The sequence below is a fragment of the Capra hircus genome, chromosome 21 (assembly GCF_001704415.2).
Source record: "Capra hircus breed San Clemente chromosome 21, ASM170441v1, whole genome shotgun sequence".
Taxonomy (NCBI): Eukaryota; Metazoa; Chordata; class Mammalia; order Artiodactyla; family Bovidae; genus Capra; species Capra hircus.
In genome coordinates, this window is record NC_030828.1 from 30,122,437 (window position 1) to 30,260,503 (window position 138,067).

The 138,067-nt window shown below is 46.2% G+C and overlaps 2 protein-coding genes across 8 annotated transcripts; one reads left to right on the forward strand and one right to left on the reverse strand.

Moving 5' to 3' along the window:
* IDH3A (isocitrate dehydrogenase 3 (NAD(+)) alpha) lies at positions 19,216–35,788 on the forward strand. Its single transcript, XM_018066140.1, has 11 exons — positions 19,216–19,314; positions 23,802–23,864; positions 26,200–26,283; positions 27,996–28,110; positions 29,080–29,267; positions 29,729–29,862; positions 30,714–30,816; positions 30,917–30,981; positions 31,924–32,008; positions 32,463–32,615; positions 35,088–35,788. The coding sequence occupies exons 1-11, from the start codon at positions 19,288–19,290 to the stop codon at positions 35,169–35,171; spliced, it is 1,101 nt and encodes a 366-aa protein (XP_017921629.1). The 5' UTR covers positions 19,216–19,287; the 3' UTR covers positions 35,172–35,788.
* Positions 28,242–97,161, reverse strand: ACSBG1 (acyl-CoA synthetase bubblegum family member 1). Of its 7 annotated transcripts, none has more exons than XM_005695090.3 (17): positions 75,276–75,470; positions 74,368–74,544; positions 70,983–71,081; positions 69,900–70,000; positions 56,533–56,753; positions 55,978–56,066; positions 55,561–55,681; positions 44,974–45,054; positions 44,735–44,884; positions 44,228–44,404; positions 43,142–43,323; positions 41,994–42,224; positions 40,795–41,012; positions 39,617–39,756; positions 38,818–39,064; positions 37,520–37,601; positions 28,242–28,410 (listed from the first exon to the last, which is right to left on the reverse strand). In XM_005695090.3, exons 2-17 carry the CDS (start codon positions 74,415–74,417, stop codon positions 28,302–28,304), a joined length of 2,298 nt encoding a protein of 765 aa, XP_005695147.3. In that variant the 5' UTR covers positions 74,418–74,544; positions 75,276–75,470; the 3' UTR covers positions 28,242–28,301. The 7 variants fall into 7 exon arrangements, with proteins under 7 accessions (XP_005695147.3, XP_013828466.2, XP_013828470.2 ...); XM_013973012.2 differs by having other exon boundaries at positions 75,224–75,470; XM_013973019.2 differs by lacking the exon at positions 28,242–28,410 and adding an exon at positions 30,063–30,084 and having other exon boundaries at positions 75,224–75,468.

Genomic DNA, 138,067 nt, shown 5'->3' on the forward strand with positions numbered 1-138,067 from the left:
GTGCCTTGGGTCCCACACTGCTGGAAGTCAGGTTGCTTTCACTGTTGCTGTGAGGAAGGTGTAATCACATAGAAAGATGGTTCAGGAAGACCTCTTGGAAAGCCCCAGCGAGCTGGAAAGAGGCCCTGGGATGATGGTTTATACAAAAAGAACAAAGGAATCTGGGAACCCCAACCCTTTTCAAACCCCATTACTCTAACATGAACTGTCTCCCAGAATTCTCTGTGGAGCTACCCAGCTGATGGTGCAGCCCCGAATGATCCAATTTTCATTTCTGTGTTTGGAGGACTCTTTGGAAGTCTGTGTAGAAAGACTGGTTTAGTTCACTTCCCTGCATTTTTCTGATTAATCCAGCAGGATGGGGGAATTCAACAGGTATTTTGCCAATATACTAGCTTCTGCTTGTTCAAGCATATTAAAAGATGTTATAGGGTGCCACATTAATCACAGAATCTTCAGAACCCTTTGTGGGATGAGACTGGGGACCAGGTTTGCCTGGGGATCTTGCCTTTATTGCCCTGACACCTTCACTGAGAGGGGGCACTGTCCCTTACAAGCGGTCATGAGCTCTTCTGTCCCCGGTGGGGACTGTGGGAATGGGCTTTCTGGAGCCTATGCCGTTAACGTTGCAGCCCACAGGCTGGGTTTCCTAGGGGGAGGGCTGTGCTGGGAGTCATGATCTGCTTCCAGGGAAGCTTTATCACTGTTTAAATAGCTTCTCAGTACTTAACCTACAGATGGCAGATGGACCAAAGCCAGGTCCCAGAGTAAGCAAATAGGGGTGTGAAGTGAAGTCGCTCAGTCGTGTCCAACTCTTTGCGACCCTATGGACTGTAGCCTATCAGGCTCCTCCATCCATGGGATTTTCCAGGCAAGAGTGCTGGAGTGGGTTGCCATTTCCTTCTCCAGGGGATCTTCCCAACCCAGGAATTGAACTTGGGTCTCCCGCATTGCAGACAGACGCTTTACCATCTGAGCCACCAGAGAAGCCAAATAGGGATAGGTCAGGTCAGTTTGGTTCGATCAGCACCTGCATTTCCAGGCCTTACTTCTGGAGAAGTAAGATACTATCCCCAAAATGGGCCTTAAGGGGGCAACTCTTTTGATCAGAGTTCATTAAAAAGTAATACACTTATGAGTAAAACACATCATACGTGAGATGTTTCCCCTTATCCTCCCAAGAACAGAGTCCAAACTGCTTTCTGAGATAGGTGTGGGGAGGATCTAGACCCTGCCTCTTCCTCCAGCCTCTCACCACCTGACCCTTTGGGCTCTAATCCTTGCATTTCCGCACACACCTCATAGATTGTCATTCATCTAAAGGCCTTCTGCCTGGCCCCCCTTTTCCTTCCCGTCTTTCTGCCTGCAAAATTGGCCTCCCTTAAGTCTTATCTGCTTGTAGCAATCTGTCTGCTTTAAACCCACAGTTGCTGAGATACCCTAGGTTTGGCACTCCCATGCACCTTGCAATCTGTATCAGAGCACGTGTTATACTGGGTTGGGATCAACTGTTTGCATGTTGACCCTCTAGACCAGTGTTCCTCATGAAAGGGATACCGTTCCCTAAGGAATGCTTTAAACTGCGTGGGATATTTCAGTGGATGCAGTGACAGGGGTCACTGGCTGGGGATGCTGGCTGTCCAGCAATACTGGGACATTCCTGCCCAGCAGAGAATGTTCCCACAGGACTTTGAGAAGTCCAACCAGATGTTCCTGTGGGTAACACGTCTATTGTAGTTAACTGAGCTTGGAAATGAACTCTTTCACAAATAAACTCAGTATTTTCTTTGGCTTGGTTTTAACATATGCTGACTTTTCCAGGAATGCAACCACTGTATAAATCAAGGGAAGACCAAGATTTGCTTTGTTCAGACTTATCTTTGCTCTTTCAGACTTTGCTTTGCTCTTACTTATGATAGTAAGGACTTATCACCACTTGGGAAAATCACATCCATGATGGCAACATTACTTACGATTGAGAAAGAAGAAATTCACCCAGATGCCTGCTGACAAATCTAATTGCTTGAGGATTTTGCTTGACCGTGGGATGTCTGGATCTGTCTGTGTTTGTTGTGGGACTCTCTAGTTGTGGCGCAGGGCCTAGTGCCCCACAGCATGTGGGATCTTAGTTTCCCAACCAGGGATGAAACCATGTCCGCTCCATTATAAGGTGGGTTCTTAATCACTGGATCACCAGGGAGGTCCCTGTCTTCCCTCTCTTAAGTCCAGACTCCTTTGTTCTCTGTAGGTGTAAGCACGTGACTGTTTCCTTACGTTTTCTGGTATATTTATTGTTGTCATTGTTTAGTTGCTAAGTCATGTCCAACTCTTTTGTGACCCCGTAGACTGTAGCCCACCAAGCTCCTCTGTCTGTGGGATTTCCCAGGCAAGAGTACTGGGGTGAGTCGCCATTTACTCCAGGGGATCTCCCAGCCCAGAGATCAAGCTCGCGTCTCTTTCATCTCTTCCATCTTTACCACTGTGCCACTTCCTGAGCATTTACAGACTGAAGCCCATTTTATTCTCTTGCTCCTTTTATTCCCCTTTTATATTCATTCTCTTATATTGATTTTTCAATATATGTATAAGTGGGTTATATTGTCTATGAATTTAAAGAGGAGAATGTTAAAAATATTAATTAAAAGGGGTGGTCCTATCTGGCACTGTTGAGAAGCACACTAGAGCCCTAGAGGGCAGGGACTTCGCCTCCCCTGTGTCACTGCTTCCTCCCCTGTGCCTGGCAGGGACCTGGAATATAGTAACTGCATAGAGAATCTCTTCTGAATGATGAAGGGGTTGAGGGTAACACCTTGGCTGAGATGGGGCACACAGGGGGCAGGGCAGTTTAGGGGAGTGAGTGATGAGTTCAGTTTTCAATGTAGAAGTTTGGAGAGCTCTGGAATTTGAGGGGCAGTGGCTCTTCAGGCCTAGACTGCTGCCACTGAAGAGCAGGAAGTATAGTCAGAGTGTGAGTTCATCCGTTTGGTGAGTAAACATTGCGAGTGGCTCCGTGGGGGTGGATAGATCCGCAGGCACTGAGAGGCTCATAGTGCAGGTGTGTGTGGCCCCTCTGTGGCGATCTGTGTACCTGCCCAGACCCCCAGAGGGTGGGGGCTCCCTCGAGATGGGGGGTGGGACTCCATCTCTAGTCTCCATCAGTTCGAGCAATCAGCAATGGTGCTCCTTTCTATTTCCTAGACGGGGTGCCGCTCAGTTCACTCATCACTGCTGCTGCTAAGTCGCTTCAGTCGTGGCCGACTCTGTGCGACCCCATAGACGGCAGCCCACCAGGCTCCCCCATCCCTGGGATTCTTCAGGCAAGAACACTGGAGTGGGTTGCCCTTTCCTTCTCCAGTGCATGAAAGTGAAAAGGGAAGGCGAAGTCGTTCAGTCGTGTCCAACTCTATGCGACCCCATGCACTGCAGCTTACCAGGCTCCTGGCAAGAGTACTGGAGTGGAGTGCCATCGCCTTCTCCGTTAGAGTCAATTACATCTTCAAATTTCCTCTGGTGAATTTTATATTTGGGCACTATGGTTAGTGCTTGGAATTTTCAGCCCTGCTCCCCATTCTCTTGGGAAGGGAGAAAGGCTGGAAATGGAGTAAATGATCCATCATGCCTACATGATGACACCTCCAAACAAAGCCCGGAGGTGTGGGGATCGCAGAGTTCCCAGGTTGGTGAACACATCCATGTACCAGGAGGGTGATATGCCCCACATCTCCTGTGCCTGGGGCCCTCCCAGACCTCACCCTAAATGTCTCTTCATCTGGCTCTTCAACTGTATCCCTTATCAGATCCTTTAATAAACTGGTTACTAAAGTGGTTAATTTAATAAACTGGTAGTAAGTGTTTCCTGGAGTTCTGTGAAGCCGCACCAGCAGATTAACTGAAACCGAGGAGGAGATCTTGGGAACTTCAGATTTAAAGCCCGTTGGTTGGAAGCACAGGTGAAACCTGGACTGGCAACCGTCATCTGAAGCGGGCTGGGAGCAGTCCTGTGGGGCTGGCGCCGCCTCCAGGTAGGTGGCATTAGAACTGAGTTAGATTGCAGAACACCCAGCTGGGGTCTCAGAGAGGTGCTTGGTGGGGAAACCTCCCCTACATTTTGTGACTGGAAGTGTTAGAAGTGTTGTGGGTATGGTAGTAGTGTAAGAGTTAGGAGAGGCACAGGAGGGAAAGGACTGAGGTATTTCCAATAGACATGGATAAATCTTAAACACATTATACTCAATTTCTAAGTGAAAGAAGCCGATCACAAAAAGCACAGAAACTGAATGATTCCATTTATATGAAATGCACAGTGTAGGTGAAGACATAGAGACATAAAGCTGCTAAGGACTGGAATGGTAGGGGGATGAGGCGTAACTGAGGGAGCAAGTCACGTGGAAGAGCATTCCAGGCACTGGGAACAACAAGTGCAAAGGCCCTAAGGTGGGAGGAAGGGTGGTCTGATGAAAAAACAGCAAGGAAGAAGGTGTCTCTAGAAGAGAGTGATGACAGGGACAATGTCATCAGGGAGATGAGAAAAGAGATCAGGTAGTGAAACCCAGCAGGACCCTGTGGGGTTCCCGGGCACAGAAGCCTTTCTATGTCTCCTGCTCCTTGATGGTAGGGACTGGCCTATAGCCTCCATGACCTTCCCTGAGTTCCAAAGGGCAGGTTTGAACATTTACTAATCAGGGAAGGAAGGGGATGCAGAGACAAGGGAGGAGCAACCTAGAAACAATGGTGCAGATTGGGGCAGGGTACTGGTACTGCCTCAAATGATTTGGTGGTGGTGGTGTTCAGTTGCTAAGTCATGTCCAACTCTCTGCAACTCCATGGACTGCAACATCCCAGGGTTCCTGGTCCTTCACTATCTCCCAGAGTTTGCTCAAACTCATGTCCATTGAGTCAATGATGCCATCCAACCATTTCATCCTCTGCCATACTCTTCTTCTCCTGTCCTCGATCTTCCCCACTATCACTATCTTTTCTAATGAGTCAGCTCTTCCCATCAGGTGGCCAAAGTATTGGAGCTTCAGCTTCAGCATCAGTCCTTGCAATGAATATTCAGGGTTGATTTTCTTTAGGATTAAATAGTTTGATCTCTTTGCTGCCCAAGGGACTCTCAAGAGTCTTCTCCAACACAGTTCAACAGCATCAATTCTTCAGTGCACAGCCTTCTTTATGGTCCAACTCTCACATCTGTACATGATTACTGGAAGAATCATAGCTTTGTGAGCACAGTGATGTCTCTGCTTTTTAATATGCGGTCTAGGTTTTTCATAGCTTTTTTTTTCCCAAGGAGCAAGCATCTTTTAATTCCATGGCTACAGTCACCATCTGCAGTGATTTTGAAGCCCAAGAAAATAAAGTCCGTCACTATTTCCATTTTTTTCCCATTTATTTGCCATGAAGTGATGGGACTAGATGCCATAATCTTAGTTTTTTGAATGTTGAGTTTTAACCCAGCTTTTTCACTCAAACAGGAAATGGCAAGAGTGAATATCAACATTTTAGGAATCAGTGAACTAAAATGGACAGGAAAGGGTGGATTTAATTTATATGACCATTATATCTATTACTGTGGGCAAGAATTCCTTACAAGAAATGGAGCAGCCCTCATAGTCAACAAGATAGTCCAAAATGCAGTATGTGGGTGCAACCTCAAACACAACAGAATGATCTCTGTCCCTTTCCAAGGCAAACCATTCAACATCACAGTAATCCAAGTCTATGCCCCAACCACTGAGGCCAAAGAAGATGAGGTTGAAGAGTTCTATGAAGACCTACAAGACCTTCTAGAATGAACACCAAAAAAAGATGTCTTTTCCATCACAAGGGACTGGAATGCCAAAGTAGGAAGTCAAGAGACACCTGGAGTAACAGGCATATTTGGCCTTGGAGTACAAAATGAAGCAGGGCAAAGGCTAACAGAGTTTTGCAAAGAGAATGCATTGGCCATAGCAAAGACCCTCTTCCAACAACATAAGAGATGACTCTACACATGGACATCACCAGATGGTCAATACCAAAATCAGATTGGTTATATTCTTTGCAGCCAACGATGGAGAAGCTCTATATAGTCAGCAAAAACAAGACTAGGAACTGACTGTGGCTCAGATCATTAGCTCCTTATTGCAAAATTCAGAGTTAAATTGAAGAAGGTAGGGAAAACCACTAGGCCATTCAGGTATGACCTAAATCAAATCTCTTATGATTATACAGTGGAAGTGAGAAATAGATTCAAGGGATTAGACCTGAGAGAGTGCCTGAAGAACTACACACAGAGGTTTGTAACATTGTATAGGAGGCAGTAACCAAAACCATCCCCAAGAAAAAGAAACACAACAAGGCAAAATGTTTGTCTGAGGAGGCCTTACTGAGAAAAGAAGTGAAAGGCAAAGGAGAAAAGGAAAGGTATATCCATCTGAATGCAGAGTTCCAAAGAATAACAAGAGATAAGATAGCCTTCTTAAGTGAACAATGCAAAGAAATAGAGGAAAACAATAGAATGGGAAAGACTAGAGATCTCTTCAAGAAAATTAGAGATACCAAAGGACCATTTCATGCAAAAATGGGCACAATAAAGGACAGAAATGGTATGGACCTAACAGAATCTTCAAGTGATACACATAACAATATCTTTAAGCTCTTTGTGGAATATTCTTAAAGAGATGGGAATATCAGACCACCTTACCTGCCTCCTGAGAAAACAGTATCCAGGTCAAGAAGCAACAGAACTGGACATGGAACAATGGACTGCTTCAAAATTGGGAAAGACGTACAGCAAGGCTGTATATTGTCACTCTGCTTATTTAACTTCTATGCAGTGTACATCATGCAAAATGCTGGGCTGAATGAAGCTCAAATTGGAATCCAGATTGCTGGGAGAAATATCAACAACCTCAGATATACAGATGATACCACCCTAATGGCAGAAAGTGAAGAGGAATTAAAGAGCGTCTTGATGACGCTTAAATAGAAGAGTGAAAAAGCTGGCTTAAAACTCAGCATTCAGAAAACTAAGATCATGGCATCTGGTCCTATCACTTCATAGAAAATAGATGGGGAAAAAAATAGAAACAGTAGCAGATTTTATTTTCTTGGGCTCCAAAATCACTGCAGATGGTGACTTCAGCCATGGAATTAAAAGATGCTTGCTCCTTGGAAGAAAAGCTATGACAAGCCTAGACACAGTATTAAAAAGCAGACACATTACTTTGCTGACAAAGGTCTATATAGTCAAAGCTATGGTTTTTCCAGTAGTCATATATGATGTGATAGCTGGACCATAAGGAAGGCTGAGGGCTAAAGAACTGATGCTTTCAAAACTGTGGTGCTGAAGAATACTCTTGAGAGTCCCTTGGGCAGCAAAGAGATCAAACCAGTTCTTCCTAAAGGAAATCAACCCTGAATATTCATTGCAAGGACTGATACTGAAGCTGAAGCTCCAGTACTTTGGCCACCTGATGGGAAGAGATGACTCATTGGAAAAGACCCTGATGTTGGGAAAGACTGAGGGCAGGAGAAGAAGGAGTGACAGAGGATGAAATGGTTGGATGGCATCATTGACTCAATGGACATGAGTTTGAGCAAACTCTGAGAGACAGTGAAGGACCAGGAACCCTGGCATGTTGCAGTCCATGGGATTGCAAAGAGTCAGACACAACTTAGCAACTGAACAACAACACAGAACTAAAAATGCAAGAAATGGAAGATGTCAGCATTCTTCACACCCCAGAAGACCACCTGAGGCCAAATTAAATTAACCAGAGAAGCTCATCAAGAGATTAAATGAGGGACTTCTCTGGTGGTCCAGTGCTTAAGATCCCATCCTTCCACTGCAGGAGGGCTCAAGTTTGATCCCTGGTTGAAGAAGGAAGTTCCCACATGCTGCAGAGCCAGTCTAAAAACATAAATTACTTGAGAGCAGATTAAAGAAGTGTAATCCATGCATACTCCCTAATCTTATCAGCAAATCACCCTTGAATCACTGCTATAAAACTCCTCACCGAGTCTTTCTGGTTTGGGACACACAGTTTTCAAGGGCAGGATCCTGCTGTGTCTGCTTTTGCCTGGCAAAGCAATAAAGCTATTCTTTTCTACTTCACTCCAAACTCTTATATACGAGATTCGATTCAGCATTGGTGCAAAGAGGCCAAGTTTTTGGCATCTGCAGTAAGACTAGATTGTGTAGGGCCTTATGGACCACTTAATGTCACTGGTCTGTTTTTGAGCAGTGGAGGATGTATTTGTCTTATGTTTTAAAAGAATCCATAAGGCAGGAGATGAACTATAAGTAGGCAAGAGTGGAAGCAAGGAGACCAGTTTGGAGGCTACTGTATTGACTTGGGCAAGAGGTGACTTTGATATGGACCAGGAATTCCCTGGTGGCTCAGATGGTAAAGCGTCTGCCCACAACACGGGAGACCTGGGTTCGATCTCTAGGTTGGGAAGATTCCCTGGAGAAAGAAATGGCAACCCACTCCAGTACGCTTGCCTAGAAAATTCCATGGATGGAGGAGCCTGGTGGGCTACAGTCCATGGGGTCGCAAAGAGTCAGACACGACTGAGCGACTTCACTTTCTTAGGGTGGGAGCAGTGGAGGTGGGAAAAAGTGTCTGATTCTGGATCCATCTTGAAAATAGAGCTCCCCATCAAGTCTTGTGGTCTGAGCAACTGGGAGACTGCTGCTGGATTTTATTAAGAGAGGGAAGACTGTGGGAGGAAGTAGCTTCCCTGCTATTCTTTGCTCCCTCATAAAAAGACATTATACAGAGCAGAACAAACATTTTAAATTTGATAATTTTTTCCTGAACGCTAAACCATAAACACTGAGATACTAAAGAGTCCTCATAACGACCACTTTTGAGGGCTGTGTGCTGTTCCATTCAATTCATTTACCCTAAATTACATAATCATTTCCTTGTAATTCTCTAGACTGTTTCAGTTTTACTTTTAAAATGATAGATAATCTTATAATGAGTATCTCTGTGCTTTGTCTTTGTGGATTTTTCTTAGATTTCTCAAGGGATTAATTCTCAGGATTAGATTTACTAGGTGAAAGAGTAAGAACACTTGATAGCTCTTAAAGACACATTGCTAAACTGTTTTTACAAGGATTGTGGCAAACCAAACTTAAGAGTGTGACAGTTTCACCATAAATTAAATAGTAAAGGATATTAGCATTTTATTTACACTTTCTAATAAAAGGAGTAAAAGCTTCAAATTTAAAAAATTTTCTGCATGTACTTGATTATGGTTAGGTTGGACTTTTAAAAAGTTTATTTATGGGACTTTCCTGGTGGTCCAGGGGTTAAGAATCCTCCTGCCAATGTGGGTCAAACCTTGAGTTCGATCCTTGATCAGGGAAGATTCCACGTGCCAGAGAGCAACTAAGCCCGTGAACCACAACTACAGGGCACAGCTAGAGCCGGTGCTCTGCAACAAGAGAAGCCGCTGCATGAGAAACCCCCACTCACAGCAACTAGGGAAAGCCTGCACGCGGAAATGCAGACCCAACACAGCCGAAAATAAACAAACAAAAATTTTAAATTAAAAATGTTAGAGATCTGCTGACCACTGCCAAGGACAGACCCTCTAGTCATCTGTGGCAATCCAAGGAGGCCTGTCCACGTGGCAGGCAGTATCAAGTTCCTGCTGAGTCAGAGATCTCTGTTGTCTTCTTGTGCACTGGCTTTTGGAACTCAAGTAAAGGCCCTTTCATTTCGGGTGAAATTCCTCTTGGTAGAGTGGACCTAGGCTGGTCTTTGGAGAGAGATTAAGCCTTGAGCCTTTGGAGTGGGAGCACTAACTCCAAGACCCTAGACTACCAAAGAACTAACCCCAGGGAGTATCAAATAGTGAGAACTCACACAAAGGAACCACCTGAATACAAGACCTGGCATCACTCAACCACCAGTAGCACCCTGTGCAGGACCCCTCATGTAAACAACAAACAAAACAAAAATACAAACCCGGTCATCAGCAGACAGGATTACCACCTCACTCAGCCTTTCCCATTTCAGGAAAAGCAAACAAACAAACAAAAACTCAGCACAAAGCTCACCTTATATGAAACTTACACAAACAACTGGACCAATCTTAGGAGGGCAGAAACCAAAAGGAAGAAAGAATTCAGCCTTGAAGCCTGGGAAAAGGAGATCTCAGACACAATAAGTTAAAAAAAAAATAATGAAAAGGCAGAGAAATACTACACAAATGAAGGAACAAACTAGAAACACAGAAGTCCAAATAAATGAAGAGGAAATAGCCAAACTACCTGAAAAAGAATCAGAATAATGACAGTAAAGATGATCAAAAACCTTGAAAACAAAATGGAGAAAATTCAAGAATCAATTAACAAAGACCTAGAAGAATTAAAGAATAAACATACAGAGACAAACAACACAATTACTGAAATTAAAACTACTCTAGAAGCAATCAATAGCAGAATATCTAAAGCAGAAGAACAAATCAGTCAGCTGGAAGATTAAATGGTGGAAATAACTTCTGAAGAGCAGAATAAAGTAAAAAGACTGAAAGGAAATGAGGATAGTCTCAGAGACCTCTCAGACAATATCAAATGCACCAACATTCAAATTACAGGGGTCCCAGAAGAAGAAGAGAAAAAGAAAGGGTATGAGAAAATTTTTGAAGAGATTGTAGTTGAAAATTTCCCCGACGTGAAAAAGGAAATGGTCAATCAAGTGCAAGAGGCACAAAGAGTCCCACACAGGATAAACCCAAGGAGAAACACATTAAGACACACACCAATCAAACTAACAAAGATTAACGCAAAGAAAGAATACTAAAAGGGGACGGGGAACACATGTACACCCATGGCTGATTCATGTCAAAGTATGGAAAAAAACACCACAATATTGTAAAGTAATTAACCTCCAATTAAAATTAAAATAAAAAAGCAGCAGGGGCGAAGCAACAAGTAACATATGAGGGAAAATTCGCTTAATAGCTGATCTTTAGGCAGAAACTCTGCAGGCCAGAAAGGAATGGCAGGATATATTTAACGTATTGAAAGGGAAAAATCTACAACCAAGATTACAGTACCTGACAAGGACCTCATTCAAAACTGATGGAGAAATAAAAAGCTTTTCAGACAAGCAAAAGTTAAGAGAATCCAGTACCACAAAACCATCTTTAGGAACATATATATCAATAATTATTTTAAATGTAATCACTGCAGATGGTGACTGCAGCCATGAAATTAAAAGATGCTTGCTCTTTGGAAGGAAAGTTATAACCAACCTAGATAGCATATTAAAAAGCAGAGACATTACTTTGCCAACAAAGGTCTGTCTAGTCAAGGCTATGGTTTTTCCAGTAGTCATGTATGGATATGAGAGTTGGACTATAAAGAAGGCTGAGTGCCAAAAAATTGATGCTTTTGAACTGTGGTGTTGGAGAAGACTCTTGAGAGTCCCTTGGACTGCAAGGAGATCCAAGCAGTCCATCCTAAAGGAGATCAGTCCTGGGTGTTCATTGGAGGGACTGATGTTGAAGCTGAAACTCCAATACTTTGGCCACCTGATGTGGAGAGCTAACTCATTTGAAAAGACCCTGATGCTGGGAAAGATTGAGGGCAGGAGGAGAAGGGGATGACAGAGGATGAGATGGTTGGATGGCATCACCGACACAATGGACATGGGTTTGGGTGGACTCTGGGAGTTAGTGACAGACAGGGAGGCCTGGCGTGCTGCAGTCCATGGGGTTGCAAAGAGTCAGACACAACTGAGCAACTGAACTGAGCTGAACTTTAAATGTAAATGGATTAAGTGCTCCAACTAAAAGACACAGACTGGCTGAATGGATACAAAAACAAGACCCGTATATATGCTGTCTACAAGAAACCCACTTCAGACCTAAAGACACATATAGACTGAAAATGAGAGGAAGGAAAATTATATTCCATGCAAATGGGAAGCAAAAGAAAGCAGGGGTAGCAATCCTCATATCAGAGAAAATAGACCCTAAAATAATGAAGATTACAAGAGATACGGAAGGACATTACATGATGATCAAGGGATCAATCCAAGAGGAAGACATAACAATTGTAAGTATCTATACACCTAAATATAGGAGCACCTCAATACATAAGACAAACACTAACAGACATAAAAGGAGAAATTGACAGTAACAGTAGGAGACTTTAACACCCCACTCACACCAATGGACAGATCATCAAAACAGAAAATTAATAAGGAAATACAAGTCTTAAATGATACATTAGATGAGATGGATTTCATTGATATCTTCAGGACAATCCATCCAAATTCAGAAGAATACACCTTCTTCTCAAGTGCACATGGAACATTCTCCAGGATAGACCACATCTTGGGTCACAAATCAAACCTCAGTAAATTTAAGAAAACTGAAATCATATTAAGCGTCTTCTCTGACCACAATGCTATGAGACTAGGTATTAATTACAAGAAAAAAACTGTAAGAAACACAAACACATGGAAACTAACAACATTTCTAAATAACCTACAAGTTACTGAAGAAATTAAAAGGGAAATCAAAAAATTTCTAGAAACAAGTGACAATGAAAACACGACAACTCAAAACCTATGGGATGCAGCTAAAACAGTTCTAAGAGGGAAGTTTATAGCAATACAATCCTACCTCAAGAAGCAAGAAAAACATCAAATAGACAACCTCACTTTACACCTAAAACAACTGGAAAAAGAACAACAACAACCTCCCCCCCAAAAAAAAATTAGTAGAAGGAAAGAAATTATAACGATCCGAGCAGAAATAAATGAAAAAGAAACAAAAGAAACAATAGTAAAGATTAATAAAACTAAAAGCTGGTTCTTTGAGAAGATAAACAAAATTGACAAGCCTTTAGCCAGACTCAAGAAAAAAAGAGAGAAGAATCAGATCAGCAAAAGTAGAGATTAAAAAGGAGAGGTTACAGCAGACAATGCAGAAATAAATGAACAATCCAATTACAAGCACTGAAATTGAAGCTGTAATCAAAACTCTCCCAAAACACAAAAGCCCAGGACCAGATGGCTTTGCAGGAGAATTCTATCAAACGTTTAGAGAAGAGCTAATGCCTATCCTTCTAAAACCCTTTCAAAAAATTGCTGAGGAAGGAACACTTCCAAACTCATTCTATGAGGCCACCATCACCCTAATACCAAAACCAGACAAAAGTGAAAGTGAAAGTCACTCAGTCGTGTCCAACTCTTTGCAACCCCATGGACTGTATAGTCCATGGAATTCTCCAAAGACAACACAAGAAAGCTACAGGCCATATCACTGATGTACATAGATACAAAAATCCTCAACAAAATTTTAGCAAACAGAATTCAGCAGCACATCAAAAAGCTCATACACCATGATCAAATTGGGTTTATTCTATGAATGCAAGGATTCTTAAATATATGCAAATCAATCAATGTGATTTAATTGTCACATTGTCATATATAATTGTCAATATATTAACAAACTGAAAGATAAAAACCATATGATCATCTCAATAGATGCAGAAAAAGCCTTTGACAAAATTCAGCCCCCATTTATGATTAAAACTCCTCAAAAATATGGGCATAGAAGGAACCTACCTCAATATAGTAAAGGCCATATATGATAAGCCAACAGCAAACATTATTCTCAATTGTGAAAAACTGAAAGTATTCCCCCTAAGATCAGGAAGAAGACAAAAGTGTCTGTTTTTGCCACTGTTATTCAACATAGTTCTGGAAGTCCTAGCTATAGCAATCAGAGAAGAAAAAGAAAAGGAATCCAGATCAGAAAAGAGTAAAGCTCTCACCATTTGCAGATGACATGATACTGTACATAGAAAACCCTAAAGATAGTATCAGAAAATTACTAGAGCTAAACAGTGAATTTAGTGAAGTTGCATGATACAAAATCAATACTCAGAAATCACTTTCATTTCTGCATACTAACAAAGAAAAATCAGAAAGAGAAATTAAGGAATCAATCTCATTCACCACTGCAACAAAAAGAATTAAATATCTAGGAATAAACTTACCTAAGGAGACAAAAGAATGGTATACAGAAAATTATAAGACATTAATGAAAGAAATCAAAGATGATGTAAACAGATGGAGAGATATTCCATGTTCCTGGGTAGGAAGAATCAAATGTGAAAATGACTATATTACCAAATGCAATCTACAGATTCAATGTGACCTCTGTCAAATTACCAATGGCATTTTTTCACAGAACTAGAACAAAAAATTTCACAATTCATATGGAAACACAAAAGACCTTGAATAGCCAAGGCAGTCTTGAGAAGAAGAATGGAGCTGGAGGAATTAACCTTCCTGACTTCAGATTATATTACAAAGCTATAGTCATCAAGACAGTATAGACCTGGCACAAAAACAGAAATATAGCCCAATGGAACAAGATAGAAAGCCCAGAAATAAACCCATCCACCAATGGGTACCTTATTTTTGACAAAGGAGGCAAGAATATACAATGCGGCAAAGTCAGTCTCTTCAATAAATGGTGCTGAGAAAACTGGACAGCTACATGTAAAAGAATGAAATTAGAACACTTCTTAAACCATACACAAAGATAAACTCAAAATGGACTAAAGAACTAAATGTAAGACCAGAAACTATAAAACTCTTAGAGGAAAACATAGGCAGAACACTCGATGACATAAATCAAAGCAAGATCCTCTATGATCCACCTCCTAGAGTAATGGAAATAAAAACGAAAGTAAACAAGCGGGGCCTGATTAAACTTAAAAGCTTTTGCACAGCAAAGAAAACTATAAGCAACATGAAAAGACAACCCTCAGAATGGGAGAAAATAATAGCAAATGAAAACTGACAAAGGATTAATTTCCAAAATATACAAGCAGCTCATACAACTCAATGTCAGAGAAACAAACAACCCAATCAAAAAGTGGGGAAAAGACTTAAACAGACATTTCTCCAAAGAAGACATACAGATGGCTAACAAACACATGAAAAGATGCTCAGCATCGCTCATTATTAGAGAAATGCAAATCAAAACTACAATGAGATATCACCTCACATCGGTCAGAATGGCCCTCATCCAAAAGTCTATAAATAATAAATGCTGGAAAGGGTGTGGAGAAAAGAGAACATTCTTGCACTGTTGGTGGGAATGTAAAATGATACAGCCACTATGGAAGACAGTATAGAGATTCCTTAAAAAACTAGGAATAAAACCACCATATGACCCAGCAAAACCACTCCTATGCATACACCCTGAGGAAACAAAAATTGAAACAGACACATGTATACTATTGTTCATTGAAGCACTATTTACAACAGCTAGAACATGGAAGCAACCTAGATGTCCATAGACAGATGAATGGATAAAGAAGTTGTGGTACATATACACAATGGAATATTACTCAGCCATAAAAAGGAACACATTTGAGTCAGTTATGATGAAGTGGATGAACCTAGAATCTATTATACAGCGTGAAGTGAGTCAGAAAGAGAAAGATAAATATCATATTATAAAGCAAATATACGGAATCTAGAAAAATGGTACTGAAGAATTTATTTTCAGGGCAGCAGTGGAGAAACAGACATAGAGAATACACTTACGGACATGGGGAGAGGGAAGGAGAGGGTGAGATGTATGGAAAGAGCAACATGGAAACTTACATTACCGAATGTAAAATAGATAGCCAACAGGAACTTGCTGTATGGCTCAGGAAGCTCAAACAGGAGCTCTGTATCAATCTAGAGAGATGGGATGGGGTGGGAGATGGTAGGGAGGTTCAAAAGGGAAGGGATATATGTATACTCATGGCTGATTCATGTTGAGGTTTGACAGAAAACAACAAAACTCTGTAAAGCAATTATCCTTCAATAAAAAAATTCTAAAAAAAGAAGAAAAGAAAGTTTTTTTTAAGTTTATTTGTGAGATTTCCCTGGTGTCCAGTGGTTAAGAATCCACCCTCCAATGCAGGAGATTCAGGTTCAATCTCTCATTGGGGAACTAAGATTCCACATGCAAGGGGGGAGCTAAGGCCCTGCCGCAGTTACTCAACCCATGAACCTCAACTAGAGAACCCATGCACCACAACGGGAGAACTCCTGTGCTGCAACTACTGAGCCCGTGTGCTCTGAAGCCCTCACCACAACTAGAGAGAAGCCTGAGCGCCACAGTGAAGATCCTGTGTGCCGAAACTAAGGCCTGATGCAGTCAAAGATGAATAAATTAAATAAATAAATATTTGTAAAATAAAATGTTTGCATTTCTTTGACTGTGAACTGGTTATTCAGAACCTTTTCCCATTTATTTACTAAAGCCCTAATAGTTAGGAAAATAAACTAGGGATATTCTGTTGAAATAGATTTGTGTCCCTTTGGTAAAAATTTTTTGAAAAGCTTTTGGTATGTGAATAATTATATTCCAGTTTTACTAATTTAAAAACTGCCATCTTGGCTACAACGTTTTTACTTAGAGTGAAGCACGCCTGGATCAGGTAGTGTTGTCGTCACAGATAAGGGCGCACCTTCCAGATCCTCCTGAAGGAGGAAATGGCAACCCACTCTGATAATCTTGCCTGGAAAATCCCGCAGACAGAGGAGCCTGGTAGGCTACAGTCCATGGGGTTGCAAACACTTCACAGATCCTTCTCCCGAGAGGCAGTTTTCCCACTGTCTGGTCCAAACACGGCTCGCTGATGGGATCTCTGGACACTACAGAGCACAGGAGGCAGGACAAGGGGGCTTTTCCAGAGGAGAGTGACCTGCATGTTGGAGGAACTCTGGACCATGTATGAAGAATAGTGGCTGGCAGTTCTGGACTCAGGGAGCAGGTCCTGGCTGCGGGGGAGGTAGCTTTCTCTCTCCCTGCTGTCCTTCCAGCTGCTCCAGAGTCAGGAAGCAACTTGATATGGGAGTTAGACTAGGAAACCTCTGAGGTGTTGTCAATCCCCAGAGCCCGAGCTTCCAAGGACTTGTCACTTTTCTGCCTCAAAGTCTTGGCTGGCCCTGGTCTCTCCTCAGGGCCCCATCTCAGGCTGCTGACCTTTTCGATCTCTTCAAAGTGAAAGTGTTAGTTGCTCAGTCCTGTCTGACTCTTTGAGATCCCATCTGAGCTACCAGGGAAACCCTCAGTCTCTTCAAGGGTGATTCAAATGCCATCTCCGCAGTGGAATCTTCCCTAATCCACACCCCCTCTCGCCCTGCACCGCATTCCCTCCCCAAACTGTTAGAGCACCTGGCTGAATCTCTTCTGTGTTTCTCCCTCACTAGACTCCAAGGGCAAGGCTGGGGCTGATTCATTCCCTTGTCTTCACAGTGCACCTGAGAGGGACCCCACTTAGGAAGGATTTGTTGAGTTGAATGACCCTCCTTCCCAGGGGAAGTTTAACCGTGAGGAGAACCGCCTTGGTAATTAGGAAGCACCCTAGTACAATGTCAGCATCATCACTTACTAGCTATACCTCAGTTTTCCTTCGGAACTGTGGTGAGGATTAAATAGACCTTGGAGAAAATCATTTCACATTTTGTTTTTTAATCAATGAGCAGCAAGTAGTTTCAGTCTATATTCCAGAAACAAAGACATAACAGACTGTCTCTGAGCTTGAGGAGGCTCTTCAGTGGTACACAGCAGGGGAGAAAGCGATACAGCTCCTGGAAGAGGTAGGAACCAAGTTCTACTGGCTCCAGGTATGGAGAAGGAACACATGCGTGAGTCTGAGGGGCTTCCCAAAGGAATCAACATCTGAACTGAGTCTTGACGAGTGGCTGGAATTTCAACAGGTGGAAATGGCACAAAAGAACATTCAAGCAGAGGGAACGGCATGAGCATAGGGCGGGTAAAATATGGGAAGCATCTGTGGGCTGGCCAGGAGCCCTACTTGGCGGGCACTCCAGGACTTTGGGGCTGGAAGGAGTGACAGGAAATACAGCTGAATAAAAGACAGTGTTGAGAGATGAATGGGAGAGCCAAGAGGTGTTAGGGCCGCCATGGGCTGTGGTCGGAGCTGTGAAAGGAGAGGACTGTGTGGAGAAAAGATTGGAAAGGGCAGGTTGTTGGGAGAGGAGGCTGCTGCCATTGTCTGGACATGAGACGGTCAGTCCTGAAGGAGGGCAGTGATGGCAGTGGAGGGGAGTGAAGGGGCACTGCCGAGAACACCTTAGGGTGGAACTGCCAGGGCCTGATGAGAGCAAAGGCCAAGAGGAGAGTGATGAGGTCCCTGTATCCTGATGAAGCCACAGACTTAGCAGTACTTTATTACCTCATCAAAGTCAAAGGCATCACTTGTGCATTGAATTCACCACTTTTCTAGGTAGATGGGTAGCTCTTCTCTGGAAAGAACCTTTTTCAGGGTGTGGTGTGGGGAGACTTGGTCTAAATCACCCTGACACGCAACTATGGGACTTGTGATCAGCAGAGCTTCAGGACTCTGGTTGCTGAGAAGATGAGGAGGGAGGGGAATATGACGTTATTTCCTCTGCCCTCTTTCTTAGATTTGAATCAGGTCCCCTGATTTTACCTTCTCATTGCTCCTTGCGCCTTCCCTTTCTGATACTTATCACAGTTTTCATTTACCTATTTCTGTCATACTTTATTGGCGTCTGTCTTTTCTACTGGACTGTAAAACTAACACTGAGAACAGTGCCTGGTAATTGGGCGGTACTCAGAAATGTTTAGAGCTTTGAAGACAGACAGTAGATCGGTAGTTGCTGGGGCGTGGGATGGGAGCTGGGCTGACAGCTAATAGGCACAAGGAGCATTTTCACAGGTTGGAAAACTGGATTGTGGTGATGGTTGTGCAAGTGCTTACATTTATTGAAAATTACTGCGAAATTACAGCGAGTTAATTTTATTGTATATGTTATACGTATACGTTATACCTCAATAAAGCTGTTAAAATAATAAAACATTTGTGAAACGAGTAAATGATCTCCCTCCCTCCCTGAGGTTGTAAACTCGGTAAGAGAAGCTATATCCTCCAAATCCATGAGTGACTGGCATCCAGGAGACGCGGAACAAACAGCCCACCTAAACCCTGAAATCTATGAATGAAGCGGGAGAGGAAGGACTCTGACCAGAGATCCCTGCCGGCAGCTTCCGGGTCGCTGCTCTGCCCGCCGCTGCGAGACAAGCCCGGCGATTGGCCAGCGGAGCGGGGTGTCCAGGGCCGGGAACAGGAGGGTGCTCGGAAAATCCCCTCCGCGAACTTGCGGGGCCGGCTTCCAGGGGGCGGGGCCAAAAGGGGGCGGGCTCCGGACGCTGGCTGGGCGGCTGCGCACTACTGCCGCCGCTGTCGCCGGGGTGAGAGGAGTGGACGCGATGGCAGGGCCCGCGTGGATCTCCAAGGTGAGCGCCGGGCAGGCCCGCATGTGGCTGGCGGGCGTGCTGGGTGCTGGGCGGGGGCTGGCGCGCGGGCCCCGATGGGAAGGCGTCGGCGCGCGACTGGCTGGGAACAGTCAGGGAGCCGGTCCTGGCTGCCCGTGCGCCTGGCTCGGTGGCCCGCAGGCGGTGTGTAGGAAGCCCCGCTCCCGGAAGGTCGCGCCTGGGGCGGGGACAGCATCAAGGTCAAGGCGGGGAGCGCCGGTCCTGTTCCCGATGAGACCCCAGTGCCACCGCCGGCATCTGTCCCGGCCGGAGCCCAGGCCTCGCGCGGAGCCCGGGAAGGTCACCGGAGCCGCCGGCCCGGCTCCGCCATCCCGGCTATTTCCGAAGCTGCGGCCCTGCAGCCTGCAGATCGCGCACAGAGTCCGCCTCAGCAAGACCTGGGCCTTCCCCCGGTCTCTACTCCGGCCCCGGCCGGGTAACCTCCCTAGCCACCAGCACGTGCGTTGGGCTTGAGAGGTTTTCTCAGGTGAGGGAATCCCGGGGTCATTTTCCTGCCAGATTTTTTTCTCCCTTGGAGCGCTTCCCAGTCTGCTGTTGTAGCTATTTCCCCTTCAAAGCACACGGGACACGTTGCACCTTGGAACCTGAGCACCCAGAGACTGGGAGAGGGAACCAGCAACGCCTTTCCTTTACCTTGTGTTGGTGAGAGTCCTGTGATCTCACCTTGACAGCTGGGATGCCTGCCAGAGCTGGAAAGGGTTGCAGACCGTCTGCAGTTCCTTGGTTCCTCAGTGGAACTAACTTTGCCTGAAAAGGTAATTGCTCAAGGTCACACAGGAAATCGCTGTCAGAACTGGAAGAGGAACTCAGGTGTCTCAGGATTACCAGTTCCAAGTCCCATTTTGCCTGCTCTGTCTGTGGTCAAGGTCAGACAACAAATCATGCTGCTGCTGCTAAGTCACTTAAGTCGTGTCCGACTCTGTGTGACCCCATAGACGGCAGCCCACCAGGCTCCCCCGCCCCTGGGATTCTCCAGGCAAGAACACTGGAGTGGGTTGTCATTTCCTTCTCCAATGCATGAAAGTGAAAAGTGAAAGGGAAGTCGCTCAGTCGTGTCAGACTCTTCCAGACCCCATGGACCACAGCCTACAAGGCTCCTCTGTCCATGGGATTTTCCAGGCAAGAGTACTGGAGTGGGGTGCCATCGCCTTCTCCATAGGCAGAGGGAAAAATGGGCCCTCAGGTCTCCTGTTGCTCTTAGAGAATGATCCCCTAAAAACCTACCATAAGCAGTTTAATTTTTCTCTAGAAAATTTGATACTGTATTTCTCCCTTGCTTTGAGTATAAAGTGAGGTTTGCATACGTTTAATTTAGTGAAAAGTGCTCTACACCAGAATTTAGGAGACTTAGGTTTAAATCTTGGCAATGCCACCGACTGATCATGTGACCCTGAGTAAATTACTTAACATTTGTGAGTCTTAATAAGCCAACTGTAAAATATCTATCCTTGCTTCACAGAGATGTTGAGGATTGAATAAAATAATGTGAGAGCACCTAATACAGAAGCAACACAAAAGTCTGAAGCTCTCCTACCGATCAACATACTTATCTTAAAGCCTTCAAGCAGACAGTTGGGCATCAGTAGCTGCATTTTATTTAGTAACTGGGTTCTGCTTTGTTACCCTCTTCAGACCTGGACTTGTGTGTAATGGTAACTTATTTCACATTCACTCCTGAAGGTAAAGCAACTTATGTGTCATCGTCTAAACAGAAGTCAATCCTTTAATCACTGAGCTTACACCTAACACCTAATTATCTTTGATCGATACATAAAAGTTCAGAATGAGAGACTAAAACAGCTAGTAAAGTGCTAGGAAATTTGTTTTTCCTTTAGTGTAGTCTCTAAGAAAAAAACTATGCGTAGGTATTCACAAAGTGTTGGGTTATGGAATCAGACGATGAGGTTCTCTGACATGGACTCCCAGTGTGACCTTTGGCAGTCATTTGACCTCTGGCAGTCATTTGACCTTTGTGGACCAGTTTCTCCCTTTAGGGACTGGAGTAGGTGGTGCCTTGGAGGCTCCCTTTAGGGACTGGAGTAGGCAGTGCCTCGGAAGTTGACGTCCCGGGATGCTGAGCTGGTTGTGAGTTTCAGTCAAAATAAGTTCTCTATTAAGAGTTCCATTTCAGGTTCTATTTGAAAAAGATCTGTATAAGCTTATATATATATATATATAATTTTTTTTTCCCTAAAGAAGCTTTATTTAGAGAAAATTAAAGGGTTTCTAAAGACCTTTCTGGCTCTAAAATACTATAATTATAATGAGGCAGTTTCCCATCAGCAGGCTTTTATTGAGTACCTGTAATACTTTCAAGAGTGTATTTATATGTTTTTAAGTTGGAGGATGAAAGTAAAAAAGGAAATGAGGTGCTATGGGTGAAGTCACAGGTTCAGTCCATATTCTTTGAGCCTGGTCTTGGTCTCCTTACCTGAAAAGGGCTACTAATATAATCTCCCCAGGTTTTATAAAAAATGAAATGATGTAATATATGTATATAATACATATAACTATATATGTATATTATACAAGTACAATATAAAGTAGAAGACAGTCTGTGCTTTTAAAAATCTTGTTTTACTTTAAGTTCTGGGTGATTTAGGTGCAGTACTGCCTTACTTTAAGGTCACAAAGGAGAGATGACAAATATGGAAAAGACTGGTTGCTAAGAGAAAACTATTTCAAGTATTGAAGCTGTTTGCTGGAGTGGGTGGGAACTCATCAGACAGGGCGATACTGGCCTCAGTTTTTCCAAAAGTATTCTGAGCACCTACTATGTGTGCTCAGAACCAGGCACTTTCTAGGCACTGGAGATAGAAAAGCAGTGAACAAAACATGAAAATCTTTGCCTTGTGGATTTACATTGTAAGTCAGTTAGTTTGGTTGGGTCTTTTGCCACAAAGACATGGGCCTGTTTTGAGTGAATGTTTTTTGTCTCTTTTTGAAGGGTGGGGAGAAGGACTCACGCAAATTTTATAACATAGCCTTAAAGTAGTCTCCCTTCCTTCCAATAGCCCATTTGCTGGTAGATGAACCATGCTCTAGGATTGAGTTTTTGGCCAGTGGTTTTGGCATAGCATATTCTTTTGGGTCATGCCCTATCTTTTATTTTATTTTCAGTCCAGAGAGATAACTAGTTGCTGGGTTAGAGGATACAACCTGTTCTCAGCTCCTTGGCTGTTGGTGTCTCTTTACTACATGCTGATATTATAGCCAAAGGTTCAGGACTTTTAAGAACTGTCCCCCAAAAGGATGACTAAGGATATAACAAATGTATCTTTGCTCAAGTATCTAGCATGAAAAAAAGTTAACCTTTAAAACTTTTAATGAATTTTAGTTTTAATACCTTTGGTCTATGTAGCCAGTTTCTTTAATTTATTCTGTGTGTTGTAATGTGACTTTGTACCAGTTTTCAAGAACTGAATTATCAAAGTTCAAAATAACCCTTTAGAATTTATATTTCTGGTGTGTCATAGTGTTAAGTGGAAAAAAGATGTACCAACAGCATCTTTGGGTAGTGGGGTCAGTGGTGGTTTAGTCACTAAGTTGTGTCCGACTCTTGCAACACCATGGACTGTGGCCCACCAGGCTTCTCTGTCCATGGGATTCTCCAGGCAAGAATACTAGAGTGAGTTGCCATTTCCTTCTCCAAATGGGGTTAGTAGATCACGTTTATTTATTTATTTTTATATCTTTCCCTGTCCTAGCAATTAACAATAATAATGAAATTACCTATATTATCAGAAGTAGATAATTTAAAATCTTCATTCTGTATGACGCATGTCAAGATGGTATTCAATAAACTTTCTTAGATTTTTATTACAAAGTATAATTTCTTGATATTCATGGGAAAAGAATCGGCAGAGTGTGTAACTGGAGGAGCCCTGGAATAGGAGTTAGGAGACCCCGATTCTGGTCTCTTTGTGGTCTCTGTGGCTTTAGACAAATCCCTACTCTTTGGACCCACTGTTTCCACTGTATAATGAGTGAGTTGGGCTCTGGGATTCATAAGGACCCTGCTGGCTCTTAAAATTAGTGGTAGTTTTCCTAGGGTGTGTGTGACCCCCAAATTGATCCTGTGGTCAAGAGTGTGGACATAAAACTGTCCAGATCATCTGAGGAAAATTCAGTGTTTGAGTTTTAAAAAAGTAGAGTTTCATTCTATTTTCAACATCTTTTGACGACTTATATTGATAAAATCGACTTTAAAAGTACATATTATAGTACTTAAATTCTCAAAGCAAAGGTAAACTGAAAATTTTGGTTTTCAAATCCAAGAGAGCTTGCTATGTTGAGCTAATACGTGAGAAAAATATTCCTCGGAAATTCCTGAATATATCTGTGTGAAGCTGCAGCATTGCCAGCTGTCAGAGATGGTGCCATGTCTGCCTTTTAACACTATGTGGTTAATTCTGTGCATGACATTTCTTTGTTGATATTAAATTTAGGTCTCTCGGCTGCTGGGGGCATTCCACAACCAAAAACAGGTGACCAGAGGTTTTGCTGGTGGTGTGAGTATAATTATGTCTTTTATTTTTTCCCTTTTAGAAGTTTCTCAAGAAAAGTGCTCTAACACATTTATTATATGGCATTTAATCTCCATTTATTTAAAATTGGGGAAAAGTGGCCATACTTATATATTTAAGTTACTGATGAACATGTGTAAATCTATTAGGTCACTTGTACATTTTAAAAAAGATTGTATTCTAGCTGGCTATATAAGCCTGTCACATTGATATCTTGAAGGAGGCTTGTTTAAAAATAGATAGAAATTACCCTTGAGCCTGTTACTTTATTTTGCAATCTCATTTGGATAAGACAGTTTTTTTTTTCCAAACTAGTACAAGTTGAGAGAAAATTGTTGAGAAGCTTCAAAACCTGCTTTGCATTTTTATTTTGTAAGCTTCCCTGAAAACAGTAGATTGATCACCAGTTAAGAATGCCTCAAATATCTATAAGCCCTATAGGCTTATATGTATTGATACGTTCCTTACATAGTCTTCATAGACTCTCCTGTTAACAGATCATCTGTTTCTCATTAAATCTGCTGCTTTTAGAATTCCCCGCATTAGAGTTCTGTGCTTTAAAAACTGATACCACATTTTTAGAGCATTCTAAGGCTGTGGGTCAGTGACTTCCTGTATGTTTTTATTTTACCTCCTTTTTACAGAATCTGATTTGGATTCATAATTCCTATACTCCCATATAACATCTTACCCCATCAGGTACTTATAAGAGCATAGTACTTTTTTTTTTTCCATTGACTTTCTGAACTCTGGAAGTAAAGTAGATTTTTCTGGTGGCCTGATGACATTTTGTATTACATGTTGGGAGAACAGGAAGAAGAAGCCAAAGGGGTTCTTTTGGCTCTGCTTTTGCTACAAAAGATGCAGAAAGAGGCTTGTTAGCATTTCAAATGCATTCTGAAAGCTAATGAGATGATCATTGCTCTCTGCTATTACTTAATTTTCAGGTTTTTCATTAAAATATATGTTATCCTGGTGGGAATGTGGTTATATTTGAGAGAAATAAGAAGAGAAACTAATTTTTTAAAAAGAATCCTTCCATTGTATAGCTAAATTCAGAAATAATTAGTCCACCTGCTTAGGGAACGTCATGTGTGCTTGCTGAGTCCTGTCCAACTCTTTGTGACCCCATGGACTGTGGCCCACCAGGCTGCTCTGTCCATGGGATTTTTCCAGGCGAGAATACTGGAGTGGGTTGCCATTTCCTTCTACAGGGGATGGTCCCAACCTAGGGATCAAACCCCAGTTTCCTGTACTGGCAGGCAGATTCTTTACCACTGAATCACCTGGGAAGCCCCTTAGGCAGCATCACTGAAAGCTAAGACCAGGGAAACGAATCAGTTATTTTTTTTTTTAATCAAAGTTTTTATTTTTTTCATTCTTAGAGAAAATTGTTTCCATCCTAGATTATTTTGTCTAGCCTAGCCAAACCAGCATAGGCAACTAGAACTGAGAAAGGCCAGGGACCATTGTCTGGGTCAAACTTCTAGGTAGGGGAAAGTCCACAAATAATGACATATTTAGTTTCCACATGAAGTCCTCACTTAAATCCTCTCATCATTTCCCTTTACATACTTTTTTCCCCTGTGTTTGAAAACCTTTGCACTACATTGTTGATGTTACATTATAGAGACACTTTGTCGTTCGATGTGTGATTCAGACATTGCAGGCATGATCACATACCATATTCTTAATGGTTCCAAATAAACTTCACTGGGCTTATTTGGATTACTGCTGTCATTAGGGGCCAGTTTTATAAAGGAACTCAGGAAAACAGACCCTCTCTTGACCTGAAGTCTGATTTTCTCTGTGTTAAAATAGACTGCAGTGCTACTCTGGAGGTGTCTGAGAGTGTTTTGTAAGACTGAATGAGTTATATGAGAAATGGAAATTTCTAGGCTCCTGTTGGAGAGGAATATGCCTGCCTTCATAGGAAACCCTCTAAATTTTAGTGAGAGAACACTGTTGAAATGTTTTGCTCTCCTTGGTTTTACGGACTTTGTTCAAGTGGTCTCTTTGTAGTTTGTCTGAAAAGAAATTTCAGGTGGGAAGTTTACTTGGTAGTTTATTTTTGTTTTCTCTGGAGAGCATTGCTTAAGTTCTTTTTGAAACCTCTGGACTCAGCTAGGAAGTAGAGTTGTGGCATCTCTTGATTCTTGCCTCTGCTTTGATGAGCCGTTGGGAGGTAGGTCTGTTTTTTTTAAAGGGATTTCTTATGAGTTAAGAACCCCTAAACTGGATTTCTTTCTGAACGATGTTCTTTTTTTAAACCTTCAAAAATCAGTTCTGACTGTCTCCTCTGATGATTTCTTATATTCAGGTTAAGACAGTAACTTTAATTCCAGGAGATGGAATTGGCCCAGAAATTTCTGCTGCAGTTATGAAGATTTTTGATGCTGCCAAAGTAAGTGGGTTTACATACTTTTGATAATAAATCGTACAAAACTTTTCTTAGCCCTTTGGAGTCTATGAACTCTTAGGATGAATTGTTCACGTTTGTATGAAGTTGGTGAGGTCTCTCACTAAAACTTCACAGATTCTGACTTGAAGAGTGTTGTTTCTGCCATCATTGTGAATGGTTTAAGCTACTGCGTTGGCATCAGTTATGCATAAAGGAATCCAAGTAGTACTGTAATTTTTATGGAGTTTTGAACTCTGCCTTGGTTTAAGGTCTTTAAGTCCTGCCAAGTCACCTGTCTCCCTCATGCTACCTTCTTCTACCTTCCTGCCAAAAAAAAAAAAAAAGAAAGAAAACAGAATAGATATTTCAAAACACTATTGATATATAGGAGATTTTGAAAGATTTTTTTTTGGGTGTGGTAATACCAAATATGAGGTATTATTGTCAAATAGTCTATCCTTCAATGCAGGTAGATATTTAAAAGTGGGAATTTAGGAAAGTTGGATTTTGTTTGACCTGATGCTTTATTATTGCTATTTATAGCTGCTAGGTGAAATAATGTATAAAATTAAATAAGTGGTTAATTTTGATACCAACAGATAAAAGTCAAGGAATTCAATTTATTTATGCTAAATATACATGTTTTTCTATATGCATTTCTAATTAAAACTCCTACAGAGGAAATGATGCTTATGTAAAAGTGTTCCCTGAGGGAGGTGAATGATGCTCACTCTCAGCTGTGAGCTCCTTATGAGCCAGGACCAAGTCTTGCTCTGATTCCTGTTCCTAGTGCATTCCCCGTTGGTTGTCAGATGTGTGTGTACACAATGCAAAGTGTGGTTGAAAAGAAAGGATAGCACTGGTTTATACCTTAAAATTCTTGCCTTTATAGGTTATATAATATTTCTTTTTTTTTTCTTAACAGCTTTATTGAGATTTAATTCATATACTGTTCAGTTCATCATGTAAAGTATCCAGTTCATTTCATTCATGGAGTTGTGTAATTATTACCACAATCTAATGTTAGAACATTTTCATCACTCAAAAAGAAACCCCATACTCATCAGCAGCCATTCCCCATGACCCTTATCTCTCCCACCCTGCCCCGTCCCATCACCAGCCCTAGGCAACCACTGATCTACTTTCTCTCTCTGTAAGTAAGTAAGTAAAGTCACTCAGTCGTGTCCGACTCTTTGTGACCCCGTGGACTGCAGCCCACCAGGCTCCTCAAACCATGGGATTCTCCAGGCAAGAATACTGGAGTGGGTTGCCATCTCCCTCTGTAGATTTGCCCATTCTGGACACTTGATATAAATAGAGTGTTAAAATTACATGACTTTTATGATTGGCTCTTTGCACTCAGCATAATGTTTTCCAAGTTCATCCATGCATCAGTACTATGTGATACTTCGATGAATCCTGTTTCTCTGCTCCACACGATATTCTATTATAGCCACGCTAAGAGTCGTTGTGAAAACAAGCAGTGGGCAGGTGGCAGCTAGGAGTGATGACTGGACAAGGGTAACGTGGAGAATCCCTCTGGGCATGCTGGAGAATGACCTTTCTTCTTGCATGCCAGGAACTTTCTGGACCTTGACTGTATGTGTTTTCACCAGTTGCATCCAAAGTTGAAGAAGTTTGTTTATAGCTGCAGTGTGATTGTGAGTCACATATAGTTCTTTCCAGTTCACTGTGCTCTGTGGTGTGGCATCTAGGCTCCTATTCAGTGGGAAGAGCGAAACGTCACCGCCATTCAAGGGCCGGGAGGCAAGTGGATGATCCCTCCAGAAGCCAAAGAGTCCATGGATAAGAACAAGATGGGCTTGAAAGGTAGTGCTGATGTGGTGTGATCGTTATTATTGATTTCTGTGACAGATGTTATATTTATCTTTACCTGGGTTTATCTTTTGCATGATTTTTACGTTTTTATTAATTTTAGCTTATACACGCTCCAGGCCATGATTCAAAGTACTGGCGTGTGACAGCTTGGAATTAAGCACTAGGGAGGTGGTGTCATAGGATTAGCTAATGTCAGGGACCTGATACAGCGCTTGGTCCTCAGTCAGTCGGTGTTCAGTGCAGTTGATATTGCAGAAAGCTTCACTGAGGAAACTTCTTCCATATCTGAATCTGAAGCAGAAGGTCAAGTTAGAGCAGAACACATTTTTACAGGGTGTGTAGCGTGTGCTCAGTGCTGCCTGAGAGTGACCAGCTATGCGTGGGCTCATTTATGAAGAGGGCATCAGACTTAGAAACAGAGCCCCTGTCTGTCCTTTCAAACGATACTGGCAAAAGTGTCCCTCATTTCATGAAGCATGCATGTTAGACATGTCACACAGCTACTTCATGTCCAAAGGAAGGATCCTAAATATAGCTCTGATGGAATAGTGGAAAAAATGAAAATTAGATTTTCAAATACAGTTGGCCCTCCATATCCATGCATCGTACATTCATGGATAACATGAACCAACCATGTATTGAAAATATTAAGAATTCCAAAAAGTTCCAAAAAGCAAAACTTGAATATTTCCACTGGCAACTATTAACATAGTTGTTTACATTGTGTCAGGCACTATAAGTAGTCTAGAGATGATTTAAAGGGGGATGTATGTAGGTTATATGCAAATACTGTGTCATTTTATAAGGGACTTGAGCATCCATGGATTTTGGTATCTGCTAGGTCCTTTCCCCAACTCAATGCTGAGGGACAAGTGTCAACATTAAGAGCTTGTGTTTATAAAGAAAAAGAAAAGACCAGAATGTATTGTATTGTCATCTGCATATTCTTCTTTATTATAGGCCCTTTAAAAACACCAATAGCTGCTGGCCACCCATCTATGAATTTATTGCTGCGTAAAACATTTGACCTTTATGCAAATGTCCGACCATGTGTCTCAATCGAAGGCTATAAAACCCCTTACCATGATGTAAATATTGTCACCATTCGAGAGAACACAGAAGGAGAATACAGTGGAATCGAGCATGTGGTATGTTCATTTGGATCCTTTTTCATTTTTAGTTAGGTTGCTTTCTATGTACTTGGGACTGTTGTTCAAATTCCCAGGTGAAAATATTTCCCAAAGACAGTTCCCTTTCACTCAGTGAAGAGTTGTGGGTATTTGTCTTGTCGCCTCAAACGGATGCCTCGGGGAGGGAGCGTGGTGCTTGAGGGCACAGGCTTGGGAACTTGTCCTCTGTTTGAAGTTTGAGTCCTCAGCTCCATGGGTGACCATCTTTGTACCTCGGTTTTCCTCATCTGTGCAGTGGGGTTTATAATATGTGGCTCACCGGGCTGGGGTGAACATGACTCACCCTGCTGACATGCCATATGCATGATGCTCGCCTTGGCAGCTGGCGCCATGCAGGCCCGGCACAGATGGTGTTGTCCGCACACACCGGCGGTCTGGAGCCACACCCTTTCAACAAGACAGGACTTCCTCTCTTTCAGATCGTGGATGGCGTTGTGCAGAGTATCAAGCTCATCACTGAGGCGGCGAGCAAGCGCATCGCGGAGTTTGCCTTTGAATATGCACGGAACAACCACCGGAGCAACGTCACAGCCGTGCACAAAGCCAACATCATGTGAGTCCCAGTGGGCGGTGCTCCCTCCAGCTGTGTGGGTGCCAAGCAGTGGCAGGGCTTGCTTTTCCTCTCTGCAGCTTGCTCACTGCTTCCTGATAGTTCTGGAAGATGGCCTTGCAGCCAGTCAGAGGGTCGGGCATTGCTCTTGTATCACAGTCTCCTATTTAATGTGTTTCCTCGGGTGGGTGATGAACAAGTTTGGAAGGAGCAGGAATTCAGGTCCTGGCAGTTTAAGGCAGGGGAAGAGAAGGAAGCCAGAGAGACCAGGTCCCCAGATGAGGTGGCCTGTTAGCTAAGTCTATAAAAGCGCAGTTGTTCCTGTGTTAGGAGGGGAATAGCAGGAATGTTTCTGAAATGGCCACCTGTTCAGGAGCTTAAAATAGTGCTCATAGTGCTAATCTGATCCAGTGTATCATTCTAGCAGTTTGAATTCTCCTCGTCCCTAGTGCAATAAAGGCTAACTCGATGTGTTAAGAAGCAGGTTTCCTAACCTAAGAAAAGTGTTGAGCATGTAAAATAGTAAAACTATTTAAATAATTGAGTAAGTTAACCTTTTTAAGCCAATTTTAACATTTCCTTATTAATAGATATTTCTTAATTCTTGCTAGATAATATAGTCTTCTTCATTATGATCAAACTCCTTTACATTTTTTACCCTTCTGTGCTTCCAGAAGTATCCCAAAACATTTAACTTTGCATTTTACTGATTGCCCCCCAAAATTTTTTTACTGTAATTGAAATCAGACATCTTGGCTTCTGGAACTTGAATTTCTTGAACTTTACTTCTCTGATTTGATCTTTTTCTCTCTGCAAGTCTTTGCTTTCAACAATTTTTATTTGATTAAATACAGGCGAATGTCAGATGGGCTTTTTCTGCAAAAATGCAGGGAAGTTGCAGAAAACTGTAAAGATATTAAATTTAATGAGATGTACCTTGATACAGTATGTTTGAATGTAAGTATATATTCACACTTACCTGCTATGTTTTGTGGTGTATAGTGTGTTCATGTGGTGCAGTTTTTGATTGCTGAATGCGCAAATGCATTTTTTGTAGATGGTCCAAGACCCGTCCCAGTTTGATGTTCTTGTTATGCCAAATTTGTATGGAGACATCCTTAGGTAAGTCTGGCTGCACCCTTTTAGCCTACAGTTTATTTATAAATGTTCTAAAATAAATTGTGGCTTAAGAATTTTAATCAAGGGTTATAAAAATAGGATTTGTTAGAAGATATGAGTTGAATTCTGATAGTTCAGGTGGTGATAATGGTTACATGTTGGGTAGGTTATTCCTTTGTTCATTTGCCAAATTAGCTCTGGACTGTAGTTCCCTGACCATTAGTTCCCTCTTCCCACTTTACAGATATTTTGTTGGTTGGTTGGTTGATTTCAGTGTTGTATCATGTATAGCTAGGAAGGTAGGTGTTCATTTTTACACGGTTTTTTGGGGGGTAACTTTTGGCATAATTTCAGACTTACAGGAAAGTTGCAAGAACAGTACAAAGAAATCCTGTGTACTCAGCACCACATTCACCAAATGTTAACATCTTTATCAGACTTACTTCATTACTCCCTCCTGCCTCCTCCTCATTTCTCTGTCTTTGCACACATACGCATGCTGGTGGCCAAATGGTGCTTTTGTAAATCCATCATTCCTTTTACATCTATTAGTTGGCATTCTACTGGAAGGATAAGCTTTTCTTTCTGTCTTATTTGTTTACTGACTTACTTATGTCCTTTTGGACTCTCGGCTTCTGTTTTACTCAGGGGTTCTGTCCCTCACTATCATCATCGATACTGGTGCTCAGATTGTGCAGACTTGGCCAGTGTCAGTCCCTTTGAGCTGTGTCTGTGCCCTCTTGACCCTGACCCTTATTTGTTCTCTGGCACAGTAAGGTGCTTCAGGCTCATCCTATATGTTCCTGACTAGTCCTGAAATCAGCTGTTTCTTCAAGGAGCCCAAGGTTCTCTTAGTGGAGAATGGTATGTAAAGATAGAAGTCTGACCACTAGGTAAGCTGTTTTGTTTTTCAAAATGTCCTTTGAAATGCTTTTCTGCCCCCAGTGACCTGTGTGCGGGATTGATTGGAGGTCTTGGTGTGACACCAAGTGGCAACATTGGAGCCAATGGAGTTGCAATCTTCGAGTCGGTAAGGACCCTGGTGACACCTGAAGCTGAATTCAAATCAGAGTGACGTGAGAACCCAAAAGGGATTATCTGCATAAACATCTGTTAACTTTTGAGTTTTTCCAGTTGTCAAAAGAAAGTGAAGATTTGTTTAGCTTTTTGTATAAGCTCAGTTGATTGATTCATTTCCCTCTGGTTTCCTTTATATCCTTATTGTGTATTGTGCTTCCTTCCTCAGTTAAAATATTTTACCAGAAGTTCACTGGATAGGATTGTTTGTTCATCTTTTTACACTTAAAAAAAATTACTTTAGCTCTTCATTTTTCTGAGGCTTTATTTCTAAAACCTGTGTCTGGATTGCTGTTCTGTAGCTGTTTTCCATCGGAGGGGAAAGCTGATTAAGAGCACAGCTTCCCCAGAGGAGAACTGTTTGCTTCTGTCCCGCTTCTGACTGTGCCCCACCCCCAACCCCGCAGGTTCACGGAACTGCCCCGGACATTGCGGGCAAGGACATGGCCAACCCCACGGCCCTCCTGCTCAGCGCTGTGATGATGCTGCGCCACATGGGGCTTTTTGACCACGCTGCGAAGATTGAGACGGCATGTTTTGCTACAATTAAGGATGGAAAGGTATCGGTGATCTTGCCACACTTGGGCTGGGTGAAATTCATTTCCTCCTTGGGTTTTGTATGTGAAGGACAGATGATGGTTCTTTTCAAGAGGGCCAAAGGATTGGACATCAAGTAGGCATTCCTAATGCAGGCTCCCTGGGTGAACTCAGGGGGTGTGCACATGTTGCATCTTCTGAAGGGAGGACCCGTGTGTTTCCTCAGGGGAGGGTTGGGAAGCACCAAGGCAGGGGTGCCAGTGTTCAGTGGGAAGGACAGTGATGTGGGGGTCAGAGCAGGGCAGACCTGGTTATCCTGTTGCTACCCATGGGATCTTGGCTAAGTCCAGTAGTTTTTCTCAGTAGCTTTTTCCTCTTTCCAGCAAACATCTGTTGCATACATTATAAAGTATGGAGGATATAATAAAATAAGGAATAAAGTAAGGTCTAAGACCTCAAGGAGCTGGAAATCTAGCAGTAGGCACAGGTGTAGACTTGTCTGTAATACAGTGGTGCTCTGTGTCACTTTAAATGCATCTGTGATATAAAAGTAATATAGAAGTTTTATAGATGTATTAATGGCTGATGCTTGAATACTTGCATGATCTTATACTCTCTCTCTCTCTCTCTCTATATATATATATATATATATAAAATCTCAGCACATTTCTGCTACTCTGTGGCGTAGATACTGTAATTAAGCCCATTTTAGAGATGAGGGCATCCTAAGTGGCTCTAGTGGTAAAGAACCCACCTGCCAGTACAGGAGACACAGGTTCGATCCCTGGGTTGGGAAGAGCCCCTGGAGGAGGGCATGGCAACCCACTCCAGTTTTCTTGCCTGGAAAATCCCATGGACAGAGAAGCCTGGCGGGCTATAGTCCATGGGGTCTCAGAGAGTCAGACAGGACTGAAGTGACTGAGCACATAGATGAGGAAGTTTGTCCGAGGTCTCACAGCTCCTAACTGGCAGAGCTGGGGTTCACACCTAGTCTGGCTCTTACCCAACAAGCTTCACTGTTTCTATAAGCGGTTGTGGCCTGTGGGAGGGTTGTGATCGATTATTCTGAAAGTGGGAGAATGGAGGAGATCATGGCTTTACAAGGCTGGGCCCAAAAGGTTGATCCTTAGCCTGAGATCTCTTCATTTTTTTTTTTAAGTTATCATTTTAAAAAAGGATAAAGTACACCTAATACAAAATTGACCACTTTAATAATTTTTGAGATGCACAGCCTATTGGGTATTGAATACCCAGCATTTTCACATTGTTATGTGACCTTCGCCACCATCCATCTCCAGACTTTTTCATTTTCCTGAACTGAAACTGTCCCCATTAAACAGTGATTTCCCTATTTTCTGCTGTTGCCTCACCCTCTGGCAAGCACCATTCTACTTTCTGTCTCTGTAAATCTGACTGCTCTAGGCACCTCACATAAGCTGAATCACACCCATGTTCTGTTCTGACTGCCTTACTTCACTTAGCGCAAGGTTTATCTTCAAGGTTTGCTGCTTATTTTTTTAAAAATTCTGTACTTTGAAATTTCTGTGGCCAAGATATAAGAAACCCAAGCTTGTTTTTAACAGCCTGATATAGTCATATTGAAGGGCATGTGATTATATATATTTTTTGTTCTGATACTGTATTAGAGAAGCTACTCATAGAACCCAGCAGAGAGATGCCTAAATTACATAGTAGGCTCTTTAAATTGCATAGGATGTGATGAGATGAGAGAATTAAATATATTGAGCTCTATTTGGGAGTAAAGAGCATAAGCTGGTAGAAAACAGGGGAAATGGGAGGATTTCTCTCCTAAAGAGGGGAGTTGAAGAGTTAGTAATTTAAATACTTCCCTAGTGTTGGTTTCTCAGCCTCCCAAAATAGGTCAAAAAACACCAAAATAGGTGTTTTTTAAAAAACAAACTTTAATTCCCCAAGAGATTTATGCAACCTCTTGTTTAGATTTGCGGTCAATGAAATGTCCATGATCAAATGCTTCCTTAGACTCTACTGTGCAGATCAAGGGAAGATTTTTGGAGGGCATCCCTCCTTCCCTTTGGGGTGAGAGCATCTTGTTTTGTTGTTTAACTTTGTCTGTGCTGGGTCTTTGCTGAGGCATGCTAGTGGGGTTCTCCGGCTGTGGTCCGCGGGCTTAGTTGCTCTGCAGCTCCTGGAATCTTAGTTCCCTGAGTAGAGATTGAGCCCATGTGCCCTGCACTGGGAGGCAGATTCTTCACCACTGGACCACCAGGGAGGTCCCAGACTTGTTCTTGTTCTCGCCGTGTTTCTGCGTACACTATCCAGTTAGCTTTTCCAAGTCCGCCTGGGGTAGGTGGATGGTGGTAGAGCCTGTCTTACTTTGAAATGAGGAACTCAATGAAAGAGTAGCCAGGTAACTCACTCAGCCAGTGTCTCACTGAGGACTTTAAATAAAAACGTTTTTTGCTTCGGTTTAACATGTGGGTACATTTTCTGTCTTTGCTTTTTCCTTTTCTCAGAGCTTAACCAAAGATTTGGGAGGCAATTCAAAATGCTCGGACTTCACAGAAGAAATCTGTCGCCGAGTAAAAGATTTAGATTAAGGCTTCTATAGACGGTATCTGCACCAGTCACTCCTAGTGGACGCCGCATCAGCCTGTGTTAGAGTACTTCCCGTTATGTGTGCATTTATGCATTTGTTGCTCGTTTCTTGACAGAGTACATTTTTAGACCTGGCCTTTTTCTTAAAATCTGTGCAGAGGATGCAGGTAATGTCCCTAGACCTGCTTTCAAAGGACTTCTTCCAAGTGCTTGTTTTATTTATTAAACGTCTATCTGGTATATTTTTTTTTGTAAACTCTCAAGTGAACTGTTATCATTTGCTGTTGTTAACCATATTATGCTTCAGTTAAAATAGTTTTTCTTTCACTGTAAATATCATGAGACAGAAATACTAAGAGAAAACATCTAACTTTTTAAAGAAAAAGACTGATATTCTTGGTTTACGAAAAAATATAATGGAGATAAAGTAGAATGTTGGCATACTAGCATGAGAGGATATTCTTATAAAACTAAATGGGCACAAGAGAAATTTCCTGGGAAAGTTTACATCAAAAACAGTGAATATGGTATATTTCTTAGTGATATGGAAAGCAAAGACTAATTTGTACTTTACATGAATTACTGAGTATGAATAAAGACTTCAGATTGGAGAAATATATAATGAGAGATGTAATTTTTGTTCATAGCGTACAGGTAATATATCGGGTACAAAGACACAAGTGGATTGTGTGTTCAGTTATTTTTGTTATCTTCAGGTTTACTGTTCTTGGTAAGAGCTTTTAATGACGTGAAGGGGTGGTCTTTCCTTTTCACTGGACGTATATCAAGCATGGTGCATAACACAGCCCTCGATCTCCTGTCCTTTGGTCCCTTGGGGGACCCTGACTCGGACCTGGGAGCAGTCCCTCTTCCGCAGCCTGCCTGTCGCTGTCCGGAAGTGGACCACACTCCTGCTGATAGGGCTAACAGGCCTCACCATATAAATTTTGACTGCAGTTGAGGAACCTGGAGTACTGGCTATTAATTTTACATTTCACTGGCTTCTCCTTCCCCAAAGCACCAAATCACCACCCTCTGCCTCAGCACCACCAGGGAAAGAGGAGCTGCAAACTCAGCCTGAATTGATTCACAAAATTGTGCCACCCTTGGGGCTTGGCTCAGCTTTTGACCTTCAGGCACCTCCCCATCCTTCCTCCAGTCCTCACCTTTAGCATGATTTGTCTTTAATCTTCAGAAACTGAGTCACTATTTTCATGAACCCTTTGGTCTAACACCAAAGGCAACTCATGTCCTCCTTGGCCCTTGTGTAACATCTCTAACCTGCGGCTTTGCGTTGTCACAAGGGAGTTTTTAACCACAACCAATACTCCTGTTTGGGTCCTTTTTTGAAGCTCGTAACCAGACAAATAATCTTATGTGTATTTTACTTTGTTTAAACTGCTGCTGCTTCTGTTTTATTGAATTGTGCTAATTATCGGTGACCCTTCGGTTTACACAAATAAAGAATTCCCAAACGAATTGAGCTGTATGCTTTCGCCTACCCATTTAGATGCCTTGTTTCATCTTGGCTCAGCTTGCCACTAAGGATGGCTGCTCAAAGTATTCAGAGTGGGCAGAGGGGCGACAGACTAGCACCAGTTAACTGCTTTCATGAGAACATTCCCCTTGACCCCCTCCCTCACCTTTGCTTATTCCAGGGCACTAAAGGTCACTTGTATACCCATCGCACACTGTCCTATGTGCTGAACACCCACCACTCTGGACTCATCTGTTGCTCAGTTGACAAACTCAGCTGCTTGTTGACAGTTCTGTTAAGTTTAATTTCAAGTTACACATTAAATACAATCAAAAAGGCAGCAGCAGTTTTATTAAGCATCAGAGTCAGTGGGCGTGTGCATTGATGGAATGCCTGGTAATGGGATGATGGGAGTGGCAGCATCCAGTGAGAGTCCACAGTAGGCCAGGCTGAGAGGGGAGTTAGAACAGAGCGCTTTCCCGGCCGCGTGCTTCACCCAAGCCGTCTTCCCTCTCCTCCCTCCCCTCAGCGCTCAGTCCACCTCCAGCTGGCTGGTGAAGTGAGCTATCAGCCTGTTGAATCTACCTGAAACTAAGGTCCCAAACTGTCAGCCCTTTAGTTCTGAGAAGGAGAGCTAATCTCATTGTCACCTGAACAAAAAGCATTACTTAAAACTGTCCACACATGAAGCTTCTCGGGGTTGTCAGCTGTTGTTGGTGTAAGACCTGGCAGATACCAGGACTGTGCCTAACCTGGAGAACCTAAGAGACTTGCCAAAAATCCATGTGCCCAGACCAAAGAGGACGTGGAGGTCAGGAAGACACTCAGCCTGCCATCTTAAGGAGAAACCAGGGAGAGATGACCCCTGCTTACTTTTTCTGCTCTTGGTAAAAGGATTCAATGACATCTTTGTACTTCTCCAGGACTGCGAGCCGTTTCAGTTTCATTGTGGGACCTAAGAGAAATTGGAAGAGATGAGTGAGGCCTGGGCTCTGAGATGTCTGTGAAGGTTATGCGGTAAAGCTCTAGACTCACTAAGTTCCATAACTCTGGAACTAAGCCAGACCAACAAGTAGCCGGCCTCCAAAATGGCCCATCATGGTGATCCCTGTACCTGGCAGTCATACCCCTTGTGTGGCTCCTTCCCACACTGTGCCAGGGTTGGTCTAATACAGAGGAAGTTGGGTAGTTTACATGACGTAACTAATAGGCAGATCATCCCTGCATTTCAGTGATCGCTAATACGATGTTGGACATTATGCTTTGATGGCTTGTGATGGGGTCAGAGGAAAGACCTGGCCAGGGAGGGCCTCTGCCATGGTCTTTGCAAGAGGTCTTCCTTGTATCACTTTTCTTGGCCTTCGTTCTCTCCTCTCAGGAAAGGCTGAAAGGGCTCTGCTTTGAGTAGCTTAGATTCCATTTTGTGCTAACTCACACTTCGCTGTGTAACTGGAGACTTCAAGATCAAAGCCATTTATAGAAACTGCTTAGAGAGGACATCTCTCTGGTTGACCTTACATTCAATTTGTTAGCGCCAGATAGCCAGATAAACTCAGGGTCTTTGATAGCAGCTCAGAATTACTGTAGATAGTTGCCTCTGGGTTCAGCCTTGACGGGTTGGAGGGAGTCTCACTGAAAAAGCCATTTCCACCTCGCCCTGTGTCATGAACACCCCAAGATGCTACAGCCAAGAGTGACTTCATCCATCCAGCTGAGGCCACACAAGTGGTCTTTTCTGATTCTGTGGACCATTGGTCCAGAAGGGTTTCATCCCTTTACCTGTTGCATGAGCTGCCTTTACAAAAGATTATGGTGTTCTCACTCCCTGGAGCCAGGTGAAACTCTAGCCCAAACTCTAACAGGGCCTTGGTGTCTGGTTGGTGGTCCCATTGTGCTTTCAGAGGAAAACGATTCCTTAGTCAAAGCAAAGTTAAATGTCGTATGTTCAAATGAATGAGTTCCAGCACATGTACATTGAACAGGATCTACCCAAACACAAGCCCAGGCACTGAGCAGTCAAGGTCCTCCCACAGGAAGGAGGTAGGTGTCACCGAAGTGCCATCAGAGACCTTTGGTTTGCCAAGGCTGCTTCCTAGTGGGCACCTCCCAGGCTCTGCCATGGCCTCTGCCCACCTGCACAGCCCCTGCAATTGTGTAAAGAAAACACCTACCCAACTCTCCGCCTGAAATGGAGAAGTCCCTCTCAAGAATGGCCCACTTCTGGATGTGGTAGGGTCGCGCAGCTGCATTCATGTTGACTCTCTGGATCCCTTCTCCGATGGCCTGATACACGGCCTCATCCTTCTTCCCCACAACCTCAGATACCGTGGTGGCTTTGCTGCCCACCCTCTGGCAGAACTCCATAGCTTGTTCCGTCAGATTATCCGTGGGCTCAAAGGTGTCAGGGTCCAGAGTGCACTGAAAAGCCAGAGACAGATCAGAACCAAGCCTCACTCCACAGGCCGCGTGCCCGGGCCTTGGAGGAGGTCTCACTGCTGATCGTCACGGATGTGGATCACTGTGAGCTGTTTCAGAGAGATGGTTCCAGAATGAATAGCACATTCTACTCAGACTGCTTGAGCCCCTTAGGGCAGGTGGAAGGAAGGGAGGACTGAGATTTAGATGACCTCAGCCAATGAGATCATCTTTTAAAACAGGGGCCACAACTCTGGGCCCGTCTACTACCCCAGAATCAGATACAAGACATCAAACTGGGAGGTATCTACAGCACTTTGTACATTGGACTGTACTAAAAAACACAGGATCACCAAGACAGCACATCACTAACTCTAAAACAGGGCAGAAGGTATTCCTGTATGCCACGGCTGCCCCGTAGTACAGGAAGAACTGACTACTTATTCCAGAATACGGTTGTGACATCCGCACTGTCTTGGCCAAATGTTGCTTCTGCCTGAGGCCAGACCCGTAGACCAGCCACCTGCTGCTCCTTCCTCCACCCCCCAGACACACCTTCAAGGTGAGCAGCATGGACAGGAACTTCCTCTGGTCTCCAATCAGCATGGCGTTGCTGATGATCGGCAGCTCCGTCTTCACGGCCTCCTCAATGGGCACAGGGGGCACGTTTTCCCCGCCAGCCGTGATGATTAACTCTGAGGAGGCAAGGCCAGGCCCCCCGCATAGGCTTTAGTCCAGGGGCTCAGGACAAGTACACCCAGACTCTGCCTGGAGAGCTGACCCTCTATGGCCAGAAGGACCCAGGTTCGATCAGACACCTGCCTGCATGATTTCCAGAAAGGTATTCACCCATTCACCGAGCTTCAGTTTCCCCTGGGAAATTGAGGTGTGGGGTTCCCACAGGGATGCTGCGGGCATTGGGCAACATAGATAAAGCACCTCTTCCCCGGATGTGTCCCCAGCTTTCTTCCCTGGGGGAGCCAAGTTGCTCATGGGAAATTTGAAGTTTCATGCTTTATTTTAAATTTTACTTCTAATTTGTTTTCTGCTCGGCATCATATCCATGTTTGCATATAGAAATACAAAATATTACCCCTCACATCTCAGTAGTTAGGACTCAGTGCTTTCACTGTTGGGGCCCAGGTTCAATCTCTGGTTGGGGAACTAAGATCCTGCAAGTCGAGCAGCATGCCCCACCCTTCCCTCCCCCCAAAAATTACGTCCTCCAATTTTCTGGAAAGGCTTGCCTTGGTTACAGAGGGAATTTGAATTCCAGCTTTGTCATTTATTAGCTGTGTGACCTTGGGCAAATTACTTAACCTCTCTGGTTGTCCTCATTAGTTAGGTTGGAGTAATAGCAGAATCTTCCCCACAGGAGACAATAGTAAGTAAAACAATGTCATTTGTTCATTATTTTTCATTGGCCATTCATTCATTCACCTAAAAACCTTTAACTGGCCCTACCTCTCAGCTCTGTGGCAGCTTGGCACCCACCACCTTGCTGCAGCTGGGGGTGGAGAGGCCAGGAGGTGTGGTCAGAGGAAGCAGGTTCCTCCAAGCCCTGGATCAACCCCACAGGGAGTCCTAGGGTCCCCAACTTCTCAAGTGTTCATCGATGGCAAGGCATGTGGCACTAACTAAGAGTTCAATACTTATAGTGGGTATAAATAGTGATGGCAGTATAATTGCTTCCATATCCCACCACAGCCTTGAACCCAGCTGGTGGCACTCACCTTTGAGACGCCCCGTGATATAGAGGAAGCCGTCGGCATCCAGGCGGCCCGTGTCTCCCGTGTGCAGCCAACCCTCAGTGTCAATGGCCTCACACGTCTTGTCCTCCATGTTCAGGTAGCCCATGAAGATGGTGCGGCCCCACAGGCAGATCTCCCCGATGCCCTCTGCATCCTCATTCACCAGCTTCACCCGGCAGCCTGGCACCACCTTGCCGGAACTGGGTGTAGAGAGGCCAGGAGACATGGTCAGAGGGAGCAGTTTCCTCCAAGGCCTGGATCAGCCCCTACAGGGAGCCCTGGGGCCCCCAACCTCTCAGTGTTCATCGACAGCTAGAATGTCCCCTCTCGGGATTTTTGGGGTCCTCATAGCTAAGAGTGGAGAAGGCAATGGCACCCCACTCCAGTACTCTTGCCTGGAAAATCCCATGGATGGAGGAGCCTGGTAGGCTGCAGTCCATGGGGTCACTAAGAGTCGGACACGACTGAGCGACTTCACTTTCACTTTTCACTTTCCTGCATTGGAGAAGGAAATGGCAACCCACTCCAGTCTTCTTGCCTGGAGAATCCCAGGGACGGCGGAGCCTGGTGGGCTGCCGTCTATGGGGTCACACAGAGTCGGACACGACTGAAGCGACTTAGCAGCAGGAGCATAGCTAAGAGGTAGGGCCAGTTAAAGGTTTTCAGGTGAATGAATGAATGAATGGGCAGAATCTAAATGGGATAACTTCAAGTGCTATGATGGGCAGGCAGGGAGGGGAGATATTTAAGTACAACAGAGAATCTTTCAACTCACTCCACAGAGCTGACTGCCTCCCCAGTTCATCAGAGGACTAGCCCAGTCCTCCCCACCAGCTCCCATCGCAGTTGGAGCCTGGGCCATCAACAATGCTGGGACACCCTCTAACACACCCCGTGCTATTGGAGGGAGGGAACAAAGGGATGTTCCTCCCTCAGAACCCTGCTCAGGGAGCCTCTGAGCTGCAAGGCTGTTTATATCCACAGACCCATGTAACACTGTCACAGGGACCACCCCCACAAGACTCAGGCCTGGCAAAGGGACTTGGCCCAAGATAGAGCTGTTGGCACTCAGGGATCCATGGTCCAGCGATCTGGGCCCAGGGTCCTAATCAGCAGATAGGCACCGACAGGCATCAGCAAAGATGTTCAGGCCAGCATCTGTGCCCAAACCTGGGACACACCTGTAGAGTCGGTAGTTGTAGGGGCTGGACATAAAGTGGGGGCCTGAGGTCTCGCTGAGGCCGTAGCCTGCATATAAGCGGATGTTGAGGCCCAGGAAGAAGTGCTGTGTCTCCGCAGTCATGGGGGCTGCCCCGTAGAAGTTCTTCTGACACTTGGCAAAGCCTAGTGCCTGGCGGACCTTGGCTAGCACCAGGTAATCTGCCAGTCGGGTTGTGAAGGGCTTCAGATCACTGGTGGGAGAGAGAGAATGGCTCACAGAAGACAACACATGCACACACATGCATTAAAAGGGAGGGGGGTGGTCAGTGGGTCCCCTGAATGGCAATTTCAGTTATACTCTGATCGATTAGTGCTGATGCTGAATCCATCACTAAATATTTTCAATATTGGCCCTTCCTATGAGCATGCATGCACACATGGGTGTATACATGTAGTTTTGTGCAGATACCTCTTGAGCAAGAAGTCAGAAGAACAGATTCAGCTGTGTATGACAACACAGATGCACAAAAGTGCACACTCACTAATATGCACATGTAGACACTTGAAAGATGTATGCATGGACACTTGAACACACGTGTCTGATTCCATTTGAAACCCTTGAATGAGTCATTTATACATATTTACTTTTCACATCCAGGCAAATGAAACGGTACAGACGTGTACACATCGGATGTGACATGATACAGTTTCACAGACACACTAGTGGTGGAAACCATTTCCAAATTGAAACAGGCCAGATTTATGCTGTTGACCCTCCTACAGCACTGGGTAAGAATTTAAAAGCAATCAAAAGGCTGTGGGTGGAAGATTGGGATGTTGAGAAGGCTGGAAAAGCCCCCATCACTGTGGCCTCTACTTGAGCCACCTTCTGAAGTCAGGAGTCTCCTCAGAAGACTGCCAGAAGCTGCTCTCAGGGAGGTGCATGCTACTCCAGAGGGAGCAAGTCAGTCTTTGCAGTCAGAACGCAAAGATGGGGTTACTGTCTCCTGTGGGATCTGGGAGGAGAACAGGGCTCAAGCCCAGCCACTGATGGGGCCTCTGCGAAGGGGTCAGGATAAGCTTGGCCTCTCAGATCCTAGGTTGTATCCTGGGGTCATGAGCCAGCCCTGTTGCCTCCCCAGGCCTCTTGTCCCCTGGCCCCCTGTACCTGCTCGGGCAGGTGAGGTTCTGCTCCAAGGTCACCGACATGGCCCAGAGCAGCATCTTGCGCCAGATGAAGCCAGACTGAGCCACCACCTCCTGGATCCGCTCCATGATCTTCTCCCACACCCGAGGCACTCCCATGTGGGACGTGGGCTCCACCTCCCGCAGCGTGTTCACCAGACTCCCCTGTTTGCCACCAGTGAGAGACAGGCTTGTGGTGGAGAGCCAGCTGGGAGCCAGGAGGCCTGTCCCCAGAGTCAGCATGTACCCGTGCAGGCCCCCTGCACACAGGCACTCACACAGGTGCACACCATGCGGCTCACGTACCGTACTGTCGGCTAGGACTCAACAGCCACCCCTTACCCGCTCCTCTTTGTTAATAGAACCCTGATGTTGCTCAGGTGCCAGGGTGGCCAGTGCTGGTGGCAGTGATTTTTCTATCAGTCTAATTCAGACATGGTCACCCTATTACTCTAAGCGGTGCCTGGGCTTCCCAGGTGGCGCTAGTGGTAAAGAACCCATCTGCTAAATCTGTTCAGTGCCTGAGTTGGGAAGATCCCCTGGAGGAGGGCATGGCAACCCACTCCAGTGTTCTTGCCTGGAGAATCCCAAGGACGGAGGAGCCTGGTGGTTTACAGTCCATAGGGTCGCAAAGAGTCAGACATGACTAAAGCAACTTAGCACGCACACACACAAGCAGTGACTAGCTGAGGAATGGACGTGGGACATGATTTGGGCCAATGTAGGGGGAGGAAGAAGTGCTAGAGGGCTTCTGGGGATGTGCTCCTCACGGTAAAAAGAAGGAGCCCAAGCACAGGTGTAGTGTATGGGACCGTGATGTAGGGCAGGGCTGTGGCCATCTGTGACCATCCTTACACTGAGGGTGGCCTGTCCTTGCTGGTGTTGCAGACCCACGGAACCACTCTGACTCAACTTCGCTTTATGTAATATCATTGAGTTCCCTTCTTGTTTGGTCATCTGAGTTAGGCTGTGAACACACAGGGGACCGGCAGGCTCACAAATGCTCGCACAGGGCCCACAGACACAAGCACACACATGGGCACACGTACAGGCAGAGAGGCAGACCGACCTTCAGAGCATCAGGCTCGGCAAAGCAGACCTGGGCCCCCCACTGGATGCCTGTCCACAGGTCATAGATCTGGGCGGCGATGTGGCTGAGTGGCAGGTAGCTGACCACCACCTCCTGCTGGATTTCCGAAGGTTGGATGTCACCAGCCTGGCTGCTGTACCGTGCCGTCCATGTGATCTGGAGGATGGGCAGATGGGCCCCAGGCAGTATCTTCAAGTCAGCTCTGGAAGTGCCCACACCTGGAGCCACCCTAAGGGCTTGGGGTACTTCTTTGGAGTGTTCTTTGAACACCTTCCTGGGCATCTCTGCAGGAACCCCTCTGGGCCAGGCCTTGCCCTTGCATCCCCCTCCACTTTGCTGGGCTCAGTCTGGACCACAGACTTAAGAGCCGTCGTACTTAGATCCCTGAACAGAGGGGCTGAAGGAGCCCCCTCGAGGGCTGCTGGGGCAAGGCCATTGCCCAGGTCCACCCTCAGCCCACCCCACACATCTGGGCATCCGTCCTACATTGTCCTGACTCAGCATCACGCCCTTGGGGTTCCCAGTAGTGCCCGACGTGTAGACCAGTGCACAGCACTGGTTAGGCTTCTGGGCGTTGATGATGATGTCCAGGGCCTCCTCAGGCACCTCATTCCCGAGCTCCATGAGCTCCTCCATCTGCACCAGGTGGGAGAGTGGGGGCCGTCCTGGTAAGCTGGGTGGACTCACACAGGTCCCCACCGCCCCCCAGGCCCCTCTACGCATACTGTGTACACGCTGGGCATCCGCGTTGGAGGAGCTTCTCTATATATCACTACTGCCTTCAGATGTGGTAGGTGTTTCCAGATCTGTGTGGACAGAGAAAATAAGTGGGGTTTCATTAAAAATAAAAGGCACTTCTTAAGAAGAGCCCCATCCCCAGGTGTCTGCCAGCCTGGCAGGAGCCTTGTGGCAAAGGTTGTTGGTCCCCAGCTCTGACCTTTTACTCAGCAGGACACCTGCCACCTTTAACACCCAATTTCCCATCATGAGAACTTTGGAGCACCAAAGGTGGAATAAACAGGGGGCAGGGAATGACTTCTATTAAAGGAAAGCCAGACAAGCTGGGGCCTGGCTGAACGGAGCAGAGGACTGTGTAGCTATGGAAGAGAGAAGCACGGAGGAAGGGGTAGAGGAAATCAGAACTCAGTTATCTCACTAAGTTGAGGTGTCAGAGGTCAGAGTTCAGGAAAGCTGGGGTGCCTAGAATTTGTGAGATAGAATACCAGACAGGAGAGAACTGGCAGAGAAAGAGTTTGACAAATCTTCTTTAGGTGTCTTCTTGAGTCTTTGGCAGGATATTGACTGCAGCCATGAAATTAAAAGATGCTTACTCCTTAGAAGGAAAGTTATGACCAACCTAGATAGCATATTCAAAAGCAGAGACATTACTTTGCCAACAAAGGTCCGCCTAGTCAAGGCTATGGTTTTTCCAGTAGTCATGTATGGATGTGAGACTTGGACTGTAAAGAAAGCTGAGCACCGAAGAATCGATGCTTTTGAACTGTGGTGTTGGAGAAGACTCTTGAGAGTCCCTTGAACTGCAAGGAGATCCAACCAGTCCATTCTGAAGGAGATCAGTCCTGGGTTTTCATCGGAAGGACTGGGGCTGAAGCTGAAACTCCAATACTTTGGCCACCTCTTCCGAAGAGTTGACTCATTGGAAAAGACTCTGATGCTGGGAGGGATTGAGGGCAGGAGGAGAAGGGGACAACAGAGGATGAGATGGCTGGATGGCATCACTGACTCGATAGACGTGAGTCTGAGTGAACTCCGGGAGTTGGTGATGGACAGGGAGGCCTGGCGTGCTGCGATTCATGGGGTCGCAAAGAGTCGGACATGACTGAGTAACTGAACTGAGCTGAATCCGCACAGGCACAGGTGAAACTTCATGAAACTGGAAGAACAGATGCTGGAGGAAGATCAATAGCTGGGGCTGGAAGACAAACAAGAGCTTGTATGGGGCCAGAGATACCTGTGTTTCCATCAGCCAGAGTGAAGGGCCCTTAGGAGGTATGAAATACAGACTTCAGAAGTGACAAGTGTTAGTTATGGGGCTAAATTAGCCTTAGAGGAAAGGCTATGTAAACCTGCCCTGAAAGGCTTCATTAAACACAAGTTTCAAAACGAAGTTGAGAAAGAGGAAAAAACTGGAATAAATTAACATGGGGGAGAAAACCAAGAAACCTAACATACCTGTAATTGGAGTCCCAGGAAACATTTTTTAATTGAAAAAAGCCTGAGAAATTTCTAAATTTGATTAAAACTATAAATCCATCAACTCAAGACTCCCAGTGAATCCCAAGCAAGATAAGCACAAAGAAAAACCATCCCAAGACACAATCTAATTGCTGAAAACAAGTGATAAAGGAAAAAATCTTAAAAGGGCAGAGAAACAAGGTATACCATGTGGAAAGGAACAAAGATAAGAAAATATAGACTATTTATCAGAAGTTGTGCAAAGTAGAAAACATTGGAATGGAGTCTTTAAAAAGCTAAAAGGGGAAAAAAAGAAACCCCATCAACCCTGAATTCTAAACCAAATGAAAATACCTTTTGAAAAATGAAGGCAAAAATGAGAAGCTGACAGAAGGCATTGCCCTTGGACTTGTATTCCAAGAAATGTTAAAGAAAGTTCTTTGGGAGGAAGGAAGATGAACCAGATGAAAACTCGGGGAGGACATGAAGGGATGAAGGGAGCCAGAAATGGCACATATGTGGGTAAAACAAAAAGACATCTTCCCTTTCTTTAAAAAAATTTTTGAATGATACATGACTATTTAAATACTACATTGCAGTGACTTCTCTGCTGGGTCCAGTGGCTAAGACTCTGTTCTCCCAGTGCAGAGGGCCCAGGTTTAATCCCTGGTCAGGAAACTAGATCCCACATGTCAAAACTAAGAGTTGAGCTCCCATGCCACAGTGGAGATCGAAGATCCCAAGAGCTGTAACTAAGATCTGACATCAGTTCAGTTCAGTCGCTCAGTTGTGTCCGACTCTTTGCGACCCCATGAATCACAGCACGCCAGGCCTCCCTGTCCATCACCAACTCCCAGAGTTCACTCAAACTCATGTCCATCGAGTCGGTGATGCCACCGAGCCATCTCATCCTCTGTTGTCCCCTTCTCCTCCTGCCCCCAATCCCACCCAGCATCAGGGTCTTTTCCAATGAGTCAACTCTTTGCATCAGGTGGCCAAAGTATTGGAGATTCAGCTTCAGCATCAGTCTTCCCAATGAACACTCAGGACTGATCGCCTTTAGAATGGACTGATTGGATCTCCTTGCAGTCCAAGGGACTCTCAAGAGTCTTCTCCAACACCACAGTTCAAAAGCATCAAAAGCATCAATTCTTCAGCGCTCAGCTTTCTTCAGAGTCCGACTCTCACATCCATACATGAACACTGGAAAAACCATAGCCTTGACTAGGCAGACCTTTGTTGGCAAAGTAATGTCTCTGCTTTTGAATATGCTATCTAGGTTGGTCATAACTTTTCCTCCAAGGAGTAAGCATCTTTTAATTTCATGGCTGCAATCACCATCTGCAGTGATTTTGGAGCAAAAAAAAAAAAAAAAAAATAGTCTCTCACTGTGTCCACTGTTTCCCCATCTATTTCCCATGAAGTGATGGGACCGGATGGCATGATCTTAGTTTTCTGAATGTTGAGTTTTAAGCCAACTTTTTCACTCTCCACTTTCACTTTCATCAAGAGGCTTTTTAGTTCTTCTTCATTTTCTGCCATAAGGGTGGTGTCATCTGCATATCTGAGGTTATTGATATTTCTCCTGGCAATCTTGGTTCCAGCTTGTACTTCTTCCAGCCCAGCGTTTCTCATGATGTACTCTGCATAGAAGTTAAATAAGCAGGGTGACAATATACAGTCTTGACATACTTCTTTTCCTATTTGGAACCAGTCTGTTGTTCCATGTCCAGTTCTAACTGTTGCTTCCTGACCTGCAGATAGGTTTCTCAAGAGGCAGGTCAGGTGGTCTGGTATGCCCATCTCTTGAAGAATTTTCCACAGTTTATTGTGATCCACAGTCAAAGGCTTTGGCATAGTCAATAAAGCAGAAATAGATGTTTTTCTGGAATTCTCTTGCTTTTTCCATGATCCAGCGGATGCTGGCAAATTGATCTCTGGTTCCTCTGCCTTTTCTAAAACCACCTTGAACATCTGGAAGTTCATGGTTCATGTATTGCTGTAGCCTGGCTTGGAGAATTTTGAGCATTGCTTTACTAGCATGTGAGATGAGTGCAATTGTGTGGTAGTTTGAGCATTTTTGGCATTGCCTTTCTTCGGGATTGGAATGAAAACTGACCTTTTCCAGTCCTGTGGCCACTGCTGAGTTTTCCAAATTTGCTGCCATATTGAGTGTAGTACTTACACAGCATCATCTTTCAGGATTTGAAATAGCTCAACTGGAATTTCATCACCTCCACTAGCTTTGTTTGTAGTGATGCTTTCTAAGGCCCACTTGACTTCACATTCCAGGATGTCTGGCTCTAGGTGAGTGATCACACCATTGTGATTATCTGGGTCATGAAGATCTTTTTTTGTACAGTTCTTTTGTGTATTCTTGCCACCTCGTCTTAATATCTTCTGCTTCTGTTAGGTCCATACAATTTCTGTCCTTTACCGAGCACATCTTTGCATGAAATGTTCCCATGGTATCTCTAACTTTCTTGAAGAGATCTCTAGTCTTTCCCATTCTGTTGTTTTCCTCTATTTCTTTGCATTGATCTCTAAGGAAGGCTTTCTTATCTCTCCTTGCATTCTTTGGAACTCTGCATTCAGATGCTTATATCATTTCTTTTCTCCTTTGCTTTTTGCTTCTCTTCTTTGCACAGCTATTTGTAAGGCCTCCTCAGACAAGCATTTTGCTTTTTTGCATTTCTTTTTCTTGGGGATGGTCTTGATCCCTGTGTCCTGTACAATGTCACGAACCTCTGTCCATAGTTCATCAGGCACTCTGTCTATCAGATCTAGTCCCTTAAATCTATTTCTCACTTCCACTGTATAATCATAAGGGATTTGATTTAGGTCGTACCTGAATGGCCTAGTGGTTTTCCCTACTTTCTTCAATTTAAGTCTGAATTTGGCAATAAGTAGTTCATGATCTGAGCCACAGTCAGCTCCCAGTCTTGTTTTTGTTGACTGTATAGAGCTTCTCCATCTTTGGCTGCAAAGAATATAATCAATCTGATTTCAGTGTTGACCATCTGGTGATGTCCATGTGTAGAGTCTTCTCTTGTGTTGTTGGAAGACGATGTTTGCTATGACCAGTGCGTTCTCTTGGCAAAAGTCTATTAGTCTCTGCCCTGCTTCATTCCGTACTCCAAGGGCAATTTGCCTGTTACTCCCGGTGTTTCTTGACTTCCTACTTTTCCATTCCAGTCCCCTATAATGAAAAGAACATCTTTTTGGATGTTAGTTCTAAAAGGTCTTGTAGGTCTTCATAGAACCGTTCAACTTCAGCTTTTTCAGGGTTACTGGTTGGGGCATAGGCTTGGATTACTGTGATATTGAACGGTTTGCCTTGGAAACCAACAGAGATCATTCTGTTGTTTTTGAGATTGCATCCAAATACTGCATTTCGGACTCTTTTGTTGACCATGATGGCTACACCATTTCTTCTAAGGGATTCCTGCCCGTAGTAGTAAATATAATAGTCATCTGAGTTAAATTCACCCATTCCAGTCCATTTTAGTTCGCTGATTCCTAGAATGTTGATGTTCGCTCTTGCCATCTCCTGATTGACCACTTCCAATTTGCCTTGATTCATGGACCTGACATTCCAGGTTCCTATGCAATATTGCTCTTTACAGTATTGGACCTTGCTTCTATCATCAGTCGCATCCACAACTGGGTATTGTTTTTGCTTTGGCTCCATCCCTTCATTCTTTCTGGAGTTATTTCTCCACTGATCTCCAGTAGCATATTGGGCACTTACCGACCTGGGGAGTTCCTCTTTCACTATCCTATCATTTTGCCTTTTCATACTGTTCATGGGGTTCTCAAGGCAAGAATACGGAAGTGCTTTGCCATTCCCTTCTCCAGCGGACCACATTCTGTCAGGCCTCTCCACCATGACCCGTCCGTCTTGCGTGGCCCCACACGGCATGGCTGTGGTCCATGTGATCTGACAAGATCTGACATAGCCAAATAAATAAATAAGTAAGTAAATAAAATACTACATTGCAGGAGTTATAACTTATACAGAAGTTAAGCATGAATGACGATAGCACAAAGTATGGAAAAGGAATGCAAGCACACTGTTGTAAGATTCATATGTTACATGCAAAGTAGTACCATATTACATTCTAATTGTATTTGAAAGTAGACTGCAGTGAGTTAAAGATGCATATTGTAAGCCCTACAGCAAACACTAGAGGGAGAGCTAAGAAGCCAGTAGATATAACGGAATGAAAAGGAAAGTGTCAGCCACTCAGTCATGTCCCATTCTTTATGATCCCATAGACTATAGCCCACCAGGCTCCTCTGTCCATGGAATTTTTCTGAAAAGAATGCTGGAGTGGGTTGCCATTCCCTTCTCCAGGGGATCTTCCCCACCCAGGGATTGAACCCACATCTGTTGCATTGCAGGCAAATTCTTTATCATCTGAGCCACCAGCCATTCAGTCGTGTCAGACTCTTTGCAGCCCCATGGACTGCAGCACGCCAGGCCTCCCTGTCCATCACCAACTCCCAGAGTTTACTCAAACTCATGTCCATCGAGTTGGTGATGCCATCCAACCATCTCATCCTCTGTCATCCCCTTCTCCTCCTGCCCTCAATCTTTCCCAGCATCAGGGTCTCTTCAAATGAGTCAGCTCTTCATATCGGGTGGCCAAAGTATTGGAGTTTCAGCTTCAGCACCAGTCCTTCCAATGAATATTCAGGACTGATCTCCTTTAGGATGGACTGGTTCGCTCTCCTTGCAGTCCAAGGGACTCTCAAGAGTCTTCTCCAACACCACAGTTCAAAAGCATCAGTTCTTCAGTGCTCAGTTTTCTTTATAATCCAACTCTCACATCCATACATGACCAGATGGACCTTTGTTGGCAAAGTAATCTCTCGGCTTTTTAGTATGCTGTCTAGGTTGGTCATAACTTTTCTTTCAAGGAGCAAGTGTCTTTTAACTTCATGGCTGCAATCACCATCTGCAGTGATTTTGGAGTCCCCAGAAATAAAGTCTCTCACTGTGTTCACTGTTTCCCCATTTTTTGCCATGAAGTGATGGGACCAGATGCCATGATGTTAGTTTTCTGAATGCTGAATTTTAAGCCAACTTTTTCACTCTCCTCTTTCACTTTCATCAAGAGGCTTTTTAGTTCCTCTTTACTTTCTGCCATAAGGGTGGTGTCATCTGCATATCTGAGGTGATTGATACTTCTCCCATCAATCTTGATTCCAGCTTGTGCTTCATCCAGCCCAGCATTTTTCATGATATACTCTGCATAGAAGTTAAATAAGCAGGGTGACAATATACAGCCTTGACGTACTCCTTTCCCAGTTTGGAACCAGTCTGTTGTTCCATGTCTAGTTCTAACTGCTGCTTCCCGACCTGCATACAGGTTTCTCAAGAGGCAGGTCAGTGGTCTGGTATTCCCATCTCTCTCAGAATTTTCCACAGTTTATTGTGATCCACACAGTCAAAGGCTTTGACATAGTCAATAAAGCAGAAATAGATGTTTTTCTGGAACTCTCTTGCTTTTTCCATGATCCAACAGATGTTAATAATTTGATCTCTGGTTCCTTTGCCTTTTCTAAATCCAGCTTGAACATCTGGAAGTTCATGGTTCACGTACTGTTGAAGCCTGGCTTGAAGAATTTTGAGCCACCAGGGAAACCCATAGAATGGAATACTTAAAAATAAAACAAAAACAAAAAACTCCAATCAAAAGAAATCGTGAGAGAGGAGAAAAGGATCAAAGGATGGATGGGATCAAAGAAAAAATAGGAAAGAACCAAGTGGTAGTTTTATAGACAATTTTGTCTGACTAGATAAAAAGTATGGCTCAACTATATGCTGTCTAAAGAGACTTGCTTTAAATATAAGGACATATGTGGGTTAAAAGAGAAACAATGACAAAATATATACCATGCAAACATTGATCAGAAGAAATCTGCAGTGGCTATATTAATATAAGACAAAGTAGCTTTGGAAGAATGGTTCTCAGAGGTAAAGAGGGACATTTCTTAATGATAGAGGGGTTAAGTCATCCAGATGACATAACAACATAACTATGTGCATACACGATAGAGTTTCATAATACACAAAGCAAAACCAGATTTAAAAGGATAAATAATCCGCAATAATAATTGAGATTTCAACCCTCAGTATTTGTCAGCAATAGAACAAACAGATAGAAAATTAACAGGGATATAGATGAGTTAAACAACATATCAATCAAGTTGACATTATTAACATTTCTAGAAGATTTATTCTGCCCAACAAACTGAAGAATGCCCATTCATTCAACTCTGCATGGAACAGTCACCAACATAGGCCAGTTTTTTATCTACCACATCTACTTTGTACAAACAGGGTGTTTCAGGCAGCAAAGAGCCCCAGGTGATGAGAGAAAGTTCTTTCTTTGGAAAAGAATCCTAGCTGATCAGTTAGAAAACCAGTGTTTTCCCATGGCTCATGTATTCAATAATAATTAATTCAGGCAAAGTTCATCAGTAGAGAGTGATGGGGAACGTCGCAGTGGATGATCAGGTGGCCCCCCCAATCCAGGGAATGAAGCTCAGCGTCAGTATAAGTAGTACTACCCAACATCACGTGCCTCTTGAAGCTGTGCAATGGGAAGTACACAGCACCACCTATAGGGTGTTTTTGCCAATTAGCATCTAATCTGAAGGGCATCAACGCTTGTGATCTAACAGGAAGTGTGGAGGTTACAGGGACAAGCTACACAACAGCTCAGGACGGCTGACCTAGTTTCTGCAGCATGTCTATGACAGAGGCTCTCCACTTGAGCCTGTGTCAGAATCCCCAGGAGGCGTGGGCCCCACACCCTGTTGTTTAGAATCCATAGGTCTGGGTGGGTTCTGAAACTAAGTTTCCAGGTGATGTAACTGGTCCTGGACCGCACTGGTCTATGGTACAGGACAAAAGGTGGGGGCTCTGTTTTGAATTAAAAGACTCTTAAGAGACACCACCAAATGCAACACATGGGCCTGGTTTAGATCTTGATTCAAACGAATTGCCTGGAAAAACACATTGTTGGTATTAGATGATAGGAAAGAATTCTTTGACTAGTGTAAATAAAGGTGATAAAGTTGCTGTGATGAAGAAACTGTTTTATGTTTTATAAATATTGAGCTATTTAGGGGGTAAAATGCTGTGATATCAGAGATTTGCCTTCAAATACTTGCTACTGATGGGTGTGATGAAAAACCATTGATGATTATTAAATCTGGATGATCACTCTATGAAGGTCCACTATACTCTTCTCTCTATTTATGTTTGTCTGGAAAGTCCCAGAACACAAATTTTAAGCGATTGCCTAGGGCGGACATTTCTGATTCAGTAAGCCTGGGCCTCAGTTTCTTCAGTGGTAAATGGGGCAGGGGAAGGGCATTTGGATCAGATCAACCATCTATGCAGAGGGGGTTGTCTCCCTGAGGGAGGGGGCAAAATCTATTGGGGGGGGGCTTTTTTAATTCAAAAAATTCTTTTTTTGGCCATGCAGCATGTGAGGTCTTAGTTCCTCAACCAAAGATCGAACCTGCGCCCCCTGCACTGGAAGCGTGGAGTCTTAACCACTGGGCCACCAGGGAAACACCTATGGGGCATTTTTATGGCTCTACCACCCTCCCCAATCTGAGTGCCCACGTGGAGGGGCGTGTGACTCCCTCGGGCGAGGCTGAGGAGGCGAATTAACCGTCGCTACTTAGCAGCTGAGGCTCCTGCCAGCTTGGTTCTCAAGGAATCTTAAACACTAGGGTCTCCGGGAAAGCTGGCCTTGGGGGAAACTTGGGTCAGGGGCCTCTTCTACGAAGAATCTAAACCTGAGTGAATCAGGGACCCACTGAGTCCTAGGGGCCTGGGGCACCCCTGCTGTTCACTATTCTCTAAATATTTGTCACCTTTCTATTAAGTGAGGGCTTCCCTTGTGGCTCAGCTGGTAAAGAATCCGCCTGCAACGCAGGAGATCCCGGTTCGATTCCTGGGTTGGGAAGATCCCCCGGAGAAGGGAAAGGCTACCCACTCTAGTATTCTGGCCTGGAGAATTCCCGTGGACAGAGGAGCCCAGCAGGCTACAATCCATAGTGTTGCAGAGAGTTGGACACAACTGAAGTGACTTGGGACATTCTGTTAAGTGAAGGGCCTGAGTGCCTGGGGAGGGCAAGGAAGGGGGTGCTAAGCACGGCCCAGATTCACCACAGCCTCTCAGAGCAGTTCACTCCAGACCCCCTCCTCTGCACCCAGACCTCCTCTCCCCAACTCAAGCATTGATCCGAGTCAGATAGAACAGAGGCTCCCACAATGAGGGAACCCTGGAAACACGGGGTTCAAAGGAGTGGAGACAGAAAAGGCCTTCTCCACTTGAGCTGAGGGAGGCCATCTAATCTGACCAGTCCAGGGCTCCAGGTCCCACTGTCCCAGGAGGTTGGAGACCACTTCTCCTGGCCTCAGGTGCAGGGGGGCACTGAGGTCCAGGTGACAGCTCCGGAACCAGGGCCAAGTCAACCCGGAGGAAGCCTCTCTGAGATGCCAGGAGCCACGGAGGGCCTTGCAGGCTGTTGGGTACAGCTGGGGCACAAAGGTGTCCTCAGGCCACTAAATGCCAGCATGGTGCTTATGCGACAGGGTCAGTCAGGAAGGGGCCTTAAATGGACCAGGAGGCATCAGTGCTCCAGAAAGGTGCCAGCTGCCCCAAGAGGCACTTTTGAGCTCCTACTGCGCCCTAGGGTCTCTAGGAGACGCTGCAGCACTTGCTCTGGCTTGGCACAAGCCCCACCCTGTGGCAGCCTGTACCCCCATTCCCCACCAAGACTCGGACGTGAGTGCTCATGTGTCAGTGCCCTGAACCACCCTCAGGGCACGCAACCCTTCCCTGAAGGGAGAACCATGGAGGGCCATCGGCTGCCTGAGGGGGATGAGGGGTATGTTCCTTGAGCTTCCTGGGCCTCAGTTTTCAGACCCGACAAATGAGTCAGCGGCCATCGCCCTGCTGTGCTGATGTGCGCACGTGCCGGGGAGGGTTGCTGGGGAGGACGGTGGGTGACTCCGGCAGGGAAGGTGGAGGTCTGTGAGGATGCCTAGCCTGACCCCCGTGGCTGCTTCCCCCTTTCCCCCAAACCTTCAGGATCTTTTCCAGCTGCTTCTGTGTGTCGACCACGATGATGTTGGCGCGGCAGTCATAGGCGATATACTGGCAGGCCTCAGGGGAGCTGGTCGTGTAGATGCCGGTGAGGATGCCACTGTCAGAGACCCAGGAGGATGTGTGTCTGGGCGGGTACAACAGCCCACCCCCTCAGCCCCGACCCCTGCCCAACACACCCACAGCCCCTGGCCCCAGAGAGCTCCCATGGCCAGACAGGCAGCTCAACACAGCTGCCCTGGGCAGAAGGGGACAACAGCGGGTCTGGAGAGGGCCCCAGGGAAGAGATGGGATGTTGGGGAGGGGTTGGGGGCCCCTAAAAAGAGATATCGACCCTCTCTTCACTCTCTGCCCCCCTCCAACCCACTGGAGACTGCCCCTCCCTCAGCCACTCACCCTGCGAAGACTGTGCCCACTGCTGAGAAGAACCACTCCGGGGAGTTGAAGGCGAGGATGGCCACGCTGTGGGCCCGCTCCAGGCCGAGCTCCAGGCCAAAGGTAGACAGGCCGGGTCAACCAGCAGGAAAGGGGCCTCTCATTCTCACCAAACCCCTCTTCCAGACAGCAGGGGACTCTGCCGGCCCACCTCAGGGACCACCTCCCAGGGTCAGAGTGTGCCCTGGGGGACCAGCCACTCAACAGCCCTTGCTAACCCTCCCAGGCCTTCCCAGGGAGCCCACCCCTCAGCCCAGTGCACCAGGCTTCCCAGCCCCCCTTGAGCGGGACGACAAATGAGAAGCTCGTGCCACATCCTGCCATATAGTAAGGGTCCAGTGAAGGTAAACCCTTAGCCCCAGGCCAGAATGGACCATTGGCTCAATGAACGGGACGGTTTTACAGTGATCCTGTCTAAGGGCTTGCCCAGTGGGGTATCGGAAGGAAGTCTGTGAAGGCCAGAACTGAGGGCAGGGCTGGGGAGTGGAGAGGTCAGGCCTTGGGCGGCTTCCTCACCTTCAGGAAGCCCTTGGCGGCTTTGCGGGCCAGCAGATAGTACTGGGTGTAGGAGATGTGTTCCCACTTGCCCTGCCGCTTGAAGCCCATAGCACTGAGGTCCCCATACTTTTCCAGGGTCGCGGAGAACATCTGATGAACAGTGCGGGGAGTCTGCGAGCAGATGGGGTCTATGCGTAGGCGGACGCGCCCGTCGGCCCGAGTTGTCCATAGCGCCTCCTCTGCAGGGAGACCACAGCTTGCATCGCGCCAGCCAGGGCTTGTCCCCAGGGGACCCCTGCTCCTTCCCTGGGCAGAGTGCCCAGGCCTCTGGTTCCCACAATGCCTTGAGCACTGAGCCACGAGGGCTGGAACACTCACGAGGAGGCTGCCTAGAGGGGGACGCCTGACGGCCTTGAAGGATGGGCAAGGCTCTAGGGAGGCAGCAGTGAAGAGGGAGGGCAGAAGGAGGCCTTGGGGACCCTAGACATTTTTCTGCTAAGGTCCATCATGCCAGCTGGAATTTGCCCCCTGAGGCTGGGCAGTCAGCAGTGGATGCGGGGGTTGCCCCAGAAGAGCAGGACTCTCAGATCCTCTGGGGTTTCTACCCTTCCTCTGTCTCCTGAGAAGCGGCTGGGGACAGACCCAAATGGCAGAATACCAAAACAGCAACACTTCCAGGGGGCTAGAGGAGACTGGAAACCAGCAGGCTCTGATCACTAGCCTGGAAAATTTCCCAGTCCCATGAAATCATCTAACCATCTCTTTGCTCATCCCTGCCAGGACCAGGCCCCATGCGAAACCCTCAAGTGGGGATCTAATCTCATCTGCACAACATGGGTCTGGTAGCCCCCTTTTACAGATGGGGCAGCTGCAGCTCAGCAAGGCTCAGTTATTTCCCCCATGTCACACAGTGGGAAAGGCATGCCTGACACTCTCCCAGGCACCATCTACCCGTTAAGTTTACTGAGTGTAATAGATGAAACAGAGCTTTACCATCTAGTCCGTGAGATGTGGGGTGAGCTATTTGACCTCTGAGTCTGTTTTCTCAGGGGAAAGCTGAGGATTTAGTTCTCAGGGATGTTATGAGGGTCAAAAGAATGAAAGAGCTTCGGCATGTAGCTGGTGCCTAATAAATGCACACCTTGTTCTTCCTCCCTTTTCCCAGATCATTTGCAAAGGGAATGGGTGGTCTAGACACTCGTCCATGGGGCTGCCTTCTGGGGCCAGAGCAGTCATTCTACGAAGGTGAGTCATGGGTGAGGGAGTGAGGACCACAGGGGCTACTGCGCCACCTGCTGGCCAACCCGCTGTGAGATGGAGAGGTCCCACTTCCTTGGACATCCATCTTGAGGCAAGACCAACAGTGAGCTGTATGACAGACGCTTCTGAGGCAGCCAGCAGATGGACCCTGTCTCTTCCTTCAATACTCTAGGGTTTCATGTGAACCCTGAAGTTGGCAGAAAGAGGTGGAGGCCCTGGGGCTGGGACATTAGAGCCCCTCCTTCCTCCTGTGGAGGCCAAGGATCAGGGAAAAGGGGGCGGGCGTGCTTAGTTGCTCTAGCTCCTTTGTGCATGGAATTCTCCAGGAAAGAATACTGAAGTGGGTTGCCATTTCCTCCTCCAGGCAACCTTCCTGACCCAGGGATTGAACCCGCGTCTCCTGTGTCTCCTGCACTGCAGATGGATTCTTTACCCACTGCGCCATCAGAGAAGCTGTTAAAAGGGGACATATCCAGGCCCAAATAGGAAAACAGAATGTATGGCTGCTTGGAACTGCAGGCTGTGGCAGAGAGAAGGTCACCCAGTGCCAGGCACTGTGTACTGTTGAAAGCCAAGACCAGGCTGGCTGGCATCCATGGCTGCCTTCTCTGACAGAGGCCCATCACCAGCAGCTGCTGGATCCCCGCGCCCCCTAGTGGCGGTTTGAGTCAGCGCCTGCTGAGGAGGCCCCTCCAATTGCTCCTTAGACTTCTCCAAGTCCCTTCTTCCAGGTTCTTCTTCCTGGAACCCCAGCCTGGCAGACCGCAGAGATCAACCTCTTTACAGTCTCCAACCCCTGCACTCTGTGCAAGTCCGCTCACATGAGCAGACCAGGGTAAAGACAGCCTCTAGAGTCAGGTCAACCTGGGTTCAAATTCCGATCTGCCGCTCCCTGTTGCGTGACTTTGGTAAGTCTTTCTCCTCCCAGCTCCATTTGGATACTCTTCAAGTGCCAAGGGCTGGCAAGAGAGACCAGAGCCTCATACAGGTGGGAGGAATATAAAATGGGGCAGCCATGTTGGTAGACAGTTAGGCAGCTTCTTAAAAAGTTAAACGTAAATCTACTATACAACCCAGCAATTCCATTCTTAGGTATCTACCCATGAGAAATGAAAGCACATACCCCACAAAGACTCGTACAGGAACATTCACAGCAGCATGAGTTGCAGCAGTCAAGAGGTAGAAACAACAAATGCCCATCAACTGGTGAGTGAACTATGGCCTCTCCATACAGGAGAACACTATTTGGCTCTACAAAGGAACAAAGTGCTGATACAGGCAACACCATGAATGAAACTCAAAACATACCTGGCAAAAGAAGCCAAAAGGACCACATATTGTCTGATTTCATTTATATGATATGTCCAGAAAAGGTGGAAATGATAGAAAGCAGATGAGTGGTAGAAAGCAGATGAGTGGGACTTGGGAATGAGGAGTGACCACAAATTTGCATCAAGGTCTTTTTGGGGTGATGGAAATGTTCTAAAATTTTAATTTCAATGAAGCTGGTACATTTGCAAATTTGCTAAAAATCATTGAAAAGGTGACTTTTTTCCCAATGAAAAAGTGAAAAATCATTGCATTTACAAAGGGCAAATTCAATGGCATATAATGTACACCTGAATAAAACTGCTTTTAAAAATGGAAGGATGGGAGGAAATGAAATTCCCTGGTGGTCTAGTGGTTAGGACTCTGCACTTTCATTGCCAAGGGCCCTGGTTTGATCCCTGGTCAAGAATCCCACAAGACATGAGATGCAGCCAGAAAGAAAGAAAAAAAAAAAAAAGGAGGAAGAATGCTAACACCACCCCTCAAATTTGCACGAGAATTCTGTAAGGTAGGCCAACCGGAGTGCCCAGTGTCTGGCAGTCACTTTCCAGTAGCTGGCAGCTGTCTTCCCGTCCCTAGTACAGGTTCTTCCTGGTGCTTAGGACAGAAAAGGTGTGTTTTCCTTTTTTTTTTTTAATTTTATTTATTTATTTATTTTTTAAATTTTAAAATCTTTAATTCTTACATGCGTTCCCAAACATGAGCCCCCCTCCCACCTCCCTCCAAAAGGTGTGTTTTCCTGTGGGTGTTCTAGTTGCTCAGGTTCCACTACATTTACCTGCTCCCCCAGGCTTGCCAAGATAATGAGAGATAAGTCTTACAACCGCTTGTGAAAGCTTCCCTCAGCCAAGAGTTTTCACTTATCACTTTTTAAGTATAACCTTTTTAAAAAAAATTACAAAACTATATGTTTGTTTGTTATTATAAGTACATAATGTAAAAATGGATAGGTCTTCCTTAAGTCTAGGTAATCACTGTTGTCATTTGGTGTGTGTCCACGTATACAGGGGCTTCCTAGCTGACGCTAGTGGTAAAGAACCCACCTCCCAATGCAGGAGACCTAAAAGACGTGGGTTCGATCCCGGGGTCGGGAACATCCCCCTGGAGAAGAGAATGGCAACCCACTCCAGTATTCTTGCCTGGAGAATCCCATGGACAGAGGAGCCTGGCAGCTGCAGTCCATGGGGTCGCACAGAGTTGGACACGACTGAAGTGACTTAGCACGCACGCACGCACTGTGTATACAAATATATGCACAAGGAATTCGTTTTAATTTTGTGGCTGTTGTCTTTTTAACCAAAGGGGGGAAAAAAGAATCATGCTACTTTTGTATTAATCAAGAGTGCTGCTGCTGCTGCTGCTAAGTCGCTTCAGTCGTGTCTGACTCTGTGGCGACCCCATGGGGGCAGGTAGGTAATGTATCAACATCAATAATAAATAATGTATAATACTAAACAATAAATAAATGAATTGCCCCAGGATTTGCAAGTGAAACTCAGAAGCAGTCTTGCTTTTCACAAAGAAATAGGCTCCCTCTCATTTTCTTTGAGACACGTGGCTCCTGTATTCCGCCTTTTGTTTCTCTGTTTTTGACAAAGACAGAGAATAGTGCAATATTTCGCTAAGGGACGCTGTAATACAAGGGCAGGGACCATTGTCCCGACCCCAGACTCAGGGCCAGGGAGGTAACAGGGAGTAGCAGAGACTGGCAGGGGGATACAAGCCTCTAAAGGGGGCAGCTGCTCCTTGGCTCTAGGATCTGGTGCCCAGGAGGAATGGAAACCAAGAGCTACCTGAAATCTGGGTGTTTAAGTACGATCACTTGATTTTTTTAATGTTGCTCACACTTTAAAAAAATGTTATATGGACCCAATCAAACATTATCATTATCCAAATCACCCATCTTTAGCTTTTGTGACATTAATATCTATCTCTCAGGACTTCCCTGGTGGTCTAGTGGTTAAGAATCTGCTTTGCAATGCAGGGGATATGGGATCAATCATTGGTCAGGGAACTAAGATCCCATGTACTGCAGAGCAACTAATCTGGCGAGCCATAGCTAGGGAGTCCGTCTATCACAATGAAATATCCCAAGGGCTGCAACTAAGACCCAGTGCAGCCAAATAAATTAATATTAAATTTTAAAAATCTAGTAAAACAAAAGATTTTAACTTAAAAAAATCTCTCTTTCTCTCCCTCATTGTGTGTGTGTGGCTACATATTATGCCATTGGCCATATCAATTTCATAACATAATGTACATATCATAACAGCCTCCCCACTGAAAGATACTCAAATGATTTCCAGCTTTCAGCCCTGTTCTAGGCTTTCCTAAGGATGGATTTCTAGAAGTGGGTTTACTGCATCTGAAGAAAAAAGCACTTGAATTTTGATGGCTATTTTGGATAGAGTTCCTTTATCTGGTTTCTTTTCTCCCACAGACTACATGTTTCTGTCTTTTTGCTGCACTGGGTTTTTGTTTTTTTTTTTTTTTTAGCTCAGATGGTAAAGAATCTGCCTGCAATGCAGGAGACCTTGGTTGGATCCCTGGGTTGGAAAGATCCCCTGGAGGAGGAATTGGCAACCCACTCCAGTATTCTTGCCTGGAGAATCCCATGGACAGAGGAGCCTGGCGGGCTGCAGTCCACGGGGTCCAAAGAGTCAGACACTGAAGCAACTAACACACACACACCTCTCTTTTTACCCATGGTGCCTATGATTCAGGAATAAGCTGTCTCTCCTCCTTCTTAGAAGAATAAAAGAAGGAACAGACAGGGAAGGAAAGGCAGCTGGTCTGTGAGGTCAGTCTCCTCTTAGCCTGGTTGCTTTGTGACAGGGATGAGAGCCCTGGCCCCTGGTGGAACCACGCCCTTCAGGAAGTGTGACCGGGCAGCGTGGCTCCGGCCTGGCCTTCTCTCTACGTTCACCACACAGACTCAGCTGTCGGAACCCCCAGGCCACCAGAAGGGGAGACTTCGGTGGGAAGGGGTCTACCCTGCCCCGGCCTCCCAGATCATTGTCCTTCCCATGAAGGAGTTAAAATGATCACAGCTCCTGTTTACTGAGCACCCTCCTGTGCCAGGTGGGCTGCGTGCCATCTGGTTGTGTGACCTCACACTGTGGCCTTCCATATTGTGCCATCGCTCACTCTATGATGCTCAGAAAGGCTAAGCCACAGCTGGCAGAGCTGGGATCCCCACCCACGGTCTGACTCCCAAACCCACGCTGGGGTTGCAGTAGGGTTCCAGGCTGACCCCAGCACCCACACCTCCCCTGGGAAAGGACCGTCCTGTCGCCTTCCCAAGTCCTGTGCTCAAGCTCAGGCTCAGTGACCTTCAGCAGTCATGATCTCTGGCCACTTCCTCTTCCCTACGTTCCAGAGTTTCCCAGAACCACCCTTCTTAACCCATATCTGACCTGCTCAAAGCCTCCCATATCTCCCCTTGACCACAGGGTGACGCCCTTACTGTGGTCTCTAAGGAAGGCCCTCCCCAGAAGGGCTTGCCAGCCTTTGCTACCTTGACATGGCCAGCCTGAGCTGCTCCCAGAGCTCTGCATTCCTGCCACCCTGTGCCTTTGCCCAGGCTGTGACTCTGCCTTGAACACCCTTCTTCCATCACATCGCCCTCTCCCGCCCTTCAGGCCCCAAGGGCAACCCCCTCACTGAGGACTTCAGTGCCCAAGCCTCACTGCGGGCCGAGTGCTGGTTGGATCTGCCTCTCCCATCAGACTAGTGGCTCTCCAAGGCAGGTCTGACTCCTCCCTGGGTCCTGACCACAGAAGCCTGTCTCTGAACAGAGGTCAGGGGGCCTTCAGGGAAGCAGGAATCAGCCTCTGTCCCATCCCGATCCCAGAGGACTGGACCGAATGACTGTGTATCCAGGGCACCCAGGCCTGCCCCTCCCTCCCCGCCTCCCTTCTCCCCAGGTGGCCTGAGGGTGGTGCAGGACACATTGCTGCCCAGGTATAGAGAGAGGTGGGCCCCCAGAGCAGGTGCCTGCTCCAGCAGCCCATGCCAGGCTGAACCTCTGTCCTGAGTGCCCCTAGGTAGGGCTGGCAAGACCCAGCCTTGCTCAGTGTCCTCCTGAGTCCACCATAGCTCTGTGGCCTTGAGCTTAGGAGCGGATGGGAAGGAAGGTTGATGAGTCCCCCTGCCTGAGGTGTCTCATCCGTCCTCCCTTCTCACATTCTGTCTTCTCATACCCATGCATCCCCATCTCTGGGCCTTTGCTCACACCATTTCCTCTCCCAATCTCATCTCTGTCAGAGGAGAAATCTCTGGACAGCATGTTGGAAGATCCAGTCTTTGCTGTCAGTGAGGTGGGCAGAGCAGTCAGAAGGGTCCCTTGCCTATGAAGCACTGACTCTTAGACATCAGCCCCACTCCCCTGGCCACAGCGATGAGACCAGAACCCCACACACCTGCATGGGGGCCATGAGGTCACTGTGCAGGGCCCTGTAGGAATGCTCCTTGTGGGTCCCTCCTGCAGAGATCATGGGGTGGAAGGAGTCGGAGCACGGTTTAGGGAGCAAAGAGAAGCGGGTGGCTTCAGCCAGGCAGAGAGGCTAGGTTTGAGCAGTGGTGGTTGCCGCTGGAGCAGGGAACCATGGAGTCTATTTCTTGCCACGCCCACCCCCACATAGCCACTTTCTAAGCTTCCTTTCTTCCTTGCCTGTCCTCACGGTAACCTTCATCCACTAAAGCCTACCTTCCTATGTACCTGGGTTTCTCCTGAAATCAAAGAACATGACGTAGCAAAGATTTGTAATAAATAGACAGACAAGAGTTGGCCCTTGTACTGTGGCAAGAGCACTGTGTCATGCGAAAATGTCAATCGATATAATAGGGGACTGGCTAAATTCGATAGAGCATAGCCATATCATGGATTCATAAGCAGTCATCAAAACAAAGTATTTAAAACTTATTTAATAATGCAAGGAGATATTCACAATATAACTTCAAGTTAAAAAGAGGAGCAAAGAAAAGTGCATATAAAAATACGTATATAAAAATGAAAAGATTTGCATCAAAGTAATATTGTTAAAAAGCTTAGCACATTTTGGCTGCTCAAGAAATAGCTCTCTGGCCTTTCTGACTAGACTCTGAACTTCTGATGCAAGTGTTGGACTTGCAATAAATGTTTGCCAAAAGAATAAATAAAACTACACAGACATTGCCCAGCAGGGATATCGACTGAGACCTCAGGGTTGGGAGGAAGGGGAGGGCATCCTTGAGAAGTAGAGGCAGGGCATTCCTACGCACAGTACACAGAAGGAGAAGGAACGGAGTCTCAGAGTGGGCAAGAATGGCAACGTCACAGCACGTTAGGGGCAGAACTGGGACAAGGCATCAGCTCAGAAGCTGGGGGGCTGGTTAGTGAATGAGGTTTAGGCTTTGGGGGTCCGCGGTCTGTTCCCTTGGGGAAGAGAAGAGCGGTGCCTGGGTCCCCCGACACTGCCACAAAGTGACCTGCTCAGGAGTGAGCAGGAGGGAGCGGCCATGAAGGGGCTCAGGGCTGCTGTGGTACCTCTCAGCCTGCCTCCCAGGAGTGAGTTCTTGGAGGATAGCAGAGATGTAAGAAATCAGAATGGGCTGCCAGGCCCTTATAGTTGTCCCCATCTCCTTGCCTTGAAACTCAACGGGGGCATAGGTCTGCCCTGTGCCCAGCCAAGCTCACTGCTGTCATCATAGCCAAAACATGGCCAGGATCCAATCAAGGTCCCTGTCACCCAGTTAGGCACCCAAGAGCCACAACAGACCTAATTCTAGAAGGCAACCAACAGCAGACCAACGGCCTCAAGCACACATCCAGAGAGTGTCCGCTGAGTCTTGGGGTGTGCTTTCCTAAGGCCCAGATTGCACTTTGTACTGCCTTCCTCGTTCCCCCGCCTCCCCCTCCCTCCCTCCCTCCCTCCCTCTCATGTTGCTCCAGCTCCTCTTGGCCTGACTGGTCCTACATCTTATCAATCGCCCTTTATGCTGCGGGTGACTGAGCAGGCAGGGAGCTGTGTTTTCTGGGGCTCTGGAACAAAGGCTTCTAAACAGCAGAGAAAGTCACTCTTAATTCACGGGGAAAGGTCGAAACAGGAGAGCAAGAGTGGAGAGGAGAAACCCAGAGTGTTTTCTGAAACCTGTGGGAAAGGCCTTAGAACGAAGCGGATTAAGCAGAAGGAGGGAAACTCTGATCCTGGATCAATCCATGTTGTTCCCCAGCCAGGACAGACCTCTCTTCAGGGTACCGGATCCCACAGCCTCTGCTGCAAAGGCCCATCTGGTGACCAGCACCAGGAGGATGCCCCTTCACACAGGGACCCTCTGCTAAGAGTCTGGAACCCATTTAGCCCTGCCAGACACTCCGGGGATATATAAGGCAAAGAGGCCATGGTGGCTTCAGGACCTGGCAAGAGATTAAAGTCAAGGCCTGCCTGGGCCACAGCAGTGCATCCAGCCCCAGGCACACCTATAATTGGCAGAACTGGACATTTTCATTAAGGTAAGTTTTCCATAAGTATCCCCAGAGGCTCTGCTTTTTTAGACTGGTAAGGTTAAGATTACCACGTGTTCCCATTTCCTCTGACCTTTGGGAAGTCCTTCTTACCTTCCCCTACACTCGCTTCAGGCTGAAATGATAGCCAATCTTCTACCTCACACTGTCTCCAGGAGCCCTGCCTGCCCCAACCACAGGGTCTGAGCTCCCTGAGCTCTTTCCAGCAGAAACACCGTGTCTGCTCTTGAAACGTGTGGGAGGGTAGGAGCGTGGGACACAGGGAGGCCTGGAAACCAAGCCGGGCTGAGTTCCCAGCCTCCTGACCTCCAGCTCAAAGCTCCCCTGTGGATGTAAGAGTCGCCTAGGGAGAGTGGGTGTGGGGAATAGGCCTGACCAGCACTTCTACCAGCCCCATCCTTAGCAGCTGCTCCCCCTGGACACCCTCCCCTCCCTGTGGTCTTGACATTGCATTGCTCCAGCTGGGGTTCCTGCTCAACTTAGAAAGGGCTAGGAAAAAATGTATGTCTAGGTTCAGCACAAGGCTGCCTTTGTATGGAGGTCAGATCCCCGCAGCTCTGCAGCCTGACACAGTGGGGCTGTTCCGGGGAGAACAGCCATCTGGGCTGCTCAGAGCCCAGCCTGCGGAGCACAGCTCAAGGACCTCCCAGCCCCTTGGGAATTTGAGGAGACTCAGGTGAACACTGAATCCTGCAGGCAAGGTTCCAAGAGCTCCCCAGAGAGGCTGCAGCTCCGCAGTTAGGAGACAGGGGCTGGCCAGGGTGTGCAGGAGGGGAGGAGACCTCACCTAAACAGTCCCAAAGAGGGCTGTGCCAGTTCTGACTTTAAGACCAGATGTGACTCTGAGAAAAATCACGGAACCTCTCTGAGCTCAGTTTCCTACCAAGTGCGGCCGAAAGAAGTGCCTACCCTACTGCTGCCAGGAAGAGAAGATGAGAGAACGCAAGCCAGTCCCTAAACACGGAGCCTGTGCCAAGTGGCCTCAGTCATGCCCAACTCTGTGACCCTGTGCACTGTAGTCTGTCAGGCTCCTCTGTCCATGGGACTCTCCAGGCAGGAATGCTGGAGTGGGTTGCCATTCCAGTCTCCAGGGGGTCTTCCCAACCCAGGGCTTGAACCTGCTTCTCTTAGTCTCTTGCACTGGCAGGTGAGTTCTTTACCACTAGCGCCACCCAGGAAGCCAGGCACTGAGCCTAGCAAAAGCTGCTTTTATTAACAGAGGGCAGCTGTGTGGGTATTTAACCCATCTCATAATCCCCTGAAAGCTTCTTCCTAACAGGCTTTGGTGCAGATAGTTGCTTTTTCTCAGTTTTATGGAAATGGCAGTTTGAGGCCCCTCCCCATGTGTGGCTGCTCCAGTATCCTCTTCCACACAGAGGCTGGCCTCTTGGAGTCTCTGGGGAATTGTGAAACTAACACCCAGGGCCAGACTGGCACCCAGCAGGCACTCAAGCCGTGGTGAATCTGGATCTTAGTGCAGCTGCATCCCAGAGCCTCCCCCTCCACACTTCAAAACCCTGGAGGCTGCATGAGATGGAGTTGAGCAGAGCATGACCCATGGGCCAGGTCTGTGGGAGTCAATGAGGCCAGCTTGGCACTGTTCTTGGACCCTGTGCCTGGGGTCCCTTGGGCAACTGTGCTGAGAAGCTGCCTCAGTCCCTCCCAGATTGTCCCTGTCTCCTAATCCCCAGCTCTAGATGCTAAACTCCCAAGGGCAGACCACTCAGCTCAGGCCTAGGCCTAAGGGGAGTTTAAAAGTCTGAGACCAGCTAGAAATTGTCCTCATCCAGGAAGTCCACCCTGATCACCCAATTCCTAAATAGCACGCCTTCCTTCTTCAGCCTCAGTGTGTCCTTCACCCAGAGCCTGTCTGCCCTCAGACTAGGAGTTCTTGGAGGGCAGGAAAGAAACCTGTCCATCTCAGTGTCCCCAGCAGCCTAGCCCTGAACAAAGGATGGGGAGTCCAGATGTACCCCCAGCCTGGCTGTCCCCACAGCTTCTGGAAGTCCTGGCAAATCTGAATGGACTTGCTGCCTCCCCTACTCCTACTCCTTCCCCATCCCTCCGTTAAAGCTGGTAACTTGCCCCCACCTCACTCTGGCCTGGCCCCTGGCTGCCAGCCCTCGCTGATGGGACCCTCTCTGGGATTCCCTACCCACCTGTTTGAAATCTGCTTAGTCTCTTTGCCCTACTGCTGCAGGGCTGCCAGGTACTAATTCAGGTTAAGCGATTACAGCCAGCGGGGTTGGAGATTACTCATTCCTCCTTGGAAACACTCTGGGCACCGAGTGCTCTGAGGACACCGAGCTTGCACCACTTTAGCTCCCTTCCTGCCCTTCAAGTTGCAAAACACCAAAGCCATCACCCACAGCCAAGACTTCTGAGCTCCAGGGCTTTTCTGTGCACATTCCCCAGGTGCTAATGGCTGCTGTGTGAGCACTGTGGAGACAGAATTATCTAGTCAGGAAAGCAAACCTGAGCAAGCCAATGGGACCTGCCAGAGGTGAGACACAGCAAGTCAGCTAGCCGCCCTGGATCCCAGGACAAGATGCTGGAGTTGCCTGGGCCCAGCTGGCCCCTCTCCTGGGCTCTCTTGGTGCCTTTCTAATGCTTCCCTTCAAAAATCGGTCAATCTGGGGCCTCCCTGAAGGTCTAGGGACTAAGACTCCGCGCTCTCACTGCAGGGGGCCCGGGTTCAATCCCTGGTTGGGGAATTAGATTCCACATGCCACCACTAAGACCCAGAGCAGTCAAATAAAAGAAAAAAGAAGAAGAAGAAATCAGTCAATCCTTTCCTTGGTCCCAGTGTTTCTTCCTCTCTGAGGAAGAGCAGAGAGGCAGAGTCTAGGAAAGTACACATTACAGGCCAGATCCCTGCCAAGGCCACTCCAAGACACCCAGCTTGGAAGAGGGTGGCTGCGAGCCCCACCAGGGTGAGGGGAGTGGCATTTGGCCTCCAGGTCACCAGGCAGCGGGGGAGTGGGGTATCCAGAGCCCTGGGCTGGCGTCACCACCTCTTCGGTCTCAGCTTCCTCACCAACAAGGAGCATGGTGATCTGGGCCCAGTTTCTGCCTCCAGTCCATGCCGTGTTTGTGGCAGAGCAGAGAGGTCCTGATTCTGTCCCTGCCCTCACACCAGGCCTGTCCTCTCCCCAGGAAACCCAGGTCAGAAGAAAAGCTGAGGGAAGAGACCTTGGAATAAAGGCCCCAGTCCTCTTCCCCTTCCTCCTGTCCCTGACTCTGGCCTCTTTTACTGCCCCATTCGGGGACCCTTAGAACTGGCCTCCCCAGCCGCCTCTTCAAATGCCACCACCTGCTACCCCTAAACCCACAATCCCTGTCTGAAGACACCAGGCGTACCCACGTTGGAGATCATCCTACAAAATACTCAACCACCTAAAAGTCAACTTGCTATCTCCCTGACTAGCTCCCACCCAAACCCCCGAGGGAGCCAGGGGGGGCTCAGGGACCTATCCCTAACCCTGGCTTCTCTGGAGGAAGCTGGGAAAGCTCTGAGAAAACCAGCACCTCTGAGGGATCTCATCTCCCCGAGCAGCTGACACAGACCGGAGACACGATGGCAACAATGGACTGTCCCAAGGACATCTCAGAACCGGGGAGGCAGTGACCCGCTCCCCTGGGCACCAGTCACTTCCATTTTTTTAAACTTCCATTGTTGCTACAATATCGTTGCACAGCCAATAAAAGTGAACAAAAGCCGTGTTGTTACTATCATTTTGATGACTCGCCAGAGTAAATGCCTCCCTCAAGGTGCAATTATCTGGAAGTGAACGTCATTAGAAGAGCATGTGGCCTCCCAAAGCTTCAAAAACAACTCTGCCAAGTGCCAGCCGGCCAGCCTGCCCCTTGGCCCAGCAAGAAACTGCCTCAACCCACTTGGAAACTCCAAGGGCTTGTTTATCGGGGCCTCCTCTTCTCCTTTACCCACCCCAAGCCGAGATCCCAGGTACCCAACACGTGCACCGAATGAGGCCCCAGGTGTCTTTCCATCGCTGACCTCTCTTCTTCCCAAGCTTGCTAAAGAGAAAAACCTTCCTCCCACCGCCTTCCATCAAGCTTGGCCCTAATGGCCGTGGAAGGAGAAGGGACGTAGTGGGGTCCCTGGGGACGTGGAGATCAGTGTTTCTACCTGCCCTGTCCCCCCAGGTTTTGTCCTGTGGGTCACCTGGGTTGCTTCGTAGTGCTCTGTTACCCGCCCCCAGCACTCCCAGTACATCTGCATCCCTGCCCCCCCACCCAGTCCTTCTTAGCAGCCTCCCAGCCAGCTCACCTGGAGGATTCAGCTGGGCATCTTTCACCTTCTCTGGGGTCGAGAGTTTGAGAGCATGGCTTAGGGGCTCTTTGGAGAGTGTCTGCCCATCAGTCAGGGAGCTGGAGGGGTAAGGGGAAAACAATTGTTAAAAGATGACAGGCTGGCCTGGGCTCTGGATGCTGGCCCAGAATGCGTCAAGCACCCCTGGGGGTGACACTGGCATCGCTGCATCCTAGGGGGCTCGGAGGACAAGACCTTACTATTTGCAGGAGTTAACCTCACCCCCATGCCACGCTCTCCCTTCAGTTTCTAAGGGCTCAGTAGAAAGAAAAATCAAGCCCTGCTCTACTCTAATTTGCTGTGTGACTCTGGGAAAGCACATGACTCTCTCTGGGCTCAGTGTCCCCATCTGGACAGGGAAAGGCTTGGAGTCGGGCATGCAAGGTTTGAGGGTTGGGAGGTGCCTCCAAGTCCCTCACTCCCACACCCACCAGCCCTCAGGCACTGAGTGCAGCCGTTCTTAGAAACTCATGCAGAGCTGAGGACATTCCTAGAGCTCTCCTGGCTCCTAAGCTGGCCCCCAAATGAGGCCCTCTTCCCAGTGGTGTCTGTGAGGGTGCCCTGGGCCCATTCCCTGAGGAGAGGAGAAGCACGGGACCAGGGAAACCTGGGGCTCTTGCCATCTGTCTTCACTCCTGGTCTAGATCCCTTGCCTTCAAGGCTTGGTGGCCCCACACAGTGAATCCTCTTGTGGTCAACACAGCCCACGGGGTTATTGGGCCTCTGCTATATACTCAGCCTCACTGCTCCTCCGCATGATTCCTCCTCGGAGGAATCTGACCAGACCTCAACCTTCTGGGTGGATGAGCAGATGGAGTTCAGTACACCTCAGGGACAAACAAGGCTATGGTATTACTCACCTCTGGGGACGAGTGTCACAGTGATAGGCTATATAAACAGAGCCTGGAGTTGAGCAGTGTGTAACCTGTGCAGCTGGTCTTGGCAGCCCTGAGGCAGGACCCTGGCTTCAGAGTCTCACCTGTCTGAGAGGGTGGAGCTGGTCCCATCCCTGCCCAGTTCCCAGGCACCTGGCTCAGTTACCTGCTTTTCACATTCGGTCTTACTTCTTGCTGGTACCGCAGGTTCAAACTGAGTTTGCGAACACACTCAGGCCCACCTGACGGTAGTCTGTTTAAAAACCTGAGATAGGTTTGAAAGCAAAAGACATCATGAGGTTTTGAAAGGGGGAGGGTGAGGAGGAGGGAGATAAGGAGTGGGGTGCCAGGCTGGTCCCCTTCTCGGGAACTTTGTGAGCAAGGCTGGGCCACAGGGCTGGAGCAGCCCTTCTGTTGCTATGGTAACCTGCTCCAGGAGGCTACCAGAAGGACTGAAAAGCGTGCTCCTGGGATGAGGCCTGTTGTGCCAGCAGAGGAAAACAGAGGCTTCTGAAAACCATAAGACATGTCCTGTGACTTTGGATCACTGGGCACTGCCACTACTCTCTTGGGTCGTTGAGTAAAAGCTGCCTCCACTTTGGGACGAAGAAGACTGTGATGTCACCAAATGACCCCTGAGCTCTGGGCTCAGGCAATTACAGGGCAAGCTGGGGGACACACACCCAGCTAGGCTGAGGGTCCCACACTGAGGGTTCCACTGGGGGTGGGGGATGGTATCCCGTGAACTCGGTATAACATCCATGCTCTATCTTGGTCCCTACCCTCAAAAGATAGGGCTGCCTGCTTAAAGTGATCAACTTTTGAAACACCTGCTGGGTCTCATCGTTGGCTATAATCTCCCACCATCTTAACTGCTGCCTCTCAAACAAGCTTGTTTTTAAATCCCCACCATCAAAAGGTACAGGCAGCGTTTCTGCCACCTAATCAAATTTGCGTCAACTGGTTCTGGTTTATAAAATAGCTAAACAAACACTAAATGAAAGGACACCTCAGGAAGCCAAGGGCCAAGCCTAACCATCAGATTAGAACCTTCTTCAGTCTATGGGGAGGAGAGACAGTAGGAAGCAACTTCCTATGAGGGCCTTTTGGGAAGCGTCTGCCCGCCGCCCCTGCCCATTGCAGCAGCAAGCCTCTTGGGACTCAGTCAGTCGCCTTTGCTGTCCTCTCCTCTCCCATGTCCTGTGCTTTCCTTCCCTCAAGGAGAAGGTGGATCCTGTCCCCCTGCCTGTACTTGGTGGGACAAGAACCCCTTGAGGATGGCCCACGGAGGGTCATACTCAGCCCTCTAAGGGCCTGAAGAATATTGGATGCTTAAGACAAGGCCAAAATCTAATTATCCAAATGAGTAAAGAGTACTCTGCCACTTGGCTCAAACCTTCAAGATTTAGTCCCCTTAAGGGGAGGGCACCCTTGCCCATCGACTGAAAGAGAATGTGCTGACCTTCCTATGACTTTTTCCTGCTCACCCAGGGTCATACTAGTAACAAAATCTACCGGTTTGGCTCATAACACAGAAGTGAGTCAAACTGCAGGGCATGGAGGGCCATCTGTCCTTTCCTGAGGCGACTGCTGCCCCATGGGCCGCTGCTGGCCATGGTTGTCTTTAGTCTTTAATCCTCACCTGCATCACTAGTGGTCACTTCGTGCCGCTATCACTGTGCTGGCCTCCAGTGGCTCACCTCCCTCCTACTCTGCGGGGTTTTTTTCGGTAGCAGACTAGTACAGAAAATAGCCAAGCTCGTTAGAATTGTTAAGTCAGAGGAGATGGCTTCCAAAGTGAAATTTATAATGTTTTCCTCAAAGAAAAGAGATCTGGGGAGAAATCCCTTCTGTTTTGACTCCTCAAGAGCAATTTGGGCCCTTCTGATTCTTGCTGCTCTTCCAGAAATCACAAGTGAAAGTGAAGTCACTCAGTCGTGTCCGACTCTTTGCGTCCCCATGGACTGTAGCCTATCAGGTTCCTCCGTCCATGGGATTTTCCAGGCAAGAGTGCTGGAGTGGATTGCCATTTCCTTCTCCAAGTGGCTGGCAAATCATTGTGACAGGGGAAGTGTGAATATTATAAAGTCAACCTGTGGAGCCTGTCAAAGGTGAGGAACACAGTATTCCCGTCATTCTGGAATCTTCTACTAACACCTGGAACATGGCACTCCAGAACTTGGCTCAGTGTCACAGGAGAAATTACCTAAATAGCAGAACGACAGTGATGATGAGGGAACAGCCCAAGGGCACTAACTTGCCTCTGCTTTTCCATTCCTAGGAGAAAGGAAAATCCGAAAAGGATCCCTGATGAGGAAGCAAAAGTGGCGTTGGTGGTAAAGAACTTGCCTACCAATGCAGGAAACATAAGAGATGTGGGTTCAATCCCTGATTCGGAAAGATCCCGGAGGAGGCGCACAGCAACCCACTCTAGTATTCTCTCCTGGAGAATTCCATGGACAGAGGAGCCTGGTGGGCTATGGGCCATGTGGTCGCAAAGTCGGACGTGACTGAAGCAACTTAGCACAAGGATGCAAACTGCTGTCAGCCCCAGTTCACACACACGGACTGTGAGCATCTTGCCTTACTCACTTTCACAGAAGCAAAAACTCCTTCAGCATCTGCCCAATAGTAGCACTGAGAGCAAGAAACACTTGGAGGTCACGTACGACCAGGTATATTTTGCGGTGTGGGAGGTAAGCAGAGGCATCTGGGAGGGCTTGCACTCTCCTTTCCCTGAACTGGCTCTCCTTCCTCCTCCTAACTTTCCAGAAGATCTGATGGGAATCATTTAAAGACAGAGCCTGCCAATAGCTTCCTTCAGCTCCTCCTTCGGGGAAGCCCTCCTGGATGATCCCCAATGCCCTCTCACCCTTGTAGCCCTCAAATACACGGGTTTGGGCTTTGAAGGCCACCCATAGCTTGGGAAGCTTCTTGAGAGCAGGGGTCATGCCTGATTCGACCCTGTCCTCTGGCCCTAAGTGCTCTCTGGCAGGCAGTTGGAGCTCAGTAAATGTTGGTTGGATATAATCCTTCTCAAGTCATCACTATGTGTGTGACATTTAAGTCAAGGGGAGCCTTCATTTTCCATATGAACCCCTCATGGATGGAGATCCAGCTCCTATTTGTTTCTGTTGCCCTTTCTTCCCATTTAGCACTCTGCTCTGTATGCAGTAAGTACTCCCTAAATGCTTTCCTGAAACAATAGAGCACTCAGATTTACCAGAGTTGGCCTGCCTGGGTTCAAGTCACTTTACTTGTTGTACAACCTTTGGCAAGTTATGTACCTCTCTGAGACTCAAGTTTTCTGCCTAAATCCTATGGCTGTTGTGAGGATAACAGGATACGTGTAATGCTTAGGCTCTCACAAATCTTTTGGTGAATCAGTAGGAGGAAATTCTTTGGTGAGATTAGGAGGGTTACTAAATAGGGTGAAAAGTCCCAATCCAAGTTTGGGGGTCCAGGTACCCTGTCGAGCCCAAGAACTCTCCTTGCTGGAAGGCAGTGTGGGAGCCAGGAGGTGGGAGGGGGGTAGGATCCTTGTTCCTTACACGGTCCTCAGGATGGAGCTGGCAGACCTGAGCAGGAGTGCCTCTGGCATGGTCCCCGAGAGGTGGCCAAACCCTGCAAGCTCAGCCTGGAGAGAACGAGAACCTCAGAGAGCCTGTTCAGGCGTCCCCTGGGAGAGCCGCATCAGCCCCAGAGAGGCCCAGCACCTCCAAACTGCCCTGCAACAGAGACACAGAGGGAGTCACCCTGTGGCTTGGCCGGGTCTGGGGCGACTGCCCTCCTTCCAGGGCATGACTCACTGGTTCCTGGCCTCAGTACCTGTCTGTAATTCACCATCACCTAAGCCCACATGCTCTGATCACATTGGGAATGACACAGCCTCGCAGCAGGTAGCTGCCTTGGGCCCCAGGGCCAATCAGTTACCAGGATGAGCAAACACATCAGATTCCCAGCCTCCTGACTCCTGCCAACTGTTAGTAAACCCCTACCACCACCACCACCACCACTTTTTCCCATCCCTTTCTTGTTCTGGTTCTCACCTCTCTCTGTCCTGGGGGCAAAGGGAGAACCTGTCTTCTACGTGCTGCGGGATATTTTCAGTTGAGGGCATTGTCCAAATACTTCCCCAAATCCTAAAACCTCCCGAGCAGGGTGGGGAGCTGTGCCTCCTTCTGATCCCACGGTCCTGGGCGCACAGACTGGTCCCTCTGCACAGCTGGAGCTCTTGACGGCAGTGACTTCCTACTGGCTTCCCTGCTGCCCCGCACAGCAGACCCCGCACTCCATACCGCTCTTTAGTTGGCCTGACCTGCCTGTCTCATCTCAAAGATAAGGCTGCCCTGGCATCTCTCCTGGGATCCCTAATTCCCAGCCGGAAGACTCCCACCAAGGACTTACAGTGATGGACTGTGTACCTCCAGGGAGGGTCTGGCTGCCACAGGGTGCTCACCTTCCTCTTTGGGGCTGGTAGGCACAGGGCACAGCATTCGCTGTGCTCCTTCAGCTAAGGCATCGTAGGTTGTGGGAGCCAGTGCTTCAGGGTCCCTGGTCCCAGGTGATGAGGCAGTGGGGCTGGGCGGGCGTGGGGACCCGCCCCAGTCTGCCCTGGCACTGCCAGTGAGGTGTGGCCACAGATACCTCTGACCTACCTGGCACAGATCCTTGCTGCCCACCTGTGAGGCTCACATAAAAAGGGGCGGGAAGCGAGGGAGGAGCCTGCAGATGCCAGTGGGTGTGTTGTCTGTCATCCTTGGCAGAGACGCAGGAAGACACTGTTCCTGCTGCAGGGCTTTCTGCCTGGAGCTGGTGCTGGCCCCAGGGGTTAGGCAGGCAACCTGACCTTCTTTTTGTTTGTTTTTTCAAACTTTTCTTTAGTAAATACATGTATTGCACCAAGTGTTTTATTTGTGTTGGCTCTTCGCCTCTTGCAACAGCCCAATGTGGATTAATGGTGCCATTTTCCAGGTGAGAGGCCCAGAGAGCTTTATTTTATTTTTTTCTCCTTCCTCTTTTATCTCCCCCTTTTTTTTTAAATGGGAGGATAATTGCTTTCCAATGTTGTGTTGGTTTCTGCCACACAGCAAAGTGAATCAGTCATAATTATATATATATACATATATATATATACACACACACACACAAAATAATTGTATATATACATGGGCTTCTCTGTGGCTCAGCTGGTAGAGAATAAGCCTGTAATGTGGGATACCTGGGTTCGACCCCTGGGTTAGGAAGATCCGTTGGAGAAGGGAAAGGTTCCATATATCCCTTTCCTCTCAAACCTCCCTCCTACCCCTCTAGGTCATCACAGAGCACCAGGCTGTCCTTTGCTATACAGCAACTTCCCACCGACCATATATTTTACAAATGATGGTGTATATGTCAATGCTACCTGAGAGCTTTAGACGTGTTCGATGTCACACGCCCAGCAAGAGGCAGAGAGGTCATTTGAAATCCAGCTTTCCATAACTGACTTTGAAACCAGGACACCATGTAAGCTGAATTTGACCATTATTTGCATCATAAAACTCGGCTGACAGCTCCATCTCACATTGCCTCTAGAGAGCCCCTCTTCCATGGAAACAGTATCTCTGCACGTTGCCCTTTGTCCTCTAATACCCTCACCACTTCCACCTCATTCCAGAGACTCGGGTTTGTGGCATTATATCTGCATCTTCTAAAACCCGGGCCCTGCTCTCTGGAAATGCCCCTGCCAGTCACTGTGCTATTTCACCTTCCCACTCCAAATCCCCTTCCCACCTGAGTTGTCACCTGCCAATTGCCTCTGGGGTGAGAAGGTGTTGGAAGAGGTGAAAAAACAGAGGCCACTGGGTGTTAGGGGAAAATTTAAACAAGCCCTAAACTGAAGGCTCAGGTGCAGGGCACCACAGCAGGATGGGGCAGGGGTTATTCCAAGGCTCTCCACCCACTCTCCCCACTCAGATGGCGGTTGACTCCCGGATTGCTACACTGAGCTGGCATGTCACTACCAGCACACCGACTTCAAGAGAATTCTCCCCTTTCAAATTCCAATTTCTTAACAGTTCTTTTCTTAACAGTGATCCTCGCCCGCTACCACTTCGGGGCACCTGACAATTCAGGTCTGGGGTGCTGCCCCTGAGCCTCTCATGGGTCAGGAGCCCCTTTGAGAACTTGCTGGAAGCCCTCCGCTCACCCCTATCAATGTGCCCAAATGCTCTTGCAGTCTCAGGGCACCCAGGGTGCTTTGGAAATCCATACACCCCAACCCCAGTGAACCCCAGAAAGAAATGCTGATCCTTCCTCTGTCCTAAAGCGAGTGTGGCTTGCCCCACTCTTTCCCTCTTCCTCCCACTTTCCTGGTGAGGATAGAGCATTGATGTTGGAGTTGGCACCGGGGGTCACAGTTGGGGGGATGGTGGGAGAAATGTCCTCACTTCGGGGGGCTAGCAGGAATGCATGCACAGATCCCTCAGCTCCTCCCAGGCAGCTTGACACTCCTCTAAAGCAGAGTTTCCAAACTGATGAGGGGGCTGGGCAAATGGGCTTATTCTAGGCAGGAGGACTTGGGAGATGTGTCATCGTCCCTTTCTATCCCCTCTCAAAAACTGCAAGCTTGCCTTCCCTGGCAGATGTTTCCTATTGTTCTTCAGACCCCTCCTCCTCCAGGAAGCCCTTTGGGAAGGACCCCCAGCTCTAATGCTTCTTGCTGGAGCCATGCTGGCTGTGTCCATCCCAGAGCACTTAACGTTTAGAGGCTGGGTGTTACTTTTTTAAACCGAATTATCTACTATGAAATAAAAGTCTTAAGCCCATATTCTCAGAGTTGGAAATGCTCTCTGCCTGCCCCATGACTGCCAGCTCCAGGAGGCTCCTCCTTCTTACTATAATTACTGAGTACCTCCTCTGCAGACATTGCTGGGAGACTTTGGGCAGAGGTGAGCCCTTGTCTCAAAGGCAGAGCCTGGTCCCTGCCTCAAAGTCTTAGAGATGATGGAATTGACAGTTAATAAGTAAAGATGCTTTCAAGGTCACTGTGGGGTCACCAGACCAGGCTGGGGTAAGGATACAAGAAAATTGAAGGAGGAAAGTTGGACAGGGGTGAAGGTTTACTTAACATGAGGCAGAGGACAAGTGCCCCAGGCAGTGGTGGAGCAGAGGAAGCTGGTGCAGACAGGAGAGTGTCCAAGTGTCACAGACTCAGGCTGTGGACCATCCCCAGGCCTGGGACCCCAGCCCACAGAGGGAACTCATCCAAGGCAGAGATCTTCTGGGGACACATGGTTTCTCAGAAAGGGTGAGGGCAGGGCAGGGGTGGCCCAAGACATATCTTGCCAGGTCCATCAGAAGGAATATATTCAGGGCAGGCACCCAGGGCCCTTGACTGTGACTTATCCCCAGTGCAAGGAGGATCAGTGTTTCTCCTCCATCTTTGCCTAACAGGAGTGCTTGCTGAAAGGCCAAAGGCTTGTCTCAGCTTCATCTTGGCTCCTGCCATGGTGGATGTGGGCATCCCACCAGTCAGCTGACTTCTAACCCAATCTGCAGCACCGAATGCTTAACCTTCTCAAGCCAATCACACAGCCTACAGAGTCACACCAAGGTCCTCTGCATGGCCTAGGAGGAGTCTGGTTATGCCCTAGACAGGTCCCTGGACACTGGGACACATGGATTCTAGTTCAAATTCCACCTCAGTTGATAACCTTGGGAAAGTCCCTGGTCCTCTCTGGGACTCAGTTTCCCCAGGCAAGTCACAGGCAGAGGGCTTTCCAGTTTTCTGTCTATGACTGGTAATTTGGATGTCTGGGCTGGAATTCTGCTGTGCCAGGCAAGGACAAGGATACAGGACTGGGTGTTTCTGGACTCCAAGGCCTGAGAAGCTGGGGAGAACAAGGCAAGAATAATGTTAGTAATGGCTAATAATCAACACGTTTGCACTACTAACTGTGTGCCAGGCAGGGTTCTGTGCACCTTATACATATATTGACACATTCAGTCCTCTCAACAACCCAATCGCTATCAACAGCTCAACAGCTCCTATCACTATCCTCACTTTACAGATGAGGAAACTGAGGTACAAGGAGATTACGTAACTTGCCAAAGGTCTTTTGGTTAGCAGAGTAGGATGCAAACTTGGGCAGCTTCAGTGTTTATGCTGTTAATAGGCTGGACTTGATAGTTTCAGGCCTGCTGGGTGATTTGAGTGGGAGGGGCAGGGGCCAAAGCGAGTGAGGTGTAGAAAGGTGGACGTCCCATGGTCCTGTGAACTCCCACTCCCGAGCATTCATCTTTAGACGTTTTTATTACACCCTTCCTCCAAAATTTTGAAAAATTTGGGGGTAGAAGCAAAGTTTAAATCCTCAAACCATTTTCTCCTGTTGTATTGATGACTGACAGAGAGAACTGTCAACTGGTGTTTTGCATCATAACTGGGAGGGCAGTGTGAAACTTGGAGTTAACACAATTCTGACACACAGCAAAGAAGTTTGCCATCTCCCATCAGTCGCCGTTTTTATTTGAAGACCCGCAAGTCTGACTTTGCGTTACACTTTTTCTCCTGTTATGGCTTCAGTTAGTCCATCTATAAAATGAAGGGGTAGAAGGGATGGTCTCTAAATTCCAGCTCTGATGAGAGGTAGTTTTCCACGTTTCTACTAAGGAGATGAGAGGAAGGAAGAACACTGCCATTTTTCAGGTTCTGGACCAGTTCTTAGCCAGAGAAACTTCATGGTGTCAGGATAGGGGCAAGGTTGGGGTTTAGACTTCTGCCAACAGGGATGTTGTGCCCTTGCAGCTTATGGCTATTGGCTCCCAGACTTAGTCCCTGTCCTGGAGGAACCCACGGTCTAAAGATGGGCATGAAGGAGACAGACACATATATGGCCTATACACACACGAGACATCTGTGAGCATGGCAGGCAAGGGTGTTGTGCAATGTGGACACAGGAGACTGATCTCCTAGGAGAACATCATTTCACTTTACTAACAGTGAGAACTAATACTTACTGAACAATTAGTATTTGCCAGACCCTGTTCCAATAATGTCATATGTGTCAACACATTTACTTATTTCAACAATCTTAGAAAGCAGGTACTAAATTATAATCCCCATGAAATAGGCAAATGAAGCAGAGAGAAATGAAGCAACTTGCTAAAGTCTACAGAGCTTGTCACTAGAATGGTTTGGATTCAAATCTAGGCAATCTGGCTCCAGATTTTATGTTATGAACCATAATGTGCACTGCCTAAAATTGAGTGAGGCTCTCTGAAGGCTCCTTATTCCTCTCCACACACTTCAGCAACATGGGCTCTGGTAGGAGAAACTGACTCAGGAGGGCAGAGCACTGTGGTTGAGACACTAGTTTAATGCACATGTAATCTGAAATTCTTCAAATCAATATACTCCTGACATGTCATTACAATATCCAACATGTAATAAAAAATGATCAGACATCTGAAAAATCAGGAAATGTGGGCCAAAATCAATGGGAGGAAATAGCCAATAGAAACATACTCAGGCATGACACAAATGTTGGAATAAGCATGAGTGCATGCTCAATTGCCCAGCCCTGTCTGACCCTTTGCGACCCTATGGACTATAGCCCACCAGGCTTCTCTGTCCATGGAATTTCTCAGGCAAGAATACTGGAGTGGGTTGCCATTTCTTACCCAAGGGGATCTTCCCGACCCAGGGATTGAACCCAAGTCTCCTGAGTCTCTTGCACTGGCGAGCAGATTCTTTACCACTGAGCCATCTGGGAAGCCCTGGAATAAGCATACAAAGACTTTAAAATGGTTACTAACAGTTCAATAATTTAAAGAAAACAATGATACAACTGAAGAACCGATGGAAAATCACAACATAAAAGTAGAAAGTATAAGAAAAACACAATCTCTGAAATGAGAAATTTACCAGATGAGTTTGACAGCAGATTGAAAAGTTCATATACCTGAAAGTTCATTCCCCTTAAGACAAAATAATAGAAATTATTCAATCCAAAGAGCAGAGAGAAAAAGATTTTTTAATTGAACAGAACAAAACATTGCTGAAAGAAGACGACAAAAAGCTAAGTAAATGCAAAGGCATCTCAAGATCAAGAGACTTGATATTGTAGATCCCAAATTGATCTACAGGTCAACATAATCCCTATCAAAATCCTAGCTGTTTGTTTTTTTTTTTTTTGCAGAAATTAACAAACTGGTATAAAATTACTATGAGATTTCAAAAGACCCAGATAGACAAAATAATCTTGAAAAAGAACAAGTTGGAGGATCCACACTTCTTGATTTCAAAACATACTATAAACTTACAGTGTCCTGCTTCCATGGTGGCTCAGCAGTAAAGAATCTGCTTGCAATGCAGGAGACACAGTTTCAGTCCCTGAGTGGGGAAGATCCCCTGGAGGAGGGAATGGCAACCCACTCCAGGATTCTTGCCAGGAAAACCCTATGGACAGAGGAGACTGGCAGGCTACAGTCCATAGGTTCACAAAGAGTCAGACACGACTGAAGCGACGGAGCACGCACGCACAGTGTGTCCTTCAATAATCAGGATAAAGGCGTACTGGCGTAAAACAGACATACAGATAAGTGCAATAGAATACAGAATCCAGAAGTCAACCTTCACATTTATAGTCAATTGATTCTCAACAAGCTGGAATCAAGATTGCAGGGAGAAATATCAATAACCTCAGATATGCAGATGATACCACCCTTATGGCAAAAAATGAAGAAGAACTAAAGAGCCTCTTGATGAAAGTGAAAGAGGAGAGTGAACAAGTTGGCTTAAAACTCAACATTCAGAGAACTAAATCATGGCATCCAGTCCCATCACTTCATGGCAAATAGATGGGGAAACAGTGGAAACAGTGGAAACAGTGGCAGACTTTATTTTGGGGGGCTCCAAAATCACTGCAGATGGTGATTGCAGCCATGAAATTAAAAGACGCTTACTCCTTGGAAGGAAAGTTATGACCAACCTAGAAATCATATTAAAAAGCAGAGACATTACTTGCCAACAAAGTAAGTCTTTGTCTAGTCAAGGCTACAGTTTTTCCAGGACTCATGTATGGATGTGAGAGTTGGACTGAAAAGAAAGCTGAGTGCTGAAGAATTGATACTTTTGAACTGTGGTGTTGGAGAAGACTCTTGAGAGTCCCTTGGACAGCAAGGAGATCCAACCAGTCCATCCTAAAGGAAACCAGTCCTGAATATTCACTGGGAGGACTGATGTTGAAGCTGAAACTCGAATACTTTGGCCATCTGATATAAAGAGCTGACTCATTTGAAGAGACCTTGATGCTGGGAAAGACTGAGGGCGGGAGGAGAAGGGGACGACAGAGGATGAGATGGTTGGATGGCATCACCGACACAATGGACATGGGTTTGAGTAAACTCCGGGAGCTAGTGATGGACAGGGAGGCCTGGCGTGCTACAGTCCATGGGGTCACAAAGAGTCAGACACGACTGAGCGACTGAACTGATTCTCAACAAGGGTGCCATGACAATTCAATGTGGGAAGTATTCTTTTCAACAAGTGGGACTGGGGCGACTCAATATCCATGTGCAAAGGAATAAAGTTGGACTCTTTCCTCACACCATACACAAAAAATTAATTTGAAATGTATCAGAGACTTAAATGCAAGAGCTTAAACTGTAAAAATGCTAGAAGAAAATATAAGAATAAATCTATATAGACTTGAATTAGGTAAAACCTTCTTAGCTATGACACCAAAAGCACAAGAAACAGAAGAAAAATAGACAAATTGGACTACATCAGAATTAAATCTCTTTGTGCTTCAAAGGACATCATCAAGAAAGTGAGAAGATAACCCACAGAATGGAAGGAAATATTAGCAAATCATTTATCTGATAAGAGAATTAGCAAATCATTTATCCTGATATGAGAACTCTTGGAGAAGGAAATGGCAATCCACTCCAGTGTTCTTGCCTGGAGAATCCCAGGGACGGGGGAGCCTGATGAGCTGCCATCTATGGTGTCGCACAGAGTCAGACACGACTGAAGCAACTTAGCAGCAGCATGAGAACTCTAATAATTCAACAAAAAAGAAAAATAACCCAATTGAAACTGGGCAAAAGATTTGAATAGACATTTTTCCAAAGATAAACAAATGGAGAAGAAATGTGTGATGTCCAACATTATCACCTATCAGAAAATGCAAATCAAAATCAGAAAGAGGTAACACTTCATACCCACCAGAGCGGCTGTATAAAAAAGATGGATACTGGGAATCCCCTCATGGCACAATGATTAGAACTCTGCACCATTACTTCCCAGGGCATGGGTTCAGCCCCTGGTCAGAGAACTAAGATTCCACAAGTGAGGATGTGGAGAAATTGGAGCTCTTGTACACTGCTGGTGGTAGGTAATGCAGCTGCTTTGAAAAACAGTCTGCTAGTTCCTCAAAAGATTATGCATGGAGTTATATGATCGAACAATTCCACTTTTACGTTTATATCTGAAATAAAACATATGTCCATAAAAAAACTTATACGTAAATATTTATTGAAGCATTATTCATAATAGCCAGAAAATAAAAACTCAAATGTTCATCAGCCAATAAATGAGAAAACTAACTGTGGCATGTCAATACATTGGAATTTATTTGGCCATAAAAATAATGAAGTACTGATACGTGATACAACATGAATATGAATCATGAAAACATGCTGAATAAAAGAAGCCATTCACAATAGATGATATATCATATCAGATCATCTAAGTGAAACATCCAGGCTAAGCAAATCTATATAGACAAAATTAGATTAGTGGTTGCCTAGGGCTGGGGGCTTGAGGGAAAACAGAAATGCTAATGGGTTAGGGGTTCATTTCGGGTAATGAAAATACTTTAAAATAGACTGTGGTGATGTTTGCACAAATCTAGAAATATACTAAAAATCTTTGGATTTTATACTTTAAATGGGTAAAATTTATGGTATGCAATTTATATCTCAATAAAGCTGATATATTAAAAAAATTAATGGAGCCTCAGCTACCTGTAAAACATCAAATATCTTTCAAAATGAAAGTAAATATGAGATAGATACAAACAAGGACCTATTGTTGGTACAGAGGACTATATTCAATACCTTTTAATAACCTATAATGGAAAATAGTCGAAAACAGAATGTGTATATATGTATATTTTTTTCATATGTATACACACATATATGTATAACTGAATCACTTTTCTGTACACCTGAAACTCACACAACATTGTCAATCAACCATTTTCAATAATTTTTTAAAAGTGAAATGATATCTAAATGAAATATGAGTTTTTCCATTAGCACACTTATGTGATGACTTGAAATCATGTCTGCAAATTCTTTACACTCTTCCCATCAATTGTCTTATTCTCCTTTTCTTAAATATGAGATGGCCGTAATGACCAGCTTCTACAATGTAGCAGAAGTGACACTATGTGATTTCCAAGGCTAGCTCATAAAAGGTAGTACAGTTTTCACCTGATTCTCTCACAATACACACTTTTTGTATCCCTGACCTACCATGTCAGAAGTCAGGCTACCTTGAAGCCGCTGTGAAGGAGACCATGTGAAATTAAATAGAGGAGATACTGAGGCTTCCTGGTTGATCCAAACCCCAGCCTATTGAGTCTCACCACCTCAAGCATCAGATATATGAGTAAAGAACACTTGAGACAACCCCAGGCCCAGCCACCAGTTGTCATGCCAAGAAAACACTCAAGTAGAGTATACTAGAGAAGTCCACTGGCAAACTAAGGTCTCTGGTGAACAGCAAGTGCGGTCAGTTGAAAGTGCCCCCTACCTAAATATTCATCTCCTAATCTCTCAGAACTGAATATTACCTTATATGCCCCCCATCCAATAAAGGGGGGGGGGTTGCAGATGTGATTAAATTGAGGATCTTGAGACAAGGAGTTGATCATGGATTATCTTGATGGGCATGAACTCCTTATTGCAAAATTCAGACTTAAACTGAAAAAGTAGGGAAAACCACTAGACCATTCAGGTATGACCTAAATCATATCCCTTACAATTATACAGTAGAAGTGACAAGTAGATTCAAGGGATTAGATCTGATAGACAGACTGCCTGAAGAACTATGAATGGAGGTTCATGACATTGTACAGGAGGCAGGGATCTAGACCATTCCCAAGAAAAAGAAATGCAAAAAGGTAAAATGGTTGTCTGAGGAGGCCTTACAAATGGCTGAGAAAAGAGAGGCTAAAGTCAAAGGAAAAAAGAAAAGATATAAGCATCTGAATGCAGAGTTCTAAAAAATAGCGAGGAGAGATAAGAAGTTCTTCCTCAGTGATCAATGCAAAGAAATAGAGAAAAACAGTAGAATGGGAAAGAGTAGAGATCTCTTCAAGAAAATTAGAGACACCAAGGGAATATTTCGTGCAAAGATGGGCACAATAAAGGACAGAAAGAGTATGGACCTAACAGAAGCAGAAGGTACTAAGAAGAGGTGGCAAGAATACACAGATGAATTAGACAAAAAAGATCTTTATGACCCAGATAATCACGATGGTATGCTCACTCACATAGAGCCAGACATTCTGGAATCCAAAATCAAGTGGAGCTTAGGAAGCATCACTATGAACAAAACTAGTGGAGGTGATGGAATTCCAGTTGAGCTATTTCAAATCCTAAAAGATGATACTGTGAAAGTGCTGCACTCAGTATGCCAGCAAATTTGGAAAACTCAGCAGGGGTCACAGGACTGGAAAAGGTCAGTTTTCATTCCAATCCCAAAGAAAAGCAATGCTAAAGAATGCTCAAACTACTGCACAAATGCATTCATCTCACACACTAGCAAAGTAATGCTCAAAATTCTCCAAGCCAGGCTTCAGCAATATGTGAACTGTGAACTTCCAGATGTTCAAGCTGGTTTTAGAAAAGTTAGAGAAACCAGAGATCAAATTGCCAGCATCTGTTGGATCATCGAGAAAGCCAGAGAGTTCCAGAAAAGTATCTACTTGTGCTTTATTGACTACGCCAAAGCCTTTGTGTGGATCACAACAAAATGTGGAAAATTCTGACAGAGATGGGAATACCAGACCACTTGACCTGCCTCCTGAGAAATGTATGCGTCAAGAAGCAACAATTAGAACTGGACATGGAACTGGTTCCAAATCAGGAAAGGAGTATGTCAATGGTATATATTGTCACCCTGCTTATTTAACTTCCATGCAGAGTACATTATGTGAAATGCCAGGCTGGATGAAACACAAGCTAGAATCAAGATTGCTGGGAGAAATATCAATAACCTCAGACAAGCAGATGATACCACCCTTATGGCAGAAAGCAAAGAGGAACTAAAGAGCCTCTTGTTGAAAGTAAGAGGAGAGTGAAGAAGTTGGCTTAAAACTCAGCATTCAGAAAACTAAGTTCATGGCATCCGGTCCCATCACTTCATGGCAAATAGATGGGGAAACAGTGGAAACAGTGACAGACTTTATTTTTTTTGGTCTCCAAAATTACAGCAGATGGTGACTGCATCCATGAAATTAAAAGATGCTTGCCCCTTGGAAGAAAAGCTATAACCAACCTAGACAGCATATTAAAAAGCAGAGACATTGTTTTGCCAACAAAGGTCTATCTAGTCAAAGCTATGGTTTTTCTAGTAGTCATGTATAGATGTGAGAGTTGGAGTATAAAGAAAACTGAGTGCTGAAGAATTGATGCTTTGAACTGTGGTGTTGGAGAAGACTCTTGAGAGTCCCTTGGACAGCAAGGAGATCCAACAAGTCAATCCTAAAGGAAATCAGTCCTGAATATTCATTGGAAAGACTGATGCTGAAGCTGAAACTCCAATACTTTGGCCACCTGCTGTGAAGAACCGACTCGTTGGAAAAGACCCTGATGCTGAGAGGGACTGGGGGCAGGAGCAGAAGGGACAACAGAGGATGAGATGGTTGGATAGCATCACCAACACAGACATGAGTTTGAGTAACCTCGGGAGTTGGTGATGGACAGGGAAGCCTGGTGTGCTGCAGTCCATGGGGTCGCAATGAGTCAGACATGACTGAGCAACTGAGCTGAACTGAACTGGATTACAGTCCCATGTGTCACAAGAGGGAGGTAGAGGGAGATTTGACACACACACAAAAGTGAAGAAGGCAGTGTGAGCACAGAGCTGAGACTGGAGTGGTATAACCGCAAGCCAAGGGTAGATGCTGGTAGAGGAAAGAAGAGGGAAAAGGAAAGAGGCAAAGAAGAGGAGAGTCTCCCCTACAGCCTCTGAAGGGAGCACAACCCTGCTGACACCTTGATTTTAGCCCCATGAAACTGATTTCAACTTCTGCCCTCTAGAATTATGAAAGAATAAATTTATTCTGTTTTAAACCATTAAGCTTATGGTGATTTGTTACAGTGGCAACAGGAAACTAACACAGCCGATGAAGAACAGAGCTTATGAATAAGCTTGGAAGAGGATCTTCCATCCAGATGCGTGTTACCGTGGCTGACATCTTGAGTGTAACCTCATGAGAGACCCTGAGCTAGAATCACTTAAATAAGTTGCTCCTGAATTACTGACCCATAGAAACCATGAGAGATAATAAGGAATTGGTGTTGGCTTGAGGCACCACAGTTTTGAGTGACTTGTTAAGCAGCAAGAATAACCGCAACATTTTCACTACAAGAAATGCTACAAGAGTTTATTCAGGGAACAATGTTTATTCAGGTTTATAGTGGGAATTACCCCAGATGAAAACATGGATCTGTTAGGGGAAGCACACTGATTGAAGCCACCCACCCTGGCCAGGCACCATAGCAACCATCTGCGTGAGTTGTTTTAGGACAAGAGGTCCTGGTAAGGGACACGGAACTAATAAGCCTCCACCAACCAGAAGAGTTCGGGAAAGGTCAACAGGAGACATCACATGTCTGATCACCTCCCAGAATCCTTCTCTCTGGCATCCATCTTGGCTGATCAAGGGGTGCACTGCCAGGAAGGACTCTGAGTCAGAATGATTGGCTAAAGACAACCCAGAAACTAATCCCATCACCATAAAACCCAAGACTGCAAGCCATGTGACAGAGCTGTTCTCCTGGATTCCCTTACCTTGCTGGTCTCCTCCTGGTGCCCTTTCCCAATAAAATCTCTTGCTTTGTCAGCACATGTGTCTCCTCGGACAATTCATTTCCTAGTGTTAGACAAGAGCCCAGTTTCAGGCCCTGGAAGGGGGTCCCCCTTCCTGCAACAGATCTACAAGAGGGAATAAAAATCACTGAAAATGCTAAATGTATCAGAAACAGGGCAAGGATATCCACTCTTACTGTCTGTATTCAGCATTATATTGGAGGTCCTAGTCAGTGCACAAGGCAAGACAAATTAAAAAGTGAAATGACTGGAAGCAAGTAGAAGAAATAAAGCTATCTGTTAAAATAGATGACAAATTTGTATGCATAAAGAATCCAAAGGAATCTACTAAAAAAAAGCACTAGAACTAACAAATGTAATTAAGTTAGACCGCAAGATTCAAGGTCAATATCTTTTTTTAAATCAATTGTATTTCTATACAAACAACAAATGATCAGAAAATTAATTACAAAATACAATTTACATAGTATCAAAACACATACAATTCTAAAGAACAGGTTTAGGAAAAAAGCGTGTAAGACGTCTACACAGAAAACTACAATTCATAGCTGAGAGAAATCAAAGATCTAAATAAATGGAAATACATACCATGTTCATTGATCAGGAAATTCTCCCCAGTTTGAAACATAGATTCAATTTGTTCTTAGTCAGAATTCCAACAGTCTTTTTTGTTGAGACTGACTCGTTTAGTTGCTAATTCTTATCTGACTTTTTGAGACCCTATGGACTATAACTGGCTAGACTCCTCTATACATGGGATTTCCCAGGCAAGAATACTAAAGTAGGTTGCTATTTCCTTCTCCAGGGGGTCTTCCCGAACAAAGGATTGAACCTGAGTCTCCTGCATTGGCAGGCAGATTCATTATCTCCTAACCACCAGGAAAGTCCCATAACTAGATAATTCTAAATTTTGCATGAGAATACAAAGGAGCTTTTGTGTGGACTTCCCTGGTGCCCCAGTGGCTGACTCTGCACTCCCAACGAAGGGGTCCCAGATTTGATTCCTGATCAGTGAACTAGACCCCACATGCTGAAACTATTATGGAAGTGAGTGGGGGCAGGGAAGGGAGAGGGTCCAGATGCTTGCCCCTCAAAAGCCAATAAGCAGGCCAGATCAGTGGAAAGGAAAGTTTGCTTTGAGGTGCTGGTAACTGTCGGGGGAGGGTGGCGGATATCTGTCCAAAGGCTGACTCCTTCCCCTGACAAGCATGGGGTGAGAGCATTTATAGACAGAGTAGGGGATGCTGTTACATGCAGAAACAGCATAGTCGTCTCTAACAGTCATCTTCAATCAGCTATCAGTGGTCTGACTAGCATCATCTTGCTTGTTTTAGGTAAGGTTAGTCTTCAATTCTGGGGTGCACTTGTTCTCATTTTTTTTGTGGTCAGTTTTCAGAATTGTGGCAGCTCAAGTCCTGGGCTCAGTCTGGTCATCGAGCAGTTAACTTTGCCACCTGGTGTTTTGGTGTCTTTAAGACAGCTCACACGATATGGCTCAGAATATTATCTACAGCCCTTGAGAAAGAGCTAAAGGTCCTTGGCTTAATAATTACATTATTATTATTTAGTCTCCTTAGACTGTTTTCCTTTGTTTCAGTAATTCTCACTTCTCTGATTAAACTTATTCTTTGACAAAAGTTTTCCACAGGCAAAAAGAAGGCAAAGAACATGATGGGGGGTTCGAGGGCAAGGACCATACAGTCCTGCTCTGTTTCAAAACTAAGAGTTCGAAAGACACAACTAAAGATCCTGCCTCCCTCAGCTAAGCTCTGGTGCAGCCAAATAAATAGATAAAAATATATATTAAACAAACAAGCAAACAAACAAACAAAAAAAAAACAAAGGAGCTATTGTGTTATTAACCCATTATACTACAACAAGCATCCCCAAGTGTAGTGACTTGTAAAAAATAGGCATTTATTATCTTACAGTTTCTATGGGTCAAGAATCTAGGTTTAGCTGAGTGCCTCTGGCTCAAAATCTCTCATAACGTTGTCATCAAACTGTCAGTCTCAGTAGAAGGTTTAACTCATGGGGTTGTGGGCAGAAGTCAGTTTCTTGCAGGTTGTTGGGCTGAGGATCTCAATCCCTCACTGGCTGATGGCCAGAGGTCTCCCTTAGGTCTTTTCCACCTGGGCCTCTCCCTCAGAGAAAGTGAGAAAATGAGAGAAAGCAGTAAAAATGAAATCATGGTCTTTTTATAACCATACCTCTGAAGTGAAATCCCACCACTTTTGCCATATTCTGCTTCTTAGAAATAAGCTAGTAGGTTGGTCCCCATTCAAGGATATGGAATTACACAAGAATCCAAAAGGCAAGAGTTACTGAGGAACATCTTAGAGGCTGTCTACCGCACCCAGGATAGCCAAAACAATCTTGTTTATAAAAAAAAAAGGAACAAAGTTGAAAGACAAACACTACCTGATGCGAGACCTAGTATAAAGCTATAATAATGAAGACAGCGTGGCATTGACGTAAAGATAGAAAAATAGTTTAGTGGAAGTAAATCCAGAAATAGACTCATACATGTAGCCAGTTGACGTTTTTTTTTTTTTAAACAAAGGGGCCATAACAATTTAATATAGAAAAAAAAATCATTTTCAACAAAGGGCATTTGAAGAACTGGATAAATATGTTAGAAAAAGGAAAATATTAATTTAGGATAGATCATGGGCCTAAATATAACAACTAAAACCATAAAGCTTCTCATAGAACATATAGAGAAAGAGTTCTATGTGTTCATAGAGGGACTGATATCAAGAATTTATGGAGAAATCTCTACAAATCAATAATAAAAGGTTTAATAATAAAAGCCCAATTACAAAATGGGCTAAAGTTTTGGATAGATACTTCACAAAAGAAGATGCAGAGATGGCCAACAGGCACGTAAAAATATGTTCAACATCATTATCAGGGAAATTTAAATTACAGTGAAATACCACCATTCACTCACCAGAAAAGCTATAATTGAAAAAGAGTAACAATAGATAATGATGACAAAGATGTGGAGCAGCAGAAACTTCTTGTGAGGATGCTAGGACCACTTTGGAAAACCTCTGGTGGCTTCCTTATGCACGTATTTGTTGTTCAGTCGCTAAGTCATGTCCAGCTCTTTGCGACCCCAAGGACTGCAGCATGGCAGGCTCCCCTGTCCTTCCCTATCTCCTGGAATTTGCTCAAACTCATGTCCATTGAGTCGGTGATGCTATCTAACCATCTCATTCTCTGCTGCCCCCTTCTCCTTTTGCCTTCAATTTTTCCCAGCATCAGGGTCTTTCCCAATGACTTGGCTCTTCACATCAGATGACCAAGGTAGTGGAGCTTCAGCTTCAGCATCAGTTCTTATAATGAATATTCAGGATTGATTTCCTTTAGGACTAACTCATTTAATCCCCTTATATGTATACCTATCTTTTGACTGACATGGAACAACAGCCTGGTTCCAAATAGGTAAAGAAGTACGTCAAGATTGTGTATTGTCACCCTGCTTATTTAACTTCTATGCAGAGTATATCATGTGAAATGCTGGGCTGGATGAAGCACAAGCTGGAATCAAGATTGCTGGGAGAAATATCAATAACCTCAGATACGCAGAGGACACCACCCTTATGGCAGAAAGTGAAGAAGAACTAAAGAGCCTCTTGATGAAAGTGAAAGAGGAGAGTGAACAAGTTGGCTTAAAACTCAACATTCAGAAAACTAAGTTCATGGCATCTCACCCCATCACATCATGGCAAATAGATGGGGAAACAATGGAAACAGTGACAGACTTTATTTGGGGGGGCTCCAAAATCACTGCAGATGGTGACTGCAGCAATGAAATTAAAAGATGCTTGCCCCTTAGAAGAAAAGCTATGACCAACCTAGACAGTATATTAAAAAGCAGAGATGTTACTTTGCCAACAAAGGTCCATCTAGTCAAAGCTATGGTTTTTCCAGTGGTCATGTATGGATGTGAAAGCTGGACTATAAAGACAGCTGAGCACCAAAGAATTGATGCTTTGAACTGTGGTGTTGAAAAGACTCCTGAGAGTCCCGTGGACTACAAGGGGATCCAATCAGTCAATCCTAAAAGAAATCAGTCCTGAATATTCATTGGAAGGACTGATGCTGAAGCTGGAACTCCAATACTTTGGTCACCTGATGTGAAGAACTGACTCATTAGAAAAGACCCTGATGCTGGGAAAGATTGAAGGCAGGAGAAGGGGATGACAGAGGATGAGATGGTTGGATGGCATCACCAATGCGATGGACTTGAGTTTAAGCAAGCTTTGGGAGTTGGTGATGGACAGGGAAACCTGGCGTGCTGCAGTCCATGGGGTTACAAAGAGTTGGACATGACTGAGCAACAGAACTGAACTGATCTTTTGATACAACAACCTAGAGACTTCTCCAAGGAAATCAGTATATGTGTCCACAAATAATCTTATACAAGAGTGTTTGCAGTAGCTTTATTCATAAAATCTCCAAGCCAGAAACAACCCAAATCCCCTCAACAAGAGAACGGATAAACAAATTGTGGTATAGCCACATGACGGCATTCTACCCAACAGTAGAAAACAACACTACTACAGAAACACTTCACAGTGTGGAGGAATCTTGTAGACACTGTGATTAGTGAAAGGAATCAGGCATAGCAAAGCACATACAGGGGGTTCCATTCGTATGAAGTTCAAGAGCAGACAGAACAGTGGCTTTCCAAATCTAGTTATTTAAGGATGAGTGGGGGTGAGAGTCGACTAGAAGGAAGCACAGAGAACATTCTGGAGTGATGAAGATATTCTATATTTCTATTGAGTTGTTGATTACATGGGTATATACTTTTTGTCAAAAGCCATCTAGTGAAAAATTTGCTTCCATTAATAAAAAACACAACCCATTACATTTTGCAGATGTAAATTCTTCTGTTACAGCTTCTTGGGGCTAGAGCCCAAGCTAGGTCCTAGATGTCCTTCACATAGTCACAACCTTTGCAGTTTCCAAAGTACCTTCCTAGCCCTGACTTCAAATGTTCCTCACGGGCTCCTTTGCAAGGAACCAGGGCTGCCTGTGGAGGAGGGCTATAGAGCCAGGACCCAGGGGGCACGCCTAGAACCAAATGTGATACAGGACTTTCTCCCACCACTGTCCCTGTCTTTTGCAGGGACGAAGAGTTAAGTGAGTGAGTTCCTTGTCCCTGGAGGTATTCAAGTCAGGGTAGGTTGATAATATGTGAATGTTGGGTTAGACTCAATGACCTAAAGAAAAACTTCACTGGCCTGAGAGGCTGTCAATAGGGAACTTGCCTGGGGACAGAGTGAGTCAGCTTCCGGTTCAGTGTTCTGACTTCAGGCCAGCTTGGGTTCTGCTGTTCCCAGTTGACGACTTTGTAGCCCCTGCAAAAACTCAGCACTGGCCTGGGTTGACCTGAAGTCATCCAGATCTGTATTCATGTGTCCGGGACAGGGTTATTTTGCCCCAGGGACTCTGATTTCTGGGACGTGCTCTGCCCTTTATCCTAAGACTCCTGACCTTGCCTCCCAGTGGCACTTATAATATACTCCCATGTCCTCTGGGACAATATGTATTCAACAATAAATATTATATATTTTTGAGTTTGAAGACTACACTGCTGTTATTTATTTTTTAAAAAATTTTGGCCATACCAGGAAGCATGTGGCATCTTAGTTGCTCAGCCAGTGATCTAACCTGCACACCCTGCGTTGGAAGAGCAGAGTCTTAACCACTGGGCCACCAGGGACGTCCCAACGAGGGAGAATCTTCAATAGATGAACAGATACTTATGGAAACCGATAAACAGCAAAGAATCCAAAATGTGAGAAAGACAGTAATTCTACTAGAATAACCATTTTTTGTATCATGGGTAAGTGAGGGGAAGGAAGTTGGGAAAACGAAGGCCCTGGATATTCCATATTCTCAAGGATGCCTGTATAATTTCCATAGTATTTATGATTATTTGTTCCTCCCAGACTTGCATACCCCAGAGATGGGGAGCTCACTCCCCACCATCCACAGGAAGCTTTAGCAGTGAGAGCAGCCTTCTTCACCAGGCTTGCAGCAGCCTTCTGTGTCTGCCTCACACCCCTGACTCCAAGGGGTCTCCTTTCTGCACCCAGTCTTTGAGCAGGTAGAGCTGGGAAAGGCAGCTGGGAGTCCAGGAGTACGGTCAGTTCAGAGTTCACTGTCCTCCCCTGGGCCACACTCATCTCTGCAGGTTCCCTTCCTCTGGCGTCTGCCTCCAGCCCACCCAACTCCAGCCTGTATTCACGGCTGCCAGAGCCGCCTCAACAAACTAGGCTCCTCTTCTGCTTCTGCTGCATCCACGCCTCCCAAGTCTCCTCTTTGCCTCTTCTTCTGACTCTGGTCGCCCCTAGTCTGGCCACACCGGCCTATCCAGACCTAGCAGTTAGTCTGGCCCAATCTAACTGGTCTGATGGCCACCTTAACTCTTCCACAGCCACACCTTCTGTCCACAGAATACCCCTGCCTGCCACCAGGGCATCCACAGCCCTTCAAAACCAGAATGAACTGTCTCCCTCTCTGGTTCTTTTGAAGTCCTTCCTGCAATTTGGGCTTCTTCCAGCTCAGGGAGGCAGGTGTCTCTACTGGACCAAGAGTTTAACAGGACTCTGGACATATCCGATGGGTACCCCTGACAGACGGCACAGCCTACAACTGTGGCCTCGAAGTACACAGAGCGCAAGCTGCCAGGTCAGCATCAGACCCGCCCCAGCTCCAGCCCTGCAGAGGCTCCTTCCCTCCAGTCCTGCAAGTGGTGTGAAACAAAAGGGAGCTCATTTGGGTGAGCCTGGCATGCAAACCCTCCTCTGTTCTCAGTCTCCAGCTCCCTGACCTCCGGGCTTCCTTCCGAAACCCTGGGAAAGGGGAGAGGGGACAGATAAGGCCTCTCCCAGACTATTGGAGGAGTGCAGACCCACCCTCCCCCAGGAGCAGCAGCCTGCCAGGGGCCACAAGGCCCGGGGAGATGGGCAAGCCTGAGATGGAGCCCTGTGCCCCTAGGGCCGGCCTGGAGGGGCGAGGAGCATCACAGCCGTGGTAATGGCTTCTGACTTTAGAACATGTTAAACAAGTGTTCAAAGCTCCTTCCTCATAGTGATTCTGCAAGGCCTAGGAGGTTCACTGTGCCTGTGAGGGGTGGCCCTTGTGCGTTTGGAAGCATTTCATACACAACAGCTGATAGACTCTGCACAGATTTTCTGCAAGGTCAACAGAAGTCAGGCTTTGTCTTCCTTTGAACAGAGAGTTGAACAGAGAGTGATAACGAGACTCAGGGAAGCTAAACAACTTACCCAAAGTTGCTAAGCAAGAAAAGAGGGGGACTGACCTTCTGAGTTTTCTGCCCTCTCTTCCCTCATAGGCCCCCTCATATACCTACCATTCCCGGCTCTGCCTCCCTTTCATAGAGTCTGCAAAAGAGGCCCCGGCCTCTGTGAGCCCATTCCCCAGGGTGAGGGAGCTCCAGCCAGCCCCCTTGAATCCTATTGACCCTCTGCGTGTGGCCCATGTCCAGGGAGGGGCTGGACCTCAAGCTCATGGAGGCTTTGCAGGTAAGGTGCCTCCGCTTCTGTGAGGAAAGGAGCCCATTCTGGGCTCTCTGGAGACCCAGGGCAGGGCCCAGACCCTCAGCCTCGGGGTGGGGGTGGGGGGGTCCTCTGTCTGTCCGTCACATTGACATTTCTTTCAGTTGCTCCCTCTTTCCTTCCTCATAACTCCCATGAGAACAATGGCCATTCACTGTGCATCTCAAACACCGGCAGCTTCTCCCCAGAGGGCTCAGCCCCTGGCATTTCTCCCTTGTCCTTCTCCCCTTCTGCACTGCGCACTGCAGCCAGCCAGACCTCGCCCCTCCCTGAGTTCCACATCTTTCTTCGCATCTTCTCACCATCCCAACGCTGTTCCCTCTAGCCGCACGGCTCTTCCTCTCTGAATGCCAGTGCCCTCCTGGCCATCCAAGGCCTGTCTGATGTTCCGGACTTTCCTGATGGTCCAGTGGCTAAGACTTCAAGCTCCCAAAGCAGGGGGCCTGAGTTCAATCTGTGGTCAGGGAACTAGATCCCGCATGCTGCAGCTAAGGGTTCACATGCTGCAACTACAGATCCTGCATGCCACAACTAAGACCCGGTGCAGCACCCCGCCCCCCAGAACAAACAAAATAGTCCACTGCTAGAAGCCCCTCTCGCCTCCTCTGGGCCTGTACCCCTCCTGGGCACAGATCACAGGCATCTGGAGGTCTGTGTGTCTGCCTTCTCCCTGCCCTCTTGCTGGGGAATCCTGGGGCCAGGACTGGGTCCCAACTTCTCAGGATCCCCCATCCTTGAATGGGGAGGGCCCAGGCCAGAGTGGGCACTGGTGATGACTGGCAAATTGAATCTGCTTCCTCTGGATCACAGGTTGCGCTCAGTCGCTCAGTCGTTTCTGACTCTTTGTGACCCCATTGGGGTGTGCCTGCCAGGCTCCTCTGTCCATGGGGATTCTCCAGGCAAGAATACTGGAGTGGGTTGCTATGCCCTCCTTCAGGGGATCTTCCCAACCCAGGGATTGAACCCAGGTCTCCCACGTTGCAGGTGGATTTTTTACCAACTGAGCCACCAGGGAAACCCAGATTAGTAGAACACATACAGCAGAAGGGCTTTGGGGAAACTTCACGTCTTGCATTCATGTCCAGACAGGGAAGCTGCAGCCCAGAGAGGGGCAGGGCCCCACCAGGGTCACACAGCAAGCTGGAGCCGGACTCTCTGGCTTTCCCCTGTCCTTGTCTGACATTGACCCCACATGCCAAAGATCCCCCTTGAGAAGACAGGGAAACACTCTTATTGTCTGCTAACTTCTTCCTCCATCCAACTGCAGCCCCCACTCATGCCCTCATTCTTCGGTCGAGCCCCTCTGGGCCACGCAGGGAGCACACATGTCCCACTCCAGGGCTTGCCCCATTTAGCAACCATCCAGCGCCTTTCTTTCGTTTCCTAGATGAAGAGACTGAGGCTCAGAGAGTGAAGCAGCCTGCTCAGGGTCACACAGCAGAGTCAGGTCCAGAGCTTGGCCATGGGCTCAGTGGGCAGAGACCCGACCTCCGACTTACCTGGTTCCCAAGTTTTCTTGGGTGGTCCCCAGGCTTGCATCCAGCAGGCTCTCCTGCGGGGCTGCTCTGCAGTCCGGCATGCTAGGGTTCTAGGGGGGACAGCTGCGTCCAGCTCCAGAACTGTGTGGCACCAGCCTCGGGCATCTGCCAGAGAGAGCGGTCTCCCTCAGCCTGGGAGGTTGGCCTTGAAGGGGCAGGGGGGCGGGCCTGGGGCCGGGGGAGGCGGCACCGAAGTGGCCCAAAGAGAGCCATTTCCTCTCCATTTTTAGAAACTCAAAACACTCCTCAACGGTGAAATTGCTCAAGATTAAAACTTTCCTTTTCTTTGTGGCTTTGTTTTCACTCAAGATGAGAAGAATTTCAATGAAGCCAGTGTTCTTTTTCATGCAAATCTGCCCTGGTTCTCCCAGGAAGTCTGGCCAATGGGCTCAGGGCTTCTGGGTCCCCAGAAAACCTCCTCACTGGCTTTAAGAGGCCATGTCAGAGCACAAGAGGTTCTCAGCACCAGTCTGGATTAAGATCCTGCAGTAGCTACTAACCTCACCCTGCAAACCTGCCTCACTGTTGACACAGCACCCAGGAAGGGGTTTTACCCTCTCAACCCACCTCCCCCAGGCTCTGCGCTGAAGGCTGGAGCTCTGAGCAGGACCCGTGGCTCTTGCCCTCAAGGAACTCCAGTCTGGGGGAAGGAGAGAGACATTGCCGACACTGAGGACTTCGGCGTAGTTGACAGGAGCATTTGCATGGAAGCAGATGTAATAAGGGACCCAGGAGCATGACCACCAGGGCCACCTAGTAGAAGTGTGGATCTGCTCCTTCAGTTAAAGGAAAGCAGGGTGTTGATGGTGGGTTTGCGAGCATCTGTAAACAAATGTGGGAAATTCACATACGGCAGGGTGAACTGAGGGCTTTCTCGGAATACCAGGAATCTCCCTTGGGTAGTCCTTGCCAGAACAAAGTACCATGAACTGGGTGGCTTAAAAGAGAAATGTATTCTCTTGCAGTTCTGGAGGCCAGAAGTCTGAAATTAAGGTGTTGGCAAGGCCCTGCTCTAAAGGCTCCAGTAAAGAATCTTTCTTTTTCTCTTCCTGCTGCTGGTGGCTCCCAGCAATCCTTGAGGTTTCTTGGCTCATAGCTGCATCTGTCCAATCTCTGCCTGAGTCTTCACATGACCGTCTTCCTGCTCTGTGTCTTTGCCCCTATATCCCCTTAAGGACGATAGTCATCAGACTAGGACCCATCTTCATCCAATATGACATCATCTTAAAAAATTATGTCTCTAAAGACCTTATTTTCAAATAAGGTCACATTCCGAGGCTGTGGGTGGGCATGGCTTCTGAGGGAACATGATTCTGCTGAATATAAACTGTCTACAGGAGGCATTAGTGGAGATTCCTGCGAGATGTCCCCAAAAGTGGTTAGTAGTTTCAGCTGGGTCACAGGCAATACTGTCTTAACTGGTGGATGCAGGTGGCTGAGAAAGAATTTGTCAGCATTCATGAAAATTCAGGGTGTGGACCCCAGGGTGCCGTCTCCCAATACATTGAAACACTAAATACATTAGACAGGAGGCCTGAAGTCTGGCTTTGAGTCCTGAATCTTCCACTCACCTCTTCTCCCTGTGACCTTGGGCAGGCCTCTGTCCCTCTCTGGGCCTCAAATTGACTGTTTGGATCACAAGGGTGATGGCTTGGAGGCTGGCCAAGTGGCTACCAGCTCTAGCTGGACATGAGAAGGTGATGGGCCGAGTCATGCTCATGGGTTTGCTGGGTATGCCGAGAAGAACATCATTGTGAGTGCTAAGTGGTGAGCCTCCCACCTCCCCCGCCGCAAGGGGATACTGAATCAGAAAAAAAAAAGGACATCTAATTCTTAAGCTCAAAAGCTTTGGTTAAGATGAAAGCCTGAAAAGGTTTGGAAAGATGTGCAATGTGGCAGAATAAATTCTCCCTCCCCCAACCCCATCCCTCAGATTCTTAGGGATCTTGAGAGCTGAGAAGGGAAGAAACTTCAAAAAGGAAGCCAGACCCTGAGTGGGGCTCAGAGAGGAGCTCCCTAGGGTACATTTCCTGTGCAGTAAGAAGGGAAGAAGTTAGTAGGGCCTGAGGCTTCCCAAGAAAGTGACAAGGCCCTGCAGTATGTGGCACAGGCTGCCGAGGAGGAGGAGGCCCAGGGCACCAGAACCAAGAGGGCCTGGGCGGCCCCTCTCAGTGCAGCAGCGGAGCAAGGATCCACATGAGCAGAGGGCAGGGTCAGCACGCTGGCCACAAAGGCTGATTGGGGGAATGGGTACTCAGTGGGTCCAGCAGGAAGAGCTGACCCCACCTGAGGCCCAAGACCACAGATCTCATCCAGAAGTGTTGGGACAGGGAGCAGCAAAGTCTGATTTTGCTGAGCTTTAAAAACAGTTACCTAACTTCACTTGAAAAAGTGTCTATAACCACGTGCTGGTTAGTCGGCCTCTGCCACCGGATTCCCTCTCCATGGGCTCGGTCCCCCGGGAGCTGACCTGTACGGGCATCTCCGAGGCCCCTGGCCTCTGGTCGAGTTAGGCCGATACAGACAGCAGCGGAACGGAAGGCCGATAGAAAGAGCTTGGGAATTCGATTCCTCCTGCTCTCTCCCCGCTGGCTGCAGTTTTGGCAGCAGCTTCCTCTTGGTCCTGGCAGCTGAAGGTCCTGTCTGACCTCCTGCCCAGACGGCTTGGGACCTCAGGAGTGCTCCAACTCCCTGCTGTGGCTTTCCCATCCTTCGCGGCCCCCTTTACTCTGCCCTCCCCTCTCTAACTTGCCCTTCTGAGTGGGCCATCGCTTTCTTATGGGGACCCTCACTGATAAAGCAGGAACATAAAATGTACAAAGGGAGTTGACTGTTTAACGGGCACAAAGTTTCCTTTTTGAGGTGACGGAATATTTTAGAAATAGATAGAGGCGCTGGCTGCACAGAATGGTGAATGCACACCATGGTGAAGCACACTGTGACACAGAATCGTGCACTTTAAAATGGCAATGCTACGCGAATTTTTTCTCAATAAATTCTTTTCTTAAAAGAGGCACAGAGAACTTCACAGTGAAAAGCATGAAGTTTCCTTCCATCCTTCTCCCTCCTTTGCTCACCCATTTCTTCTCCCAGAGCCACCACTGTTAAAACTTGCTTTTGCATCATTCTAGAAGTATTCTAGGGGCTTCATCTGTGGCTCAGAGGTAAAGAATCTGTCTGAAATGCAGGAGATGCAGGTTCGATCTCTGGGTTGGGAAGATCCCTCGGAGGAGGGCATGGCAACCCACTCCAGTATTCTTGCCATGGATGGAGGAGCCTGGAGGGCTGCAGTCCATGGGTCACAAAGAATCATGACTGAAGCAACTGAGCACAGAAGTATTCTAGATATTTACAAAAAGGATTCTCTTATTAGAACAGAAGCCAAAGTCCTCACGCAGGGCCACGGGGCTCTCTGATCTGGCCCTGACCCCCTCTCTGAGTTCATCTCCCACAGCACCTCCCACCTGCCTCGCTTCCCTTCCCTGCTGCCCATGTTCTACCTCCTGCCCACAGATTTTGGACAGGTTGTTCCCTCAGCCTGGGACACACTGTCCCCACGTATTGTCTAACTCCCTCTTCATCCCTTCAGTGTTCACTCAGATATTCACCTTCTCAGTGAGGCCTTCCTCAACCACTGCAGCTAAACCTATACCCCCACCCAGCACCCCACTCTCTTTCTGTTTATTTTTTCTCCATGCCTTCACCATCACCTCATTTCAGGATACTCTGTGCGTCAAGTTTCTCATACTTGACAATGTTCTCTGGAGAACATTTCCTATTGTATTGAGGGCTTCTTAGTGCTTTTGTTGGGATGTACAGCGTTCCATGGATGGTCTGGCCGGGATGCAGGACTAGAAGACTGAGGAGATGGGGTGTGTTGGGGCTTTCCTGAGGCCCTGCAATGAACATTCCTGTGCAATGACCGTCGAGGTTGTTTTCAGTCTTTTGCTGAAACCATCTTATTTCTGCACCATACACACTCGAGTTGGTCTAGCTCTAAGATAAATCCCTAGAAGTGGAACTGCTGGGACAGTTTTTTTGTGTGGAATGGATACATTAATTATTCTGTCATAAGAGGAAGTGGGAAGAGATTTTAAAAATTCATGGAGTTACAGAAAAATAAAGTTTCAATTTTGCCCAGTTTGTTGACTGGAAATATCTGTTCCTTCCGTGTGTGTGTGTGTGTGTGAGGCTAAAATGTTTTCTGCATCAGCTGGAGGGCTCTCCTTTTGCTTTGGCTACGTGGGGGGCAGGGGGATGTGGTTGCTGGCTAGGGACTCTAGGGATCTCTAGGATGCTCTGGGGGCCAAGGGCTTTGCATTGCAAGGAGGGCCCAGCCCACTGAGTGCCTTTCAGAGAGACAGCCCAAGGATGGTATGGGTGTTCTTAACTACACTCTGGAAATCCCGTGAAGTCACAGGCAATGTTTTGTGTGTGTGTGTGTGTGTGTTTGCCTTTTTTGGGGGAAAACGCTTCTAGCTCTTTGTAGACCCTCAGGATCTGTATCTGACAGTGAGGAACCACAGGACGTGGGAAACCCCAAACTTCGCATTTAAATAGATCTGGGTTCAAATTCTGCATCTCCTGCTTATGACCTGAATGACCTTGGGCTAGGGCCCCACCTCTCTGAGCCTGCGTGCATGCTAAGTCACTTCAGTCGTGTGCAACTCTGTGCAACCCTATGGACTGCAGCCCACCAAGCTCCTCTAACCAAGGGAGTCTCCAGGCAAGAATACTGGAGTGGGTTGCCATGCCTTTCTCCAGGGGACCTTCCCAACCCAGGGATCAAACCTCTCTGGGCCTGAGCTTTGTCATAGTGATGGGGGTCAATAATCAATGCTTCTTGGAGTTATGGGTAAGGAGGACTAGAAGACTGAGGAGATGGGGTGTGTTGGGGCTTTCTTGAGGCCCTGCTGTGTCTCTGATGCTAATCTGGTGCCTACCTCTCTGCCTCCTTCCTTCCCCTGGGGCCCGGTGGGCACCACGTTCCCTCCGCTGGTCCACACTAAGGCAAAACAGAGGTTCCCAGAAACATCTGACCTAGAACATGCTGATGCAAAGGAGTGCACAGAACCAGTTGTTCCTCCCCCTGAGATTAGATAAGAAAAGAGAGGAGGTGGAGTGAGAGTTGAGGGAGTACACGGGAAGGGAGGAGCTAGAGGGATTCAGGACAGGGTGTGCTGATGAGGGGGCCACAACCCCATCAGATGTGGATGACCAGCCTTTGGGCCCTGGGCCCCCGTGAGCCTCCCTGAGCAGTGGGTCTCAGATCACACACCTCTCCCGCCCCAGCCAGGGCTGAGGCCTCAAAGGCCTTGTTCTGACTGAAGTCTGAAAGCATACTGCACTCTGCCAGAACTTTCTAAGGCTTCTCTTATTAGAACAGGAGCCAAAGTCCTCACGCAGGGCCACGGGGCTCTCTGATCTGGCCCTGACCCCCTCTCTGAGTTCATCTCCCACAGCACCTCCCACCTGCCTCGCTTCCCTTCCCTGCTGCCCATGTTCTACCTCCTGCCCACAGATTTTGGACAGGTTGTTCCCTCAGCCTGGGACACACTGTCCCCACGTATTGTCTAACTCTCTCTTCATCCCTTCAGTGTTCACTCAGATAATCACCTTCTCAGTGAGGCCTTCCTCAACCACTGCAGCTAAACCTATACCCCCACCCAGCACCCCACTCTCTTTCTGTTTATTTTTTCTCCATGCCTTCACCATCACCTCATTTCAGGATACTCTGTGCGTCAACATCTATCTGTCCCCTAGGATGCAGGCTCCTACAAGGTAGCAATTCTGTCTCTTTAGTTCCTTTCTTAAGAACAATGCCTAGTATTCCTATCTATAAAATAAGAACTTCCTGCATAGCACCGGCAACTCTACTCAATACTCTATAATCACCTATATGGGAATATAATCTAAAAACGAGTGGATAAATGTACACTGATCCACTTTGCTATGCACAGAAGCTAACAGGGCATTGTAAATTAGCTATACTCCAAAAAAAGTAACTGGAAAAAATAATTATACAACTGCTTAAAACTGGGTTCCTAAAAAGAAGGCCTGTGAGGTCATTTTGGAAAATAAAATGTAACCTTTCCACTTCTAAAAAAAGAAAACGAACCAGTGCCTGGTAGAGGGTAAGTGCTAAATAAATGGTGGTCAAATGAATAACTTTTCAAAAAAAGCTTGGAGTAGAGTTGCTTTGCAATGTTGTGTTAGTTTCTGCTGTACCGCAAAGTGAATCAACTATATGTATATGTGAAAGTGAAAAGTGTTAGTTGCTCAGTCGTGTCTGACTCTTTGCGACCCCATAGACTGTAGCCTGCCAGGGTCCTCTGTCTGCGGAATTCTCCAGGCAAAAATACTGGGGTGGATTGCCATTCCCTTCTCCAAAGGATATTCCTGACCCAGGTCTCCCACAATGCAGGAGGATTCTTTACTGTCTGAGCCACCACGGAAGCCCCAAGAATACTGGAGTGGCTAGCCTACCCCTTCTCCAGGGGAACTTCCCGACCCTGGAATAGAACTGGGATCTCCTGCATTGCAAATGGATTCCTCACCAGCTGAGCTACCCAGGGAAGTCCATATATGTCTATCCCAATCTCTCAGTACATCCCACTCCCCCTTTCCCTGCTTAGGGTCCATACATTTGTTCTCTATGTCTGTATGTCTATTTCTACTTTGCAAATAGGTTCGTCTTTACCATTTTCTAGATTCACATATCAGTTCAGTTCAGTCGCTCAGTCGTGTCCGACTCTTTGCAACCCCATGAATCGCAGCACGCCAGGCCTCCCTGTCCATCACCAACTCCTGGAGTTCACTCAGACTCATGTCCGTCGAGTCAGTGATGCCATCCAGCCATCTCATCCTCTGTTGTCCCCTTCTCCTCCTGCCCCCAATCCCACCCAGCATCAGGGTCTTTTCCAATGAGTCAACTCTTCGCAAGAGGTGGCCAAAGTACTGGAGTTTCAGCTTCAGCATCATTCCCTCCAAAGAAATCCCAGGGCTGATCTCCTTTAGAATGGACTGATTGGATCTCCTTCAAGAGTCTTCTCCATTACCACAGTTCAAAAGCATCAGTTCTTTGGCACTCAGCTTTCTTCACAGTCCAACTCTCACATCCATACATGACCATTGGAAAAACCATAGCCTTGACTAGATGGACCTTAGTCAGTAAAGTAACGTCTCTGCTTTTGAATATGCTATCTAAGTTGGTCATAACTTTTCTTCCAAGGAGTAAGCGTCTTTTAATTTCATGGCTGCAATCACCATCTGCAGTGATTTTGGAGCCAACACTCCACTGTTTCCACTGTTTCCCCATCTATTTCCCATGAAGTGATGGGACCGGATGCCATGATCTTTGTTTTCTGAATGTTGAGCTTTAAGCCAACTTTTTCACTCTCCACTTTCACTTTCATCAAGAGGCTTTTTAGTTCCTCTTCACTTTCTACCATAAGGGTGGTGTCATCTGCATATCTGAGGTTATTGATATTTCTCCTGGCAATCTTGATTCCAGCTTGTGCTTCATCCAGCCCAGCGTTTCTCATGATGTACCCTGCATAGAAGTTAAACAAGCAGGGTGACAATATACAGCCTTGACGTACTCCTTTTCCTATTTGGAACCAGTCTGTTGTTCCATGTCCAGTTCTAACGGTTGTTTCCTGACCTGCATACAGGTTTCTTAAGAGGCAGGTCAGGTGGTCTGGTATTCCCATCTCTTTCAGAATTTTCCACAGTTTATTGTGGTCCACACAGTCAAAGGCTTTGGCATGGTCAATAAATCAGAAGTAGATGTTTTTTTGGAACTCTCTGGCTTTCTCGATGACCCAGTGGATGTTGGCAATTTGATCTCTGGTTCCTCTGCCTTTTCTAAAACCAGCTTGAACATCTGGAAGTTCACCATTCACGTATTGCTGAAGCCTGGCTTGGAGAATTTTGAGCATTACTTTACTAGCGTGTGAGATGAGTGCAATTGTGCGGTAGTTTGAGCATTCTTTGGCATTGCCTTTCTTTGGGATTGGAATCAAAACTGACTTTTCCAGTCCTGTGGCCACTGCTGAGTTTTCCAAATGTGCTGGCATATTGAGTGCAGCACTTTTACAGCATCATCTTTCAGGATTTGAATGCATTAGTAAATGGTATCTGTGTTTTTTTTGTTTTTTTTTTCTGACTTCTCTCTGTGTAACAGTCTCTAGGTCCATCCATGTCTCTGCAAACGGCTCAATTTCATTCCTTATGGCTGAGTAATAATCCATTGTATATACATACATACTGTATCTTCTTTATCCAATCCTCTGTTGATGGACATTTAGGTTGCTTCCTGACTATTGTAAATAGCGCTGCTAATAAACATTGGGGTACATATATCTTTTGGAATTGTTGTTTTCTCTAGGTATATTCCCAGGAGTGGGATTGCTGGGTCATACGTTAGTCCCGTTTTTTGTTTTTTAAGGAAGCTCGATACTGTTCTCCATAGTGGCTATATCAGTTTACATTCCCACACCCTCTTCAGCATTTATTCTTTGTCGATTTTGTTGGTGATGGTCATCCTGACCAGTGTGAGGTGAAATCTCATTGTAGTTTTTTTATTTGCATTTCCCTAATAATGAGTGACATTGTTGTGTATCTTTTCATGTGATACTTGGGCATCTGTTTGTCTTCTTTTGATATTTAAAGATATTAAATTAAAAATTTTAATAGATACAGGGTATTAAAGATATTAAAAAGAGATTTATCTTTTTAGGTCTTCTGCCCATTTTTGAGGGGGGGGTTGTTTGTTTTTTTGATATTGAGCTGCATGGACTGTTTATATATTTTGGAGATTAATCCCTTGTCAATTGCCTCATTTGCAAATATTTTCTTCCATTCTGAAGGTTGTCTTTTTGTCTTTATGGTTTCTTTTGCTATGCAAAAGGTTGTAAGTTTAATTAGGCCCCATTTACTTATTTTTGTTTTTATTTTCACTGCTGTATCAGTGGGCCAAAAAAGATCTTGCTGCAATTTATGTCAAACACCATTCTACCTACGTTTTCCTTAAAGGGCTTCCCTGGTGGCTCAGCTGGCAAAGAATCTGCCTGCAATGCAGGAGACCTGGGTTCAATACCTGGGTTGGAAAGATCCCCTGCAGAAGGGAGTGGCTACCCACTCCAGTATTCTGGCCTGGAGAATTCCATGGAATGTATAGTCCATGGGGTCACAAATAGACATGACTGAGTGACTTTCACTTTCACTTTTTGAGAGTTTTATAGTGTCCAGCCTAAATTTAGCTCTTTAATCCATTTTGAGTTAATTTTGTGTATGGTGTTGGTGTTGGGGAGTGTTCTAATTTCATTCTTCTTCTTTTTTTTTTTCGCTCAGCTGGGTCTTGGTTGCAACATGCAGGGTCTAGTTTCCTAACCAGGTAATCTAACCCAGGCCCTCTGCTCTGGGAGTTCAGTCTTAACCACTGGACAACCAAGGAAGTCCCTCTAATTTTATCCTTTTACCTGTAATTCTCCAGTTTTCCCAGGACCATTTACTGAAGACTGTCTTTTCTCCATTGTATATTCCTGCCTCTTTATCATAGATTAGGTGACGGTAGGTGCATGGGTTTATCTTTGGGCTTTCTACTCTGTTCCATTGATCTATATGTCTGTTTTTGTGCCAGTAACATACTGTCTTGGTTACTGTAGCTTTATAGTATAGTTTGAAGTTTGGGAGCCGAATTCCTCCAGTTCTGTTTTTCTTTCTCAAAATTGCTTTGACTATTCAGCAAATAGTGAATAGTGTGTGGTCTTTTGGGTTTCCACACATACTGTAAAATTCTTTATCCTAATTCTATGAAGAATGCCATTGGTGATTTGATAGGAATTGCATTAAATCTGTAGATTGCTTTGGGAAGTATAGTTATTTTCACAATATTGTTTCTTCTAATCCAAGAACATGGTATCTCTCTCCATCTGTGATGTCTTTGATTTCTTTCATCTGCATCTTATGGTTTTCTGAGTACAGGTCTTTTGCCTTCTTAGGTAAATTTACTCCTGGGTATTTTTTATTTTTGTTAAATGATAAATGGGATTGTCTTCTTAATTTCTCTTTCTGATCTTTTGTTGTTGGTATATAAGAATGCAAGAGATTTATTTGTATTAATTTTGTATTCTGTGACTTTACCAAATTCATTGATTAATATTGGTAGCTTTCTGGTGGCATTTTTAGGATTTTTCTTTATACAGTATCATGTCACCTGCAAACAGTGACAGCTTTACTTCTTTTCCAGTTTGGATTCCTTTTTCCCCTTTTCTTCTCTGATTGCCATGGCCAGGAATGCCAAAACTATGTTGAATGATAGTAGTGACATGGACTTTCTTCTTTTGTTACTGATCTTGGGAGAAATGCTTTCCATTTTTTACCATTGAGAATGATGCTTGTCAGACATGGCTTTTATTATGCTGAAGTGGGTTCCGTCTATGCCCACTTTCTAGAGTTGTTTTTTTATCATAAATCAGTGTAGAATTTTGTCAAAAGCTGTTTCTGCATCTATTGAGATAGTTTTTATTCTCCAATTTGTTAATATGGTGTACCACATTGGTTGATTTGCACATGTTAAAGAATCCTTGTATCTCTGGGATAAAACCCACTTGATCATGGTGTATGATCATTTTCATATGTTGTTGGATTCTGTTTGTTAGTATTTTGTGTCTATGTTCATCAGTAATATTGGTCTATAATTTTCTCTTTTTGTGATATCTTTGTCTGGTTTTGGTATTAGGGTGATGGTGGCCTTGTAGAATGAGCTTGGGAATATTCCTTCCTTCACAATTTTTGCAAGAGTTTGAGAAGGATGGATGTTAGTTCTTCTCTAAATGTTTGATAGAATTCATCTGTGAAGCCATCTGGTCCTGGACTTTTGTTTGTTGGAAGACTTTTTAATCACAGTTTCAACTACACTACTTATGTTTGGTCTGTTCATATTATCTATTTCTCCCTCGTTCAGTCTTGGAAGGTTGTACTTTTCTAAGAATTTGTCCATTATCCCAGGTTGCCTATTTTCTTGGCATATAGTTGTTTGTAATAATCTCTTAAGATCCTTTGTGTTTCTGCAGTGTCAGTTGTAATTTCTCCTTTTTTATTTCTAATTTTTATTGATTTGCATCCTCTCCTTTTTTTCTTGATTAGTCTAGCTAAAGTTTTATCAATTTTGTTTATCTTCTCAAAGAACCAGCTTCTAGTTTTATTAATCTTTGCTGTTGTTTTCTTTGTTCCTCTTTCCTTTACTTCTGCTCTGCTTTTTGTGATTTCTTTCCTTCTACTAACTTTGAGGTTTGTTTGTTCTTATTTAGGTGTAAGGTTAGGTTGTTCATTTGAGATTTCTCTTTTATTTTTTCGAGGTGGAACTGTATTGATGTAAAGTTACTTCTTGGGGCTGTTTTGCTGCACCCAGTAAGTTCGGGGTCGCTGGGCTTTCATTGTCATTTGTTTTGATGTATTATTTCCTCTTCAATTTCTTTAGTGATCTCTTGATTATTTAGTATCATATTGTTTAGCTTCTATGTGTCTGTGTTTTGTTTTTTTTTTTTTACAGTTTTCTTCCTATAATTGATTTCTAACCCCATAGCATTGTGGTCAAAAAAGATGCTTGATATGATTTCAATTTTCTTAAATCAACTGAGGCTAGATTTGTGACCCAAGATGTGATCTATCCTGGATAATATTCTATGTGCACTTGAGAAAAGAGTGTGTTCTGCTGCTTTTGGATGGAATTTCCTATAAATATCCATTAAGTATACCTGGTCTAATGTGTCATTTAAAGTGCTTTTCTGACTGGATGATCTGCCTGTTGGTATGAGTGGGGTGTTAAACTTCCTAACTAGTATTGTGTTACTGTCAATTTCCCCTTTAATGGTCATTAACACTTGCCTTATGGGTTGAGATGCTTCTATGTTGGGTGAATAAATATTTACAATTGTTATATCTTCTTCTTGGAATGATTCCTTGATCATTATGTAGTATCTTTCCTTGTCTCTTCTGACAGTCTTTATTTTAAAGTCTATACTGTCTGATATGAGCATTGCTACTCCAGCTTCCTTTTGATCTCCATTTGCATGGAATATCTTTTTCCATCTCCTCACTTTCAGTCTGTATGTGTCCCTAGGTCTAAAGCGGATCTCTTATAGACAACATATATATGGTCTTATTTTTGTATCCATTCAGCCAATCTGTGTCTTTTGGTTGGAGCATTTAATCCATTTACATTCAAGGTAATTATCGATATGTATGCCCCTGTTGGCTCTAGGTCAATGATCACACCATCATGATTATCTGGGTCATGAAGATCTTTTTTGCACAGTTCTGTGTATTCTTGCCACCTCTTCTTAATATCTTCTGCTTCTGTTAGGTCCATACCACTTCTGTCCTTTATTGAGCCTATCTTTGCATGAAATGTTCCCTTGGTATCTCTAGTTTTCTTGAAGAGAGCTCCGCTCTTTCCCGTTCTATTGTTTTCCTCTATTTCTTTGCACTGATCACTGAGGAAGGCTTTCTTATCTCTCCTTGCTATTCTTTGGAACTCTGCATTCAAATGAGTGTATCTTTCCTTTTCTCCTTTGCTTTTTGCTTCTCTACTATTCACAGCTATTTGTAAGGCCCTCTCAGACAGCCATTTGCTTTTTTGCATTTCTTTTTCTTGGGGATGGTCTTGATCACTGCCTCCTGTACAGTGTCACGAACCTCATTCCATAGTTCATCAGGCACTCTGTCTATCAAATCTAGTCCCTTAAATCTATTTCTCACTTCCACTGTATAATTATAAGGGATTTAATTTAGGTCATACCTGAATGGTCTAGTGGTTTTCCCTACTTTCTTCAATTTAAGTCTGAATTTGGCAATAAGAAGTTCATGATCTGAGCCACAGTCCACTCCTGGTCTTATTTTTGCTGACTCTATAGAGCTTCTCCATCTTTGGCTGCAAAGAATATAATCAGTCTGATTTCAGTGTTGACCATCTGGTATGTCCATGTGTAGAGTCTTCTCTTGTGTTGTTGGAAGAGGGTGTTTGCTATGACCAGTGCATTCTCTTGGCAAAACTCTATTAGCTTTTGCCCTGCTTCATTTTGTACTTCAAGGCCAAATTTGCCTGTTACCCCACGTGTTTCTTGACTTCCAACTTTTGCATCCTGGTCCCCTATAATGAAAAGATCATTTTTGGGGGGTGTTAGTTCTAAAAGGTCTTGTAGGTCTTCATAGAACCCTTCAACTTCAGCTTCTTCAGCATTACTGGTCAGGGCATAGACTTGGATTACCATGATATTGAATGGTTTGCCTTGGAAATGAACAGAGATCATTCTGTCGTTTTTGAGATTGCATCCAAGTACTGCATTTTGGATTCTTGTTGACTATGATGGCTACTTCATTTCTTCTAAGGGATTCTTTACCACAGTAGTAGATACAATGGTCTGCTGCTGCTGCTAAGTTGCTTCAGTTGTGTCCGACTCTGTGCGACCCCCTAGACGGCAGCCCATGAGGCTCCCCCGTTCCTGGGATTCTCCAGGCAAGAACACTGGAGTGGGTTGCCATTTCCTTCTCCAACACATCAAAGTGAAAATTCAAAGTGAAGTCGCTCAGTCGTGTCCAACTCTTAGCAACCCCATGGACTGAAGCCTTCCAGGCTCCTCTGTCCATGGGGTTTTCCAGGCAAGAGTGCTGGAGTAGGGTGCCATTGCCTTCTCCAGATATAATGGTCATCTGAGTTAAATTCACCCATTCCAGTCCATTTTAGTTTGCTGATTCCTAGAATGTCGATGTTCACTCTTGCCATCTCTTGTTTGACCACTTCCAATTTGCCTTGATTTATGGACTTAACATTCCAGGTTCCCATACAATATTGCTCTTTACAGCCTCAGACTTTGTTTCCATGACCAGTCACATCCACAACTGGGTGTTGTTTTTGGTTTGGCTCTGCCTCTTCATTCTTTCTGGAGTTATTTCTCCACTTATCTCCAGTAGCATATTGGGCACTTACCGACGTGAGGAGTTCATCTTTCAGTGTCCTAACTTTTTGCCTTTTCATACTGTTCATGGGGTTCTCAAGGCAAGAGTACTGAAGTCGTTGGCCATTCCCTTCTCCAGTGGACCGTGTTTTGTCAGAACTCTCCAACATGACCCGTCCGTCTTGGGTGGCCCTACACGGCATGGCTTATAGTTTCACTGAGTTAGACAAGGCTGTGATCCATGTGATTGGATTGGTTAGTTTTCTGTGATTGTGGTTTTCAGTCTGTCTGCCCTCTGATGGAGAAGGATAAGAGGCTTATGGAAGCTCCCTGGTGGGAGAGACTGACTGAGGGGGAAACTGAGTCTTGTTCTGATGGGAGGGCCATGCTCAGTAAATCTTTAATCCAATTTTCTGTTGATGGGTGGGGCTGTGTTCCTTTCCTGCTATTTACCTGGGGCGAAACTGTGGTGGAGGTAATGAAGATAATGGCGACCTCCTTCAAAACATCCCATGTGTGTACTGCTGCACTCACTGCCCCCAACCCTGCATCAGGCCACCACCAACCCACGCCTCCGCCGGAGACTCCTGGACACTCATGGGCAAGTCTGGGTCAGTCTCTTGTGGGATCACTGCTCCTTTCTCCTGGGTCCTGGTGCACAAAGTTCTGTCTGTGCCCTCCCAGAGTCTATTTCCCAGTCCTGTGTAAGTTCTGGGAGCTCTCTGGTGGGTTAATGGTGACCTCCTCCAAGAGGTTGTATGCCATACCCAGGTCTGCTGCAGCCAGAGCCCCTGTCCCTATGGCAGGCCCCTGCTGACCTGTACCTCCACAGGAGATGCTCAGACACAGTTCTGTCCCAGTCTCTGTGGGGTCCCTGGGCCCTGGTGCGCACAAGGTTTGTGTGAGCCCTCTTAGTGTCTCTGGTGGGAATGGGGTTTGATTCTAAACACAGATTTAGAATGTCATGCTGGGGCTACTCCCTTGCCCTTGGACGTGGAGTATCTCCTCTCAGCCATTCTAGCACTGTGCAGCTGCTGCTCTCCACTCCAGTGCTACGCAGGATGTGAAGAATCTTGGAATATGAAGTCAAGTGAGCCTTTGGAAGCGTCACTACGAACAAAGCTAGTGGAGGTGATAAAATTCCAGTTGAGCTACTTCAAATCCTAAAAGATGATGCTGTGAAAGTGCTGCACTCGATATGTCAGCAAATTTGGAAAACTCAGCAGTGGCCACAGGACTGGAAAAGGTCAGTTTTCACTCCAATCCCAAAGAAAGGCAATGCCAAAGAATGCTCAAACTGCCGCACAATTGCATTCATCTCACACGCTAGTAAAGTAATGCTCAAAATGCTCCAAATTCTCCAAGCCAGGCTTCAACAATATGTGAACCATGAACTACCAGATGTTCAAGCTGGATTTAGAAAAGTCAGAGGAACCAGAGAACCAATATCCGCTGGATCATCGAAAAAGCAAAAGAGTTCCAGAAAAACATCTATTTCTGCTTTATTGACTATGCCAAAGCCTTTGACTGTGTGGATCACAGTAAACTGTGGAAAATTCTTCAAGAGATGGGAATACCAGACCACCTGACCTGCCTCTTAAGAAACCTGTATGCAGGTCAGGAAGCAACAGTTAGAACTGGACATGGAACAACAGAGTGGTTCCAAATAGGAAAAGGAGTACATCAAGGCTGTATATTGTCACCCTGCTTATTGAACTTCTATACAGGGTACATCATGAGAAATGCTGGGCTGGATGAAGCACAAGCTGGAATCAAGATTTCTGGGAGAAATATAAATAACCTCAGATATACAGATGACACCACCCTTATGGCAGAAAGTGAAGAACTAAAGAGCCTCTTGATGAAAGCGAAAGAGGAAAGTGAAAAAGTTGGCTTAAAGCTCAACATTCAGAAAACGAAGATCATGGCATCTGGTCCCATCACTTCATGGGAAATAGATGGGGAAACAGTGGAAACAGTGGCAGACCTTATTTTGGGGGGCTCCAAAATCACTGCAGATGGTGACTGCAGCCATGAAATTAAAAGATGCTTACTCCTTGGAAGGAAAGTTATGACCAACCTAGATAGCATATTAAAAAGCAGAGACTATTTTGCCAACAAAGGTCTGTCTAGTCAAGGCTATGGTTTTTCCAGTGGTCATGTATGGATGTGAGAGTTGGGCTATAAAGACAGCTGAGTGCCAAAGAATTGATGCTTTTGAACTGTGGTGTTGGAGAAGACTCTTGAGAGTCCCTTGGACTTCAAGGAGATCCAGCCAATCCATCGTAAGGGAGATCAGTCCTGAGTGTTCATTGGAAGGACTGATGTTGAGGCTGAAACTCCAATACTTTGGTCATCTGATGTGAAGGACTGACTCATTTGAAAAGACCCTGATGCTGGGAAAGATTGAAGGCGAGGAGAAGGGGATGACAGAGGATGAGATGGTTGGATGGCATCACTGGCTCAATGGATATGAGTTTAGGTAAACTCTGAGATTTGGTGATGGACAGGGAAACCTGGCGTGCTGCAGTTCATGGGTTGCAAAGAGTCAGACACGACTGAGGGACTGAACTGAACAGAACTGATGTCCCTGTTACCATTTTCCTGATTGTTTTGGGTTTGTTTTTTTTAGGTCTTTTTTCTTCTCTTGTGTTTCCTGCCTAGAGAAATTCCTTTAGTATTTATTGTAAAGCTGGATTGGTGGTGCTGAATTCTGTTAAATTTTGCTTGTCTATAAAGGTTTTGATTTTTCCACTGACTCTCAATGAAATCCTTGCTCAGTAGAGTAATCTTCATTTTAGGATTTTCCCTTTTATCACTTTAAATATATCCTGCCATTCCCTTCTGGACTACAGAGTTTCTGCTGAAAAGTCAGCTCATAACCTTATGGGATTCCCTTATATGTTATTTGTTACTTTCCCCTGCTGCTTTTAATATTTTTTCTTTATATTTAATTTTTATTAATGTCCTTAATATGTGCCTGGTATGTTTCTTCTTGGGTTTATTTTATATGAGACTCTGCACTTCATCTACTTGGGTGGATATTTCCTTTCCCATGTTTGCGAAGTTTTCAACTATAATCTCTGCAAATATTTTCTCAGATTCTTTCTCTTTCTTCTTCTAGGACCCCTATAATTTGAATGTTGGTACATTTAATGTTGTCTCAGAGGTTTCTGAGACTGTCTTCATTTTTCTTTTTTCCATTCTTTTTCCTTTATGCTGCTCTGCAGCAGTTATTTCTACCATTCGATCTTCCAGCTCACTTACCCATTCTGTCTCAGTTTTTCTGCTGTAAATTCCTTCTAGTATATATTTTTAATTTTAGTTATGGCGTTGTTCATCACTATTTGTTTGTTCTTCTCAGTTCAGTTCAGTTCAGTCCTCAGTCGTGCCCAACTCTTTGCGACCCCATGAATTGCAGCATGCCAGGCTTCCCTGTCCATCACCAATTCCTGGAGTTCACTCAAACTCACGTCCATCGAGTCAGTGATGCCCTCCAGCCATCTCATCCTCTGTCGTCCTCTTTTCCTCCTACCCCCAATCCCTTCCAGCATCAGGGTCTTTTCCAATGAGTCAGCTCTTTGCATGAGGTGGCCAGAGGACTGGAGTTTCAGCTTTAGCATCATTCCTTCCAAAGAACACTCAGGACTGATCTCCTTTAGAACGGACTGGTTGGATCTCCTTGCAGTCCAAGGGACTCTCAAGAGTCTTCTCCAACACCATAGTTCAAAAGCATCGGTTCTTTGGCACTCAGCTTTCTTCACAGTCCAACTCTCACATCCATACATGACCACTGGAAAAACCATAGCCTTGACTAGACAGACCTTTGTTGGCAAAGTAATGTCTCTGCTTTTGAATATGCTATCTAGGTTGGTCACAACTTTTGTTCTAAGTTGTAAGCGTCTCTTAATTTCATGGCTGCAATCACCATCTGCAGTGATTTTGGAGCTCCAAAAAATAAAATCTGCCACTGTTTCCACTGTTTCCCCATCTATTTCCCATGAAGTGATGGGACCAGATGGCCATGATCTTCATTTTCTGAATGTTGAGCTTTAAGCCAACTTTTTTGCTCTCCTCTTTCACTTTCATCAAGAGGCTTTTTAGTTTCTGCCATAAGGGTGGTGTCATCTGCATATCTGAGGTTATTGATATTTCTCCTGGCAATCTTGGTTCCAGCTTGTGCTTCTTCCAGCCCAGCGTTTCTCATGATGTACTTTGCATAGAAGTTAAATAAGCAGGTCCCTGTTAAACATTATTTTCTCAGCCCATACTCTTCATTCTATTTCTAAGATTTTGAATCATATTTACGTTTATTTCTCTGAATTCTTTTTCAGGTAGGTTACTTATTTCCTCTTCATTTACTTGGCCTAGTAAGTTTTTACTTTACTTCTTCATCTGTGACATATTTTTCTGTTGTTTCATACTTTGGCAATGGATGGGGCTGTTTTCCTGTCTTGCTGATTGCTAGGTATGAGGCATCCAGCACTGGATCTTGTAGGCAGTTGGGAGGAACCTGGTCTTGGTGCTGAGATGAGGACCTTCAGGAGAGCTCACACTGATTACTATTCCTTGGAGTCTGAAGTTCTGTGGTGGTCCAGTGGCTTGGATTGGCACTATCATGGGGGCTCAGGCCTGACCCCTGCCCTGGGAACAAAGACCCTCCAAGTCACGGGTTTGCGCAAAAGACAAATAACAAAAACAAAACCTCCCAAAATAAACAAAGGCCAAAACAAATGATAAAAATGTAACAGAACAAAAAAGAAAAACAAACACACAAACAAAAAAGAACGCAAACAGACAAATGCAATCCTAGACAAACAGCAAAAACAAATCCAAGCAGCCAAAAAGCAAACCAACAAGCGAAAAAAAAAAGGAAAGCAAAAACAAGTAACCCAAAGAAACATGAGCTCCCAAATCAAGACCAGTAACTAACCTAAACAGAAAACAAAATTTTAAAAACTTAAAGAAAAGCTAAGAGGACAAAAGACAAACAGATAAAAATGACAAAAACAAAAATAAAAAGTAAGATAGATAAAAGCAAGATTAAACAACACAAAAATATCAAATGAACAGATAACAACAAAAAACAAAAACAGACAACAAACAGAAAAGAGCAGAATAACAGAATAAAAGATAAAATTAGAAAAATAAAAATATATCAGAAAAAAATGAAGCACTAAAGCAAAACACAATAGCGAAAAAAAAAAACAAACAAGAAAACAAAAGAAAATAAAAAATAAGATTTTGTATATGTAAGAAAATTAAAAGTTCCCTGATGCCTCCACTGTTGGTGTTCTTATCCCCATGGAGTGCTGCATCTAACCCTGCCTCCCTAGGAGGCCCTCCAAGACCTCGAGGTAGGTCCCTGGACCCACTGTGTCTGCCCCATTTCTGCAAGTGTTCCTTTCGCTTGCATCCTGAAGCACACATGCCCACACAGGCCAGCTGGGGCAGAGGCTTCCACAAGCTGGAGGAGGCTTGTGGCAGGGGGTAGGGGGCGGGGTGGGGGGGCGGTGGCAGATCAACTGAACGACTTCTGATCTGTGAGTGTAGATGTGGCCTCTAACCACTGCAACATAATCAACATTTCTTGGGTATCTCCAGGCAAAAAGGGCCCCTCCATGTAACCAGTGGGATGACCGAGACAATGATTAAATCTGAAGATGTGCTGTTTGAGACAAAAAAAAAAAAAAAGAAGGGTGATTACACTGAGAGAAACAACTTGCAGAAATAAATGGTGCAACAACGAAAGTGAAACACTTGGAAACAATTAAGTGAAAGAAGACAGGGCTGATACGTGGGTTGGGCTGCATCCTACAGGTCTGCAAGACGGCTAGTTGCCCAGCCTTGAGACTGAAGAAAGAGCCTGAAGTTTGTGGCAGAGACATCGATGGTCTATTAGGCAAGGGATCTTGTATGTCTCAAAGAGTCCTGGGACAACTTCACTCTGTGGGCGGCACCTGGCAAGCAGGAAGTGGCAGCCCTCTTTGTTACACTGGGGAGAAGAGGCTACCATTTATAGGGGGAACAGATATCAGCTGGGCTAATTAGTTACCAGGGACTAAGCAAGGCCTATAATTAAGAGGATTGGATAGTCACGTGAATGAAGCAGGGACGAGTCTAGCAGGGGATATACAGAGAGCAAGAGAACAGCCATCTTGAATGGCCTGACCATACAGTGTTCTCAGTGCTGGCATGCTGCTTCATGAGAAGCAACGGTGTCCCTAGGCTCCGGGACACCCGATTACAGAAGGAAACATCATTGCAGTTTGCGGCTGGGCTCAGCAGAGGAGAAGTACTGTCATAGCAAAGCAATTGCTGTGCCAGCTATGAATAGTTTTTGAATTTGAGAATCAAAACCAGTTTTCCAGTCAATCTCTTAGCCCTTTTATGATTTTTCCTACATCTGCATGCCTTGGGTGTTTACCATTATTTAATATTTTTCTTCACCTTAACTCAGTTTTAACATTTAGGAATTGACTCTAGCTTCATCCTAAGCAATTAGATTTGTGAAAACACATACCGAAGGACTCATGCATGTATATACATGCATACATAATGCATATTAAAATAAATGTAAAACAGTTTTGTAAAGTATTTGTCCATGTACCACACGCTCACAATGCAGGGAGCCCAGGTTCGATTTATAATATTTGATATATAGAATATATATAATAATATATATATATAATATTTGCTCATGGGATACTTTTGGAAACTGCTATAGAAAAAGCTTGGAAATTTGAATTTTGTTTTCATTAAAGAATGTAAATGTTATTCATCTGAACAAAGTCAGAGTTAAGGGCCAGCTGACAGAAGTCACAGGATAGATGGGATTAGGGTTCTCTCAGACTTTCATCTTACACTGAGAGTTTTGAGATACTGTGGCAGGGGGATGGAACAAGAGATAGAGAGATAAGATGCTGTTTGCTGCTGCTGCTGCTAAGTCGCTTCAGTTGTGTCCTACTCTGTGTGCGACCCCACAGACGGCAGCCCACCAGGCTCCCCCGTCCCTGGGATTCTCCAGGCAAGAACACTGGAGTGGGTTGCCATTTCCTTCTCCGATGCATGAAAGAGAAAAGTGAAAGTGAAGTCGCTCAGTCGTGTCCGACTCTTTGCGACCCCATGGGCTGCGGCCCACCAGGCTCCTCCGTCCGTGGGATTTTCCAGGCAGGAGTGCTGGAGTGGGGTGCCATTGCCTTGTTTAGAGCTACAGAAATGAACAGTAGAACCAAAAATTGGAGTCAGTGATCAAGCACTGGAAGGAAGTGTGGAGGAGAGCTAAGTATATGAGTGTAATCATTGTTCACAGGTGTCCTTTGCGAATACAAATCGAACTCTAGAGAGATAAGCATATGCTAGAAATGAGTGAGTGAGTGTCACAGTCATGTCTGAATTTTTGCAACACCATGGACTGTAGTCTGCCATGTAATTCTCCAGGCAAGAATACTGGAGTGAGTTGCCATTCCCTTCTCCAGGGGCTCTTTCCAACCCAGGGATCGAACTCAGGTCTTCTGCATTGCAAGCTGATTCTTTACCATCCGAGCCACCAGGAAGCCCTAAACCTAGAAATCTTTATAGATAAGCAACAAGGATTTACTGTATAGTACAATGATATTTATATTTTGTATTTATATCTATAATAACTTGTAATAACATATAATGGAAAAGAATCTGAAAAAGAATTATATATGACTGAATCATTATGCCATATACCTCAAAGAACTAACACAACATTGTAAATCAACTATAATTCAACTTTTTAAAAAGCTTAAAAAATGTTTAAGGAAACAGCTAGAAATAAAGAAGAAAAACAGGTTTAAAAAAGCCCAAACGGTTTGTCTCTGCTAACCCCATGCCTCTCATTTGTTTCTCCTCACTCCCAGTCTCCTTTGGCAACCATAAACTTGTTTGTGAGTCTGTTACCATTTTGTCTACACATTCGTGTTATTTTTTAGATTCCACATATGAGAGATATCATACAGTATCACCATATGTTAAACAACATACTTCAATAAAAATAAATGAATAAATTCCCTGGTGGCTCAGACGGTAAAGCGTCTGCCTACAAAGCGGGAAACTCGGGTTTGATCCCGGGGTGGCGAAGATCCTCTGGAGAGGTAAATGGCAACCCACTGCAGTACTCTTGCCTGGAAAATCCCATGGGAGGAGCCTGGTAGGCTACAGTCCATGGGGTCGCAAAGAATCCTACAGGACTGAGCCACTTGACTTGGCTTCAATACAGAACACCTCCCACATCCACCCCACCAGGTGGCTCTGGGCTTGGGGAGGGGGAGCATCGCTGTATATTTTCTGTGTCAGTTCCTCTGGGCTCCTTTTTTGTTACCATGTATATGTGTTACATATGTAATTTTTTTTTTTTTTTTTTGAAATGCTGCATCCTGGGGCTCTGGCTTGAGGCTTCATGGGCCCAGGGCTTGGAAGGGCAGGAGACCTTCGGGCCTCTGCTGACCCCTGCTGGCCACAGTGCCTCCCAACTTCTCTTTTCTTGAGATCCATGGATCTTGCCATCACCACCCCCACCCACAGAAACTGTCTTCCTCCATCCCCGCGGGATACCTGTGTCAGCCACCGCAGTGTGACCTGGACATCGGGCCCCAGGCCTCAGCTGTGAGACCCCTGTACACCGGAGAGCGCCGTGGCCCCGGGCTGCAGCCACATCCTCTCGGGTGGGTCCCTGTCTGTGAAGAATGGGGGAGAGGGGTGCAGAGGTCGGTCCTGGAATCAGAGCTGAGCTTCCTCCAGCTGCAGACAGAAGACAGGGATTTCTGAGGTTCAGTCTCCTCTCCAGGGACTCAGCTTCTCCGGGACTCAGGCCACCAGGGTAGAACTTTTCTGAAGGCAAGAGCAGAGGAACATAGGAGCACAGACAACTCTATAGATAACAAGTGGGGGAAGACTGGAAGGGGTGACGGGGCCACCTAGGACCAAGTCCTTTGGTGGAAGAAGTTAGGGCAGAGAGGAAGGAAGGGAGCTGACTCAGATGCCTGCCCCACGTCTGCAGAGGACACACCTTCTCCCCTTACCCTGATCCTCCCTCACCTAGAGAGGCCTGGATGGAGGGCCGCGTGACCCTCATGCTCAGGGTCTGGATGGGACAGGCCAAGTTTGAGCACACTGGTTTCTGGATTAGCTATGTGACCCAGGCTGAGTCACCTTACCACTTGGAGTCTCAGTCTGCTCATCTGTAAAATGGGGACTCTTGGTTGCCAGGGACCAGAAACCCTGAATGAAACCAACTGAAGCAAAAAGGACAGCAAAATGACCCACACAATCCAAGACAAGGTTAACAACCAAACACGGGAGGATGCAGGGTGCTGGCTGGGACCCGGGTCCGGTCTGCCACATGGATGGCTGGCTTTCACCGCTCCTGTCTTTCTCCTTCCTGGTCACCACACGCCTCACTCTGCATGGGCTCCTTCTGGACACACAGGCGAAAGCTTGCAGTGAGTCCCCTCCCTTCCTCCCCTCAACGGAATGTTCCCAGGAGCAGAGCACAGGGCCTGTCCAGACGTCCTCCATGATGTAGCAAAGAGCTGTGTTCTCCTGTGGGATGGTGTCCAGCTCAGAAGTGCTCTACCTACCTTGTATTTGCTTTCCTCGCTTGTCTTCCTTCCTTATTTCCCCTCTCCTTACTTTTGTGCCCTACAATGCACTCCCAGCAAAGCCTTAGAGCATAAGCTTTGCTTTAGGCTCTGTTCTCTAGGGAACATGGGGATGAGACAGCTGCTTACAAGCTGTGTGACTTAGGCACATCACTTAACCTCTCTGTGCTTCAATGTGAATGCATGCTAAGTCGCTTCAGTTGTGTCCGACTCTTTGTGCCCCTCCAAGCCTGCATTACCCTCCAGGCTTCTCTGTCCATGGAATTCTTCAGGCAAGAATACTGGAGTGGGTTGCCATGCCCTCCTCCAGGGGACCTTCCCTATCCAGGGATCAAATCCAGGTATTTTACATTTCCTAGTATTGGCAGGCAGATTCTTTACCACTGGTGCCACCTGGGAAGCCCGTGGCTCAGTGTTCTTATCTGTAAAATGGAGTCACAATAATTCCTAACTCTTAGGGTCATATTGAGTTAATACACAGAAAGCACCAACAACAGAGTGGAAGCTTTCAGTGAGAACGAATGTTTATTATTTTTGTTACCCTAAAGCCCGGGGAAACTAAATTGGGACAGAGGCAGGCCATCATGAGAAAAACAGAGGTTTGGACAACTTTCTTCAGGGTCTCTCATCAGTTACAACCTCAGGGCTGAGGTTGTGGCCTGGGCTGCACCCCACTGGGCTGGTGCCCCTGAGGGTGGGAGAGTGGGCCGCGATGGGCAAGGGGCTGAGAGCCAGCATGACTTGCTTTCAGCTTGTGTGACCCTGGACATAGCCGTCACGTCTCAGAACCTCCGTTTCCTCACCCAACTGTGACTACAACGTATACACAACTGTTTCTGAGGCTCCTCCCCTGGGCAGGAGCCAAGGGTGCTCCAAAAGTTCAACCCAGAAACCCAGTGAGCGCTCGGGTGAGGTCCGTAACTTCAGACCTGAAAGGCCGGGAGTCGACGTCTTCTAGCCTTCTGCCTCCATTTCGCAGATGAGGAAACTGAGGTCCAGAGAGGGGAAATAACCTGGCTGACATAAGGGAGAGGGGCTGTGGCGTTGGACAGGGACAGAGGGGTGCCCTGGGGGAGGGGCACACAGGTCCTCCTCTCTGAGCCTGAGCGCTGGCCTGGGAAGACCCTCCTCTGGGGCACACCCCAACATCAGGGAGCGGGCAGTGGGGTCTCCTCTGAGCCTGGGGCCTCGGCAGGGTCTGCCTGGACTGGCTGTGTCTGTGACCTCCCCAGGGGATGGCCAGGAGTGGGAACAACAGAAAATCGGCCAAGGCCTCCGCATCCCGGCGAGTGGCCCGGGCAGCCAGGAGTCAGGCCCAGGCAGGCTGGGACAGGTCGGCACTGCTCCCCAGGAGGGCTGAACACCCGAGCGTGGAGAATCTGCTCCCGGCTCAGACCCAGCGTCCTGCTCAACGACCAACCTCCAAGGCCAGGCAGTGGGGGGTGAAGAGCCCTTTGTGGGGGATGAAGAGTCTTTGGCTGAGCCAGGCTGGGGCTCTCTCCTGTCAGGGTTGGGGTGACCTTTTCTCTCCCAGGACCTGCTCCTTGATCTCCAGAGGGCCCTAGCTGCACCCAGAGAAGCTCACAGTCAGGTGCGAGTGATGGCTTTCTAATGGTGCTGGGAGCCCCAGCCTTCTGAAACATGGGCAGAAGGCAGGTTACCCCGGTGCTGTGTGTGCCCAGAGCCATGCCAAGCACCCTCATCCAAGGCTCATGTGTGCCTCATGACAGCCCTGCCAGGAGGCATTATTACCCATCCTCCAGGGAGGGACACTCTGAGGGGTGGAACATGTTGAGGCCCACAGCTAGCTCTCACGGACGTGGGATCAGACCCCAGGCAGCGTGACCTTCAATCCAGGCCTTGGTCTCCAGTGCCGAGGGCCAGCCGGGCTGTGGTGGGAGCCCAGAGGAGGCCTCTGCAGCCACAGCATGGGGAGCAGGTGTAGTGACCCAGGAACGGGATCTTCCCTGCTTGTTCTCTGAAAGCCCAGAGGCACTCACAGTGCAGGGCAGGGTTTCGGGTGAGTGAGCTTGGGCCTCTTTTCTGTAATGTTGCCCAAGTGTCTAGAAAATGATTTTTTTTTTTCCTTTTCCCAAATAAGAATCTGGTCACCCCAATAGACCACTCTTGCCCTGGCAGAATCTTAGGAGCTCTTTTCTTCATGGGGGTCTTTCTGAGGCAGAGCCCTGACAGACCTTGACTCTCCTCCCCTGCCACCAAGAAGGCCTGGAGGAAACAGCCCCCAACCCTGGCTGAGCGGGAACAGACTTGATCAGCCTTCTGTGGACCCCTAGTCACAAAAAAGCCATTTCAACCCCAGGGACCCTCTCAGCACCTATAAACCAACTTCTTTTGGGCTTTGCCACTGTTTGAAAGAACATTTGCACTGCAGGGCCTGGGAGGCTGGAGAAGGTGATATTAAATGGCAGACAGACAGGGAGGGCCCAGGGAGAGAGGCCAGCTGGCCCCTTGCCTCGCTTCACTCCAAGCTTCCCACACTCACCTTCTCTGGGAAGCTTTCCAGATACCCCTACATTCTCCAGCTTTCTTTGATACGTTCCGTGGAGACGCCTGTCTGCCCCTGACAGCTAAACTGCCACTTCTGCTCAGCCTGGGGCCATAGAAGCCTACTTCTCCTGCTGGCTCCAAGGGTCTGATCACACTCAGCTAGATAATGGCAAATAAAGCGGCCACGCATCCATCCCTTCATCCCTCTCATGCAGATCACCCAGCATCTGTGACTGTGCCAGGGGGCCCCTTGGGGGCACAGGGATGAGTAACACTGGTCTGCTTATGAGTTACAGTCTTGCACACCAGTAACAATGGAAATAGGACTTCCTTTCTTCCTTTTAAATAATGCAAGTATTTTTAAAAATTAATTTTTATTATATTTTAGCTGCACTGTGCAGTATGCGGGATCTTCATTCCCCAACCAGGGAATGAACCCACATCCCCTGCAGTGCAAGTGCCGAGTCTTAACCAGTGGACAGCCAGGGAAGTCCCCAGGACTATTTTTTAAATCAAGTTTTTATTGCATACCAGGCTCTGTGCTGAAGCATCTTATGTACATTGTCTCATTTAACCCTTATACAATCTTCTAAAAGCACCACTATTATTCATTAAATTTTTTTCTAAATTATAGATGTTATATATGAAGAGACACTAAGACACACAGACGTTAACTTGCCTGAGGTCACACAGGTAGCAAATGACAGAGCCAGGCTTTGAACCTGACCAATGCCACCTGTCAGAGCCATCGCCCAGGTGTGACCCAGGAGGGGAGGCCACTGTCATCTGGGGGATCAGGAATGGCTTCCTGGGAAGCTGAATTTTCAGTGGGGGCTTGAAGGAGAGACTGGGTGAGAGGCACTGGGTTTTGGGGTGTGAGAATTCTAGGAACAAAAGTGTGGGAGGCAGAAAAGTGCCACATATGCAGAGTGACCAGGGAGGAGAGAAGAGGGTGTGGGTGTGGACTGACCAGAAGAAAATGCAAGTTCATAGGTTTGCAGCCCTGACTGGCAGGCTAAGGGTTTGGGGCTTGTGGCTGGCAGTATCATGGCTGTTGAAGATGTCCATGTCCTAATACCCCAAACCTGCAAATATGTTACATGTTAAAGGCACTTTGCAGATGTGAGTAAGTGAAGGGTTTTGAGACAGGAAGTTTATCCTGGATTATTCAGGAAAGCCCACTCTAATCACAAGGGTCCTTATAAGAGGGAGACAGGAAGGCCAGAATGAGAGGAGGGGATGTGATGATAGAAGAAGATGAAAAGAGACTTGAAGACACTGTGCTGCTGCCTTTGAAGGTGGAGGAGTGGGTCCTGAGCCAATGCAAGCGGTTTCTAGAAACTGGAAAAGATGAAGAAATGGATCCTTCCCCTAGAGCCTCTAGGAGGATGCAGTCCTGCCAGTATCTTGATTTAGTTCAGCAAGACTGGAGGTTTCTGACCTCCAGAACTGGAAGAGAAAAAATATGTGTTGTTTGAAGCCACTCAATCTGTGGCAATTTGTTACAGCAGCTGTAGGAAACCGACACAGAGCTGAGGCCGAGCACAGCACAGGTTACCAGGACTTTCAGCAGCATCACCCCACTGTCATTTTAGAAAGCTGGATCCAATCCCACAAAAGTTTATGAGCACCTCCCACGTACCATGATGAGCCGCAGGGAGATAATGGCAAGAGGAACTCTGCAGTCCCTGCCCTGGGAGGAGCTACAGTTGTTCCAGCCCCCATATCGGGGGTAGAGGCTGGTGTAAGATGAGCTGCGGTTATCACCAACTGGCAGGCTGAACAGGACTGGTTCCCGACTGGCAATTGCAGGGCCTTTGTTTAAAAGGAGTTATCTGAAGAGCTCTGAGGAGAGCACTTCTCAGCAGATGTTGCCAGAGCCAGCCAGGGAGTTGGGGGTGTGAGAATTCTAGGAACAAAGGTGTGAGACGTAGAAAAGGTATGGCTGCATTGCAGCAAATTTGTGTCCAAGCCTCCACAGTGCAGCCTGAGGGTCTCATGGGCAACAGGGAATGTGTGTGGGCAGGGCCCACAGGGGATTTCTCAAAGCAACAAGTAGGAGTCTCTATTGTGTGTGTGTGTTGGGTTGGGGGGCGGTTGCAGGGGGAAGGCAAGAGGAGCAAGCCACCCCCAGCCCACTAGCAATTTCACTCCTAGGGGTGTACCTAACACAAGCATGAACATACATGCACCAAAACATGTACGCTGGAAGGCTCATGGCAGGACGGCAATGACCTCTGGTGCCCCCAGACGTCCATCAGTAGTGGGGCAGATGGCTGCTATAGTAGAATGGACCACACACTGGATGGCGGTGAGAATGAACAAACTACTGTTCAACCCAGTAACACTGATGATTCTCACCAACCTAATATTGAGCAAAAGAAGCAAGGCACAGAAGAATACCTATGACCTGACTCTGTTGACACTGGGTTTACATAGAGGCAAAACGGATCTGTTTTAGACATCTGAATAGTGGTTCGTTCCCCTGGGGGCTGGGGGAATGGGAAGGCATAGTGATTGAGAGGCACCACAAGGGCGCTTCAGGAGAGCTGGCAATGTTCCAATTCTAGACAGGGGTAAAACACAAGTGCTCACTTTGTGATAATTCACTGGACTGCACACTTGTGACTTTTGTATTTTCTACCGGTATATTATGGGGTTTCCCAGGTGCTCACAGTGGTAAAGAAACTGCTTGCCAAGCAGGAGATGGGAGTTCAATCCCTGGGTTGGGAAGATCTTCTGGAGAAGGAAATGGCAACCCACTCCAGTATTCTTGCCTGGGAAATGCCATGGACAGAGGAGCCTGGTGGGCTACAGTCCATGGGTTTGCAAAGAGTCGGACATGACTGAGCGACTAAACAGCAGCGGCAGCATGGATGTATTATACTGCAATGAGAAGTTTGGTTTTTAAATTATTCATGAGCATACTATAGTAATTAGGGTATTTTGGTGGCTGGGAATTACAAGACTCAGGTTCTAGACTACCTTCCTAAACGAAGATGGTGTGTGACCCTGCAAGCTATGGCCTCTTTTCAGGTCTCGGCTCCTTATTCCAAAATTAGGAATGTATGTGAATTATACAATTTTTTCAGAAACTCAGCAAAATGCTTGAACTATGGTTAACCTGACTCCTCATTTAAAAAAAGAAAGAAAAGAATCTAAGGTTTGGTCGGAGCTGGAGCTGTTTTTCTGTTCCCTTGTTAGAGTGGTCATGTGAAGATTTGGCTCTGTTACTTACGGCCCAGCTATCTGACCTTGGCCACAGAAGCAGGTGTGAGGTGGCCTGGAAAGAACATGGTGGGCTTGGGATCATTTAGTCTGGGTTAGAGTTCTGGCAGTGCTCCTGTCTTAGTTGTGTGTGAGCTTGGACAAGCTACTGAACCTCTCTGAGTCTGTTTCCTCACTGGTGAAATGAAGTGAGTGTCCCCTCTCTTCTGGACAGGTATGAAGGTTAAGTAAAAGGTGCCTGGGGGTGTCCCTGGTGGTCCGGTGGTTAGGACCACGCTTCCACTGCATGGGACACAAGTTCGATCCCTGGTTGGGGAACTAAAATTCCACATGCCGTATGGTACAGCCAAAAAAAAAAAAAAGTACCCAGCCCTTAGTAGGCGTATCTGCTTTCCCAGTACTCCATGAATTCCCTGGGTTAGCTAGGTGTCCTGCTGGGACCAGGCCAAAGAAGATGTCTATCTGACCATTCAGACACGTTGCTAATCCAGACTAAACAAAGCATATATAAACTGGACTGGGAGCCGTTGGAGAGCAGAGCCTCCAATGGTGGTGCAGAGACTGTGTCCTGGGGTCCTTCTACCCAGGGGCCTGCCCATGAGGCCTTGGGAGGCTGGGGCTTGGACAGGGATCAGAGCAGAGGGAGGGGCACAGGCCAGTGTTCTGGGGCCTGCGTTTGTGGACTTCCCAGTGCCTCATAGATGTGCTAACCACAGGTGCCAGGAGGTCAAGCCTTTCACAATGTGTTCAGCTCTGGGCCCTGCTCTGAGTGGCTGTTGACAAACAGGACTCTGAGGAAGGGTCCTGGGGGGCATGGAAGGATCTTGACACATGAGGGACAGCTGAAGGAACTGCTAGGGTGGGGGCAGTGTAGCTCAGGGAAGACTCTAGAGCCTAGGGTCATGATTCTAGAGCCTAGGGTCATGACTTTTGCTAACCCAATGGGCTCCCTGAAGTTCCTGGCCAGATATGTTTTATCAGTCAGAGTTTTTGATGGTAGGCAACAGAAACTGGCTTTGGTGGTCTCTATCAGTTAGGATATAGTTAGCTGCTGTATTAGGAAAGTCCCCAAATTGCAATAGTCTTACATAGCATAGATTTACTTATTGCACATATAAAGCCCCAAATGGCTGTTCCTGAGAAGTATGGGTATGCGTGTTGGTGGGGAGCGGGGGGGCAGGGGAACTCTGTTTCACACAGCCGTATAGATGCCCAGGCCTAAGGTGGTTCCACAATTCCACACGTGGCTTCCAAGGAGGTCAGCAGTCAATAAGCAGCCTGCAGAGAGAGAAAGAGAGTGGAGGATTATGCAGGAGGATTTTGTGGGCCTGAAGTTGTATCTGTACCTTCCCTTAACTTTCCATTAGCCAGGAATCAGTAATGTTGCCCCACTCAACAGGAAGGCTATAGAAGGCCTTACAGAACTGACAGGATGAGGGGGGCCCAGCCTTGAGAATGAGGTTTTTCAAGATGCTCCAGGGAGCAAAGAAGCAGGGAGCAGTAGATACGCTGACTACTTCATAGCCAGGCAGGCTGGCCACTGTCACCCTACCATGGCTGCCAAGAATTGCCTCCCTTGGCTCCTGGGATCACTGCATAGAAGCAAAAGGGATAGAAAAGAAAACCCACTCCTCAATTTGGAGGTGTTTTGCCCTCAGGGGATCTCACTCCATTATTTCCTGCGTCCTTGATCTATCTGCCCCAGTAAATTCTGAAACAGTAAGTACATAAAAAGTTGCTCAGCATTTTTAGTTCTCAGGGAAATGAAGATTAAAACCATGATGTATGACTACACATTCACCAAAAAAGGATTAAAGTTAAAAACATTGACAAAACGTAGTGCTGACAAAGACCAAGGCAACTGGAACTCATACACTTTGCTGGTGGGCGTATATAATGGGGGTTGCTGTTGTTTACTCACTCAGTCGCGTACAACTCTTTGCAACCCATGGACTGTATAGCCCCCCAGGCTCCTTTGTCCAAGGGATTTCCCAGGCAAGAACACTGGAGTGGATTGCCATTTCCTTCTCCAAGGGAATCTTCCCGACCCAGGAACTGAACCCTTGTCTCGTGCACTGGCAGAATTCTTTACTGCTGAGACAACAGGGAAGCCCCAGAAAGGAGTAACTAGGAAAAACTGTTTAGCAATTAAATATACACCTATGCTATGACCGAGTAAGCCCACTCCTGGGTATTTGCTGATCAGAAATGAAGCCATGTGCGTGCGTGTGTGTGCGCGCTAAGTCACTTCAGTCATGTCTGACCCTTCGTGACGCTATGGACGGTAGCCTGCCAAGCTCCTCTGTCCACAGGGATTCTCCAGGCAAGAATACTGGAGTGCTTAGTGAAAGTGAAAAAGGCAAATGTGTACAGTAAGGAATTTTAAGAGAGATGACATTCACATAAATTTTACTACAGTGTGTTGTAGCCATTCCCTCCTCCAGGGCATCTTCGCGACCCAGGGATTGAATCTATGTCTCCCGCATTGGCAGTTGGGTTCTTTACCCCTAGGGCACCTGGGAAGCCCCGAAAGGAAGACATATGTTTAAACAAAGATTTATACAGCAGCTTTATTCATGACAGACTACAATAGGAAACAGCGCAAAAGCCCATCATCAGGATAATGGATAAATAACTCTTGCCTGGAAAATCCCATGGACAGAGGAGCCTGGTGGGCTGCAGTCCGTGGGGTCGCTAAGAGTCGGACACAACTGAGTGACTTCACTTTCACTTTTCACTTTCCACTTTCATGCATTGGAAAAGGAAATGGCAACCCACTCCAGTGTTCTTGCCTGGAGAATCCCAGGGACGGGGGAGCCTGCTGGGCTGCCGTCTGTGGGGTTGCACAGAGTTGGACACGACTGAAGCGACTTAGCAGTAGCAGCATTCTATCCAAACAACAGAATACTTCTCATCAGTGCAGATGAACTACTGATACATATATAGCCATAGATAAATCTCAAATATACAATGAGCAAAAGTAACCAGACCAAAAAATATACATACTGTATGGCCCCATGGATGTGGAGTTCAACAGTAAGAGCTGACTCCACCTGCGGTGACAGCTCAGGATGCAGTGCTTGCCTCTTATCTGTAGGCACGTTCGTTCCAAGATCCCCAGTGGATGCCTGAGACCAGAGACAATACTGAGCCACACATATACTATTTTTTCCCATGCATATATAACTGTGATAGTTTAATTTATAAACTAGGCACATTAAGAGATTGATAATAACAATAACAAAATACAATTAAGGTGAGCATTTCCATAGTGTAGTTGTTATCCTTTGTCTCACAAGCAAAAGGTCCCCAGTTTGAAACTGGATGGAAATGTGTAAGGCTTCCTCGGTGGCTCAGATGGTAAAGAATCCACCTGCAGTGCAGGAGACCTGGGTTTGATCCCTGGGTCAGGAAGATCCTCTGGAGAAGGAAATGGCTACAATATAGTAAAATTTTTGTGAACGTCCTCTCGCTCAAAATTCCTTATTGTACAAATTTCATGCCTTTTCCACCTGCACTAAGACTTGTCATGTATGGTGACCATTAAGTCTTTTTTTTTAATATAATTCTTTTAAAATGATATTTATTATTCTTATTAAAATAATAAATACATTTATTATTTTATTTTATTGACCGTGCTGCAATGCATGTGGGATCTTAGTTCCCGGATGAGGGATCAAAGCTGTGCCCGCTGCAGTGGGCACTCAGAGCCTTAACCACTGGGCCACCAGGGAAATCTCAGCCATAACTCTTGCAGTTTGAGAGGTGACGGCAAATCTAGCTCAAATTTCTTTTTCCTTCTTCACAATTTTACTGATAGAAGATTCTTTCTTATCTTAGATCTCAGCAACCTCAGCATACAATTTGTTTTCTTTCCTGATTGAGACCTTTCCCTTTTCCCTTTCAGGAGGCACTTTATGGCCTCTCTTTGGTGTTATCTCAACTGTCAGCATCACTATACTTTGGCCACCTGTTCCAAAGAGCTGACTCATTGGAAGAGACCCTGGTAAGATTGAGGGCAGGAGAAGGGGACAACAGAGGATGAGATGGTTGGGTGGCATCACCAACTTGATGGACATGAGTTTGGGTGAACTCCGGGAGTTGGTGATGGACAGGGAGGCCTGGCGTGCTGCGGTTCATGGGTCGCAGAGTCGGACACGACTGAGCGACTGAACTGAACTCTTGGGCTTTGGGGCCATTAAGTAAAATAGGGGTTACCTGTACACAAGCATTGCGATACTATGGCAATTGATCTCATAACAGACATGGTTACTAACTAGCAGGTGGGATACACAGGATGGTGTGAGAATTCATTATGCTACTCAAAATGGCATGCAATTTAAACTTTTCGAGTTATTTTTGGAATTTTTTGGACATTAAAACTTTGACCTTAGGTTAACTGAAATGGTGGAAAGTGAAACCATGGGTAAGGCGTTACTACTGTCATGAAACCTTCTAGGGTGATGAAAATGTTCTCTCTCCATCTGGATGGTGGTCACTCAGTTGACTGAGAATTTTACTATATATAATGTATATTTTAATAAAGTACACAAAACTCTTAATATGATAAAAGTTTGGCCTTTTGAGGGGTTATGATGGTCCCTCTCAGGTTAACGGGGGGATTTTCTGAGCTCTGCCTCCTGTCTCTGGGTGTATAGCGGGATGTGCTTCTTCTGAATGCTGCAAGTGGGATGTGCACCCAAGTTCAAGACACCTGTCACCTGGCCTCATGGCACTTTCTCTCTCCACTGCACAGCGACCAGAGGTTTCTGCAGAGATTCAGCCTCTCCTGGCCCTTGCTGGCAAACAATATGCCTTGCTGCTGTTTAAACTTCCATTTCTTTGATGAGCAGTGAGGCTGAACTTCTGAAGGATGGTTACTGGCCATTTTCATTTCTTTGTTCAGAGCCTGATGTTTTCTAGGGCCCTCTTCCATAAACCACTTGTCAGCTAACCAGAAAAGAAAAATATATTTCTGACAAGCAAGCATTTCTAAAGGATCTCTTTTTGCAGCAAAATTGTTTTTTCTTCTGTGTTTCTCCCAGGAGGTTTTTAGAGGGTATTTTTTTGGTAATGACAAAAATAACAATTATAAATGAAACTAAATGATCATTAAAGCAGGTAAAATAGGCTCAAATCCCCCAAACTGGACAGCCTGTAGTATTCTAGAGCTCTCCTGAAAACTTTTATGCTTCCCAGAGGCTAAGGGTCCCTGTATAATATGCTCAACCCCTTCTTCCAGATCTACCCTACACACACACACACACACACACACACACACACACACCCTTGCACACATGCATTAATGTTACTCACTCACAACCCCCCTGCCCACGTTTGTGAGTTTAGAGGCTAAAGATGGGTGGGTGCGGAGGAGGTCAGGAGACAGAGGTGCTGACAGCCCCCATCATTCAAGCCGCTCTTCGTCTTACCAGCTCTCTGCCCTCTTCTCTTCTCCACACTCCTTCCTCAGGATGTAAAAAGTCTTCCTGTGTGTCATGCCAGGTGATTTGCCATTGTCTTTAAAGGCCCTGCCCAGAAAATCTCAAACTCCTCTCTAGTGTGTTTCCTGACATATTTTTTTCAAAGATGGTGTCCGTTCTGAGAACAGCTCAAAGCCAGGTACTGAGATGTCCATGTTTCTTTAAATGTTATGTCCCCGTCATCATAATAGATCTGCAGCGTCTCTCTGCTTCTGAACAAATTCCAGGCTTGTTCTCCCAAGTCCTGAGCTGGGGAACAGCACTGCGCTATTCTGACGGTACAAATAAGGGTTCTGAGTGGGACTTGGAGCCAAGAAGGGTGAGCCGGGTTAAGACCATGGAGAGACTTCAATGCCAAGGGAAAGGATTTGGATTTGATTATCCTGTTCAGGGATCCATCAGACACTTTAGACCTGGGCTGTGACTGGAACAGAACTGAGCTTCTGGAATTTCACCATTTGGCTGCTGCATAAGTAGCTGGCAAGGAAGGAGAACGCTTAGAGGGGGCAAGGCAAGGAGGACAGGGCTTGCCTTAAGCCAGAGGGCAGACCTGGGAAACTTACTGAGCAGCAGCCACAGCCTCTGGTAATGGGGAGAGAGAGAGAGGAACTGGTGACAGCCTGTGTCTAAGGGAGACGCCAGCTCCTCCTCCTGGTCTGGGAGAGTCTGTAATTTGCTAGGCACCATACTTAACCTGAGATAGGACCAGCCCAGGACATGCACAGATCTGAAGAAACTATTAAGTAAGAGTGGCATTAACTAGACACACACGGTATCCGACGACAGCATCATCATTTGGTGAGTGTCTCAGTTCAATTCCCTTGGAGAAGGGAGACAGATTTCAGCTTTCCATCCTACGAGGCTTTTTGTATTCCCCCATGTGATACTTCTAGGCAAATGCATTTACACAGCTCTCTGCATCAAACAGCAAGGGCCAATATTTATTGCATTCTGTGCCAAGTACTATCTTAAGGGCTTTTCATTTGGATAATTTATATGTGTGCATGTATCATCATATATATAATCTTAGATATGCCTCACAGACCATCTTTCACGATGAGAGACCGAGGCAGTGAAATTAAGTGGCTTGCCCAAGGTCACACAGCTCGAGAATGCAAGCATCACACCCAAGGGTGCTAATGGGTTTCTTTCCTGAAGAGAACAAAGTCAGGACACAGCAGAACAGGCTTCTGGGCCCAGCTCAGCAGCTGACTAGTGCAAGGTGGGGCAGGTCATCTTTTAGGTGTATGCTCTCATGACGGTGGACAGTGATGAATGTTCACGACCTTAAGGCTGATACTTTCATAGATATGCACATATATCAAACCTTACAAATGGTACACTTTATTACATGCCAGTCATTGTGTGTCAATTACACCTCAATAAAGCTGCTTTAAAAAACTGGTAACTGTATGATAGAATTAAAATATTTGTAGTTTCTACAGGAACTCTTATGTGACCCCACTGCAATGTTTGAGTATGATGCACAAAATTTGTGATTCACTTCTGAATCTAAGTGCTGCTTTGCTCAGAAGAGCAAAGTGTCTCCAAATTAAAACTTGGAGCCACAACGACTCAAGAAATGTTTTGTCATCTGGCATTACTGAAAATAGAACACAAAGTATGCAGTGAGGCTGTTTATAACAATATAGCAATTTTGTTGAAGTAAAGGACAACAATAAAAATGATGGAATAAATATACAACAGTTTCTTAAAGCGCACCACTTAAAGCCCTGCGGGGGCTTTAACTCTGAAAATCCAACTCTGCACACTGGTCCACACCCCACTCCATCTCTGCTCCAGAAACACTGATTATTTGAAAAGGTCAAATTCTTACACCTTGAAGCTTCACCTGGGCCGTTGTCTATGCCTGGAACTCTTTACCAGTGGACCACAGGGCAGTCTCCTTCTCAACCTCTAGGTCTCAACATGAACATCACATCATATACACACACACACATACACACACGACCTCCATGATCACTCAGATCTCAAGAGAATACTCCTCCTTCATGGCTCTCATCACCACACACACACACACCCCTCCATGATCACTCAGATCTCAGATCTCAAGAGAATACTCCTCCTTCGTGGCTCTCATCACAACTCGGATGTGGAGGTTTACCTCCCGGCTGGCCCCTGTGGGCTCTGAGTCTCTTGGATTTTCTTGCACTCCTCCCCAGTGCTGGGAGGCAGAACGTACTGTCCTGACATGTGAAAGCATGGATACACGTCCTCTCTGGGCTCTGCGACCACACGAGATGGGGTGCCCTGGTGGGAACACTGTAAAGTATAAATACGGAGCAGGCTGACCACTCCCTCACTTTCTTTCTTTCTCCGCCACAATGGGAGGCCCCCCCTAACCTCTAGGGGCAGTCGCTCTGTCTGGGCTGAGTTCCAGGAGGAAGCGGGCTCTTGGAGACCATGCCCTCAAACAAACATCACAGGAGCTTGGGTTTCGTTTGTTAAAGCACAATGGCAGTGGATACCTATCTCAATATGAGTTCTTGGAAAAACTCTAGGAGTGCTGGCAAAACAGGCCCATGCTGGGGGTTACCCAGAGTGCTTAGGTTCAGGTGCTCAGGCCTGGCCAGTCTGTGAGCTCCTCCAGGGCAGACCCGGCCTGTGCTGTACTGCTGCTGCCCAGCACAGAGCTAGGCACACAGTGCGTGCACATCAACCATCTGTTTTGGTACAACCAAGAAATCCCATCTTGAGAGCACTGGCTCTCTTCTAGGAACACATTAAGTACTTTATATATACTTGTCCCTATGACTCTTTACAATAAACCCATGAAGTCGGTGTTACCCTCATTTTACAGAGGAGGGAACTGAGGTTCAGAGAGAGGTAGTTTGCCCAAAGGCACACGCCCAAAGGCTTGGAGAGGCAGACTCTCTCCAAGCAGAAGTCCCTAGGGATAGTCAAACAATGGCCTAGAGTGACAACTGCTGGTTTCAGTTCAGTTCAGTTGCTCAGTCATGTCTGACTCTTTGCGACCCCATGAATCACAGCACGCCAGGCCTCCCTGTCCATCACCAACCCCCGGAGTTCACTCAAACTCATGTCCATTGAGTCAGTGATGCCATCCAGCCATCTCATCCTCTGTCGTCCCCTTCTCCTCCTGTTCCCAAACCCTCCCAGCATCAGAGTCTTTTCCAATGAGTCAACTCTTTGAATGAGGTGGCCAAAGTATTGGAGTTTCAGCTTCAGCATCAGTCCTTCCAATGAACACCCAGGACTGATCTCCTTCAGAATGGACTGGTTGGATGTCCTTGCAGTCCAAGGGACTCTCAAGAGTCTTCTCCAACACCACAGTTCAAAAGCATCAATTCTTCAGCGCTCAGCTTTCTTCACAGTCCAACTGTCACATCTATAAATGACCACTGGAAAAACCATAGCCTTGACTAGGCGTACCTTTGTTGGCAAAGTAACATCTCTGCTTTTCAATATACTATCTAGGTTGGTCATAACTTTCCTTCCAAGGAGTAAGCGTCTTTTAATTCCATGGTTGCAGTCACCATCTGCACTGATTTTGGAGCCCACCAAAATAAAATCTGACACTGTTTAGGGGCCAACAAATTAATATCCTGCCAGTGGAGAAACCCTGCGACCCCCTGCCCCCACCCACGCCAAGCACCAGCTTCACGGTTCCTGGCCTGGTGACACCTGGGCACTGGCCCTCTGCTCCTTTCATCCCTCCAGCTCTCATGGCTTCAGCTCCGCTCCACAGGCAGGTTTCTCCTTTTGCTCTCTGATGGCTGTTCTTCCTCCTCCCACTTCCTAAAGGCAGGTGTTCCTCACGGCTTCTCCTTGACACTATCTTCTTCCCTCTACACATCCTCTCTCTAGGCCAGCCCTTGTCAGCTCCGTAAAGGGGGCTCTCGAATCTGCATGTCCAGCTCAGACCTCTTCCAGCCCCTGGTGACAGCTACTGCTTATTCCTCCCAGAAGGCTGCCCCTGCTCTGAAACCTTCAGTGGCTCCAAGGAGCTATTAGAAGGGGAACAAACTCACAAACTGCTCCCCGAGGCACTCAGGGCTCGATGGCACCCATCTCCACTTCTCTCCAAAATCAGAGTTCTTCATCCAGGCCACTGTGCTCTCTGCCTTTATTCTACTGTCCCTTCAGCACGAACCCCTCCCTCCCACCTCTGTGCCAGGTGGCTCTCACTCCCTGGTCTAAGCCTCAGACCCTCCCCCAGAAGTCCTTCCAGCCCCCTTCCCCATTCATGGGTGGCTTTCCCACTTAGCTGACTCTACGGAGAACCTGTTCCAGGCAGCTTTGGCGAGAGCTACTTCTCTGCCTGCTTTGGCTCTCCTGCCACCCTGGGTCACAAGGGGACTCTGATACTGGAAGTCGGGGAGATGCCCAGTCTATGCCTTTCAGTTTAGCCTCTTCATCTAGAAGTCTCCTCAGCTGCAAAGTGACGGGGGTGCAATTGGATAGGCATTTCCCTAGCTTCCAAGTACCACAATTCTTGCTTTCTTCTGCGCCACCCGCACTATCATATCCTTACTTATAAGTATTACTTACCTTACATATTTATCTACATTTTTAACCTAAATTAAAAAAAAATAAAAAGGAAACTTTACATTGCTTTCTGTGACTCCAAAACCAATGTCATTTTCAATAAAGGTTGCAATGAAGAAAAAGTGAATCCTTAAAACAAACAGAATGGATAGAGTAAGTAATGTCTATACACAGCCTCAAATCCTCCCATGCATACGAGGCAACAAATGTCCTAGAACTTCAAAGGCTTTGTAAAAGGTAAACAAACCTGGACGCTAGCTGAAGTGGTAAAGAGAGATTGTAATCAGTAGTAACTACTGCAATAAGGAAAAGAGATTAGCATGAACTGAACTGTGCTTTAATCTGCACAGAAATAGCTGGCTATTTTAAAGTGAAAATGAAGGAGAAGGGAGGGAGGCAAGGGGGGCGGTGCTCAGGAGAAGTCAGAGATGTGAAAAATTACCACAGGTCAAGTGTAAATTCAACTAGGCCAATAGCATCTGCTAGCTGATATTACTGATGTTAGAATTCAACTGTCCCACGGAGATCAGAAGACAGAGGCCCCGCCCTCAGGGCTGGCTGGAACAGACAATAAAAATCTTTGGCAGCCCTGAGTTTTCTCAGGCAAGCAGTCTGGGGCAGTGTTGGTGTCATCTTAGGGAGGCAGTCTTGAGCAGTTAGAAACTACGTTAGTACGTGTTGGAGTCTTTACAGGTCAAGGTTGAGGCCAAGGTGGAGAAAAGGGCTCCGAGGAGCCTGGCTAGAGTTTCATAAAGGAAAGAATCTTTGTCAGCTTCTTCAGCTTAGATAGGGCTTCCCTGGTGCCTCAGTCGGTAAAGAATCTGCCTTCAATGTGGGAGATTCAGTTTCAACCCCTGGATCAGGAAGATCCCCTGGAGAAGGAAATGGCAACCCACCCCAGATTCTTGCTTGGAGAGTTCCATAGACAGAGAAACCTGGTGGGCTACAGTCCATGGGGTCACAAAGAGCTGGACATGAGTGACTAACACTTTTCAGCTTAGATAAAAGCAAAAAGAACAAAATGCATCATGGTGCGATGAGACCATGTGCCAGCTGCTTGAGGAGGTCGTGAGGCAGATACTGTTAATATTATCCCTATTAAAAGGCTGAGGAATCTAAGGCTCAGTTAAATCGCCTGCCCAAGGGCAGGCAGCCTGATGTAGCAACTGGAACCTAGGTCTCACTGATTCCAGAGTTCACAGTCCCATTCTATGCATCTGGGCTCTGACCACTCACATAGGCCCTTCCTGCCAGTCGCTGGTTCAGACTACTGAATCTGGGTAAATGTGTGGTGCAGGGCAGTGGCTCTCAGCTCTGGCTGCACACTGGAATCACCTGGAGAGCTTGAAAAGGACTGACACTTGGGTTCCACCAAGAGAAGTTTGGATGCGATTAGTCTGGGGTGCAGCCTGGACACAGGGATTTTTAGACACGCCCAAGTGATCCCCATGAACAGCCAGGTTTGAGATCCACTGTCTTAGAAGCCTTCAGTCATCATCCCATTTGATCCCTGCAAGAGCCCCGTGGGGGTGGCAGGCAAGTGGCAATGACCATGTCCTGCTGATGAAGAAACAAGTTCAGAGAGGCTAAGGCTTATCTAGTTAATAACATCTGGATATGGAATCAAGCTTGTTGACTTCCAGCTCTGAGCATTCTCTGCTCTCCAGTG

Bases quoted from the DNA above. Each gene is read 5' to 3' on its own strand.
- IDH3A (XM_018066140.1), top strand. From the start codon at position 19,288: ATGGCAGGGCCCGCGTGGATCTCCAAG. The intron at 19,315-23,801 runs GTGAGCGCCGGG...TATTAAATTTAG, and splicing joins GGCCCGCGTGGATCTCCAAG to GTCTCTCGGCTGCTGGGGGC. The intron at 28,111-29,079 runs GTAGTGCTGATG...TCTTTATTATAG, and splicing joins GAACAAGATGGGCTTGAAAG to GCCCTTTAAAAACACCAATA.
- ACSBG1 (XM_005695090.3), bottom strand. From the start codon at position 74,417: ATGCCAGAGGCACTCCTGCTCAGGTCTGCCAGCTCCATCCTGAGGACC. The intron at 56,754-69,899 runs GTGAGCTGGCTG...GTCTCCCTGCAG, and splicing joins TGCCCAGCTGAATCCTCCAG to AGGAGGCGCTATGGACAACT. The intron at 39,065-39,616 runs GTGTGTCTGGGG...CTGGCTTTTCAG, and splicing joins CCATGCTGCTCACCTTGAAG to TGCACTCTGGACCCTGACAC.